The following is a 142,478-nucleotide window of genomic DNA, read 5'->3' on the forward strand; positions in this document are numbered from 1 at the left end:
TGAAAAAATAATATTTTTAAAAAATATTTAAATTCTAATTTTGAAGAAAACATATAAAATTATAAAATATATTTTTCTAAATTAAATTAATTATTTATATTAATGAATATCGTGATTGACATATAATATAGTAGATTGCTGCACGTATTAATTTTTAAAATCAAATTCAAACTCATAATAAAATTTGATTATATATTATTTAAATTTATCTCGTTAGAGTATGGTGGAATCAAAAGCCGAATATACTTACTATTCATACTATGAATCTATGTAAAAACCTCTAATTAAGGACGTATATATATATTTGAAAAATGAGGAGGGAAAGAGACGCCAAGAGTGTCAGATCGAGTTTTCCAGAAGGAAATCGGTTGAAGGACTGGGAGAAAAGTTTGCTAGAGAGAACGGATGACAATTGTCCTTTAATAAAGGAATTTATTCTTTTATAAATTTTGCTACTTACAAGAATTTGCATGACACGTTTCACACGAAGAATTTCTCTAAATTAAAGAACTTGATAAAGTTATTTAAATTATATTAATTAAAAAATCTCATACTTAACTTAACCGCCGATGTCCATCCGCCGAAGCAAGCTGCAGCAAGTCTCTCGAAGTACTCTAATTCCCAGGAATTAATTTTCGGAATTTTTGGTTTTCTGTTAATTTCCATGGAAATTCATAGATTTAAAAGCTCAATTTCTTCTTGAATTGGACCACAATTTACTGTTTTCTTAGATATAGAGATACAATTATATCGGAAATGACAGCCCTTGCTGCTTCAGTTCCTCCATGGATCCCTGAAGATGACCTCTTATTGAAGAACGCCGTTGAGGTATATTTCCCTTTTCATTTCGTTCTATTCCTTCACACTGCCAACTTATAATCATCATAGTCTTCAAATTTTACTTTATCTGCTCTTGTTTTCCTGCTATTTTGAAACCCTAGGTGATTTTCCGAAATGGAATTTTGGAATCAGTTTGTGAAGGAAAATATGCGAATTTTTCCTGTTTTCATTTTGGCGGTGTTTGTTATTTCAGGCAGGCGCTTCTTTGGAAGCACTTGCTAAAGGAGCAGTGAGATTCTCAAGAAAATTTACAGTCAGTGAATTGCGTGATAGGTGGTATTCTCTCCTATATGACCCTGTTATTTCAGCTGAAGCTTCAGCTCGCATGGTGGAATTTGAACTTCCTGTCCCCAATTCCAAAGTTAGTGCGGACATTTCTGCTAAAAGAAAGCTTGAAACAGTTAGACGAATGTACTATGCCAGGAGGAAGAAAACTTGTGTCCGACCTGGTGACTCTCCTAGTATCAGTTTTATTGGTGCACCAGAGGCTAGTTTTGGAGACAATATGCCATTTGACAGTCAGCCACTTGGTGGAAGTTGCATGTTTGGAGAACGTAATCAAAACCATCTTGGATTTGTTGGAAAGGATAATGAACTTCCTGTGGACTTTCCCTCTTTTGAGAAAGATAATGGATGCAAAAGTATTCCATGTAATGTGAGAGATGGATCAGTAGATTTTCCGAGTTGTGAGAGAGGTCAGGAGATGGCATTGGAACATCCGTTGCCAGAAAGTATTCCTTCGTTTCATGCAGAGGGACTTTCCTCTCCTCTAGCATTATGGGAAACGATGAAGGACATTTCTCCACCTGCAATGCCAGTTAGTATAAGCATTGAAGATAAAGATAAACAAGAAGCGCAGTTGCATCGTGATGGTATGGAACTAGATGGTGATAAAATAAGTTTATCAGGAATGGATGTTGTCCATTCGGGGGCAATGTTGCAAGATAAACATGATGTTGATGTACTTAATAATTCAAATGCAATCCCAGAATGTGATTATGCAGATCTTTCACAGTCGCTTTTGAACTTTGCAAATGAGGATGAGCTGCTTTTAGTGGATGTGAATGGGAAAGACACAATAGATAAATTCTGTTATGACGGAGCTTTGGTGAATTTTCCTAATGATATTCATGGTAAAGCACTAAATATTAAAGAATCGAAGACAATAGTTTCAGATAAAAACCAAATTCTTGCCAAGGCATGCCGTGCAGAGTTAGAGCCTGTTGTTGAAAGGTCACTTTCTAGTGATGTTGAGCAGCATGGTTTTTTGTGCTCAGAAATCAGTTTACCATCATCCACATCAGCAGCACATCCATGTTCTTCAGAGCAATGTGATGGAGAGATGGAGTGTACTTTAAACAGTGAAGACCCTGACATCCCATCCAATGATGATGTTTTCTTTCCTAAAGAATATGCTTCTTCCATAATGAGAACGCAATCTAAAGAGGTTAGTTACTCATCTTATTCACATGCTAATTTAAAGAATGACAAACAACAGCAAAGCTTGATGAACAAAGAAGCAAATCCTGCACAATCTCGAATTGCTCCCCAGATGACAAGACTGGACATATTGCCAGCAACCAACCCAGGCAACCAACTCGGTGGCTGTGGAATGAAATGTGAATCTCCTGATGATGTAGCGTCCAGACAGGCTGGCAATGCTGAGGGATACACCAACCAATGCAGGACAACACAGGAAACTCTAATTTCTGGCCCAGTTGGATCAGTAAAGGCAGAGGCATTACATGCATGTAATGCTACGTGTTTGCCATTATATGCAAAACCATGCTCCCCTAAACGAGTAACTTCAGTACCAGAAGCCAAACCCTTAACATTAAATCAGGAAGAATCTGATATTGACGATGAAGAAATTCCATCCTATTCTGACATCGAAGCCATGGTAAATCTGACTAAATGTGTTATTTTGGGGGATTCAGCTTGATCTTCTGTCTTCTTTCAACTTGTTTTTAAGTTCTTTCTCTGATTAACATTATGGTTCTTCCTTTCAGATACTTGATATGGACTTATGCCCTGATGATACAGATTCTTCTATTGATAGGCAAGGTAACTTATGGATGTTTCGCTTTTAGTATATTTTCCATTCTACATGTAAGTTTATCCTTGAAACTATGTGTTGCAAATTCTGCTATTCTAACAGTCACAAATGTAGTTATGACCTATGCTATTAATTGTATATGTTCAGATGATATTTGCCTTCCATATTATGAATATCTCCTGGTGGTTACCAATTAATTGTCCTAGTGAAGGGAGCTAATTAATTAATATGAGAAATATTTTGATTCTTGTAGCCACTAAGTTAAAATAAATCAAGTGTAGTTATCTCCAGATAAGTGGGCTTTAGCTTTTCTCTTCCTAAATTCCAGTCTCAAGTTATCAAAATGAGGATACCAGACGGACAATTATAAGATTGGAGCAATGTGCCCAGTCATCTGTACAAAGAGTGATTGCTTCTCGAGGAGCATTTGCTGTCTTGTATGGGCGTCATTTGAAGCATTATATAAGGGAAACTGAGGTATGTTAAACTAATGTTTCACCTTTCTTTTTCCAATAGCATAAGTGGTAGCAGTTATACTCTTAATTGATTTTTGTTCAAGAATCAAGATTAATCTATTAGTTTGTGCTTATGACTGTGATTAATCTCTCAGCTTTTGTTTATTGTTAGAGTTTGTGCAATATTTTTTACCTTTTTATATGTGACCTCCTCCTACCTTATAGGTCATACTTGGCAGAGCAACAAATGATATGGAAGTTGACATTGACTTGGGAAGAGAAGGACCTGCCAACAAAATATCAAGACGTCAGGTTGCATATGTTTCAGTGTCTTCTGATGCAATTCATATTTGCATTTAAAGCTGGTTGGGTGGATCATATTAATTTCCTTGTTCTTTTATTTAATGTTATAATCTTCTCTTTAATTTATTGATGGAGACTCAAATGGTGTTGCACTTTCTGACATATTATCTTTGTCTATGATTTTGTTAAAGTGATGCAGACACAAGGAATTAGAAATAAAAATAAAGAAATTAAGAAAGAAGAAGCAATCAAAGGCGAATAGTACTTATCAGGAAAATTTTTTCGCCTTTATGATTGAATTTGAATATTTTAGGATTCTTTGAGTTCAATCCAGGGCCCTGACATTATTTCCTCACCTTTGAAATCCTGTAGTTCAGAGCAAACTGTTCTGTGTATGGAAGATGGTTCTGTTCAGATGTTACTGTGTAACTTTTCACAATTCCATTCATGTCAATCAAATACCCCCCTTTAGTTCCTTGATGTACCCTGTGGCCTTTAATTGTATGGAATTGTGACTGGTTGTTGCTAGGCACTTATAAAAATGGAAGCAGATGGTTCCTTCTTGTTGAAGAACCTTGGTAAGAGCCTAGTATTTTTGAATGGCAAAGAAATTGCTATTGGACAGAGTATGAGTCTTCGTTCAAATAGTTTGATCGAGGTATGTGGTTTCCCGTTATCTTCCTGTTTAATAAGCTTTAAGCTGTTTGAGTGGTTTTGCCGTCTTATATTCAATTTATGCTTTTCCTTTGCGATCATTATATTGCTTGCACTGATCTGTTGTTCAGTAACGAGAGAATTAATTTATTGCTAGTATTGGATCTACAGATTGGGGGAATGGCATTTGTGTTTGAATTTGATAGCAAATGTGTGGGTCAGCATCTGGCAAATGCCACCAAAATCCACCAGCAAAACAATATCAAATATGAATGATCAGAAGGGATTTCATGAGTAAACAAAGCAATCAATTGTTTCCTCTATGTCCCATATCAAGCTTCATTAGGCGTACAAAAGCCAGTCTTGTAATAGTGTGCCCTTGCGTTGGACGTACACTGTCCAACTATATATATGTTGAAGAAAATTTCATATCTTGGACAATAATTGTGTTTATGGCAACACATACTATGTATATGAAATATAGTTGGTAATTCATCCTACTTCATAAAATATGGAAGAATAATAAACAATGAAGGATATAGCTGATCATATATAATATTATCTACAAATGGTCTAGTGCAGTAATTTTTTTCCCACGTTTATTATTATTATTATTATTATTTGGATAGAATGTCCATAATTATCCATTTCATTTTCTGTTGCTCCCACCATGATCTCATATCTACAACTTCCTGTACACTGCTAGAAACATCTGGATCAAGGGGACAGAAAAAGGAATGGACCATAATGAATGTGCTTGTTTTGTGATTGTGTGACAATTGGCAACATTACTATAAACCCTGCAGCATCTCTCCTCTTGATTATAAATGACGCAGACTCAATTACAGGCTGGAGACGAACTTCAGATCACGTGTTGCGTTAGATGATGTGTGAGGTGTTAAAAAAAAACTGATCAATTTATTCGGAGTGTGTGCTTTTTACACATCTTTGGTCCAGAGTTTGGTGATATTCGACTTCACCATACTGATATGGACGAGCGGAAAGGAGCCTTATGCAGTATGCACGCCAATAGGTAGGTATAGATTTTTTACATTTACCGTCTGGATATCCAGAAAACTCTTTGACGTCCAGAGTATAGAAACTTGATAGTAAACCACGTCCAGCTGCTTGCTTATATTGGAAGATTTCAAATTTCTTGGGGTTTCAGTCGTTTAATTTCTTGTTGTTAACTGCATGGTCCAAGTGATTTTTTCAATTGCCGGTAAAAATGTTTTACGGAGTGCAATGAATTTAACAAATAATTTATGTTATTTGGATCATTTTATTTGATTAATTTTTATGGGAAAATATATTTTAATTGTTTGATTTTTTTAAGCTAACAAATAATTTATTTTAAAAGAAATTAAATCATATAATAAAGAATTGAAATTTCGTAAGAATTGGTATGGTCTCGTAGAACTTAAGCTGATTTGGTGTAGTTTACCAATAAAGCTCTAAATCACTCCTAAATAAACTAGACGTCTTTTTTTTTTCTTCCAAATTAAAATGAAAAAAATTTGTTGAGAATCTGAAGGTAATGTATTTCACTTCAGTAGATCTGTCCCTTTTCTCAATGTTTTATTGTATTTTTCCGCTACAATGTGAGGGGTATTTTCTGATTATTTTATTTTGTTTTATTAAATTGGATTTTATTGATTTATTAAAGGCAACTAGTAATAAAAAAAATATTTTTTATTTGAAATAAAAAAATTAGTAAAATTTTAATTTATTTAATTTATTTTATTTAATTTTTTGTTTGAAATGAAAAGATTTATTTTTTAAAATTTATAAAATTATTATTTATATAAATAATTAAATTATATATGATTTTGTTAGAATTTATTTTATATTTTTTGTGAAAATCTTAATATTTTAAAAAAGTAAAATTATTGATTAAAAAAACTAAAATATGAGTGCCAAGTGCCAACTGCTAACTATGAAGACCTATAAATTATCGAAAGAATCTCAAAAGAACCTATCATTGGATTATTCTGATGGTAAAACTTGGGGATAGAAGAAATTAAAGAAAGGGAAAAAAAGAAAGTTTCAAAGGGATTCTTATAATTCACTCAAAACTTTTCACTTTGGACTTTAAAGTTTAAACTTTACTTAAAGTTTAAATGTTATTTTTATTTATTTTATTATAATAAAAAGAGTTAACATTTGGGAACTTCTAATATTTTATATTATAATTGGAACATTTTTTTAATCTAACTTAGAGACTGAATTTTCTTTACAGAAGTTTTGAAAATGTATATTTTTACGTCAAATGTGTAAATTTCAGAGTGCTTCTCAATATAACAAGATTCGAGATGACTTGAGAAAAAATTTATATACTTAACTAATTATATTAAGCATTCATATGGTTCTAGAAAGTAAATTATATTTAAAAAATATTATAAAAATAAATTTAAAAATATTTTTAACAGAAAATATTGAAAATATTTTTCATAAAAAATATTTTTATGAAAAATGAATTAATTTCATAAAAATATTTTTTAATAAAATAATTTATTTTTTATTATTTAATTTTAATTTAAAAAATAAAATATATTAATAAATTTATATATATAATAACACATTTAAAATATGAAAAATGACTTAATCTTTTAAGGGCTTAATTTTTTTTTTCATCAATAAATTATTTTTTCTTAATTAAATTTTTTAAATATTTTAAATATCATAAAATATTAAAAATATTTTCCTAAAACTAAAATATTTATACTTACCAATTTTTTTTTGAAATTTATACTATTTTATTATATTCTATATTCTATTTTAATATTAATTAATTATATGTTTATTTATAATTATCATTATATATTAATTTTATTTATACGTTATTTGTAAATATTTAATTTGAATTTGTTATTTATTGTTTAGGGCTATACGACTACCCATTACTAAAATTTAGAGTTATAGAGCTGTTTTGAAAAGAAAAGCTCCTTTTAAATTCTTTTATGGCTCATGTTGAGTTTTGATTCGAGAGATTGATGGCTTTTACTAAGTTTAGGAATACTAAGTATTTTATTAATTAATAAATTTTTTAAAATATTAAAAATATTTTAATATATTTTTTACGATTAAAAAATTAACTAATAAATTCATCTTTATTATTAAATAATAATTTTCTTTATTTTGAATATGGAAGCAATGGTAGAGTTAGACGTAGACGGCAACTGCACACAACTCACAGAAGAGAAGTAAATTAGCTAAACACCCGTCGTTATATCAATCACCATAAGTGTCTTTATCTCGTTCAAGCAATCTCTCCTTTCTCTCAATCCAAGATTCATCCTTTTTTTTTTTTTAACTAAAATTTAAATAGCCAATAATATTACACTGTTGAAGCCTCCAACAAAAGCTCTTGCTTACCAATCTTTAAATATGAGCATTTACAGAACTACTCTGACAGTCTCCCCGTCAAAGTTAAAAGCCACCCACTATCACATTTTGCAAAGCCGAGCCAATACCCAATGTCACACTGCAAAATTTAAAGGGTAATTTACGATTTAGTCCCTGGGTATTGCCATTATTAACAAGTCAGTCCCTGTATTTTCAGAAACCTATTAAAACGTCCTTATATAATTAAAACGTTAACAAATCAGTCCTTCCATCCACTATTACCCTCTTTTCCGTTAAAAATAAGATGAAAAGGAGAGAGAATATTTTAAAATTTCAATTTTACCCTTTTCAATCCCTATTAAGCAGAAATGTATGGATGGGTTTGCCATAACAGTCCGATTACAACCCTAGAAACAACCTCTCATCATCTCTCAGCAGACAATCCTCCCTTTACTCTCTCACCTCCAATTTTACCCTTTTAAGCATACTCCATCATCTCTCGGCAGACTATCTTCAACATTGATCAAGCACTGAAAGGATCCCACCTCCGTTTCGTTCATAATAGCCGACGATCAAGCACCTAAAGGATTCATTCTATCTTTGCGAGAATGTCTGGCATCAGCGGATCGATGGGAAGCTGGGATGGTGGTTACATGAATGTGAATTGCTGCTGTGGAAAAAGAGCGGGGGTTCGCATATCTGAATCTGCTAGTAATCCAAACAAGCTGTATTATTACTGTCGAGATAACAAATGTGGGTCATTTCTTGGGTGGTGCATTCCAACAAATGTGAACTCTCCAACATCAAACAGTATAGGTAAAGGGTTAGAGGTATTCAAGGCCAACTTATCAAGAACGATTGCAGAGATTAAAGAAGAGTTGCTGAAGATTAATGAAGAGACCAAAAAATTACATGTAAAGCTGCAAAAAATTGAAGCTATTTTGAACCAGATGAAGAATTGTATGATAATTATATTGTTACTCTTGATAGTGTTTGCTGTAAAAACACCATAAAAAGTTGTTTAGATGCATTATATAAAGCTGCAGAAGATAGAAGTTATGTTGAACCAGATTGTAGTATATTCTTTATGTATGAATGAATTCTGTACTATTTATCTAAGTTAGATGAGTGGAATTTTAGCATGTTAGTTTCTTGTAAGTGAATGGTTAAAATGAAGGACCAAACAGTTGTACTGATTCAAAACTGGAGGACCTAATAGTTTCGAAATTTAATATATAAGGACTAAAAAATTGTAAACGTTAAAACTTAAAGGACGAAGAAATTTTAAATACTTAAATAAATGGACTTAGAAGTTGTAAAATTAAAAGTAATAGAAGAGTGATGATAATGTTACATTTATCCAACTGTAACTTAATATCAAGTACAAACAAATTTTATAAATGCACAATGAATAAAATTGGAGCTGAGCAAATGAAATTAAAGGCATAACTTCATTAATATGTCCTTTTTGTTCAAATATGTATTACAAAATGAGACTTTACAAAATCAGACTTGATCATTACAATGTCATACATCTATTACTGCCATTTTAATGATCAAGTAAGGCCAATATTTGTAGCACTGTACCAATATCTATGATAAACTCTCAAAAAAGAATCTGTGCACAGATTTACAATATTTACAAATAGACAAAAAGCTCAATCCAATGCCCCAAAATACATGTTTTTCCAAAATGTACAAATTATATCCCATCAACTAACAACATTCTCAAAAAGATCATTGGATATTCCAAAGGCTCCTTTAGATAGTTGGTCCACCACTTGATCCCACTTGATTAGTATTAACCCCTCTTGAAGTCCCCGCACTTGATGCAGTAGTGTGTTTTCTCTTCTTTTGACTTGCAGCCATATTTGCCTACAATTAGAGAAATACATAAAAAGGTTAAAAAGGTTAAAATAGATTCATTATATGCAAGCAAACAAAGGTATAGTTACCCCAACAGCAGCATATTGACAACTTCTCTTATTGTGGCATGTTTGTAAGCACCTAGCACAAGTGACAGTTGTTGTCCTCCTTCCTCTTGCTGGTGGTTCACTCTCATCTCTCTTTCTAGCCTTCCTTGGCCTTCCTGGTTGCCTCCTCAAAGGAGGTGGCAACATTGATGGGTGTTCATTATCAGGTTTAAGCTCAGTTTGAGGAACAGGATGTATGGCACCTGCATAAACTCTTGAATAGCACTGCACAGTATAATATTCATGGCAATTTATGACTATGTTTGTACAACTCAAAAGCCAACATTAAATCATCATCATTTTCTACACTCATCCCACTACCAGTAACAAACGAAACAAATGATGCAGCTATGTTAAACAACTTATAAACATCAAACAACAAGGATATGTACGAATACCTTGCAATAGGGACATTATATAAAGAATCGGTTTTGTTTTCATATGTCAACACCACAGTAAATCTCTCTTCCACAGCCATGTTTTCAGACCTGCACACATGAATCACACATTCTTTAATTAGTCAAAATCTCCTGAAAAAAAAACATACTCTAAAACTATCAGTAACAGTAAGTGGTACCCACATGTTTTACTATAATACAAATATTATGATCACACATCCAAAGAAAAAAAAAATAAAAGAAAGCACAAAAAGTTACCTTTCCCCAGTTGTTTGACAGAAACCAACAAAATCGGGACCACAACTTCTCTTCAACAGAACCCAACTTCTCTTCGATAAAAACCAACAAAATCGGGACCACAACTTCTCTTCGACAGAACCCAACTTATCTTCGATAAAAACCAACAAAATCGAGACCACAACTTCTCTTCGACAGAACCCAACTTCTCTTCGATAAAAACCAACAAAATCGAGAAGAGAGGATTTAGGGAAGAAGATGGAAGTTAGAGATTTGAGAAGAGAAGTTATCGACTTGGGAGAAGACAGAAAGTTAGGGATTTAGGAAGAGAGAGGTTATCGATTTGGGAAGAAAAGAGAAATTAGGGATTTCGGAACAGAGGTTTTCATTTTCGGGAGAAGAGAGAGAGAGGATAGGGATTTGAGAAGAGAAATTATCGATTTGGGGAAAAGTTACACTAAGGTTATTTTGGTCTTTTCATCTTATTTTTAACGGAAAAGAGGGTAATAGTGGATGGAAGGACTGATTTGTTAACGTTTTGATTATATAAGGACGTTTTAATAGGTTTCTGAAAATACAGGAACTGACTTGTTAATAATGGCAATATCCAGGGACTAAATCGTAAATTACCCAAATTTAAAAGCCCATTTCTCTCTTTTTCCTGTCGTCTCCATTTGTCCCGCTTCGGACTATTTCTGATTCTCCTACTCAAAGTTTCCGGTCTTTTCATCCTCTTCTTTCTTCTCTCTTCACTTCACTTCCATCCTCCTTATCTTGTTTCTTTAATCTTCAATCCACCGTCCACATCAAATTCTTTTGAGAAGTTTACCAAATGGGTGATCTCGTTGGTTTTTCTCTGCCTTCTCTGCTTCTGATGCTGCTTACATTGATGAGTTTATGCTTGATAAGTGTAGAATCAAAGACTTATTGGCAAGATGTTGAGGTTTTGAAAGAGCTTAAAAATGGGCTTGACCCAACTTCTGTCACCCCTGGCTCCTGCTTGAGCTCTTGGGACTTCTCTGTTGACCCTTGCGATAACTTGTTCAGTGAGCGGTTCACCTGTGGGTTCAGGTGCGACCTTCTTGTCTCCGGCACTAGTCGAGTCACCGAACTCAGTCTTGATCAGGCTGGTTACTCCGGCTCGCTTGTTAACTTTTCTTGGAACCTCCCTTATTTGCAGATTATGGACCTGTCTAGTAATAATTTCTATGGCCAAATTCCCGAGTCCTTCTCCAATCTCACTCGTTTGAGTCGACTCAGCCTTTCAAGAAACTGGTTTTCTGGCCAGATACCTGTGTCGCTTGGCTCACTCCCTAACCTCGAGGAGCTATACCTCGATAACAACATTCTTCAAGGCACGATTCCTGCAAGTTTCAATGGTTTGATTAGCTTAAGAAGGCTGGAAATTCAGTCGAACAAGCTGAATGGTGAGTTTCCCGAGTTGGGTTCTCTGAAAAACCTCTACTTTTTAGATGCTAGTGACAATGCCATATCCGGTAAAGTCCCAGCTACACTTTCACCATCTCTGGTTCAAATCTCCATGAGAAACAATAGCTTGGAAGGAAGCATCCCGGAAAGTTTCAAAAACTTGGGTTATTTACAAGTACTGGATCTGAGTCGCAATAAACTCAGCGGCTCCGCCCCTTCCCTTCTCTTTAACCACCCATCTCTTCAACAGCTCACTCTCTCATTCAATTACTTCACAGCCATACAATCACCAGCACCTATTGCTACTTCGACGGCCATTCAGAGTGAACTGATAGCCATCGATTTAAGCAACAACCAACTTCAAGGACTTTTACCCACGTTTCTGGCCTTGATGCCAAAGCTATCAGCATTGTCACTAGAGAACAACAAATTGACAGGGATGATACCAACCCAATTCGGCATTAAAACAGCCGAGCAGGGGACCGAATTCTTGCCGTTTGCGAGGCTATTGCTGGGAGGAAACTACTTGTTTGGGCCGATCCCGGTGGCGTTAATGGAGCTGAAAGCAGGGTCAGCGGACGTGAGACTAAACGACAACTGCTTGTTCCGATGTCCGGTGACGTTATTTTTCTGTCAGGGTGGTGATCAGAAATCGCTAATGGCGTGTAAAAGCTTTAGCCCTTTCATTCCCTAAACAAATCCATGTAATTACTGTAGTTTTTGTCAATAATATGTACGTGGATTAATTAATTAAAAACAAGTTTAATAATAATGAGGAGGAAGACGTACGAGAGAGAAAGGTGATGATCAAGATCAAACCCTAGATTTTTTCGGCCATCCTCTGACACAACAATGTTGGTGTCCACGTGAATTTATGGGAGGTGGGGTAGACGCGCAAGAAGTGGTCTCGTAGAGCGTAGCTGCTGTGCTGGGTGCTTGTGGTCCACTATGCACTCGATTTGTTTTTGGGGCCGAGTATGTATACGAATCTATTCACGTGGTCTTTTTTTTCTGCATTATCTTTTTTTTTTTAATAAAATTTATCAATTTTAAAAAATAATCTAATAATGTTTAAAAAAAATTAATTTAATAATATGAATTAACCTTGTATTTGGATAAAATAATTTTAAATGTAAATTTAAACTTAATAAAAAATATATTTTTTTGTCAAAAAATAAAAAAATATCATTAAAGCATAAACAAACAAACAAACAAACAAGTTTACTTTCAATACTTGTTGCTTTGGAGAATGATTTTATTATAATTTTTTAAATTTATCAAGTTTTTATAAATTTTGTTTGCTGCATTTATGACCTTGTAATATATTTTTACGAGAAAAATTTTTTTATCTCCTTCAAGAATCTAGCGCGAAAATTGACCGCACTATGGATGTTCGTGGAGATGTCAAGCAAAAAACACAAAAAAGTAAACAAGTTATCTAGGAGTCAGCTCGGACACGGAGAGAAAAAATAAGCAAAATCAGAATCAAAAAATTCGAATAAAGAAAAAATAAGCGAAATCAGAGAGAAAATTCTATTATCCGAATGAGGACAATCTCGTATCTGAAACAGGCAGAAAACAATGGGCGGTCACAATAAAAAAGGAGCAATACTTACTAGAAATGAAAGGGGAACGACTGAAAAATTCTTTCTAAAGTTAATTTAAATACTTCATAGCAAGAGATTCTGCGGGAAGATGAAGCGATTAAGTGCTTTAAAACACTAATGAACTGCACAGCCATTGTCATTCACGCTAAAAACGAGAACAACCGAGCAATTAAAATTTAAAATTTGCCTCTCGTTTCGTGATTCCAACTTCCCAACCATGGAATAAACGAAATAAACGTACTATATTATATATATTTTTTCATTTTTAAATTTTAAGTATTACGATAATTTTTTACCACCTTAACTTTGAAAACATCAAAATGAAATTATGATAATTTTATAATTCTAGTTGTACTTGCATATGCTGAATTTTTTAGTTTAATTGATTAAAATAAAATATGCTTCAGTCCTTCTGTGATCTGTCCTCAATCTGTTTTTCTTCCGTAAGGAAGGTTGCAATAATGTAATTCCCTATATATAATAAAAATATCTATTTTTCTTTTTTTATTGAATGGATAAATATAAATATATTTAGTCTAACATCATAATTTGAAAACAAAAATACAATTACAAATCGCAAGCATAAATAAATATTAGTTATAATTGCTTAAAAACCTTATTACAACAGAACTTACATGTAACCAATATAGTTTGAAAATTACAAGAGAACAACATCCTAGCACCAGTGGTCTAGTGGTAGAATAGTACCCTGCCACGGTACAGACCCGGGTTCGATTCCCGGCTGGTGCAGCTTTTTACTTTTTCAGCTTTAAAGTTCATACATCTTTTATGATGGGGACATTGATGTATCTAAATAATATGTACAAGTAAATGGGCTTACTAGCCTTTTTAAATGGGAATGGTTCCATAAGACAATTTTTCAGATTTGGGCTCACCAGCCTAGTCCATCTAAAATGAGCTTCTTCTTTTGTTTGGAAGTTGAAAATGATTTGATTTGAGCCTGAGTTCCCTTTAAGCCCATAGACATATTCAATTGAAGTATTTTTATTTCTCATCCCATTTATTATTTGAGTATTATCCATGTAGGATAATTATTTTATCTTTTTTTAAAAAGGAAATAAAAGCGATAACATCATAAATGACTTCACAAGATTTTACTACTTGTGCCAATAATAATATTTGGAAAAGTTATACGTGGCATAATTTCTTCATTTCTAATTTTGTATTTTATTAGCTAAAAAATTAACTTATTTAATAAAAAAAATAACATTTCAAATAAAATTATAATTAAGAATTTCAAATTAAAATATATTATTAAAAATAAAATAATGAATAATTCAAAGGATGATAATATGGGAAAGAGGGGGAAAGTCAACAGCGTGATGAAATCAGAAGATTTCAATGTATTTGTTTATTTTCTTTCATTCGTTTTCTTCATAGAAATAAATGTTTAATCAAGAAATGTTTAGTTTATTTACAGAAAAGAGATGCAGAAGCCAAATTGGTCAAAGCAAAGAAAAACCCCAAAGTCAGAGGACCATATCCAATGAGGACTTTGAATTCAATTTCACTAATCTCAAACTACGTACTGAATAATTAATTAAACAACATTTTGAATTAAAAGATTAATTTTAATATTATAAAAAAGAAATGGTAAACCAGTATTGGACTGACTGGAAAATAAGTAAAAAATATAAAAATTAAGTTGCAGCTTGCTCCAGCACTTATCATCCTCATACAAGCAAAGGTGTGGTTTCTCAGGTGCATAATCAAACCGCAGCCTGCTCAAACATGGACTTCAAGTTTCTTCACTATCACCTTGGAAATTATTATTATTATTATCTAGCGTATGACACCGTCATTAGTTAACTCAAATCCATGCTAAATATTTGTTTATTCTTTGGCATTTTCTTTCCACTTGTAATTCAAACGTTCACACTTTTTTTTTTTTTCAAGTAAATAATGTTCTTTAAAGTAAAGAATGAATCAAAAGTCATTTCGCAATTTCCTTAGTATTGATCTTCTTAACAATTGCGAGACTCTCTCCAATGGTTTGAATACTATAATCTCCTTGAGTAATGATGGAGAAATTTTACTAGAAAAATTTATAAATTTTGACAGGTAAATTCCCATATTCCTATTTGACTACTGAAAATCTAAAGGAACTCAATTAATTCTTTTTTAAAAATTATTTCTCATATTTAGAAATATAATAAGTGAAAGATTTTTTTTTTTAACTTAAAAAAATGATTTTATAATATAAATTTCTTATATATATATGTGATTTATTTCTAGTAATTGGAAACAAATTAACTTACCTCATTGATGACTATTCTTATAAATTATTGTACAAAATTCAGAAAAAAGTCTACAATAAACAATTAATCAACAACCATAGGATCTTTCATCTCCCAAAAAGCATGACAATTTTTTTTAATGGGCTAAAAGTCCCATAAGCAGTCAAGTTTGAGCAAGTCTTTTAATATTAATTTAAACATTTAATTAATTTTATATTTTAACATGTACAACTCCATTGGTACTCAATGGAGCTTACTTTATTTTCAATTAATATAATTGTGGTTTGATGAAGCTAAGGATAATGAAATTAAAACCCAAAAGGCAGATAAGTACTTCACCTCCTGTTGTTTTACATGCATAGCCAAACCATTGGAAAAATAGTCTAATATGAAATGGGACATGCACCACCACTAAGTTCCTTGCCCACATATCCATCAAAGACTTCCATTATTGAAAAGGCAATCCAAATTTAAATATCAAAATGCATCCACACCCTTTCTCCACCTCCACCTCCACCACCACCGCCACCATATTAATCAATCCATGACAATGATTTCTTTGTAAATTTATATATATATTTTTTAAAAAAAAAACCATTTGACATGTACCCATTTAGGAGATATTAATCAAGATTGGTACGTGAGGTCAGGATGACTTTATATTGAAGTAAGAATCTCTAGCTATAATAAAAGTTAACCCTAGAACAAGAAACCCATGTAGATTTTTTTTTCTTTTTTTGTGATAACATCAAGTTGCTTATTGGATCCCATCTATGTCATCAGATATAAGATCAGACAAATCAGAAGTAATTTGTATAATAATTACACTGATGTTAACGGATTACCATACTACATATCTTTCTCATATATTTAAAATAATTTCTTGCTTGGTTTGTGATCATTTTTATTTGATCTTTTGCTTTCAATAATAATTACAATTTGGTCTTTATTACTGCTATTTTATTGCGTGTCCTTTTAATTTATTGTATTTAAGTGGATAAAAAGTCTTATTCAACTGCTGCCAAGTCAGACCAAAAAAAAAAAATTGTAAAAATCCACACAATATCATAAAAATAAGAAACCCATGGTTGTATTGGTTTAGGGTTTTGTAGTGTACAAATTAAATTACGAGTTTTCATGGACAATTAATATAAAAAGTTAAATGTTTAGTTAGAAAATAAAATATTATATATTTTAGTAACATAGATAATTAAATAAAAATATATTATTTTTAGAAATTTATTTATTTGAAAATATAATTTTTTTTCCATAAATAAAAACGTTCTTTGGCTCTGAAATTCAACGCTGACGGGCTAAAGAGGGGATTGCTTGGTGGGACTTAGTATTAGCACGTGGGGGCGGCGGAAGGGACAAAGAAGCAATTTGGAAAAGTGCGTTGCTGTTTTGTGTGCTTTTGAAGCATGCTTTGCTTAAACCAAACCCTAAATTTATTATATTTGCTAAATTTCTTTCATTTTATTTTGCTAAGTAATTAAATTGCAAAAAAATTGTCAATTTATTATATTTTGAATTAGAACAATTAAATAATATAAATATTAAAAATTACAATCACTAAATAATATATATAATTAATTAAAATTATATAAATTAAATAATATAAATATTCAATACCACTAACGATTTTTTAACATATAATGTTGTTTTACTTGAATTTTATAAAATATAATATTATTTTAATCAAATGATGTTAAAAATTTAAATAAATTAATAATTTTTTAAAAAAATTAAAAATTTAATAATAATCCCCGGTCAATAAAAAATAATTAATAATTCATTTTATTTGTTGATATGTCTTATTTTAATTGATTTAGAGTATCAATTAATCATTACATGTGATACTAAATTTACGTTACTGATCCAAAAATATATATATATATATATATATATATTTTTTAAAATATTTTTTTAATATTTTCTCGAATTTGATATGAGCATAATTATTCTTAAAATCTTTTTAGAACCATTTTGAGGCACTCGGGTGATGTAATATTTTTATTTTTTTTATATAAAAATAATTTTATAAAATTAAGATTAACTTTTATTGAAAAAGTTTTCAAATTCAACCTATTACAATCTTATACAAAATGTTGATTAACTAATTTTTTTACTACATCAAATAAAAATTTTGAAAGTTTTAAGTTTATAATTTCACGGATTATAAAACTATGCTCATTATATTCTATATCTCTAAAGTGAATTATTTTTTTATTATTTTGCTGAGTTAGTACTCTAAGATCTTTAAATGTTTCATTACGTGCACATATGTGCATACATATATATAAGTAAAATAAATTATAATACTAAAATATTCTCATTTCAAAAAAAAATATTTAAATATTTAAATGATTATTCACTAAACATTATATTTTTTTAAAAAAATTTATATTTAAAATTTTATTGATGACAGTTTAAAATTGTCATATATTTATAACTATTATTAAAAAATAATTGTAAAATAATTTATTAATTAATTGATTTTAAAATTTAAAATTTAATATTTATATTTAATATTTAAAATAATATTAGAATTGATGTGGTTGAAATGAAATTATGTTATAATTAATAAATTTATAAAAAATAAATGTGAGACTCTAATGTTCAAAATAGTAAATTGAAAACATAGTAAGTGTAATGAATTGTTTATAATTTAAAATTAATTATGTAAAAATATATAGTTTGATCTATTTATTAATTTTTATATTATAAAAAAATAGAGTTAAATTATTAAATTTTTTAAAAATTCAGTTAGTATTAACTAGTGAATATGAGACTATTAACTTTCGTGAAATCTCGTTTTATTATCGGAAATGTGAATTTTATTAAAAATTCTTATAAATAAAATTACATATCATCGGATCAAATTTTTATATATAATTATATTTTAATGTAAATATAAATAATTATTTTTAAAATTTTTAGTATTCAAAATTAAAAGTATTACTTAAAACATGATATTAAAATAAAATAATAAATAATTCACAAAATGGGTTAATCAATACTCACATGAAGGTCGACATCTTTGATCTGGTAAAAAGTTTTATAAAATTGTTTATTTATCAAGTTTGCCATCCAATTAGAAATAAAATTAGGAAAAAAAAAAACACCAACATCCAAAATTGCGCACGATTGAAACTCTTCTTGCATCATTGTCTAATTTTATAAGATTGAGAGAGCTCTTAATTTCTTACACCCTAATAAAACTACGTATTGACTCATTAAAATTAATAATTTTTTAATTTTGAATGTTGAAAAAAAATGTCTTATGCAAGATAGGGTTAAAAGTTTTAACATCAAGAAGACTACGTCCAAAGTAAAATTAAAAAAACAAAAAGTCAGAAAGGCTAATTGTCCAGTGATGGTCGTAATCAATGAGAAGAAATTGAACATTTTCAAAATTATATATATAAAATATGAAACCTACTTCTCCTATCTACTTTCATGGCAACTAAAATAAATAAATGAGAAAATAAGAAAATTGTAACGGCCTGTGTTTTGAAATTGGATTAGCATTAGCGGATTTGATACCTAAGCCCAATAGAACTCATAATAAATCTTCCTAACACTTAAAAATTTTCATTTGAATAAATTTAAATTTAACCTCAATACATTAATTGCTATTTATTTCCAAGAAGTAATCTAAAATTTCAGTGCAAAAATAAAATTAATACAATATTATATTTAATATATCTCGTTTAATACTTATCATGGAATTTCTATCACATAGTTAAAGTAGTAAATTGTATTTAATTAATTTTTTTAAATATTTTATCTGTTTATATTATTTAAATAAATTAAATTATTTTTAAAAGTAATAAATTTTATTTTTAATTATAAAGAAGAGCATATTAATAAACTAATAAATTAAAGTCATATCTGAGATAGTATGGGGAAAGAAACGAATCAGAAAATGCACATTAAATAGTCAATAAAAAACATCCAAAATTCAAATAATATTTGAAATATATAACTGACAATAAATATAGGTAGGGCTGACATGAATAATCGAAATATTCAAATAATAAAAGTGGTAGAAGTTTCTGAAACGAAAAGATCAACTTTTGTAAATTGATTTGAAACAACAAGAAAGATCGAGATGTGAAATGAAAGAAATTCTGTTTAAACTGAACGAAAAGAAACTACCGTTGCTATTAAAAATGAACCTTTCACTAGAAAACTTCATTACCATCACTTTTCCTTCCACTTCATCCTTCTTCAACTGTCAACCTTTTCGGCTTTCCCACTTCCCAATCTCATCACAATTTAATTTTTGTATTTTAATCTTTATTTTTCTTTAATATGAATAGTTTTCATATTTTTACCGACATATTAAACATGTGGATATTGTAATTCATTAAATGATGAGAAATTAAATATTTAAATAAAAAAAATAATTAGAATGAGCTTGCTAGTTACTTTTCAAAGTGACTATTTAATATTTTTTATTTTATTTTATAATTAATTAAAAAATAATTGATATAATAAATATATTTTAACTAATAAAAAAATGTTAACAATCACTTAAATAATGATTATTTTTTAGCATTTCTGTGGTTGGGAAATTGCAATAGTCAATGCAATTCCATCATTTAATGTAAAAGTAGCTTCATTTTGAACACATGTTCCCTTCTCTCACCAAACTCTTCTCATCAAAGTCAAAATGATTTTTTCATCTAAAAATTTCAAAGATTTTTATTAAATTATGTAGTCAATTTAGCAATAAATTTGAGAAATAATTTCAAAGTCAAGATAATGCAGCTAGTATTTCCAATATATATATTAAAAAATAAATTTACCTATTGCGTCAGTTTAATAGGAGGGCAGTATTGATTTGTGGTCAAAATATAAGGTGAGCTTCTATTTATAAAACCACATCTGTGGTAAAAAAGAAAGATTTAATAATTAAATTCATGAGAAGTCAGTTGAAATAAATATGTATAAATATAAGGGCGATTTATTAAAAAAAAAAGAGAGTTAATTGACCCATTAATTATATGAAAAATCTGCTAATGCTTCTCGTCCTCGCTAGGCACTTCTTTGGTTGATATTATTATTTGGGTCATCTTGCTCAAATTTTCTTTGTTATGTGGTCCTTTCTAATATGAAAGAAAAGGAAAAAAAAAAAAAAAAATCTTTTAGTATGTATTGGGATTTGGCACGATTAGGAATTTTTGTGAGGGGGATTTTGTTAAGTGGAATTTCTTGGATTACTAATAATTTTAATTATTATTTTTTTTATATAAATTGTTTCGATTAAAACTCAAACTTAATGTTTTAAGATTTTGAAAACGACTCTAATAATAATAAAATATTTTTATTAATCGGTTGAATCTCTGTATATAAAAGGAGCAATTGGCATGTTGTAGAAATAAAAATAGCAAAATCCATACTGAAGATAAGCAAGACACTGGAATTGCATTACTTGGCTTGCTTCAGTTTGATGTTTTTAGTTTCCTAATGTATTCGTGTTTAAACTTGCTAAGCTGATAGTTAAGTCATACCAACACCCTACAATTAATAATTAGCTCTAATTTTCTCAAATTACGCAATAATTATCCAAACAATTAATGACAACTGGTATATGTATGAACACAGCAGAAGTCGGACACTGAATTAATTAAGGGGTGTAATTTGCTTTCTACCCAAAACGGTACACTTCATAATAGATGAGACAATTGGCTTTGTCCCATTGCAGTCTCTTCTTATCATTTTAACCTACCCTCTTTGTCCACCTTAGGCACCAACCCTCCATTTTTTTTAATTTTAATTTTTTAAAATTAATCTAATAATTATTATTGTTTAATCTATATTCTAAGTAGCAACAAAAAAGGTAGCAATTGTATCATTCTTGGAAAAGTTAGAATGATTGAGCGAGGAAGTGCTGAAAGGGAGGAGGGGACTTGGGTTGAAGATTTTGACCGGAGCCTTTTATTATTGCATACTTAACTTTACTATGCGGGACCATTCGTTGAAAAATTCTAACGTACATCAAGTCTCATAAATACTCGGTTTACATACAGATTAATCACATGTATATACCCTAATGTATGGTAGATTTTTCTCAACTGAATTCTGTTGTATCTGCACCGCTCCTAAATGACTAACTCAGACAAGCATCCATCCCACTGCTGCCATATTTATTAGCTCTTGATCACACCCTCTACCCACTTCCATACTTCCAATTCTAATAGTTTTTCAATATACATGCATTTGACAATTTTTATTTTTTTAACAAAAGTATATATATATATATATAATTAAAAGAGTGAAATTCAAACTTAGATCATTAGCAGCAGAATTAACCAGATAAACAGATTATATAAAACGTCTATTTAATCAGTAGTTAATTAAGTATTTAAAATTTTTTTTAATCTAATATCCTTCATTTTCAATTTTAACATAATAACTTTAAATTTAACGATGTTAATTAATATAGTCAAACAAATTAATAAAATAAGCTTTTAATAAATAAAATATTAATTTTATATTTTAAATAATTAAAACAAAACTAAATAAATAATTTATATAAATAAATAAATAAATAAATACACACCCCAATTTCATTCCATCTCCATTTCTATCATAATTGATCATTAACTAATAATTAAAGGATTAAAATAAATATTTACTTATATAATTTTATATCATAATCAAAATCATTAACCATATTCTATAAAGCAAATGAATCTTAGCTTTTCAAACAATTAAAATTGAGTACTTCCTCGCATGCAAACAAGCTCTGTGGTCAATTTTTCACGTCAATGACTTCTCTTCCTATAAATTGGAGAGTTATCGCCAATTTTTAAAAAAGAAAAAAAAATATTAATTATTTTTATTTGTGTGAATATATATATATATCTTAGCCCAATAAATATCTTCTAGAGATTTAAAAAAATATTAACATTTATAAGGGTGGCCTTCACCATTCATAATTGTTGAAAGCCATTAACAGACAAATTGCTGAAAAATATCACAAACAAAATCTAATAGTGACGTTATAGTGACGCCAAGGCACGATCCGCGACAAAAATCCAACGTGTGTTGAGTTCCAATTAAAAAATGCTTTAAACTTAAAATCCATTACTGTTTTCTTTGTCAATTAAAAAAAAAAAAAACAAAGAAAACACTTATCACGCGAAGAATAAATATTTAGACCCTCATACTAATAAAAATTATCACATTATAATTATAATTTATTTAGCGTTAAATTTATAAAAATTATAAAAATTAAATATAATTTAATTATATTTTAAATAATTTATTAAAAAATTAATATTTAATTATTATAATTTTAAGTATTTAATAAATTATAATTATAATTTGAATATTTAATAGATTAATTTGAAATAATATTATGCGTATATATATATATATTAGGACGTAATTTAGCATATGATTAATGAGAATATTATAATGGTTAATGGTGAAATGAAACCGTCAATGGTTCCAATGTCTAAGAAGAGACAGTGACTGGGAGTGAGAAATAAGGTGAGGCATTGTAATCTCCCGCTTCTCACTTCTGATCAAAGATCACTAAATCCACTCTTGCTTCCGTCCCTCTTCCTCTTGTATAAGCATATGGATCACTCTGTGTTACTATTTGTCTCTATTTTGATCATCATCGTCATGATTATTATTACTATTAATTAAATTAATAATTAATAATTGGTTGAAGTAGGTGGATGCCTCTATTGTCACCAAAATAATCATAATTACATCCTAAATATTCAAACAACACAACGTTTAGCTATATTTGTTGCTAATTAATTGTAGATAATGCATATTGCACTATTGCTATTTTGTATATATATATATGTATATATTTTTTTTTACAACCATTGGTGGCCGATTGAATTTCGGGCTATACGTAGAATGGGAGCTCTTTGGTTTTTCTGGATCCAAGGAGGAAAGAGCCCTATGTTTGATTTTTACTATTTGAGAAGTAAAACAATAAAGCCATATTGAGTAAGGACAGGTTGAATCAGACTTGGACAGCAAAAGAATGCATCAAATACTGACCAGTCAATTTAAGGCTTACTTTTTTGGACACAAACAAAACACACCAATCAAAGGCTTACATTTGAATAGTCTTAAAAGACAAATTTTACAATCCAAAGTCTTATATGCAAAAATTGTCTTATACCCATCAAATTTTCACCGACCTTAAATTTTGTTTAAACTCACTTCAAAATAGCGACTTATTAGTACAATAATTTACATTTTTAAGTTGAAATTTTCAAAATTAAATTAACAAGAAATTGGTAATCACATCACATCATAAAAGATATTTACAATCAATATGGAGATTGGCATAATATTATTATTATAAATACAAAATGTGAGCAGCAACTTGGTTACCGTAATTAAATTTGTAACTGGTCCTACAATGATGGATCTATTCAAGCCCATGACATCTGCCAACCCGTGCATGACCATACTCGGTTCGCAAATATGAGAATGTAATAGCTCAAACAAGATAATACTTATATGCACTTTGCCATTAATACAAGCCGGTTAATTTTTTTTTAATAGAGAATGAAAATTAGATGAGTAAAATTTGAAATCTCTCAAATTTACTAAATTAAATTTATGAATACATATAAATTAATTAATTAAAATAAATGAATAATTATGTATTCATTTATCTATTATGAATTAAAATATTTTTAAAATATAAAAAGTAAATTTCATCATATCAAAATAAATAAAATTTATTTTGATATCTATTACACCTACGATGGACTAAATTCATCTAATAATTTCTCTTTTAAAAATATAAATTTATATTTATCAGTCAATTACATAAAAAGCACTTTTGTTAGTGTACCACTGTTTATAATAATTTTACTTAAGCGGCTAAAGAAATCATTGAGCATATATATGTATTTTTTAAAAATAAATTATGTATTAATATGGTTTAATATGAACAAAAAAAATATTTTAAGTTTAAATATATAAGCAGTATAAAGGACTTAGAAAATTAATTTTTTCAAAAACAAAATGGAGAAGAAAACTTATAAAATAATTTAGCGTAGCCAACTTGAAAAAGAGGGTCCACAGCAGACGCTAGGGATATCTGTATATAAAGACCCCATAATATCTTGCCCAACCTAGCTGCTAACAATATTTCAACAAGCTAGCAGTATTACACAGAGAGACATCACCAGAAACCAGCCATGGAAGCTCTTCTCCAAGCTCTGCAACCTTTACCCCTCACTGTTTTCCTTATTATTCCTTCACTAATCGTACTAGGTCTTATCTCTCGCCTTCGTCGACGAAAGCCATATCCTCCAGGGCCTAGAGGCTTGCCAATTATAGGTAACCTTCTCATGATGGACCACTTAACCCACCGGGGTCTAGCTAAACTAGCTAAAGAATATGGTGGCCTCTTCCATCTTCGCATAGGAAACATTCACAAGATGGTTGTTTCTTCTCCTGAGATGGCTCGCCAAGTTCTTCAAGTCCAAGATAATATTTTCTCTAATAGACCTGCCACCATAGCCATCAGCTATCTTACATACGATCGTGCAGATATGGCCTTCGCCCACTACGGCCCTTTCTGGCGCCAGATGCGCAAGCTCTGCGTCATGAAGCTTTTCAGCCGTAAACGGGCTGAATCATGGGAGTCTGTAAGGGATGAGGTTGATTGTATGGTTAAAACCGTTGTGGCCGAAAAAGGGAAGCCAGTGAATGTTGGAGAGTTGATTTTTACGCTAACCATGAATATTATTTATAGGGCTGCTTTCGGTTCCAAGAATGAAGGAAAAGACGAGTTTATTCGGATTTTGCAGGAATTCTCCAGGCTTTTTGGTGCATTCAACATTGCTGATTTCATTCCTTGGCTTGGATGGATGGACCCAAATGGCCTCAAACTCAATTCTAGACTTGCCAAGGCTCGTAAATCACTGGACAGATTTATCGACTTGATCATCGACGAACACATGCAGAAAAAGAAGGAAGGTAATGTCTCCGATGACAATATCACTGATATGGTGGATGATTTGCTAGCTTTCTACAGCGATGAGCCTAAAGTTAACGAATCAGACGATCTTCAGAACTCCTTCAAACTAACTCGAGAGAACATCAAAGCTATTATCATGGTAAGTAATTAAGTCACTTTCTTGTAAAAAACATTTGCCATTGAGAACAAATTCTCCAATATTCGACCTTTTTCTTTTCTTGTTCCACAGAAAATTTATAGAGTTAATATCCTGAAATTCTTTTTATTTTATTTGTTATTTTTTAAAATTTATGTATATACTCGATCAGTGCACAAACGCCTGTCATCTCTCTTCTTCTTCCCTTTTTTTTTATTGTCCCGTATAATAAGTAGGTAGGTTTAATTAATGGAATTTTCATGACTTGTCAAGTTTTTTTTGTGTATCCGGCAGGACGTAATGTTTGGTGGGACCGAGACGGTGGCATCGGCAATAGAGTGGGCCCTCGCGGAGTTGATGAGAACTCCAGAAGAATTGAAAAAGGTCCAGCAAGAGCTTGCCGACGTGGTGGGTCTAGAGCGGCGCGTGGAGGAGTCTGATTTTGACAAGCTGACTTACCTAAAATGCACACTGAAAGAAACTTTAAGGCTTCATCCACCTATCCCACTCCTCTTGCATGAGACGGCCGAGGATACAGAGGTCGCCGGATATTACATTCCGGCGAAGTCTCGGGTCATCATCAATGCATATGCTATTGGAAGGGACAAGAACTCATGGGAGGACCCTGATACTTTCAGGCCATCCAGGTTCTTGAAAGATGGAGTCCCTGACTTCAAAGGAAATAACTTTGAGTTCATTCCATTCGGATCGGGCCGGAGATCCTGCCCCGGCATGCAACTGGGACTCTACGCTCTTGATTTGGCTGTGGCCCATCTTCTTCACTGTTTTACATGGCAGTTGCCTGATGGGATGAAACCGAGTGAGCTTGACATGAGTGATATGTTCGGGCTCACGGCTCCTCGGGCGACCCGGCTCATTGCGGTTCCAAACCCGCGTTTGTTGTGCCCGCTCTAAAGAGAGCAGAATTCTATATTATATAAATACGAAAAAAAAGGGGGAAAAGTGGGAAGGGTGAATGGATTTTATGCATATGGAAGGTGAAGCCGAGAGAGGTGAATTTGCATGGAATTTTTTGTTTATATATATAAATCCATGGGAAAGAAGAAAAAGGAAAGGAGAGAATAATAAATGAAAAGGTAAGCATGCATGGGAATTTGGATCTCTAAAGACTTTCTCCTTCATTTCATGATGATTCTATGTAGAGATTTGTCTTATTTTTATCCTCCCACCTCTCTCTTTTAATTTTTATATTACTCAAATAAAGTTCCTCTCTTTGTCGTATATGTTATGATACTCAAATAAAGTTTGTAATAGAAATTTAATTCTTCATGAATCAAAGCAAACACTTCTGAATGAGAAGTTTTCGTGGTTTTATCTTTATATCGTATGAATTAATTAATTAGATTATTTACTATTTTATAAACTTAGATATTTAATGGGTGATTTTTAGAAAGTTGGTTTAAATGAGTGTAGACAAGGCAATTAGTTTTTCTTCAGAAGATAGGCAAGTAAGATGGCATGTCTCAACATTCTCAATCTTATTCAAACGCATCCCTCTTTTTCCAAACAAAATTATTAGCTTAACAGAAAAAAGGGTCGAGTTTCACTCTTTCATATCTTTTATTTTTTTATTTTTAAACAAAAAAAAAAGATTCAACTCTCTTATAATGGAATTGAATAAAAAAAAATCCATTAATTTCAGAAAGGTATAATAGGACCACTGTAACGGATGTAGTAGGTTAACAGCTTGGTTTCTACAAACGAAAGAGAGATGCATTTTAACAGTAGCAGCTGTCAGAACAATTAACATTGCTGTCCTGTCATACCTACACAATTTTTGAAAGACAGAGAGAGAGAGAAAGAGATGAGTGAGAAACTGGGATTCTTATGGTGGACAGTGAAGGGGACTTGTGGCCTTTCTTTGATTTTATTAAGTTGGAATAATGGTGGGAAAATAAAACAAGAAGATATATGAAAGAATTTGTGAGCTTGGTTTGATCTTTTGGATTTTATTTTCATTATTTAAAACCCAGTCCTTTGCCTTTATCTTCAATCTTCAACAATATTTGATTTCGACATTTAATTTGTCCATCGCTTGTCTCTACACACTTTCACGCACATGGCAACACATCAATTTCATTTTTGGTAATATTTGTTTTTTTTTTTGTTGAATCTTGTTATATAAATTTCTAAAAGAAAATCAGTTTAATAATCATTAAATTAAAATTTTTAAAAATTAATTAAATATATATTTTAAATACAAAAAATAATTTATTTTGTTTAGTATAATAGACTCGAATTGCTATTTAAATTCCACATCTTGTAATTTTGAAAACAATTTATGTATCAAAGAGTTAAAATATATTGATAATATAAATATTTAATTGGGCTCTTGAATAAAATAAATTTAAATTTTTATCATTTTTATATTAATATTCTATTTTTAAAATTTTTGATAATAAAATTAGTAGTTTTACATTTACATTAATTTTAATTAAAGTATTTTTAATTCATGTACGATGTTGAGTAAAATTATTTTTTTAGAGATTTATTATATAAAAAATAAAAAATTTAAATTAATTTATATTTATATTCAAAACTTTAAATTTTAAATAATAAAACTAAACTTTTTTTATTTTATCATGATTATAATTAAAAAAATTAAATTAAATCTAAAAAATATCAAAAAATTATAATATAATCTCTAAAATTTTATTTAATTAATAAAATAATTCTTAAAATATATTATTTACTTTTCATTATACATTATATTGTTATTTCAATAATATTTTTTTACTTTTATTATTTACTTCACATTATATATATTTATATTATAGTTTAATAAAAATTTAAATTATAAAAAATATAGTATAAAATATATAATATTTTATTTTATTTAATATTATTAATATAAAATATATTTTTTTATCGGATGAACCAATAAATTAATATATATTATAAATTTATTTATTATATAAATGAATAAAATAAAAATATTAAATACCTTAAATAACTTATAAAAAACTAGTTAAAATTTTTATAAAATTTATAAAAATCATAAAGAGATTACTTTTACATGTTAAAATATATTTTATTTTATTTTATTAATATAAAATATAATTTTTCATAAATTAAAAATACATATATAATAATTTATAATGATGACTATAGACCTATAATAAATAAACATAATATATATATATATATATATATATATAATATTTTATATAATAAAAATTTATTTACAATAAATATTTATTTAATATTATATATAATAAATATAAAATAAACGTACTTTTAATATAAAACTTAAATTAAAGTATTATATATTTATTAATATAAAATTTTAAAAATTATATTATAATTTATCATTAATTTTTTTAGATTTAATTTAATGTTTTTAATTATAATCGTGATAAATTAAAAAATTTTTAATTTTATTATTTAAAATTTAAAATTAAAAATATAAATATAAATTAATTTAAATATTTAAAATTTTTTTATCCAATAAATTTTTTGAGAAATAGTTTTACACAACTCGTGAATTATAAATTTTTTTATTAAAATTAATTAAAATAAAAAATTAAAATTGAGAGAAATATGAAAAGAATGATTTTATTATTTAAAATTTTAAAATTAAAATATAAATATAAAAAAATTAGCATTTAAAATTTTTTATTCAATAAACTTATTTAATTGAATATTTAATAAATTTATTTTTGTTATCGAGTGATATAATTCCATAACATATACTATAAATCTATATTTCATATCATTAGCAAATAATATTGAGAAAAATCTTATTTAAATTAGATTTATTAAGTAAAAAAATAAAATTCTACGATTTTAACTGAATAAAGAAAAATTGCATTAGTAAATTTATAAAATTATTAACTAATTTTTTTACAAAAATTCAAAAAAGTTGTTTTGCTTCTCCAAACTACCATTCACGATTTTAACAAATATAATAATGTAACTCGGATTGCACGAATTTTTATATCGCATAATATGGACTTTACTTAATTTAAATAATTCTTTTATACTAAAGTCTTATTTAGTATGTATTTTTTTAAAAAAATAATTAAATTCTATATAATTTAATTGAAAAGAGCAAATTAAATCCTGAATAGAACAATTGAAAAGGGCACATTAAGTCCAAATTAAAGCGTCTTTTTCTTATCAATTAAAAAGTTAAATTAAACAAGTATTTGAGTTAATAGTTTAAATATTAAATATATTTGATATTTTGAAACTAAGAAAATACAGTTTATCTTCTGTATAAATTTAGTATGGAAAGATCATATCTCCTCTATTTTATTTATTTTTTTTTTATTTTTTAGTGATGTGTAACTATCATTCTATTATAATGTCACGTATTTCTGTCATTCTATTACAATATCACATATTTCTATCATTCGTATCCATACGTATGAACGAGACAGAGTATTTCTCTATGTTATGTGACCATTTAATTCCTTCCGACGTGCGTGTTGATACGGCTGCGAGGTGACTGAGCTCGCTTTCCTTTATCTTCTGTCACATCACCGGACTAAAATTTTTCTTGAATAGACTCGCATGCATGGTCAGTCCGATCCACTTCATATTATAAAGAACTGAATCGTACAATATTGAACCGATTTATTTTTGTATAAGTTGACCTCGTCCATGTTGAAAAAAATCCGGTGATCATTAATATTTATAATCCATGTATTAAATATCGGAACAAACATATGTCCCTCAAAATGTACTATATGTTGGAACACTATTAAATTTTCCAATTAACTTGAGAACAAAATAATATACAAATATATATTAAAAACAATTTTATTTTTTATTAAGAATTAATTAAATATTTTGATATCATATAATACTAAAAATTTTATATTTTAATAAAATACTTAAATAGTTTATAAAACATACACTTAACTACTTAAAAGGAGGAATACCTAAAATATAATTTTATAGAAAGAATATTATAGAATATTTAATTTTTGATTAAATAATTTCTATTTATATATATAAAAAAATACACGAAATATCTAATTAATTTCCTAATAAATAAGCACTTGAATGATTGCATTGAGCATTCAATGCAAAGGCAGAAAATTTATTGGTTTCATTAAATAGTTGATATTTCAGTTTGAGCTGCAAGTAAATGGCAAAAAGCTGGTTTGGTTGCCAGCAAGTTGCAATCTTTTTTTCCTCGCATGTTTGATTATCGTCGAAATTTGAGACTTATGTTGTGCCACATTCATTTTGAGATATACAAAATTGTACATTCATTTTATATAAGTTTAAAAAATATTTTCTTTTAAAAAATATATTTTAATAATTAAATAAAATATAATAAGATGATGATAATCGATTCATATATTAATTATATATATGTAACAAAAACTTAAATAATTATTTTAACCGAAAATTAAAAAATAAAGAAATAATAAATAAAATATTAGATAAATTTTAGATGTTCATATGAGGGTGAGGAGAAGTTTGCAATAAGATGTCATCTTTGGTAGCTACCACTGTATTGAATTGCAATGTTAAGAGACATAAATGGCAAAGGCCAGTGTCAATATCATAACAGCTGAGATAGTTAACCAGAAATTATTGCATGAAAGATTGGACAAGCATGTCTATTTCCCAATTAATTTGGATGGATGCCCACTTCTGCAAACATCATTTACTATGTAATAGTTAATCATGTAGTAATTTCAGAATCTTACTTAATTATTAATCAGCCATACATGTCAGCGTAGAGTGGTTGGCAATTGGCATAGTTTACCTCAAAGTTAATGTAAAGCTGGGGGTTCATATCCAAAATCAATATCCTTTTGTGACATATTTGGTCAATTCTTGCAGATATGATGATGTGAAATTGTGAATGTTGTTTGATGTAGTTTTAAGAAGCTCAAAACTTTTTATTTATTATGAATCTTAAAAGAATGATATGTATCGATTAAAAATAAAGTGACATGACTTAAATCGATATAAATTTTAAAATATCATGCAGATTTTTTTTTGAATTATTGGCAAATCGTTATCCAGTCTAATTTAATCTAATAATTAAAAGTATTTAATTTTTTTAAATCTCAATCTTTCATTTCTTACTAAAAAAATAATCTTTATAAATTTTAGCTAGATATTGTTCTAAAATATCCCAAAATCATATCTTGGTATACTAAATTTTTACTAAAATTCAAACTTATACAAAAGATTATATAAATCAATTAAAAGCAGTGAGTCTATTTTGTGAGTTTAATTATGTACATTCTTTGAATGTGGTCTTGAAATTCATGAGGCGCAAAAATAGATTTTGTTTTGTTTAACTCGTACAAGTAATTCCCAAAATAAGGTGCTAAAATGGTTAGGGAAAATTCATATAATATTTTCCTATTTATTGTGTTGTTGAAAGCATGTATGAAAGAAAAAGTTAGAAAACCATCAACTTACTTTAAAATTTAAAAATAAATTATATACATTTTGATATATTTTATTAAATACAAATTATATCAATTATTATAAAATTTATATAATTAAAATTCTTATACTTGACAAAATTTTATGTAATATGATTTTAATAATATAAAACACGGTGAGTGTGAATCTATTAATACAAGAGGGTTTTATTAAATGACTTTCTTTTATCAATACCCATAAGTCATTTTACTTATTTTTCTCTTTCTCTCTAGATTGAGTACTCAATTTTATAGTTATTTCTTACTCATTAGAGAAATGGATGGTGTATTGAAAAAAAGATAAAACATTGCATTTTCTGAATTGAGGAGGTTATTTTTTATGCATCCTAATACAAATGGTTGGTAAAGAGATGAGAGAGAATAGAAAGGTGAATTGTAAAATGTGAATTTTATTTGATATAAAAAAGGTATTATTAATTTTAAAAATATTTTTTTATTTTGAATAATATAATAAAAAAATTAGTTGAAATTGATGGATAGAATAAAAATATAAAAATATTTTAATATATTTTTAAAATTATAGAAATATTTTAATTAGTTAGATTAAAACCCTAGTAGTAATTTGTTTTTAATTTTATTTTATTTTCAAGAAATTTCTTAAAATATTTATTAATATTTAATAAAATTTAATATATTTAAGATAAATATAATTAAAAAATTAATAAAAAATTTTTCAATAAGAAAAATAAAATGACAAAAAATTATAAGACAGAAATATATACATTTAATAATAATAGTAAATGATTTTATTTACACAAATATAAAACTATATAATATATTATTTCTAAAAGAAGTACACATGAAATCGTCAGACTCAAATCCAATTTCATCCTCCAACTTTATTGGGAAAAATATTTTTCGCCCAAAAACTCTGAGATAAATGATTGAACCCATTATAGATGAGATCCGTACTAAAAGATTTTTCCTTTTTTTTTTTTTTTCGATGCAACAGCAAAGTGGGCTACTAGCCAAGTTAAAGACAATACCTACTATGCTCACAAGCCAGTGGTCCATTGCTAACCTGTGTTTTTTTCCCCCAAGGGGCAGTGCTAATTGCTTTAGAAAATAGAGAACTCAAAACTGGCGACACTGACCTTAATCTCATCCTTTGCCGGTAGCGTCTTGCCTCCGCTGAGTGAGAACCTCTTTAAAACTCAGCAGAGATAATAAAATAAAAAAAAAAAAAAAAAAAACTAAGATTGACACACACGACATCAACTATTAAATATAAATTAAAATTATAATAATCTTTTAGTGGTATATAAATTCACACATTCCATTCACAATCAAGATAGTATCCTAAAAGATCAATCTATAGAAACCACCACAGAAGAGTACATTTTCCATTGCATATAAGGTTTTAGAGAATCAGCCTTTTATGCCTAAAGACAATTAAACAACAAAGATCCAAAGTCTGAAATTTTGAATATTCGAACCCGCTTGACCTGTTAAAGAGGATCCGATGGAGATGGAGATAGTACGCTTCCTTCCTCTAAATGCTTAGCTGCCTGAGAAAATGAGAATGGCGGAGGTAGATTTCCTATTACAATAACCAAAGGCCATAATACTCTCCTTGACGCCTAGGGATACCAAACCAAAAACACCATACGGCATGCCGTCATAAGGAAACCCATGCTCCAATAGAAAACCACATGCATCCACAAAATCTGAGCAAATCTGACTGAAAGCCATTGCCTAAGCTAGTGGAGTTGGGCCAAGGGGAAAGCCCAAGGTCTTGATTCTTGAACCAAGAATGATGGAGCCACAAAGAGGCTTGGTTTTGCCGTCACCCCCAACCAAAGCCAATCATCGGGTTATGTTAGAAGAAGAGATGAGTTTGACCAACAAAAGTTCTTAGGTGGACTGCCTGGAACATGCAAGGATAGTAAGAGACCTAGAAAGTATCTCTCTACAAAGTATCTCTCTCTCCCATTCAAACCAACTGAAACTCTTCCAAAGAAAAACAAATTCAACCCAATGATCTTAAATTCAAAGAAAAATAAAATTTCTGTGTCTGAAAAAATTTAACCTGAATGGATCGTAATTTTCCCTTTATTCCTTTATTCTTTTTTCCTTGTCCTCTAATGATTTATAATTGCTCTTTTATTCCTTTTTTTCTTATCCTCTAATTATATATAATTGCCACTTTGCTACAATATTTCTTTGTCCTCTAATAATATATAAATGTCACTCTGCTACAATATTATATATCGTTGTCATATAATCATACGTACGTATATACGGACATACCTACTTGCTCACTATCGTCAAGCTGCCATTTAATTCCTTACTTTGCGTCAAGCTGCCATTTAATTCTTTTCGACGCTTGTACTGATAGGATTGCGACATAGCTAAACCTGCTCTCCTACTTCCTGTCACATCAAATGAGCTAGATTCCTTTTTGGCGAAACCGAACCCTTGATCAACCTGCCCTGCTTTAATCGCGAGTTGGATGGTTTGTGTAAGCTCTAATGGATTTGAACCCGTCTGTCTGACTTGACCTTAGCGTGAGTGTAGAAGTCGAAATGCAGATTTATAAAATAAAGAAAAAAAATCTCTCGCAAATAAGTTCAAGTTCTGCCGAAACACACAACAAAACAACATAATATTTTCAGACCCATCACGGATGGAAAGAGGAAACCCACAAAACCAAGAAGGGATGAGGGCAGCAAAAACTCGGCTAAAAATCGAGAGAAAGAAAAAAAAAAAAAGAAGAGCTCCCTCTGTGGGAAAAGACTACAGATTAGTTCACGGGTGAGCAACCACTTGTATTAATATACTAGTAGTCATGAAAATGTTTTAACAATGATCACAATTATGAAGTCTATTTACTACTTATACATTCTCTAATTCATCCCTTTCTAAATTACTTACTTTTTATAGGCGCAATTGACAATTTTAGAGGACATTTGCGACTAATGAAAAAGTTTGTCATTAACCTTTTTAAAATTCCAGGCACGTAAGGGTGCAGTACTGCTCATCAGGCAAAGAACAATTTGCTTGCATGATCATGTATTTTATACAAAACTTGTCCCAAACTTGTCCCCCCCCCCAAATTAACCATAATATCTTGCTTTTGTGAATGAACAGTAAAACATCTCCCTGTACCACTTGCCCCGCATTCCATTGATAAGAGCCACTGAATATGAAAGTGGTGTTCGGGGAAACTTATATAATTAAATGCAAATAGCAGGTGAAGCTTGATTCTACTTCATCTACCTATTCTCTTCAGGTATCCAGAACTTACACCCTTACTTTGGTCGCTTTCGATATGGGTATAAAATATCATCCACGTTCTCTTTTATGTAATTCCCTACTTTTCGCATATTCCTGGCCACCCCTGATGCAACAAGGTTTGCGTTCCTTGTATACCTGCAGTTTTGCCCCAAAAAATAAAAGATATATTCATCTATGTGTCCATTGGTCAATCATTAAAAGAATATGCTTGCCTGCTCAGGAAGTCATCTCCTGCAGAATGGGTCGGCTTTGGCGTTCGAGGCTGATGAATTTCAAGGCCATCTTCAAGAAAACAATTGCCAAAAATTAAACCACCCATAAAAACATAAGAAATATGCCACTCAGAAAATCAGAAACAGCGATCACATCATAATTTCTTGAAATAATATCTAAAAGAATATTTACACGTACACCCAGAACTACCATGGTTATGAATGAGATAGACTGTTCCACTATAACATGTTCATAAAGCACGAAAGCTTACAGACACTACATTTACCACTATCTATCATTCATCAGGGGGTCAGATTACAAGAGGTCATCATGAAATAAGTTACTGTATAAACCACATGGATTTCCTCACCTTCTCTACCATGGGCATGAGCTGGAGCAGATGCATTATCAGAAGTAGCAGCTCTTCTATACGCTAGAAACTGCACAAACTCATGTAAGTCAGGTTGCAATTTCTACTTAAGAAACTAGGGAAAAAGTAGAAGACAATAACCACATGGGCACTTGCCAGAGTAGACTTAAGAATGCAAGTCACATCCAAAATAACCCTCACCCTCAAATTGCACATCACAAACTCTCAAGTCCAAATCATACCATCATCTACTAGAAGAATATTGTTATTCCACATTGGTTAAGCCTTAGGCACTCCTATATAACCTTATATAGATGCAGTTAATAATTAAAATAAAACAACCCAATCAATGCCACCTTACCCCAATCAAACCAAAGTCAAGAATGACAAGTTCCTAATAAATGATAACAACAGGAATAATAGCAACACCAAAGAAACATAAAGCTATGAATAATAATAGGAGAGCAAGCAAAGTATCCTAGTGGAGTTCATAAACAGGCTAGATAAAACTTCATCTACATTCTTGTATTAACTTAAATAAACAACTTTAAACAAGAGCTCACAAAATGAACAGACACAGATATAGCTGAAATGAGCTTTGATTATGTTCATGAAAAGGCTCACTTGGGTTTATTCAGCTAATCATCTAAAACTTGATGGTAATCAAGTTTAAACTATAAAAAATTGTTAGTATGTAATAAATTTTGCAGGAAGTTATCTTTGAGCTATATCAAGTTATGAGATTTCAATTTTCGAAATAATAGTGTCATACAAATAAAATAAAATTTTATAATATGACATGTAATTTAAAAATACAAGTAAATGATAAAGGAAAAAAAATATGGAACTTTGTATTATCCATTGACCATAGTGACAATGAGATAAGTGTTCCTTCCTCTTCACGGAGAAAGAAGGCCCCTTCTTTATTTGCAAATTGAGCCCATATGACTTTTGAAAGTGAACCCCCAGTCACCCACTCATACAGGGAATTGTTACTTGCACATTTATTTAATTCAAGAATAGTAAAGAAATAACAACCTTAGCAACAGGTTGAGAGAGAGGAAAAAAAAAAACTTAGCAACAGATAAGGATTTTGTTTAGGTTTAGACTCTATTATATTGGAACATTGCACTTGATAACCTTTTAATAAACAAGCTAAGATTAAAATTTGAACTCGGTAAAAGCTCGAGCTTGCCTAAAGTTAGTCCAAACATCTTAATAACTACAATTATTTAGCAATATGTAAGACTTTTGTTTAGGTTTAGACTCTATTGGAACATTGCACTTTGTACCTTTTTTACTAAACAAGCTTCAGCATTTGAAATTTGAGCTTAATTAAAGCTTGAGCTCACCTAAAGTTAAGTTAACCAAGTCTAATATATCTGGTTTAACTCAACTCATTTACATCATAGGTGACAAGCTATTACTGCAGCACTATGTCAATCGAACCAAGCAATGTTAGTTAAAGCTAAATACTGTACATAGTAAAAGAAAAAAAAGCATATGCACACTTGTGGACATACACAGAGAGTTGAAAAGAGAAACCTCAAATCCCACACAGACTGGCAGTTCTGTTTTTGTCACTTGCTTTTGGTTATCAGTAGAATGATCTTTGCTGATATACACCGAGTACCCAGCACAAGCATAATAAAAACCTGCAAGAGTCCGACCCTCTATAGAAGCTTCAACTGCAGATTGTCCGACAATATAATTGGGAACTGATCATCAAAACTTAGACATTAGTATTTACCTACTAGATACTTAATTGAAACGTACAAACAAAGAAGAAAAAAAAGGCTACTACTAAATCCTGACCAAGATTCCCACTGGGAGTAGCACACTCAAAAGCCAGAGGCAAGTAACTCAACAACAATGGCACAATAGAGCATGCAATGCAACATATTGTACACAAGCTATACAAGGAGAATTGATTTCATTTTCAATCATAAATCTGTAGGCCTATCAATTGACACTGAATTATCAATTCTTTTAAAGTTACCTAGCATATTATCATAAGTGGAGAGAGAGAAGGGAGAGAGGGTTGGGAGGAAGGAGTGAGGATGGGATGGGATGAGGGAGAGAGGGGAAAGAAAATAAAAAGTATTGAAGTGTTTTTCTTTTTTTAATTAAACTAACTAATAAATTATTACTTTATTTCAATTTTGACTAATTTTTGTCAACTAGCCATAATTTTGGCTTGCATAAGAGCAGTTCAAAGGGTATCATGTCCTTAAGGCCACTAATGAAGCCAAAAGAAATAGTCTTCCCTCATCAGCATCTAACAAAGCAACTCACTTGTGGGAGTGCAAAGAGAACCTCCACAACTCAGTAAATGCTAGAGACAAGACAGAAGTCCTTATAACCTATTTATTATGACCTTGTAAGATCACCAAAGAAGTCTTGACCACAAGTGGGATCAGACCATCTGGTCAAATTCACCTCCCTAAGCTGGTCCGATCCAATTGATTTTTTTTTCTTTTTTTAATATCACTAATGTTATGCATTAGCCACAAGATGATAAGAACCAAAAAAGCTCTGGACATGTTTCCCACCATGGTTGCAAGATTTCATGCATCTGCAATGACTTCTGGGTCATCAAGGTTGTGGAGATGTTTTCTACATACAAAAAGCAGATTCGCAACTTTGCTCTTGGCCATTTCGCCCAGCCCATTAATGTCTTTACCAAAAATAACTGACCACTCAATTACAAGGCATCAGCAGAAGGAATTCATTACAATTATCTGGCACACGCCCAGGCAAATTCAACCAGGCTACTCCAATGTAGAGTAAGCAGAAAAGACAACGGCAACGTCAAGTAGACTTTCAGGTTAAGAGGAGGCCTGTGGAAAAAGCTAAGTACTAAAAAATGGTTCAGTTCTATAGCATAAAAATGAAGAGAGATCCATTACTAAGCTTTCCATTTTCCTGAACCAAATAGACGCATATAAATCCGAGATGAAAGGCAGCAAGACGCACCGGAAAAAATACAATTAAACAAGGATCGCCATCATAGCAACATAAAAATCGCACCAAACAGAAAATCAAACCCCCGGATAACAATAATAAAGAAATTAGTAAAAATTAAGCGAGCATAATTGCGGATGTCGTACGTCTTCTGATAGTTTCTCAGAAACGAAAAAGAAAATGAGAGAGAGAGAGAGACCTTGATGGAGGGTGCGAGGGATGCCGATGCAGCGAGGATTGATGCCCTTGGATTTGAGAATGGAAGAGTAATAGAGACATCCTTTGCATGATTTACGTTTGGAAGCTCCTCCTCCTCCAGCTTCCGTTTGATTTTGGTTTTTTTCCGCTTTCTCGTCTCTTCCTCCTGCTTCATTATTCTCATCCATGCTAGCTAGCTCGCTCTCTCTCTCTCTCCCCCTCCTTTACTTGTATAGGGCAAGAGCACGCAGCAGCAGCCTTACACCTACCGACTTGGAAAAATGACGTCGTTTTTTCCCTCCTAATATTCAACCGGCTCCTATTCTTTAAAAGATTCAGCAATATTTGCGATTAAAGCTGGTTTGCCTGGAGAATATAATTGATATATGAAAAAATATATTTTGTAAATTTATTAGCAATTTTTGTTTTTTATTTACAATTAAATAATAAAAAAATAAAAATTACTAATAAATTTATACATAATAATAGTATTAATAAAATTTAAAATTAATTTAAAAAAGTTATTTTTTAAAAAAAATTTCATTTTGATAAAAAAAAACTGTCCATCAAAATTTTTAAATATCCTTAACGTCAAAGAATATTTTCACGTGGGGAAAAGGTAAAAGCAACAAAGCTAACAAAATTACACAACTACTGTGTATTTTGAAAAAAATTACTATTTAATTTTTATAATATATGTAAATTTATTAATTAATTTTTTATTTTTTAAAATTATATTAAATATACTTAAAATTTTAAAAAAATTATTAATTTATTAATTCATTAATTTTAAATATTATGTATTGTAAAAAGTTTAAAATATACTCTATCAAAAATTAATTAATTAATTTTTATAAAATTAAAAAAATTAATAAATTTTTTATACTAAATAAATTAAATAGTAATATATTTAATAATTAAAATTAATAAAATAATTAATTTATTTATTTTTAAAAATTTAAATACTAATTAATATATTTTTATATATTAAATAAATTAAAATAATATTTTTTTAAAACACTATAAGTTTTTTTTTTTCTACGGGTAAAGGGATTGGAGTAGGGATGGGGAGTTGAATTCATAACCTCGTTCAACATCCTCCATATGTGCTGCCACTCCAACTAAAAGAGGGCTGCAAGTGCCTATTGTAGTTATCATGCTAAAGCCAAGGTTGAATTCCCTACTCGAAGTCGAGTTGAAACCTCATCGGTGTTGACCTTCACAAACTGGGGTGGTGGAACAATCTAAAATAAGCCCTTTTTTCCCTTTCCTGCAACATTTTTCACATGTGCGAAACAAAACGATGCTTAATATAACTTTATTTTTTCCAAGTTTACTCTCAGCAGAGTTAGCCATTTATATATACAATATATATTGAGCGGTTTAACTAACAAATATATGACCTCCTCTCTCTTTGTGGGAAGGGAGAGCTTTTTCTTCTCAATTTTTTTTTCTTAAAATACTATATTAGAGTAAAATTTAATTTTATAGCATTTTAAAAATGCGATAAAACTTATCCACTTTAAAAAATATGGTAAAATATTAAATTTTTAGTTAATCGTTATTTAATTAAAAAAGTTATAATTATTACTATAATTTTAAAGTTTAATACTAATTATAAAAATGCTTTGGAGACTGTTTAAGCAATCTGCACGTGTTTACCCTGCAATATTTATGATTGCACTTTAATTATATTTATTTATTTATTTATATATTAAATTTATATAAATATAATTATAAAATTTTTTATTATTATTATTAATTTTATTAATTTATTTACAATATAATATTATATTTTTCATATTTAAAATTATATTTTATTAAAATATTATAATTGATTTATAATAATATTAAATATTAATTTTTTAAATATCATTATTTACCCTATAACATTGAATTTTTTATATTTAATGTAAATATTTGTGAATAGTAAAACGTATAAAAATAGAATAAAAAAATAGTAAATACTTATAAATTATAGAATATCATAAAAATAAAATAATATATTTACAAATGATAAAGTGAGAAAATAATATTAAAATGATACAAATGTCCTCCCGTATTATATCAACATTATCTATATGGCCGATGGTCACTGCACTCTCACTTTTAAAAGTAGGATCAATATTTATGGAGTGCATGAAAATATTAAGATTAGGGGCTACCAACCTTTGATATTGTATTGCAGTATATTATAATGGTAAAAAAATATAATTAGATGCAACAGTAGAATAGTACTAGCCTGACATGTATTGTATAAAATAGTCAAATAATGATTGTGTTTATAAACTAGATGAAAGAATATACACATAATGTCTAATAGAAAATGCATTAAGGAAGATCACATGTAGGATAAAAGTATTAAAATACTACCTACTGGAGCCTACATCTGAAATAGATGATCTTAAATACTAACCTGCTGGAAGGACCACTGTATCGGGGTTATATGGTGACATATAACTACAAGGTGTCCACATAGTATATTGTGCTCCACTGTCTTGTGAAACACTAAGTCCTGCAGATAACTTTTAATCTCACCAAATGGTCAATGAGTATAGAATGAAATGGTGTGGGAATTGTGACATTTGATGGGATAGTGATATGTGCATCAACATCGGCTTCTTGACATGAGCTATATCTATGTCTAGGTCTCCTCGGCAGGTCAACAGGCTCGTTAGGGTCATCTGGCATAGGTTGCGCCCGAAAAGCAGGCTGTGATTTCTTTTTCTATGGCATAAAACATCCTCCTGTTTGTATTATATAATTAAACAATAATATTTTAAATGAATATAAACATATGAAAATATACTTAATAATAAAATATTACCACCGTATGAATAGCTGCACCACGATATGATATCCATCGACAATATACTCTTCTGTACCATTTAAGGTATTAATAATAATGAACTTGCATACCTAATGATAATGAACTTGCATATATAATGATATTGCTTGAATCAACCTCTGTCATCTATTTCCTATATGGCAATCCAATGTGTATGAACTGTAATTTAATTACTATCAGATGACAAATAGAGATATATTATGAAAATTAGTTGGGGTATTAGTTATTGCATGCCGAATTGGTGCAACACTTTATCTGGTTGATATCATTTTACTACGTGGAAATATATTAAGGGAACTCTTACTCTCCAAATATCACGGCCTTATATACAAATACAATACAATGATAATTATGCAAAAACTTTATTATAATATGGCTCCATACCATTTGAAAAAAAAAATTTATCATAATAGCATAAGAAATGAAGATTAATCAAAGTATATAAAATATTTTATATTATATCTCTAGATCGCCGTTTTATCAAATTTAGAATGTATTTATAATGATAGCATAAAAAATAAGATTAATCAAAGGATATAAAATATTTTATATTATATCTCTAGATCGTCCATTTTGTTAAATTTATAACATATTTCTATCAAAGTATACATCACGACTTAAGTGATACGTTATGCATTACTTCACCTGATATTGATATAAAACAAAATTTAAGATTTTGATGTGAATGCGTCATATGCAATGTAAAATAATATCATAATCAAAATAAAATACTAATTGACTTTTAAGTGAAGTATTATTGTATGGATATCGAATATTTATAAATGGTATTACTAAAGTGAATCCATTCCATATCCATATTTGGAGAATGCGTAAGATTTCACCCAATTGAGATACTTTTGGATCTGTGGCACGATAAAATTTTCTATATAATTAAATAAGACATGTTGAACCTCAATTATACATGTTGATTATATGTAAATTAATAAAAAAAATAAAAAAAAATATTATATTAAATCTACTAGAAGTTCTATCCATGAGAAGAGAAGTTCAGGTTAACCTCACTAGAATTTTTATCAATGAAAAAAGAACCTCCAATAGTTCTTAACACATAAGTATGGGCATGTCTCTAAACCAATCAACATTATTTGGTAACTCATAAAATTTTCAACTAATCGGCTTACTAAATTAATGGCAAAAATTTACCACGCATTATAAATTATTTCTATAATAATTTTTTTCAATAAAATATATAATAATTTCTTTTTATAAAAATTATAATTCTAATTATAAGTCAAGATAATTGTAAATAATAAGAATATATGATAATAATTAATAATATGTTATATTTTTTAATAAAAAAATTCATATAAATTTAAATATCTAAATTTTATAAATTTATCCCAACTCAAAAAATTTTCAAACAATATATACACATATATATATATATAAATTTGAGCAACTTATTTATAAATTTTTTCTACTTTTATCCTATTAAATATCTCTATAATTTTTTTTTCAATAATACATATATAAATTTAAAGCCTTTATTTGTTAAATTTTTCTATTTTTACCACATTTTTATCCTTATAAAATTTTTTTCTAATAATATATATAATAATTTTTTTAAAAAAATTTACAATTCTAATTATATTTGAACATAATTGTAAATAATAAAATATATGATAACAATTAATAATATATTTTTTTAATAAAAACAAAAAAAATCATATAAACTTAAATATTTAAATTTTAAAAATTTATTCCAACTTAAATTTTTTTTCAAACAACGTGCATAAAAAAATTTGACCTATTTATTTGTAATTTTTTTTTATTTTTATCACATTAAATATCCTATCAATATTTTTTTCAAACACCATATATATAAATTTAAAATATTTATTTGTTAAAATTTTCTATTTTTATCCATATAAAAAAATTTTCTAACAAAATATATAATAACTTTTTTAGAAAAAAATTTACAACTCTAATTATTTCAACATAATTATAAATAATAAAAATATATGATAACGATTAATAATATGTTATATTTTTTTTATAAAGATAAAAAATTCATATAAACTTAAATATTTAAATTTTATAAATTTATTTCAACTCAAAATTTTTTTAAATAACATATATAAAGAAATTTCAGTCATTTATTTATAATTTTTTCTTATTTTTATCACATTAAATATTCTTATAAAATTTTTTTTAACAACCTATATATAAATTTAAGACATTTATTTGTTAAATATTTCTACTTTTACCATATTAAATATCCTTATAAAAATTCTTTTCAATAATCTATATACAAATTTAAGACATTTATTTGTTAAATATTTCTAGTTTTACCACATTTTTATTCCTATATTTTTTTTAATAATTTTTATAATATTTTTTTATAAAAAATTTATAATTTCAATTATATTTAAATATAATGATAAACAATAAAAATATATGATAACAATTAATAATATATTATATTTTTTTAATAAAGAGAACAAAAAATTTTATATAAATTTAAATATTTAAATTTTATCAATTTATTTCTATAAAAAATTTTCCATACAACACATATAAAAATTTAAGAAAATGTTTAAGGTTTTTAAATTAAATATCTTAATTTTTTAAAAAAATTTTATTATTTAAATTTGTAGCTTCTTCAAAGTTTCTAAATTGAACTCATTGACATATAAATTTTTCTATTATTCATCATATTATTATAAATAATATAAATATATTACAGACATTAATAATCTTTTATATTTCTTAAATAAAAATAGCTATAACTTTTTTTAACTATAAATTTAAAATTTAATTCATTCTGCTTCTTTATATATAAACTATAATTTTTCTATAAACATAAATTTATTAACTAATTGCAAATAATAAAATAATATGATATAAATTTATAAATATTTTTTAATGACTCCCATCTGATTAAATATATAAAAATATAAAATAAAAATATTGTTTAATTATTATTATTTTCATTTATATCGATTTAATCAAATATAAAATTTATAAAAATATATATTTATCTTGATGAAAACTTTATTTCACTCTTTAGAAGATTAAACGAGAAACAAAATTTTGAATTGAAAATAAGAAATATGAAAGAGTTGATAAGAAATATGAGAGAGTATTTTTTTCAAAAGAAATATGAAGATTGAAAAAGGAAAAAGAAAAAAAAGAAAAAGTAATGAGGTATATATTTTAGAGAGTCAGAGAAGCGGGGTGTTGTGGTGACCAACGGCTCTATTCTTTAAAGAGCCGTTGTTCAAGGGGTTTATTACCGCGCTTTTAAATCCCCTCTTCTCCAACCAGAGTTTTTAATTTTTTAGGGTGAAAAGGCAAAAAGCCCCCTTTTCTTTGCCGTGCCCTCGGCTTTTCCTTGTCCCTCCCGGCAGAGGAAGGCCTCCTTCCTCTTGACCTGGCAGTGGGTCTCCCTCCCCGCTGTTGGGTTGGAGTGTAAATACTTTTGATTTTGTTGTTTTTGGTAGCTGGATTTAATCTGAGAGGGTCTTTAGTTGAGCTGCTTCTTTATTTTGTTGGCAATGGCTTTTCTTCTCATTGGATGGTTTGTTTTGCGGGAACTCATGATCTCAGATCCTACGGTGCCCTCTATTGAATAGATGGAAGAGTATAGAAAATTCTGTTTTCTGGTGGTGGCTCGTGGGGCCGAGATCGGTCCGGAAGGCGCGAATGAGATCGCTGAAGAGTACTCCACCTCTGCTCTTTGCTGTCGTGCTTTGATCTGGGTTTCTTGGTTGCTTAGTTTCCCTTGCATGCATCTGTTTTCCTGTCGTTCATGAATCCTCGCCTTCGATCGTCAAAGATCCCCATCTTCGAGTTCCAGCTTTAGTTTCGACGACTTGTTTTGGTGATCTCCGTCTAAATGTAACGTCCTTCATGGCTACCGATGAAGAGATTCTTTGTTGCTTTTGGTGGCAGTCGTCTAAGTTGTTGTGGTTACCAACAAAGAGACCCTCTGCTTTCAGACCTCTATGGTTTTGGTGGTACCGTCCATGCCGTTGTGCCTACCATCAGTGAGTTTCGCTGCTTGTCTCGGTGGTAGCCGGGTCCGTACCCGATTAGCCTAGGGTTCTCTTGTGGCTGTGGGCCTTTTCTTTATTTGGGCTTGGTCGTTTGGACTTTTAGTTGGGGTGTTTTCTGTAATGGGCTTTGTCTGTATTTCTCTTAGCCTTTAAGGCCTTAATGACAATCTTTAAAAAAAAAAAAAAACCTAATATTATAAAAGTTCGCAAATAAATAATGAAAGCAAACATAAGAAAAAGATGTACATATTATATCCAAATATTTATATCAACCAAAGAACAGGCATCTGTTCATTTCTAATATGTACAACAAAAGCAGTAAAGTGAAAGAAAATTTCACTCTTTATCCGAAGCACTGCTAAGCTACCTTTTTAGCTCATCAACCGGAGTCACCACTTTCTCCACAATGAGATGCAAACATTTAAAGCATTCTCAATCCAAGGGTTCCACCAAGTGTTGGAATTTCGAAGTCTAGTTAAAATCTAGATTTGCCCGAAAAAAGAACATCTATTCATGGTGAATGATGCTTCCGAAAACAGGATAATATGCATCCAATTCAAGCTGCTCCAATATTTGCTGTGTGGCCCATAGATAGGAAGAGTGGCCTTCAATGATATCAGTAACATCAACCTGCAGAGCATAAATTATTGTATAACATATACATAGCTCCATTTCTGGTAAAAATACAATTGCGACCAAAGAACACTGATGTAGGAGGGACAGAAACAAAGATTCGAAGGAAAGAAAGAATGCCCTTACATTCTCGATCCCAGGAACAGCAATTGGCTGAATTCCAGCTAATCCTTGAGTAAGTAGACTGCTAATTAGAAGAAACTATTAGTTTTTATGGAAAGAAAAAATAATTATTCAAATTCAAAATTGGTCTTAAAAGAAGGAATAAAACATTATTTTCCAAAGGTTAGAAGGAGCTTTGAAGACAATATTATTTCTCTCTCTCTCTTCCCCACAAGGAACAACAGAATCAATTGTGCAAAAACTAAAATTGGACCCAGCCAGCTGGAGCGACAGAAAAAAACTTCCAAAATCCCCATTGTTAGCAAAGACCAAGTATCCTTCAGCAAAAAAGAAGGAAAAAAAAAAGGAGGGGACTGATGATTAAATGATAATAACATGATGAGATAACAATGCAAGGATTATGAAAATCAAACACAATTATCTACATATAGCAATATAACTACATATGCAGTTGTGAATGGCTAATACCAATACAAATAAGTCAGGAATATCAATCATCTGCCAAAAATGAGAATATTTCAGCCATAAACATCATCCCATAATCCTAAATCCTAATAGTCATTTGACGCCAACAAAAGAGATTTTGGCCTGTAGTTCAGGCAACTTGAGTAAGGCTTGAGTATAGTTGGCTGAAGCCTCGCCTTTGCACATTGATTGGCTTGGGACAGGAGATAGGGTCAGGCCAAATTGGACCCAGTAAAGTTGCATCTGGATCTAATTTATAGACAATGTCATCAGATAGCTTAGATGTGTCTCAACTGATTGAATTTTTAGCGGTCCATAAGCAGATACAGCATATCAATCACACAGATAAATGATGCACTAGAGCCTTGAGAATAATTCATACCTTGCACGAAAAGCAAGTCCAAGTATCCAATCATTTGTGGAGTATGCATTCACAAATCTCCCAGCCACCATCTGGAAAACACTGGAAGCTAACTGAGGCTTTTACAGAAAATAGCAGGAAGTAAAGTATTTGACAAATAAAAATATAAAGAAACAGCAACTAATGCTTCCAGTGACACAACACCAATCACCTTTCTCGCAGCTTCCCACTTCTCGTCCTTAATGGCAATGGGTGCTCCAAGAAGAACAACTCTTTCTATAACTTCAGCTGCCAGTGCTCAGCATAATCACATAAAGATTGCACTAGAATTTGAAAACCAACTCTGAACACGACTAATAAATAATGAGCATTACCATGATGTTCAGTTTCAGCCAAAGTCTCAAGACACTTAAAAACCACTCGAGCTCCAAGCGAATAACCCACAAGTGTCACAGGCCTAAAATTTGCAGAAAGCCAAATATAGAAAAAAAAAATCCACTTTTTGGAAAATTTTAGGGCACAAGAATGAAGAATGACAGCACCTTGAACTAAATTATTATCAGTATACCTGTTCCCTTGCAATCCTTTCAACAACACTTCAGCTAGCAATTTCCCAGCTTTGTCTGATCTAGAAAATGTAAGAAAATAAAATCAGTCAAAAAATCACAAGTGCTCTGCTGGACAGCTGCATTTGTTACTATGATTATAACCAAAAATAATTTAGGCAGCCCATCATGTGCAAAGCAGCAAGTTATATGAAATAAGGCACTTCTTCACCTCTTCCCATCTTAAGTGTTCTGCTCACAGTCCATAACGAGAAGCTAACCTGTCAATAGCTATTGTCCATTTGCTATCTATGAAATTAGTAGCTGCAAGCAATGCTGCTGGCCAGGCCAATGCTGCCAAAAGAGTGCTTAACACTGTCATCATTGCACCTTGCCTCATTATCTCCAATGCAATTCCTAAAGCAAGTATTAGTGATGTTAATTATATGCACAAGTGTAACCACTGAACTAGAAGTTAAACATTCTAGCAGCCATCAGGTCTTACTTGAAGTGAGCCAGTCTTGAATCGATGTACTCACTGCAATAAGATTCTTCGATTCCCACTGCAGCGAATACCTAAAACATATGCTAGTCATAAGAGACATGCCTTGTAAAATCCATTTTGATGCCACAAACATTTAGCAAGTCAGTTTCCATTTTCTAACAAAAGAATAGACAATGTCAAAACAATAAGCAACTTCTTCAGGTCTGCATTGTCCAAATAAACAATATTGTTCTGATTTCACCTTTTAACCGGATAATCATGAATAACATATTGTAGAAATCATAGGACATAACAAGCAATGCAACTCAAGGAACATGCACGAGACAAAAAAATCAGATGGGTAGAAAATACCATATTACTTGTTACAATTGACAATAATACACTATTTTATCATTTACATTTGCTTGTTCAAATGGCATGAGATTTAAAAAAAAATAATTAAAAAAGGTATAAATTTTAATTAAAGCAAAAGGAAAAAGGCAACAGTTAATAAAAAAAAATCACATTTATTATGTAATTGTAAAGTTATCAACTTATATTGACAGATAGAATAAAAAATTAATGAAGAGAAATTTCTAACACTAAGCAAGTTCATGTAGATATGTATACCTCTCTAAGTTGTCGTTTTGTCCTTCCCAAGGCCTTATAAAATCTTCCTCATTAAATACAAACCCTGAGATCAAGATTTCAACAGCTAGTCGCTGACAGAAAATATCAATGGAATTTAAATGTACCTTCATCAGATACACTGTCCAAAGTGGCTGAGTTTCAGTCAGAGAAATGTAGAAGCATTATAAACTTACACCATATTTTTGGTTTTCGCCAATAGCTTTGAATTCAAATTCATCAACACTTCCAGTTCTCCTAGCCATTTTTGCCCCTGCAAGTCCAGCTCCAGCAGCTGGCTTGGATAAAAGTATCAAAAGAAAGGCATATTAAATTGTCCACCATGAATGCATATTAGAGCATTGGAACCAAACTGCTAAAGCATCATGCAGTTGTTCTTTGAATACAGATACTAGAAAATAATAACAGGAGATATAGTGATTGGGTAAGAAACTTTGACGACAAAATCTCTAACCATACCGTGTAAATTAACAAATCCAGGTATCATCCTTGATCTTTGCAGTCGAGATAATACACGTGCACAAATTCTCTCCAGAATAAACCACTGGATATATCGGAAGATAAGAAGAAGAATTTTTCTACAGACCTTAATTGCCAATGTTAATAACTAGACATGTCATTTTGTGAGACCACCCAATACATCTCTATTTTGTTTAGCATGCAATTCAATCTATAAATGGTTAAATCTCAATTGGGTCACAAATAGCAATCTCAAATACAACAAAAGGAGAATCATGGTATGGCAGCCAGTGTAAAACTTTATGCCATTTTCATGAAATGATCCTAAGCAATATGCTGTTGAGACATTACCTGATGAAGCAGTAAAGTTAAAGGAAAGCAGGAAAAGGAAAGGATCTATGCAGCCAATACCAGATAGATTGAAATTAAGACTCACTGGAGTTAATTTTATTTAGCAATGCAACAACAAGAGGAATTCTTAATTAGGATTTAGGACAAGGAATAAATGAATAAAAAAATAAAATCATCAATATGTGTATGTTAATCACTTTTGTCAGAAAAAATAACACAGTGCTCTTAAGGAGGATCCATGTTAAAGCACAGTGTTGGATGCATTCAGAAAAAATGTGCCTGAAATTTTTCAAAATATCATATGGATTTTTCTAGGCACACATTTAACTAGTACAAAATAATGGTGAAAGATGCCTGCCTTGTCCTTAAATTTAGAAGTAAAATGAAAGAAGATACAGAGAAATTATTTAGAAGCCTAAAGAATTTAATTGGTATCTACCTCCAAATGATGCAGCAACTGCAACAGAACCAGCAACTGTCCCTGCAGCAGTAGCAGCAGCTGCAAACCCACTTGCCCCAATCACGGGGATAAGTGTTCCCAATGTGGGAGCCAGAGCACTAAATCCAGCAGCAATTGCTGGGGCAGCTAACCCTGTTTAATTCTAGAACTTTTTAGAAAAAGGAGATTCAAAACCACTTTAAAAGGATGGCATTATCTTTTGATGATATTGAAAAAATAATCCGAGGGGAAAAATTATTGGTTTTCACACCTCCAGTAATAGCCATCAATGTTCCTCCAGTTATTGCAGCTGCACCAATGATACCACCACGCCTCCATTTAGCCCACTTGCTTTCAGTTGATTGACTTGCTTCTTCCTTTGCTGCTTCCTCCTTTGCTGTAGCCATTGCAGACCAAGCAACTGTTGTCTCAATTGCTTCCTGCAAAGAAACGTTTTCTTTAGCCTAACAACACAAGCTGTGTTTTAGACTAGAGGGTCTGACACATTATTTCTAAGTTCTCTACCACTCAGAAAAGTAAAAGTACATAGATGAAGGCTTTTTCTTTTCTTTCAATTAGACTGCAACTTCACTACATTAAAAGGTCAGGGACTGTGGCTGAGTTCATGTTCATGACCAAACATAGCAAAAGGGTTATTTTGCACCAACTGCACAGTTTAAGAAAATCATATTTACAGCTAAATCATAACCCAGAGTGCTGAAACCTTTTAATATGATTATATAATTACCTGACAGAAATAAACTCTTATTTGTAAAGCAATTTTCAATATGATGTTACTAAGGAAAGATGAAGAATCATGACTATGGGATGTGGATGACAAGTAATGTTTGATGGTGTCTACAAACCATTTTTATCCACTTGATATCAAGCCAAGTTGCTAGCAACCTCAAAGCCACACGATGTCGAGCATCATAGCCCTTCCTTCTTCTGGTGCAATTTTTGTTATCTCCACGTTTATCTGCCAGACAAGCTGAAAGAAGCTCATATAAAACTGTTATTTTCCGATGATAACTAAGCATTTTTTCCTCTTCAATGGGTTTCTCATCAACCCCACTGGCAGAGCCATGAATCGCATCACTAACACTAACCAAATTACTATCCCTCTCCTCTGCATTTTCTAGTGCCACCTTCACTGCTTCAGCATGTGATTGCACCTCACCGGCAGATAATTTTTCACGACATTCATGTTCATACTCCTGATGCTTCTCCTTCTTGTACTTGAAAGAAGCAGCATCTGGTTCCATGCTTTGAGCAATAGCATCAACAGCTTTGGACAAAGCAAGTTCCTGATCTGAACTTTGAGAAGAAGCATTATCACCGTCTTCAGAGAGTAACCTCAAGTACTAGGATACAAGTAAAACATTTGTGCAGTTAAGAAAATGAAATGACTAGTGGAATAATATCATACAAGCATGGACACTGAACCAAAAAAAAAATCTCTTTTTTATTTTCTTTTTCAACAGAAATAACTTATGTAATCTTACCAATACAGAAATGCACCTACATATCATTGATTGGAAGGGAACCACCCTATTGAAAATTTCTAAAAGCCCTATTTTATTGATTAGAAAAGAAGATTAAAACACTAAAAATTGACATACTGCTCCAACATGATGCTTAGCTAGGGAAGCGCCAGCAGTCCCCTCGAGCCCGGACCACGCTTTAGAGTCAACCTCTAGAAATCTGTCCAGAAAAGAACCATTGACGATCTAGTTATCGTTTCTTTTCAAATTTGGTTCAGTTCCTCCATCAACAGCAAAAAAATATTCAGCGACCAAAACAAAATTCAAGGAACAAGAGAAAGAATTCAAGATAAAAGGAATTAGGACCTGAAAACGGGGCGGAGCAATGCCGAATTCTCGTGGACCCAGAGGTCAGGATCCTCGGATACTGAGGCCCTACTGCTACTACCATTACTGATTCGCTTCCCTTCAGTTGGGTCTTCTTCCAGAGAAAAGCTTAGAGGTCGAGTTTGATGGATTTGGGCTTGGTGAAGAGCCATTGCGAACAAAGATCCGGCAGCGTATCTCTGAGTAGGAGAGAGAAACGACGTCCTCGTGGACGCCATAATTTCAGCGTAGTTTCTCGTTGAGGCGAGTTCATTTGAATGTTGAAGGGTCGTTATTATGAGCTCAAAATCCAGGGGGCGGGGAAATGGGTCCCAAGTCGTACCAGACGATGTCGTTTTCACCTGCAATGCTGCTAATGGCTTATATTACTAACTATACCCCATCACTCGGTGCCACAAAATATAAACTTTTTTTCCTCATCCATCAAATCGAAAAACTTTTCTTTTTAGACGATATTTTATTTATTAACTTCCAAATAAATCACTATTTTATATGTATTATAAGATAAAAACTATATTAATTTTATAAAAATATTTACAAATATAACAATATAAATATAGAATATATTAAAAAATATAAAAAAATAATTATGTTACATTTTGTAAGTTTTTTCTATCCGTCTTAAATTATTATTATATTAAAGCTTTTTAAATATATTTTTATTTAGTATGTAGTAAAAAATCATTAGTTTCAATAATAATTTAATAATAGAATAATATGGATGCATGATATATTATAAAAAAAAAATGACATAAATTTTATTGTGTTAGCTACATTTTTTAATATTCGTGAATAACAATAACTTATGTTTGTAGATTGGAAAAAATATTTTTAACTTATGTGAAAATAATTATAAGTTTATTTTTATATGATGGAAGGAGTACTGTACTCCTCCAAATGTGACATTGAGATATATAAGGAGTACTGTATATAAATGGATTTCTTTTAGTTAAAATGACACTAGTTTCAACACTTTCTCCCTACCTAAGCTTACCTTGTCTCCCTCGAGTCAAGTGGAGCAATTTTTTAAGTGTAATGTCATATGACAAACCAATGGAATGGATACATTGTTTTTACTTAAAAATAATTGCTTAATAGTTATTCTTTTTTAAGGTTCATTTGCGTAGTTATATGATATATTTTGTGTTATACACTAGCATTTCATTTAATATTAGTAGTTTTGTAATAATTATCTATTAATTTTTATATTAGTAGTATAATTTCATAATTATATTCTATATTTTCATATTTATATTATGAGATTTATAGTAAAATTAATTAACCATATTAAATACGACAAAATTTAAAACTTCATATTATCAAATTAAATTTTATTTTTAAAAATTTATTTAATTTTGTTATAAATTCACAGTAATAAAGATATACATAAATGCAAGAAATTATGATCCAAGAGGATAGTTCTTTTCTTAAAAAAAAAAAGAAAAAAAGATATAGGAATTTCATTAGGTAAGGGTTCAATGGTTCAGAATCAACGCTAAAAATACTAGCACGTAAACCTTAAGGTCTAAGGAGCCAGGCAACCCGAATCCAGATGAGGATCTGGAGAGAGCAAGCAGCATGGGTGCCCCTCATCTGGAACTGTCATCAAGAGAATGAAGCACTATAAAGTCTAGATAAAACATCGCCTACCGGAGTAATATTCGGCACAAACTCAAACCACCACAAACTCCAAGAGAGAGAAAACACTCACATGCAATCTTATAATACAAAACCCCAGGAAGCAGTGATAGAGAGGCGAGAAACATTAGGTCACCATCGACGGGAGAAACCAAATCTATACATCTAGAACAGCTAACCGACGAGATCCCGTTCCCAGCACCTTGGCAAGCCTCAACGGCAGCAGGACAGAAAGCAAAGCTTTAAGATCAGAGCAACCCACCAGTTGAGGGTCGTGAATGTCACTGAGATAGCTAGCCGAGTTCGTCCGAGAAGGAGGCCACCTTGGAAGGTCTCTTCGAAGATGGAGTTAAAGGGCTTTGGGACCGAATCAACCCAGCGGAAGGGTGCCCTGAGCGTCACCGAGATGGCCAAACGAAGCTCGTTCGATGAGAAAATCATCTGCATGCAAATCCAGAAAAACACAAAGAAAAAACAAACAACACACTGACAAAGAGCATATCAACAGAAACCTCCAACATTTATACTAGATCTGTTTGTTAGAAAAACAAAAGGAAAGGCAACCAAAAGAATAAAGAAGCTACCCGAAGGTGGATAGAGGAAAATCCACTCTCCAGCCAGTAACAGTGAGGGCTCCTCTTTGCTCGGACGAGAGACAAAGATCTCGGCAAAAGAGGGGAACTAGTCTCTCAGAAGCAAATTAGTCGCATAATTAGAAGTCGCATTAGTCCAAATGAAAATGGCTGAAGTAGCTTCTGCATTGCCCGTAAAAGGAAAAAAAGAATTTTATATATGCTGCAACACGCAGCTCTAAACTGCACTATCCAAAGAACAAATGCTATGCCACTTTAATACTTTTACATGTTAAATTAGAAGGTTGACATGCCCAAACTTCCTAATACAGTTGGTGATTACATAACTCATTGCACAACAATTGTGTGGAAACTGGATTTTAATAATTATGATGGGTGCCAATAACTACATGATGCCCCCTTCTTGCAGTACCCACTTTCGTAAAATTTACATACTCGCTGCCCTTTACCCTGAGGCTTGAATGAACCTCCTCCTCCTCCTCCTCCAAAACCATATGTCGACTGCCTGTTCCATGACGATCTATCCCTAACATAACCTGAATCTCTACCTTGAGAATAGTGATTACGGTGGTCTCTTGTACCACTATACCTGTTGTCCCCACCATTTCTTGGTTGGCTTCCCCAACTGCCTACATTATTCGTAGAAATGGCTGGATTTGAATTAGCTTGTTGCTGAGCTGACCCATGACCAGTTCCCCATGCCATGCCTGCACTTCCTTGAGGTTCTACTCTATTCAAGTTTCCCTTTCCTTTTACAGTTCCCGAGCTAGCATCTGCTGTTGAAGATGCAGAATGCTGTGTGTCAGAACCAGCTTCCAATTGTCTAACTGCTGATGGAGTAGGAGCCCAGATGTTTGAACCTGCTTCACCTTGGTTAACTGCTGAAGATGCCAGTGGTTCTAAATCTGAACGTGTTTCCCATTGGTTAACAGAAACATCACTAGGCTTTGCATCTCCCTCAACTTCAGCACTTGACGACGAATGCCCACTAAAGCTATTTTGAGGATTAAGAACATCAGTCTGCCACAACCCAAGTGGCTCCTCTGTTACAGTAGACTGAGAAGGCATTGGAGATGCCCTGAGAGGCTCATCTGGTGCAACAGAATGCGGTGGCATATTGGATGCAGTCAACTGAGAAGGAATTTGTACATCACTAGTGGAGCTCAATGCGTCACTTCTCCCTTGATCAGGTGCTGGGCTGAATGGCTCAACAGGACTAAAGCAATCATCATCAGAACCAGGTGTCAGTTCCCCACCACAGCTCATTTTTGAAGTAGGAGAAGGTAATCCACCAAGGGATTCCATTGCTTCAACTTCAGCCAACAGATCTGAAACAGATTCATCAACCAAAGAGCAGAACTCGTTGGGTTCAGGAACAATCGGCTGCCAAGCAGATGTATCAATTGTGGGGTGATGTGGGGAAGAATGCATCAGTTGGCCAGACGCTGAAGTCGGAGTAGCAGCATGATCACCGACCCCTTCAGTTGGTTTCAGTGACGATGCATTTACAAGATTTGATTCAACAAAAGGTTTGGCAAGACTACAAGAATAGCCACCCCAGTCACCAGCAACTTCACAAAGCTGTCCACCGCCAACCACTAAACTGGAAGCAGTGCTCCAACTAGGCCCTGAATCCTGGACAGGAACATCTGAACCAACAGACAGTTTGTTATCAGTAGCCTGACCTTTCAACTCTCCATCCCCATGCTTTGCTGTTGGACTAGGTAGATCAGATAAACCTACTTTCTGATTCTGCTCAGATTTCTCAGGAGACTTGGCTGCAGACACAAAAATAGAGTTGGAATCCCGTCCACTTGAGGAACTGCTTATGGGCTGAGGTCCCCAGTTATGTCCAGAGGATTGGCTCGAGTAACCCTCATTGTCAGCTAGTTTACATTTCTCATCTCTCCCTCTGGTACTAGTTTGCACAGAGCTTCTGTATGAATTCTCATCTGCATGGCATGGATTGGAACTCAGTTTTTCATCCCCATGCCCTTCCCTTGCTTGAAGGGATAGAGATTCAAAAAGCTTCCCAGAAGATGAAGGTGAAGTGCCAACCCAAGACTTGCCCTCTTGGGGCAAATCCCAGCTTTGTAAGGAATTTTTCGCCGGTGCATCATTGGTAATCGCAACATCCACAGCCTTAGTCCACGTGGAAGAATGGGAGCCCAACTCATTACACCTTACAAGGTCATTATCACCATTTTGCACTGGCTTCTTGTCATGATCAACTCCTTTGCCATCTATCCAAGTCACATGACTACTCTGACTGAGCCCATCTTCCCACTTTTTAACTGCATCATTAGAAGCAACTGTTGCTTCCTGAGGCAGTAAAGTACTATTGCAATGCTGTGGTGGCTCTTCAGGGAGCTGGCCAACCAATGCCTCGGTCAAAAGAATAGAGTCATCTTGCTTTTCATCTATCCTCCATACTCTGAAATCAGGAGGAAAAAGCCCACTTGCATTCCATTTACGCAGCTGGATCATGGAGAATGGCCCTTGATGTTTTCCAAATGGATCCTCATAGTGCCACAGTTTTTCCGTCTCAATATCACTAGCAGAATGCTCTCTCCCAGAACAAAGAGGCGATGGTATAACAACCCCGGGAAGTGATTCAGATTGCACGAGTGCCCGACCATTCCAATCACTGGATGCTAAGCCAGTAGCATCTAACTGGTTCCTTGATGTATCATGATTATTTCGCCCGAATGCTCCTCCATCATGACTCCATGTGGATTCACCTTCACCAACTCTCTTACAAACCCGAGTGGTACCATCCCTATCCACAAAAAATGTGCATATTCTTTTATTTCGTTCACAAGCAGGAGCTAAATCCTTTTCCGCACTGTCTCCTACAGCAATCTCATCAACTTCTCTCGGTGAAGAATTAAGCTCTACACCTTTTCTTCCATCGCTAGATAATCTTGATCTCACATGGTAACCTGTACACAAGGTTAAAAAGTTATGACCCACAACTTCCTTAAGGAAAAATTCCAGTCATGATTATAACCACAAATTGGTTTATTTTCACAAATCATCAGTAAGTACCTTGTTTCTTTTCATCTGATTCTCCAGCATCTTCAGATTCAACACTTGGATCCATATTTGGGTCTAAGTGTATGTTGGGAATCTCATGTAGCCTGCGCTCGCGTTCTTTGGGCGACTTCAGAAGCTCTAATTTTTCCACACATTCTCTAAGCGTGCAGCATGGTCAAGGAACTACTTGATGAATTTCTACTAGGTTTTCCACACATTTTCAGCCATTAATGCATATTTTATCACAGGCTTTATATGAATACTAAGGAGAGAAGAAAAAGGTAAGTTCAAAAAATGGAGGCAGCTGTTGCATTAGCTGCAATAACAGTCGAAGCCCTCTTCCTACAATAAAACCTCTAGTCAAGTTATTCAGCAAAACATGCTAGTCAAAATGCAGCTACAAAATGCAATACTGGCCAACTAAAAAGTAGCATAGTTCACAAACAAGATAAGCCAACATTAGGAAATTGGGATGTATAGGATGGTGACAAATAATTATTATATAAACAAAAAAGAGAACTCAATCACCCATTAGAAATCCATTCCACCCACTGTTTCCATTCCCCACTTTGGAAGTGTAGGATCCGAAAAGAAAATAGTGAGAGGAGCATAATCATATTACTCAAAAGCATTACATTTACAATATGCTAATTAATCTCAATATTTATGCAGTTTGATATCAGACAATTAAAAAACGAGCACTTTCGCCCTGTGCTCTCCATTGTGCACTTTCAATTGGTAAAAGTTCAGAAAATGTAGCTACTTACCTAATACCTCAACTGCAATTTTTTTATAGCATATGATCCATAAGAGAAAAAAAAATCTTCCTCAAGTGAATATGAGTGTACGAGTGGGCCTAATATGCTAGTAATGCAAGGGAATCGTTCAACAAATACAGAGAGAAAGCTGTATTACAAAATTAATCATAAGAATATCATATAGCAAAGGATATTCTTTCCTAAGTCCCTTCTCACTAGCTCGATCACGAAGATGGTTAAGCCGCGATATCTCTGCTTCCAACCACTGGAGAGCCATGCTTAAGAGAGTAAGTTTAGTAATTATATGAAATCAATATGAAACTATAAAATGGAATTTCAGGTCGTATTAATGCAAGGAAGCTACCAAGCTGGAACTCACATCACTGACTTTGACATGTTGAAGTGCCATTGTCTTTTCCTGAATCTCACCCTATAACCAAGAAAACAATTTAATTTGGGCAAGGGGACACATTTAAGCCGGAACATAGAAGAGAATATTGAGAAACACTAACCACTTTCAACCGTTTGATAAGCCCACATTTTACACACTGGCGTAAACGTCTGCATTCATCCTGTAGACATAACTGGCACATCAATACCAAAGGAAAAATCATACATTTTATTTAACAAGGCTCCAATTTACTACCTGACCTGATTGCCGAATGTAGGTGTAAATAGTAATATTAGTGTAGTTACAGTCTATATCATCACATATTCAAATATAAAGAGGAATACAAATGCTATACCTATCACAATTAACTTGACCAATTCATGATAAGGCTAAATGTTAGAATTCTATCCATGTATCTTCCAAAGGAAGGAAACTATGAAAGTAAAACTACAAAAAAAAAAAAAAAAACAATCATCTCATACAAGCTAATGCTACTATAATCAATGTCCCGGAAGTGCAATCCTTTTCTAATTTCTAGTGTATAGGCATATAATAAATCAAACTTGTGATGCTTTAGAAATAGTATAAAGGCGTAACCAATACCAGCCAAATGCACAACGCTTTTAGATATTGTAGTCTTATTTATGCAGACAATAATCCACATCACTTAACACCTTTTGTAATAAAGCAATAAATCTTTTTCTTTCCTTCATTTGAATAGTTCGAACAGCAAGAGTATCAATCAGTTTTAATGAGGTACAAAAAGGGAAAAAAGTCAATTTTTCCAAGATATAAATGAAGTCAATGGAACTTTCCAAAATGACTAAAATAATTAGTAGAGCACCAAAAAGATTGAAATCCATAACTACGCATATTCAATATCAAATCATACACCAAACAAGCATCCTTCCACATAACAATTAGGGATGAGAGAATAAATAAGGATATTGATGAAAGACAACAAATATTTGAAATAGTTTCTTACTTGCACAAGAACCTCCTCAGAAGCATGTAGACGGGAATGCAAAAGACAAAAATATGCATAGCTGGCATGCATGTCCACTTTATAACATAAGCATGTTTGCAGTTCATATGCTACATATCAAAATATCGCTCAAGTGAATTTTAAAAAAAATATATTTATGTTTGAAACAACCAAAATTATGACCTGGTTAACCCTAAGAAATTGCTTTCCATAGCTAATCCACTAAAACACGAGTTGCACAAATATCATGTGACCACACATGTAACTCCTAGTAGATGGGATTATGCAAAAGAAATTCATAGGGACAAAAGGGAAAGAAACAAAGAACAAAGAGCCAGGAAATTCTATCATCTTAATTTTAAATCTAAAAAATTCAAAAAAGCTACAAATTCATTTATTCATGTTAGACCTAAAAGAACACTGACATTGTAAAATACAAACGAAAAAGTTTCTACAAACTCTTAAGGTTTGAAAGAAAGAATTACAAACTTTTGAAACTACAAAGAGAAGCGCATCTATTTATGGTATGCCTTTACGCACTTCTATTAAAAAAGAGATATTATGTTTACTCACCTCTGAAAACTCCTGACTTGATATTCCATCAATCGATATAACCTCTTTCTTTTCCAAATTTAATATCTCAAGCATGATATTAGTTGTTCTTGTGCCAACTTCATATGATTCAGCCGCCTTGCTAGTACCTAAACACAAATCATCAAAAACTTATAAAACTGTCAAGCTTATGCTTCAAAAATTCAGGGTTCAAAGAGAGCATGGCTTTTTTCTTCAATGAAAGGTGAATATTTAAGCATTTCTTCTATTAAAGGTAACAAGCAGCAGTGGTCATTTGAATAATACCTACAACTTGGACAAGTCTATACATATCTTGCTTTTGATCACCACCTGAAATTCTAATTCGCACAAATGACCCAACAACCTTTTCATGAAACTTTTCAAAGTCATCCATTAGGTTCTCTACCAAATTACGCTTTAAGTACAACAAATTAATATTGTGAACATCTATTGCTGCGTATTCATCTGGATTTGGATTAATCAGAGGTCCCCTCTCATCCATCTTTTTACGTATTTTACGCCTTCTGTCATTACTCACAATCGGTTGACTATCATTGCTTCCAGCAGCCTCTAACTGGCCACCATCAGCATCATCAACTGGAGATTTTTCTTTTATGAGAAAGTGGTATTCAAGAAGCTTCAGCATTTCAAAATGACCCACTAGTGGCTTTCCAAACAGAGTTATGAGCCTTGAATCACAAACAATTTGAGATTTCTGATGAGGATCACGAAGATTGTTTCTTTTTACGTATTCAAGTAAAAGACCTTGGACATCAAACTGAGATAGAATAGATGTGTCCCCATTTTTCATGTGTGCTACAAACTCCAAGAGCTCCTTTGTTGCCCATGTTGTTCCTTCAGGCAAAGTTGCAATTTTTCCAACATCTGATTTTTCCATCAATGGAGAGTTGATCTCATTGAGAACTTTATTTTCATCCTTAGTTTTTCTTCTCTTGGAATGATTTGCCTCAACATTTTCATAGCAGCTGTCCAAACAAGAGCCTTTATCATTATTGCCATGATAAATTTCAACTGAAGATGCCTCCTTAGAAAACCCAGTGCAAGCTCCTTTCCAGGAATTTCTAGTTTTAGGCAGCTCATCTCCCTTCCAAGGATTTTTAGCTTTAGTTAGCTCATCTATAGTTAAAGATAGCTTAGCTTTTAAGTAAACCCAGTACACCTTAAAGAGATACTCCCAGCTAGTTTTGTCGTCAAAATCCACTTGAACCTGCAAAATTTGTATGCAGGAGAAAACACTTAAACATGACATGAGCTGATGGCAATTAGCTAACTGATAAACACGACATGATCAAATGGCAATTAGCTAACTGAAGGTAGATCAGAGTCCCAGCTCCAAAGAACTACCAACTTAAACCACGTGCAAAAGAATTTTAAGAAGAACACAGAAGCATGTAAAATAGTACTAGTGATTAAAAAAACCATGATAAAGACAAGCTAAGAAAAACAATGGCAAGTTGGCAAGCCACACCCCACAAGAAAGTAAGGTGCTAAAAGGATATTAAGAAATTCTCTCATATAATCTGCTGCACATACCCTTCACACACGTAATTAAATAACTTAAAGCTAACTAAGCAAGCTTAAAAAAAAAAAAAAACTTAACATACCATTTCAGTATTTGCAGGCGAAATATTTTCTATCAGCATTATTATTCTCATGCATGTTCCACATAAACCTTTATTCCCTCTTACACACACATAATCAGCATCTTTGGTGCATCCTTTGCATAAGGAGTATGTACAAGTATAGCACATATAATGTGAAGCCTTCTGACAACTGCTGCATATATGCCACCCTGAAAATAGATCTTCATTAGATGGTCTGTAGCTGGGAACTCAATTTGACAAATGTCATAAAACAATGAAGTGAAATTTAGACACATACCACAATTCCATTTAGCTTTTGATCGAAAGAATGCTTCGTCCCTCTTGATACAAGCTGGATGATATGCCTTTGGGCAACCCCTACCACGTATGAACCCAAAACAATTAAGCAAGTGAATATTATCGGAGCGCTTAAAAACTAGCAAACTAATGCAGCAACAAAATCTTAAACATCCATTTGGTACCAAAACTTCTTAAAAATAAAATCTAAATTGTTATACCTCAGCTTAAGGGAAAAAAAAACATTTCAGTAAAAAGCCCATTCTGTGCTCGAGCAAAAAAAAAAAACGCTCTACTACTAGGGGCTGGTTGTAGCTAGATTTCCTCTTCCATTATCAAAATTTCGCGGCAAAAAAAAAAAGGCAACTAACCGGCGATCACAAAGCACAAGGCTACCACCATCAAAACAAATAAAACAAACATCTTCCTCATCTTCATTCTTCTTCAAAGCCGGAGGTTGTGGCCCGGTTTTCCCCTGAATTCTGGGAGGCCGGCCGCGCTTCCGCTTGGCCGTACTCGTAGCAGCAACCGCAACTTTTTCTACAGTTGCAACCTGGACATCCACCATATTAACATCTCGGGTCACTACCGCGACGGCAGGCGAAGGTCCAACGAGCTGCGAATCATCCATTTCTCTAATCGTCTCGCATTGATCGATGGTCATAATGTCTGCGCCACGCAAAGAATTGTCAAAACCCCGCTGCTCTTTATCTTCTTGAATAGAAGGTCTACACTCCTCTACTTCCTGCTTCCGCTGCTGCTGCTGTTGCTGTGGTTCCATGTATTTGAAAAGAATAGAACATAATAAAATTCAATTGAATTTGAGATAATTACTGTAACCTCCGTCTGAGTAGATTGAAATCCATAAGAGAACGGGAGGGGTTAATTGAAGTTCAGAAAACCCTAGGCTTGAATTTGGGATTTTGGAGGAGGTGGCCATCGTTGAAGAAAGAAAAATACTATAGTGGCCACATGGAAATGGACTGGTTAAGGATGTGACAGGGCATTTCTCCCTTTTAGCGTTTGTGTGAGAAAATTTTTTTCCTCTAATTTATTATCAGTGGTCGGCGATCAGCTTTTACCCGCGTCGTGATTAAATTACCATTTTATCTGAATTAATAATAAATCTAAAAAATTTAACCAATTTATCAAATATTACTTTATATATTCATAATCATAATAAATAGCAAATCCAGGAGCAATAAATTTAAAGTGCATGTGAAATTTAATGAATTATTTATTAATATGTTCATTATTTTAATTCATATATTAATAAATAAATAAATAAATAAAATTAATAAGAGTAAAAAGGATGGGATGTTAGGAAAGAGGAGGTCGAAACGAAAGCTTCCAAAAGGAGAGGCCACTTGGAGTTTGAAGGAGAAGGGCAATGAGTGAATAATTAGAAAGATTTTGAGGGCGCGGGATTTTGATTCTTGTCAATCTTATAGAGTGAGCTCCACGTGGCTATTGGTGGGATTTAGGAGTACGTACACAGAAAGAGAAGAGATCGGACACGGGTGTAGCCGCGTGTAGGACCCGCGCTTTTGAAATCTGTTTTCTATCTTTCTTTTTATACTTTCTCTGATTTGTGTTCTTTTACAAGTAGCAGAATATAATAGGTCCATCATTAATTGATGAATTGTTTTTACTGCTGTATTTTATTGAAATTAATTATTTAATTTTTTATTTTATAATAATTTAATTGAAATATTTTTATATTTATAAAATTAATTTTTTAATGTAAAAAAGTTAATTAACCTTTCAACTTTAATCTTTATAATACTTTATTTATATAATTTTAAATATACATATTATTCTTTTTATATTAATTAACATTTTATTTAAAGGAATGAGAAAAACGTTTAATTTCATAAAAATGTATACAAATGTAAGCATAAAAAATTGAAGGATTAATTTTGTTAAAATATATGAATATCATAGTAATTTAACCAAAATTATTTTAAATAAAAAATAAGAAATAAATCATTAAGATTGTAATATCCATAATTACCTCTTTCTTTTGTATTATAAAAAATAATATTTATAATACAACTTTAAGTATAATAAATTAATAAATTCTAGAGAAATACAACTTACTGATTTCACTTAATTAAATTACTTTCTTTATATGATGAAAATAAAATACTATACTTCCTATTAAGTTAATTTAATAGAACAAGGTCTACCACTCTGTCTTATTTTCTTTTAGGTAAATCTTGGCTGCAAAATTCAAAGGTCCAAGTTTTAAGAAAATTTTTTTATTTCAAAAATTAAAAAAAAATAATAATAAAAACATCATTACATTAGACAAGGTGAATTTAAAGTAAAATATTTTTAATTAACAAATGTAACAAGCCCATGGTATTAGGGGTGAGCATTCGGTCGGTTCGGTTCAAAATCGAATCGAACTGAATAAACTGAAAATCGAAATTTTAGTGTTTATGAAAATCGAACCGAACTGATTTTAATCAGAAACCGAATCGAATCGAACCGGTCTGATTTGGTTCGATTCGGTTCGATTTGATCGGTTTCGATTTTTAATAATTTTTTTATTTTTTACACTTTATTTTTAATATTTTAAAATTTAATTAAAATATTTTAATTTTAATATGATTTAATTTCTCTATATTATTGAAAAAATATATTATTATCACTAATCGGTTCGGTTCGGTTTTTTCTGATCAAAATTAAACCGAACCGAAATAACTGAAATTTTTAAAATTAAAAACCGAACCGAACCGAAATGTATAAAAAACCGAATTAAATTTTCAAATCAATTCGATTCGATCGATTTTTTCGATTTGAACCGAATACTGCTCACCCCTACATGGTATCTATTTAGCAAGAAAAAAATCTACATTAAGAAACTTCGATAATTACAAAATATTAAATTACAATTGTACGATGTGAACTAAATAAATATAATGTTTTTCACGTACATGTCCAAATTTTAATTAGTTATCAAAAAGTTGGAAAATACACAAAGTTTTTTTTATCAATTAAAATGTGAAAATAATTATAAAGGTTAAAAGTATTTGAATAAAAATGACGAGACATAGACATTGCTTAAATGGGAAGTAATTATAAGTATAATTTCATTGCATTGCATTAAACATAATATTCACACTAAAATCCTAAATAATAAGGACAATTATTTAATATTAAGTGATGCTATTTAACATTATCAAATTAAACGTGCATATTTTTTTATAATAATAAAATTAAATAATTAAATTATTATTTTTAGTCAAAATAAACTTTTTATTTAATATAAATATTAAATACTACAAACTGAATCACTTAATCAAAATTGGAACTATGTTTAATGTGATTTATAATTTTACTTAAAAAAATTCGAGAATGGTAATTTAAATTAAGATAAAATTGTTTCAAAAAAACCATTCAAAATAAAATTATGTGAGAATGCAAATTCTACATTTTAATATCAATTTTATTAAATATTATTTTAGCACAACTTTATGGTATCATTATTATTTAAAACATTTTTTATTATTATTATTGTTATTCAATTGCACTGTAAAAGAAATGAATTAGCAATATTAAAAAAGTCAGATTTTTATAATTATTTAATTTTCTTTGTAATTAGGGAATTTTTTTTTCATTTATTAATTTTTAAATGATTAAAATGCTAGAAAAAATATGGAAAATATTTTTTTAACAAATAAAACCTTGATTATATGCTATATCACCTTGCCCATTAATTAATCAAGTATTACAACATCAATTTAATTTAGAAAGTCAGTAAATTGTGATAATCCATCTACCGCGTAATTAAATTCGATATTTAGGATTTGTGAAAAATAATTTATATGTATAAAATACTTTTTGCAATAAAAATATTCTTAATAAAATAATTCATTTTTATTAATTATTGAATTGAAATATCAATTGAAACAAAGGCGCATTAATAAGATTTATATATATAAAAAGTTCAAATAATATAATAAGGTTTTTAAGTTAAAGAATGACATTCTCTTTAAAAAAATAATGTCATTTAAAAAAATTATTGTTTTTTAATGAGTAAGATATTTTTTTTCTCATAACTAATTTTCAAAAGTCACCCAAACGAAATAAACTAAACCTTATACTCATGTTTTTCCAAAAATTTTCATATTGAAAAATAGAACCCATAACATAACATAAAATTATTTTTATGTAATTGATGTTTAATCTAATAATCAATAAAGGTAAATAATTTAATTTGAATATTAAAAAAAATAATTTGATAGTAATATATTTAATTTAGTTTATTAATATTAGAGTCGTTTTTAAAATCATAAATCTTAAGTTGAAGCTTTAATTGAAGTTAATTTATATAAAAATTAAATATTGTGAATGTATACAAATATTTTTCAATGTAAAAGGAAAAATCATATAAGATATAAATAGAAAATTTTTTGAAAATATACTAATTGAAAATAAAATCAATACTGCGCTCGGCTTAAATTATAAAAAATTAACTCATAAGTGTATTTGAATTTTATTTAAAATTTTAAATAAATATATATTTAGTTAAAATATTTATAAGTGACTGATGTCTGAGATCTGTAATGGATTAGGTTAAACTATGTTATGGTAAATTTGGTTTCTATTTTCCTTGTGTATCCTTGTATTCCTCTTATATTTTATTTTTTAGTGATGTATAACTGTTGTCTTGCGCTTATACCTTCCTTGTCATATTCATGCTGGCTTTGAACACGATTCCAGGCATTACGGGATTTATTATTCCGCGTGAGTTAACGGATATATGGGACTAGGGCCCTCACGAACAGATTCCAGCTCAGTTCGACTTACCTGAATTGACCTCAGGCTTACATAAGGCATGGAGTCGCACCTTGGGCCCTATTTGAAGTTGGGCCAAGTCTTTCTAACATGGGTTTTACTAAGGTCCGGGTGTTTGGAGCCAAATTGTCATCAAGTACCCATTTACCAGCTCATTAATTATTTTGTGATTTATGAGGGGTAAACTTCAAGATCTCAATTATTACAGCATGGCTCTAGGAGAGTTCTATCAAAACGTTCTTTCTTTGCCTTTTTCCATTTCAAATTTGCGCTCTTGCTTTCGCTCGTTGCTCTGCCTCTTGCGCTGTTTTTGCTATCTTGCTCTTTCTCTTCTCTGTAATCCCCGATTTTTCAGTCCAAGGTATATTTTTGCTCCTCCCATGGCTTCTATTAGGATTTCTAAGGTGGTCGATCTGATGTCTTCTGTCACCCATTCTTCTTTCTCTCACTATTTCTCCCTTGACTTCTTTGATACCACCATTTTTAAAATTAGGGCTTCCTTATCTAATGAACGAATAATTCTTTCGAATCTACCGCTGAAAGGCCTGGTAGATACTCAACACGGGCGTAACTTGGTCTTTTTCGTGAAGCAACACGAGTTCGATCTTACTTTTCCATTTACCCTTTTATTTTATCGAAGTCTTTCATCACTTTAAAGTGACTCATTGAATGTTATCTCCTAACTCCATCTTATTTATATGTTGATTTGAGTCTATCTGCTTGTGCTGGGGTTTTGCCCCTTCTCTCGAGTTATTCTGAACCTTCTTCCATCTTGTCAGATCTAACCATGGGTTCTATTACTTTGGTCTCCGAGCTGGGTTGTCAATATTCACGGGATATAAGGATTTCATAAATATTGGGCAGAACAGTTCGTTGTCATTAAGCTTAAGGAGAGCTCAGGAATCAATTGGGACATCGACCTCTCTTAGGGGGAGATCCCTCAAGGCTGTAATGACTTTTCTAGGTTAACCTTAGTAGACTAAATTTACCTTCTCCGACTGATCTCTGTAAAGAATAAGTATGACATCGAGAAGTGTATATTCATGTCTAACCTACGGAACAACCAGGAAGTTGATATTTTTTTATTTTTTCCTCTTTATATGCTTCTTTTGTTATTTCGAGCTCTAACTAAACTAGTATTTTTTTTTCAGCTTCTAACATGCCAATGGGTACCATCAAACTCCCTAAGAACTTCACTCTGACTAGGGAGAGTATGAAGGAGACTCTAGCCGCTTTCAAGGCTAATAAGTCTGTTGTTGATGTGACTAGGGAGGTTTTTCAAGCTACAGCTCCTGTGTCGTTAGCTCGTCACTCTACTCCTACCTCCACACCCTCTCTGGCTTTGGTGTGGGTGTTGGGGGGTTCTCGTTCCGTAGCCTCTAGAACGCTGGTCCCACCCAAGGCACCGGCCGCTTCTAAGGCTTCACCCGCTTCAAAGGAGGTCCTCAGAGAACCCACTGTGGTTAGCGAGTCAGCTGACAGTAGCTCAAAGGAGGGTACTAAGTCTGCTCCCTTGGACCCCTCTCCTTAAAGTTGTGGATGCCATTATTATTGGGGGCAGGGCAGCTAAACGCGCCAAGACTTTAGAACCCTCAAGGGCAACCCCTTCTCCTCCCGTTGATAAGGAAAAAAAGGTGGTGAAGAATTTGTCTTTTGTCCCAGACAATGAGCTATTGAACGCTGCCGAGGTGATTGTTGAGTCGACACCTGCCTTCATGGCTAATATGCTATGTGATAAGATGTTTGGGGGTGCTTCCGACCCCTGCTTTCTGGCCCTAGTTGTAACATCCAAAAAATAAAAATAAAATAAAATAAAGTAAAAATATAAATAAATAAATAAATAACTAAATAAATACATAAATAATTGAAATAACATAAAATAAATAATAAATAAAAGAATAAGAAAAAAGAAAAAGAGGAGAAAAAGAGAAAAAAAAAAAAGAGAAATAAAAATCTAATTTAAAGACAAGCGGCAATGGTTAGCCACTTAACTAAAAAAAAAAAAAAACCCTTTTTCTCCCATTCTCCTTCTCCTTCCCGTCAACTAAGAGGAAGTACCCATTTCTCTATCTTTTTTTTTCTCACCAAAATTTATTCAAAATTCCACCTCCAATCAATTATCCATCTTATCCCAACACCTTTTCAAAGTAGAATGTGAAGAAAAGAAGAGAAATCAAGAGAAAATTCAAGGTTGAAAGAGAGTGAATAGTAACCAAGGGGTTGGAAATTTAAAGGTATGTTAGGAGTTTTTGTTGTAGGGATATTTCTTATAATTTTATGTGAATATTTATGAGAAATATTGTATTAAGTTGATTTATTGGTTTTTTTTTTATGAAGAAGAAGTGGAAGGGAAAGGAAAAGAAAAGGAAAATTAGGGAATTTTAAGCTTGTGTAAGATCTTGGGAAGGTTTGTGCTCAACTCTATTTCAATAAATTCAAGAAATTGTTATTTATGTTCTATTTGAAATTTTACTACCCTAATAGAAAAATCAAGTTGTTGTCCCTTAAAGCAACCCAAGAGGGGGGTGAATTGGGTTTATAAAAAATTTAAAGGGAAAAGCACAAATTAGAAGGCAATGAGGAAGAAGATAATCAACACAAGAATTTATAAAGGTTCAGCTATCTCAAGCCTACGTCCTCTCCTCAAGGTCCACTTTGAGAATTCAACTCCACTATCAAATCTTCTTTGGGTGAAGATTAAAACCCTTACAATCTTAGAGCAAGCCTTTGCTCTTTACAAATCTCTTTTTCACTCAAGAGCAATTCTTTGCTCAATGCCACACTCACAACAACAGAATCTCTCAACAACAGAATCTCTCAACAACCTTTACTCACTCTGAAAAGCCAACCAATTACAACTCAAAATAAGCTTTCAAGAAATCAATGCTTAGGCTCAAGGTTTTGAGAAAGAGAGAATGAAAAATGTTGTGATCTCAATAAATATTTGCTTAGATGGTTGTTGTAACCTCTTCACATCAAAAACTCATTGTATTTATAGTTCAGTCATAAATATGGCCGTTGGGGATGCATTTGTAATACCCGGCTAGACTCTGGTATCGGAATTCCTACCGTCCGGTGGAATCTCGGATGTCGGAAGCCTCTAGTAGGGTAGAAACATGTTTTCATAAAATATTTTAAAGCATTTCATGGTTTTAAGTATGAAAATTAATTGAGTTTTTGCATGAAAAGTCTTTGGAGGAAAACCCAGGTTCGGCCGCCGAAAGCCAAGTTCGGCCGCCGAACATGCATGCGTCTTGGAGGCACGTTAGGCCCCCGAAAGCATGAGTGAGGGAAATTCAGGTTCGGCCGCCGAAAGTCAAGTTCGGCCGCCGAACATGGCATGCGTGCGGAGGCACTTTCGGCCCCCGAACGTGGTCTGGCCAGCCACTATAAAAGGGGCACTTAGCCGAAATGGGCGAGCTTTCTCCCATTTTCGGCCACAGCTAGCTTCCGACCGCCCTCTTCCAGATCTAGTGTTCTTCCTTCAAATCCCCACCATTTTTCTTGAGTTTTAAGCTTGCATTGAAGGTTTTGAACTTTTGAAACAAGTTTTGGAGCTTTGGGAACTCAGGAGCTCATTTTCGTGGATCTCCAAGTTTAGGTCGTCTCCCTCTCGATCTTCAAGAGGTAAGAGCCGATCTTAAGCTCCTTATATGTTTTAAGTAAGTTTTAAGTTGTTTTATGGGTAGAGATGCATGTTTAGGCTTGTTGATGAGTTTATGGGTTTTGATGTTTTGATGAACAATGTATGTTGTTTGTGTGTGTTTGAAGTGTTGTAGTTGGGGTATTTAATAGTTTGAGACCCCTAGGTGTGATGTATGGTGTTTATGCATGTTTTAGAACAAGTTTATGCATGATTGGTGAGTTTGGAGGCAAAAATGCATAAGGGAGCCAAGTTTCTGCCCTTTGGCAGAAACCAGGTTCGGCAGCCGAAGGGAGTTTCGGCCGCCGAACATGGCTTGGGAGGCAGCTTTAGGCTGCCGAAGCTTGCCCCCGAAAGTTGGAGTTTCGGCTCTGTCCGAGACTTTCGGCCGCCGAAGGTGCCGCCGAACATGCATGAGTTTCGTCTCTGTCTGGGAGTTTCGGCCGCCGAAGGTGCCGCCGAACCTGCCTGACTTTCGGCTCTGGAGGAACTTCCGGCCGCCGAAGGTGCCGCCGAAAGTGCCCTGTCCAGCCTTTTCTTGCATGTTTTCTAGGGGTGTTTTGAGGTGTTTTTAGGAGGTTTTTTGGGGGTATGTTTAGAGTCTTGTTTATGTTTGTTTGGTACCTCATCTAAGTCCACCTGTGTAGGTTCGGACCCGAGGAACCGAGACCCCCGGCAGTGAGATAGCTGCCTTTGAGTTGTTAAAGCTTCAGTCATCAGGTGAGTGGAACAACCCCTTAAGTTTTAAAGTAAAGTAAATGAATAAATGAATGAATCATAAAGCATTGCCCATGCATCACTAATGCCATGCAATATTTCAGGATGTTTGCATTAGAATTCACGAATATGCTGCATTGCATAAATTGATGTTGATGTGGATGGTTGATTGGATGATCCATGGTCCTCGATATGTATGATGAGATATGGCATGTTATGTATGAAAGTCCAGGTTGTACCCATTCTACGTCCCTGGCACAAAGAAAGAGAAAGTCCAGGTTGTACCCATTCTACGTCCCTGGCACAAAGAAAGAGAAAGACCGGTTGACCCATTCTACGTCCCGGCATATTGGAATGTTATGTTATGATAAGTAAGAGAAAGCCCGGTTGTATCCATTCTACGTCCCGGCACTTTGGAAAGGAAGAGGACTAATGGTGACAATACCATCCTTTATGTGATTAGCTGTGATGTGTTGCATTTCATGAAAGCATGAAAAGAAGAAAAAAAAAGTTAAATAATATGTTGAAATAAAATAAAATAAAATAAATAATAAATAATGAATAATAATAATAATAAAGGAAATAATAAAATCAATGTTTTTAGTTCTGCTCATTGGGCTTTATAGCTCACCCCCTCTCCCCTAACCCCAGTCTTGCAGGTGCAGAGTAGATAGAGAAGTCAGCAGAGTAAGAGAAGTTTATGTAATAGCTTAGCTGTGGACATGGTTTGTTTGTAATGTAAAAGTATGATATGTAATGTAATGAAAGTTTAATAGTGTGCTTGACTAGAGTCTGTTGTATTCCCTGTACACATGGTCTTGTATGAGATATAATGTTTTTATGATGCCTATGTAACCCAAGCCTATGTTATGTTATGTTACCCCATTGGAGTATTTGATGAGGACTCCAATGAGAGGTTTATGTTATGTTTGTGCATGCACAGGCTAGGCTTGGCAAGGAAATGTTTGAATGAAAGAAAAGTTTTTAATTTTTTTATGTATGTTGTTGACCATGTATGGGATTAAACAAGTTCACAGGATGGATGTTTGGCTTGCTACAGGTTCTGGCGGCCTTAAGCCGACCTGAATCCTAGCGCCGGTAGCGGTCCGGTTTCCGGATCGTTACAGAGTGGTATCAGAGCCCTAGGTTCATATGGTCGGACCTAGAGTGTCGGGCTCATAGATGTTACAGAAAGTCAAGCACAATAGGAAATCATGTCCACTAGGATAGGATGTAGAGTCCTGTCTAGAATGAAAGTATGTATGCCATGAGATATGCTATGAATATGATGTGTATATGATGTGGGTTTATGTGTTTCCACATGAACCATTTGATGCTAATGGTTTGTTATCTGTGCTGTTTTTCAGTAAACAGAATGCGAGGAACTCGTCGATCGGCTAGATTGACTAGAGTACCACCGGAGGATGAGGGCACGAGCGCCCGTCCTCCAGCATTGCCAAGGGCAATGTCAAGTAGGTCCAACAGGGACAGAGCAGTGGGAGACCCTAGAAGGTCTCTGGATCTGGGTAGAAACAGATCAGTAAGAGGAACGGTTCAAGGAGGCAGGTCAGTGGATGTGGGAGAAGAGATGGATGTGGACCAGAGGAGGGATGGTAGTCTTGGTGTGAGCATGCCAGAAGAGGGCATGGGTGAGTCTCAGGGAGGCACTCAGGCCTCGGGGTTTGTTCCACCACCCCAGTACCCACCTTTTTCACCATACCTCGGGTATTCGATGGGAAGTACATCGGATTACCCCAGTTTTAATCCTTACCCTTCTCACATGCCATACCCACCTTTCCACCCACAGTATCCACAATACCCTATGTACCCACCTCAACCCTCCTATCCAGGCACAGCAAACCCTATCCCAGGGGATGTTGCACCACCACCACCAGCAGAACCCACAGTTCCAGAAACCCTAATACCTCAGCCTAGCTCATCTGGAGGGAGCAAAGTCAAGATGACTGACTACATAAAGTTGGGTGCTCCCCAGTTTGATACAGGTGATGATCCGTTTGTGTACCTGGAGAAGGTCAAAACAATTACAAATGAGATAGGGGCGGATGAAAGTAGAGCCATTCAGATGGCTGGTTTCACTCTGAAATGCAAGAAGGCACGAGAGTGGTTCAAGAACTATGTGAAACCAAGGGTGGACAGTCTGTCATGGGAGGAGTTTGCGAATGAGTTCGCAGGATGGGCTTTCCCTGACAGTTCCAGGGAGCTGAAGATGATTGAGTTTGAACAGCTGAAGCAGACAGATGAGATGGGTGTCGATGAGTACACCGATAGATTCTTAGAGTTGTTGCCGTTTGCTGGGCAACATCTGGACACAGATCCGAAGAAGTCGAGGAGGTATATCATGAGGCTCAATTCCAGGTATTCCTCTTTGATTCAGTCAGCTGATAGAGAAAGTTTCCATGCCATTATAGACATGGCCAGGAGAATGGAGGCTAGTGCCATAATAGCGAGAAAAGTCAAGCAGTCAGTGGCACAACCTTCTGGTTCCAAGACCCCAGGTGGGGGAAGGATTGACCCTTCATCCTTGAGTTCAGGCAGTAAGAGGTGGAATAATACCACCAGGAAGACAAAGAAGAATAAGTTCTGGAGCAAGATCAAATCAGGTCTGGGATTAGGAGGTGGCTCAAGCTCTGGTGCTGATAACGCAGTTTGTGCGAGGTGTGGTAAGCTACACCGGGGGGTATGCCGGTTTGGGACGACAGCCTGCTACAGGTGTGGGCAAGAGGGACACATGTCTTGGGAGTGTCCGAGAGCAGTTCCTACGGCACAGCCCCAGCAGACAGCTTCGGGTAGTGTGGCACAGCCAGCAGCTTCAGCCGCGACACAGGCTAGTGGCAGAGGCCGAGGGAGAGGGTCAGCCTCTTCTTCAACAGGTTACAGAGGGGAAGGTCCGTCAGCTCCAGCACGGATCTTCACGATGACGCAGCAAGAGGCGAATGCATCCAACACCGTGGTGTCAGGTAATATCATCATTGGTTGTTCAGATGTTTATGCCTTAATGGACCCGGGTGCATCCCATTCTTTTGTTTCTCCGAGAGCGGTCGAGAGGTTGGGTTTGATGGTCTCTGGGTTAGAGTGTCCCCTATGGGTCAGTGGACCCAAGTGTGACCCGTCAGTGGCAGAGTCAGTCTGCCAGTACAGTCCAGTTTTCATAGAGGGAAGATGCCTATCCGCCGACCTAGTGGTTCTAGACTTGACAGATTTTGACGTCATTCTAGGGATGGATTGGCTATCTACCCATGGTGCTACCTTGGATTGCAGAGACAAGGTAGTTAAGTTCAGATGTCAGGATGGGTCAGAGGTTGTCTTTAGAGGAGACAGGGGGAGTACACCTAGAGGTTTGATATCAGCCCTACAGGCTCGTAGGCTGCTCAGGAGGGGTTGTCAGGGTTATCTAGCTCATGTGAGAGAGCTAGACAGAGATGTCAGAGAGCCCGCCTCGGTGCCTGTGGTTAGAGAGTTCTTAGATGTTTTCCCAGACGAGCTGCCAGGTTTACCGCCTCCTAGGGAGATAGAGTTCGAGATAGAATTGATGCCAGGAACTAGACCGATCTCTATCCCTCCCTACAGGATGGCTCCAGCCGAGTTGAAAGAATTGAAGGAACAGTTGCAAGAGTTGGTAGAAAAGGGCTTCATCCGACCGAGCACCTCACCTTGGGGTGCACCAGTCTTGTTTGTCAGAAAGAAGGATGGATCCCTTAGGCTTTGTATCAACTACAGACAGTTGAACAAAGTCACTGCCAAGAATAGGTACCCTTTGCCAAGGATCGATGATCTATTTGACCAGTTAGCAGGAGCAGGTTGTTTCTCCAAAATAGATCTGAGATCTGGGTACCATCAGCTGAGGATCAGAGATGAAGACGTACCGAAGACAGCTTTCAGGACCAGATATGGGCATTTTGAGTTCCTTGTAATGCCGTTCGGGTTGACCAACGCCCCTGCAGCATTCATGGATCTCATGAACAGAGTGTTTAGTCAGTACCTGGATCACTTCGTTATTGTCTTCATAGATGATATCCTAGTGTATTCTAGGAATGCAGAGGAGCATGCCCATCATCTGCGGTTGGTCTTGCAGACTTTGAGGGAACATGGCTTGTATGCCAAGTTCTCTAAATGTGAGTTCTGGCTGAGGAGCATTTCGTTCTTGGGGCATGTAGTGTCAGAGAATGGGATAGAGGTAGACCCCAAGAAGACATAAACTGTGGCTGACTGGCCTAGACCCACTTCAGTGACAGAGGTTAGAAGTTTCTTGGGTTTGGCAGGTTACTACAGGAGGTTCGTTCAGGACTTCTCAAAGGTTGCAGCTCCTCTGACCAGACTAACCAGGAAGAATCAGAAATTTCTGTGGACCGACCAGTGCGAAGAAAGTTTTGAAGAGCTTAAGAAGAGGTTGACTTCAGCACCAGTTTTAGCTCTGCCATCTAGTGATGAGGACTTTACAGTCTTTTGTGATGCGTCCCGTGTGGGACTGGGTTGTGTACTGATGCAGAATGAGAGGGTGATTGCTTATGCTTCGAGGCAGCTAAAGAAGCATGAGTTGAATTATCCCACACATGACCTTGAGATGGCAGCAGTAATCTTTGCACTCAAGATGTGGAGGCACTACCTCTATGGGGCAAAATGTGAGATCTTTACAGATCATAAGAGCCTGCAGTACATCCTGAGTCAAAGAGATTTGAATTTGAGACAGAGAAGGTGGGTGGAGCTGCTGAGTGACTATGATTGCAAGATTCAGTACCATCCGGGCAAGGCGAATGTCGTGGCAGACGCCCTAAGCCGGAAGTCACTAGGCAGTTTATCCCACATATCGGCAGAGAGGAGGCCAGTGGTGAAGGAGTTCTACAAGCTTATTGAGGAAGGTCTACAGATGGAGTTGTCTGGTACAGGTGCCTTGGTGGCCCAGATGAGAGTGGCACCCGTGTTTCTGGAGCAGGTGGCTCAGAAACAGCATGAGGACCCAGAGTTAGTAAAGATTGCCAGGACTGTTCAGTCAGGCAATGATAGTGAGTTCAGATTCGACAGCAAGGGGATCCTCCGCTATGGGAGCAGACTATGTGTACCAGATGACATAGGGCTAAAAGGAGACATTATGAGAGAAGCTCATAATGCAAGATACAGCATTCACCCCGGAGCCACCAAGATGTATCAAGATTTGAAGAAAGTTTATTGGTGGCCAGCGATGAAGAAAGAAGTGGCACAGTTTGTGTCAGCCTGCGAAGTGTGTCAGAGGGTGAAGCTGGAACATCAGAAGCTAGCTGGAATGCTTAACCCGCTACCGATTCCAGAATGGAAATGGGAAAATATAGCTATGGACTTCGTAGTAGGGTTACCGGCGGTGTCCAACAGAGTGGACTCCATATGGGTGATTGTGGACAGACTCACCAAATCTGCTCACTTCATCCCTGTCAGGAGTGGCTACTCTGTGGACAAGTTGGCGCAGGTGTATGTGGATGAGATCGTCAGACTGCATGGGGTTCCTGTTTCGATAGTGTCAGATAGAGGGCCCCAGTTCACCTCCAGGTTTTGGCGGAGTCTGCAGAATGCTATGGGTACTAGGTTGGATTTCAGTACTGCCTTCCACCCCCAGACGGACGGACAGTCCGAAAGGACCATCCAGACTATCGAGGATATGCTTAGAATGTGTGTGCTGGACTTTGGCGGTTCTTGGAGGCAGCATCTACCTTTGGTGGAGTTTGCCTACAATAACAGTCATCATGCTAGCATCGGGATGGCTCCATATGAAGCTTTGTACGGAAGGAAATGCAGATCACCTGTTTGCTGGGAGGAAGTTGGAGAAAAGGCCTTAGCAGGGCCTGAGCTAGTAGAGATCACCAGCAGGGTGGTACCCATAATCAGAGAGAGAATCAAGACTGCTGCCAGCAGACAGAAGAGCTATGCAGACGTCCGCAGGAGACAGTTAGAGTTTCAGGAGGGGGATCTGGTATTGCTCAAGGTGTCTCCAATGAAGGGAGTGGTTCGCTTCGGGAAGAAGGGTAAACTAGCCCCACGATACATTGGACCCTTTGAAATCTTGCAAAAGATTGGGAGTGTGTTGTACAAGCTGGATTTACCTGCTTCAATGGCAAGAATCCATCCGGTTTTCCATGTTTCGATGTTGAGGAAGTTTATGTCAGATCCGAGCAAGGTTCTATAATACCCGGCTAGATTCCGGCATCGGAATCTCTACCTTCCAGCGGAATCTCCGTTGGAATCTGGAGTTCTGAAGATGCCAAAGGCTTCTAGAGGGGTAAAATGTGTTTTCTAAAATGTTTTCACATGATTTCATGGTTTTAAATGAAATGAATTGAGTTTTGAAAAGAAAAGACCAAGGAGGCAATTGCCAGGTTCGGCCGCCGAAAGTGAAGTTCGGCCGCCGAACATGGAAAGGCTTCGGGAGCGCCTTTGGCCTCCGAAAGTCTTGTTTGAACGAGCCAAGGTTCGGCCGCCGAAAGTCAAGTTCGGCCGCCGAACATGCATGAGTTTAGGGGGCACGTTAGGCTGCCGAAGGTTGTTGACCAGGCCACCTATAAAGAGCCCTCAGATCGGAAATGGGCGAGTTTTCTCCCCATTCCCGAGCTCAGGTGAGTGTATGCCCTCCCTTGGTTGTTTGTATGTCTTTCCTTCAAATCCCTCAAGTTTTTCATGGGTTCTACCCTTGGTTTGTAGTTTTAAAGCTTAGATCGGAGGTTTGGAGAGCGTGGAGCTTTTGGAGCTTGGATTCTCCACACCTCAAGCTTTGGGTCGCACCAATCCTCAATCTTGAAGAGGTAAGTGTAGATCCTTGTTTTCCTTGAGTTTTAATAAAGTTTTAAGTAAGTTTTGTGGAGGTTTTATGGTTGAGTATGGGTAGATATGCATGTTTAGGTTTATGTGGGTTTTATGCCCAATGTATGTTATGTGATGATGTGTTGAGGAGTTTGAGTTAGTTTCCTTGCTTCCTATGCTTGTGGGAGTGTGTATGCATGCTTGGGAGAGAGTATGTGAGGTTTGGGGTTGTTTTGTGAGGTTTGGGAGGCTGTTATGCACGAAGGCTGAGTTCTGGATGAACTCAGGTTCGGCCGCCGAAGGTGGTTTCGGCCGCCGAACATGCCTATGGATGCATAGGTTTGGCCGCCTAACCTTGCCCCCGAAAGTGAGTTTTGGCTTGAAAGCAGACTTTCGGCCGCCGAAGGCAATGTTCGGCCGCCGAAAGTGCCTGACTTTCGTCTCTGGAGAGAGGGTTCGGCCGCCGAAGGTACCCGAGTTTCGTCTCTGGAGAGAGGGTTCGGCCGCCGAAGGTGCCGCCGAAAGTGCCTGTCCAGCCTTTTCATGGCTGTTTTCTATGCATGTTTCTATGATGTTTAGAGGGGTTTTTGGGTAGTTGCTTATGAGTTGTCAGAATGTGTTTAGTACCTCATGTGAGTCCATCTGTGTAGGATTGGACCTGAGGAGAGGTGTCTAGCTTCAGTGCTAGTTGACCCTGAGTTTGTTGAGCAGTGGCTTCAGGTGAGTAGAACTAAACTTAATCTTTTACTTTAAGAAAATCTAATGCCTAAAGCATACTCATACATCATGTTATGTAATAGGATGATTGCACTAGTTTCACCATGCCCATGCACCATGTTTATATGTGATAGGATGCTTGCACTAGTTTCACGAAGGTGACGCATTGCATAATGTGCTATGTATATGATGTGATGGGTGGACCAAGGCGACCTCAATAGCCCGCAAGTCTGTCATTGAGTCTTTGTCAGTCGGGCGAGTACATGTAGGAAAGCCCCATGAGAGCTCCTTCGGGGCCAAGTTTTGACAGAGGGAATGTTGGGGTCATGTCTAACCTTGAGGGGAAGGACGTTTCGTGAACCCTCTAAAATCACCCGCAAGAGGAAGAGATTGCTAGCGTGAACTCAAGCGGGGAAGAAAGGAAAGTTATGTGATTTAACTGTGATGTGATGCATTTCATGAATGCATGAAAAGAAAAAGAAAGAATTGAATAAAATGTCTTTATAATAAAATACATAAAAAGGGTGGAACAATAAAATAGATTATAATAAACCTAAAAAAAAGGAGGAACTAAATCAAATGTTTTTCTCTGTTTCTACTCACTGGGCTCTTGTAGCTCACCCCATTCCCTTAACCCCAGTTTTGCAGGGCCAGAGTAAGTAAGCCAGAGTTCAGTCAGAGTAAGCTATGGGGAAAGAAGAGGTTCAAGCATGAGTTGCCATATTTGGTTGTAATAGCTTAGTTGTGTTTTGTTTATGTATAAGAGATGCCTGTATGTATATGTTTATGGAGATAGTGATAGTTATGTAAGGAAGTTGCTAAAGAGATGTTATGTTATGTAATGCTATGTATGTTTGTTTGCTTGTATAGCTTAGTTATGGACATGATGATATATGGACATGATAGATGGACTTGATGTATGGTCCTTATGTATATAAGGGATATGAAAGAATAGAAAGAGTAATGTTATAAAGAGATAGAGCCAAGTTAAGAAAAGTATAGATATGCCATGTGTTGTAGCATGAGATGTATAGAATTGTGCTTTGCCTAGAGTGTTGGTAAATCCCTTTTGTTATGCATGATCTTGAGAAAATGTTTTAATGTTATGAGTTTTGAATGGCCCGTGGGGGAAGAAAGGGTTCCAATCCCTTGACCCAAAGCGGATATGTTTTAAAGCAAGCTTGATGACCCATCTAGTAGGGGGTTCTATGTTTCCATGCATAGGTCAAGCTGATGTAAGAAAAATAAGTTTTAAAGGTTTTATGAGATCAAAGTTTAAGTTTTCAGGCAAAGTTTGATCATGTATGGGATTATACCTAGAGTTCAGGATGTTTAGCAGGCTTGCTACGGGTTCCGGCGGCCTTAAGCCGATCTGAATCCTAGCGCCGAGCAGGTCGGGCCGTTACTAGAGGGGTACCGGTTTCCGGGCTGTTACAGATGGTATCAGAGCATAGGTTCCTCGAGAGTACGGTGTTTTGATGCGAAGGTGCTCAGACATCGGAAAGAGGTTGTGCTAGATGTTAGGAGGGCAAGCACATTAAGAGAGATTAAGAGTAAGATCATGTCCACTAGGATAGGATGAGGAGTCCTGTCTTGCATGCTGATGTGTAATGCCATGTGTGATGCATGTGCATTTATGTCGTATTATGGATGTTGATAGTCCCATAGCTACGAGATGGCATGATATGTACTGATATGAGATGAGCTGAGAGACCAAGTATGGCCTTTGGCACAGTTGGTCAAGGCATGTTCTGCTATGTTGTAGGCTATAGGTGACAGGTTCATCCATGATATATGTTGCATGAGGGGTCATGTGTTTGTCACATGGACCATATGATATGATGCATGCTATACGTTATGATGCTATGCTATGTGTTGTGAGTTCATGTGTTTGTCATGGACCACATGATATGATGTGATGCTTATGTGTGCTTGTGTGCCCGTTGTGTTTCAGACAAGCTGAGATGCAAGGTGCTAGGAGCTCTATGGAGTCAGATCCATCTGAGTGGGAAAGTGAGCCTTTTCCCCTTGCGAGGTCAGGTGGAGATGACAGAGCAAGAGACCCTGAAAGGTCTGTTGAAGTCAGCAGAGAAGTTATGGTGCAGAGAAGGGATGTAGGTCTGCAAGTGAATATGGATGAAGAAAGTATGGGAGAGTCTAAGAGTTCAAGTTCAGGAGAAGTTGATCCCTCCATGATGAGTACAGCTACCAAGAGAGGTAGACGGGGGAGAAGAACCCCTAAGCAATGGGGCAGAACTAGAAAGGGTAGGCTATGGAAGAGGTTTAGGCTAGATGCTGAGGATGGTTCGAGTTCTGGCCGAGGAGCTACAGGATGTTTGAGGTGTGGGAGACCACACAAAGGAGTTTGTCGAGTTGGGACAACGGCATGCTTCAGGTGCGGACAGAAAGGGCACATAGCACGTGAATGTCCTACTGCGCCCAGGAGGGTGTGGTCCCAGCAGCGAGCTTCAGGTGCTGTGGCCCAAGCCAGTGTTCCAGGAAGGGGAGCAGACACATCGAACGCAGTGATGCCAGGTACGCTCACTTGTTCATGTTCTGATGTGTGTGTTTGTGCTCTAGTGTGTTTCCCTTTTCTGTTGTTGCTCTAGGAGCCTTTGAGAGGTTGAGTTGATAGCTTCTGGGTGTAGAGTGTTCTCTTTGGGTTAGTAGACCGGATAGGATCCATCTGTGGCTGAGACTCAGGCCAGTGTCCGATGAGGGTAGATGCCTTCCACCCGAGCATGAGGTCCTAGACTTGATTGTCTGGATGTCAGCCGGGGGATGGATTGGTTTTCTACTTGTGGAGCTGGTGATACTTGCGTCTGCAGCGCAAGGTGGTCGGGATCGAAATGCAGGATGGGTCTGAGGTAGACTTCAGAGGGGACCAAGTAGGATGCCTAGAAGTTTGATGTCAGCTGTCAGGCTCGGAGAGTGTGTAAGAGTGGTTGGTAGAGAATTCTCGTTGAGTTCGAGAGGGCAGCAGGCAGGTCTAGGAACCAGCCCTGGTGCCATAGATAGAGCGAGTGTTCAGAGGTTTCAGGCTAGTGTCAGGTTGGCCATCAATCAGGGAGGTAGAGTTTGGTTCAGAGGTGGTGCTTGGTACCCATAACCATTTCTCTCTTTCCTTACGGGATGGTACCTGCAGAGAGTAAGAGTATAGCAGAGAAGAGTAAGAGTAGAAAAGAAGGCAGAAGAGAAAAGTAAGATCAGTGAAAGAGGAAGAAGAAGAGAAGGATCAGAGTAGCGCAGCAGAAGCTTGTGGCGTTCAAGCGCAAGTTTGTGGTTTATTTGTTTGATTGTATGTTTTAGTTTAGGAACATTCGGGGACGAATGTTCTGTAAGGGGGGAAGAATGTAATACCCGGCTAGATTCCGGCATCGGAATCTCTACCTTCCGGCGGAATCTCCGTTGGAATCTGGAGTTCTGAAGATGCCAAAGGCTTCTAGAGGGGTAAAATGTGTTTTCTAAAATGTTTTCACATGATTTCATGGTTTTAAATGAAATGAATTGAGTTTTGAAAAGAAAAGACCAAGGAGGCAATTGCCAGGTTCGGCCGCCGAAAGTGAAGTTCGGCCGCCGAACATGGAAAGGCTTCGGGAGCGCCTTTGGCCTCCGAAAGTCTTGTTTGAACGAGCCAAGGTTCGGCCGCCGAAAGTCAAGTTCGGCCGCCGAACATGCATGAGTTTAGGGGGCACGTTAGGCTGCCGAAGGTTGTTGACCAGGCCACCTATAAAGAGCCCTCAGATCGGAAATGGGCGAGTTTTCTCCCCATTCCCGAGCTCAGGTGAGTGTATGCCCTCCCTTGGTTGTTTGTATGTCTTTCCTTCAAATCCCTCAAGTTTTTCATGGGTTCTACCCTTGGTTTGTAGTTTTAAAGCTTAGATCGGAGGTTTGGAGAGCGTGGAGCTTTTGGAGCTTGGATTCTCCACACCTCAAGCTTTGGGTCGCACCAATCCTCAATCTTGAAGAGGTAAGTGTAGATCCTTGTTTTCCTTGAGTTTTAATAAAGTTTTAAGTAAGTTTTGTGGAGGTTTTATGGTTGAGTATGGGTAGATATGCATGTTTAGGTTTATGTGGGTTTTATGCCCAATGTATGTTATGTGATGATGTGTTGAGGAGTTTGAGTTAGTTTCCTTGCTTCCTATGCTTGTGGGAGTGTGTATGCATGCTTGGGAGAGAGTATGTGAGGTTTGGGGTTGTTTTGTGAGGTTTGGGAGGCTGTTATGCACGAAGGCTGAGTTCTGGATGAACTCAGGTTCGGCCGCCGAAGGTGGTTTCGGCCGCCGAACATGCCTATGGATGCATAGGTTTGGCCGCCTAACCTTGCCCCCGAAAGTGAGTTTTGGCTTGAAAGCAGACTTTCGGCCGCCGAAGGCAATGTTCGGCCGCCGAAAGTGCCTGACTTTCGTCTCTGGAGAGAGGGTTCGGCCGCCGAAGGTACCCGAGTTTCGTCTCTGGAGAGAGGGTTCGGCCGCCGAAGGTGCCGCCGAAAGTGCCTGTCCAGCCTTTTCATGGCTGTTTTCTATGCATGTTTCTATGATGTTTAGAGGGGTTTTTGGGTAGTTGCTTATGAGTTGTCAGAATGTGTTTAGTACCTCATGTGAGTCCATCTGTGTAGGATTGGACCTGAGGAGAGGTGTCTAGCTTCAGTGCTAGTTGACCCTGAGTTTGTTGAGCAGTGGCTTCAGGTGAGTAGAACTAAACTTAATCTTTTACTTTAAGAAAATCTAATGCCTAAAGCATACTCATACATCATGTTATGTAATAGGATGATTGCACTAGTTTCACCATGCCCATGCACCATGTTTATATGTGATAGGATGCTTGCACTAGTTTCACGAAGGTGACGCATTGCATAATGTGCTATGTATATGATGTGATGGGTGGACCAAGGCGACCTCAATAGCCCGCAAGTCTGTCATTGAGTCTTTGTCAGTCGGGCGAGTACATGTAGGAAAGCCCCATGAGAGCTCCTTCGGGGCCAAGTTTTGACAGAGGGAATGTTGGGGTCATGTCTAACCTTGAGGGGAAGGACGTTTCGTGAACCCTCTAAAATCACCCGCAAGAGGAAGAGATTGCTAGCGTGAACTCAAGCGGGGAAGAAAGGAAAGTTATGTGATTTAACTGTGATGTGATGCATTTCATGAATGCATGAAAAGAAAAAGAAAGAATTGAATAAAATGTCTTTATAATAAAATACATAAAAAGGGTGGAACAATAAAATAGATTATAATAAACCTAAAAAAAAGGAGGAACTAAATCAAATGTTTTTCTCTGTTTCTACTCACTGGGCTCTTGTAGCTCACCCCATTCCCTTAACCCCAGTTTTGCAGGGCCAGAGTAAGTAAGCCAGAGTTCAGTCAGAGTAAGCTATGGGGAAAGAAGAGGTTCAAGCATGGGTTGCCATGTTTGGTTGTAATAGCTTAGTTGTGTTTTGTTTATGTATAAGAGATGCCTGTATGTATATGTTTATGGAGATAGTGATAGTTATGTAAGGAAGTTGCTAAAGAGATGTTATGTTATGTAATGCTATGTATGTTTGTTTGCTTGTATAGCTTAGTTATGGACATGATGATATATGGACATGATAGATGGACTTGATGTATGGTCCTTATGTATATAAGGGATATGAAAGAATAGAAAGAGTAATGTTATAAAGAGATAGAGCCAAGTTAAGAAAAGTATAGATATGCCATGTGTTGTAGCATGAGATGTATAGAATTGTGCTTTGCCTAGAGTGTTGGTAAATCCCTTTTGTTATGCATGATCTTGAGAAAATGTTTTAATGTTATGAGTTTTGAATGGCCCGTGGGGGAAGAAAGGGTTCCAATCCCTTGACCCAAAGCGGATATGTTTTAAAGCAAGCTTGATGACCCATCTAGTAGGGGGTTCTATGTTTCCATGCATAGGTCAAGCTGATGTAAGAAAAATAAGTTTTAAAGGTTTTATGAGATCAAAGTTTAAGTTTTCAGGCAAAGTTTGATCATGTATGGGATTATACCTAGAGTTCAGGATGTTTAGCAGGCTTGCTACGGGTTCCGGCGGCCTTAAGCCGATCTGAATCCTAGCGCCGAGCAGGTCGGGCCGTTACTAGAGGGGTACCGGTTTCCGGGCTGTTACAGGTTCTTAGTGAGCCTGATGTGGAGGTCCAAGAGGATCTCACCTATGTTGAACAGCCAGTACGGATCATAGACACCCAGATCAGAAAGTTAAGAAACAAGGAAATTCCGATGGTGAAAGTCCTGTGGAACCACCACAACTTGGAAGAGTGCACTTGGGAGACACGGGAGTCCATGCTCCAGCAATATCCTCATCTCTTTTAAGGTCAGTGTGAAGTATTTTATGTGTTTAATATGTATGTTATATGTTTGCCATGTTATGTGTTGTTTGGTGAACATTCGGGGACGAATGTTCTTAAGGGGGGAAGAATGTAATACCCGGCTAGACTCTGGTATCAGAATTCCTACCGTCCGGTGGAATCTCGGATGTCGGAAGCCTCTAGTAGGGTAGAAACATGTTTTCATAAAATGTTTTAAAGCATTTCATGGTTTTAAGTATGAAAATTAATTGAGTTTTTGCATGAAAAGTCTTTGGAGGAAAACCAAGGTTCGGCCGCCGAAAGCCAAGTTCGGCCGCCGAACATGCATGCGTCTTGGAGGCACGTTAGGCCCCCGAAAGCATGAGTGAGGGAAGTTCAGGTTCGGCCGCCGAAAGTCAAGTTCGGCCGCCGAACATGGCATGCGTGCGGAGGCACTTTCGGCCCCCGAACGTGGTCTGGCCAGCCACTATAAAAGGGGCACTTAGCCGAAATGGGCGAGTTTTCTCCCATTTTCGGCCACAGCTAGCTTCCGACCGCCCTCTTCCAGATCTAGTGTTCTTCCTTCAAATCCCCACCATTTTTCTTGAGTTTTAAGCTTGCATTGAAGGTTTTGAACTTTTGAAACAAGTTTTGGAGCTTTGGGAACTCAGGAGCTCATTTTCGTGGATCTCCAAGTTTAGGTCGTCTCCCTCTCGATCTTCAAGAGGTAAGAGCTGATCTTAAGCTCCTTATATGTTTTAAGTAAGTTTTAAGTTGTTTTATGGGTAGAGATGCATGTTTAGGCTTGTTGATGAGTTTATGGGTTTTGATGTTTTGATGAACAATGTATGTTGTTTGTGTGTGTTTGAAGTGTTGTAGTTGGGGTATTTAATAGTTTGAGACCCCTAGGTGTGATGTATGGTGTTTATGCATGTTTTAGAACAAGTTTATGCATGATTGGTGAGTTTGGAGGCAAAAATGCATAAGGGAGCCAAGTTTCTGCCCTTTGGCAGAAACCAGGTTCGGCAGCCGAAGGGAGGTTCGGCAGCCGAAGGGAGTTTCGGCCGCCGAACATGGCTTGGGAGGCAGCTTTAGGCTGCCGAAGCTTGCCCCCGAAAGTTGGAGTTTCGGCTCTGTCCGAGACTTTCGGCCGCCGAAGGTGCCGCCGAACATGCATGAGTTTCGTCTCTGTTTGGGAGTTTCGGCCGCCGAAGGTGCCGCCGAACCTGCCTGACTTTCGGCTCTGGAGGAACTTCCGGCCGCCGAAGGTGCCGCCGAAAGTGCCCTATCCAGCCTTTTCTTGCATGTTTTCTAGGGGTGTTTTGAGGTGTTTTTAGGAGGTTTTTTGGGGGTATGTTTAGAGTCTTATTTATGTTTGTTTGGTACCTCATCTAAGTCCACCTGTGTAGGTTCGGACCCGAGGAACCGAGATCCCCGGCAGTGAGATAGCTGCCTTTGAGTTGTTAAAGTTTCAGTCATCAGGTGAGTGGAACAACCCCTTAAGTTTTAAAGTAAAGTAAATGAATAAATGAATGAATCATAAAGCATTGCCCATGCATCACTAATGCCATGCAATATTTCAGGATGTTTGCATTAGAATTCACGAATATGCTGCATTGCATAAATTGATGTTGATGTGGATGGTTGATTGGATGATCCATGGTCCTCGATATGTATGATGAGATATGGCATGTTATGTATGAAAGTCCAGGTTGTACCCATTCTACGTCCCTGGCACAAAGAAAGAGAAAGTCCAGGTTGTACCCATTCTACGTCCCTGGCACAAAGAAAGAGAAAGACCGGTTGACCCATTCTACGTCCCGGCATATTGGAATGTTATGTTATGATAAGTAAGAGAAAGCCCGGTTGTACCCATTCTACGTCCCGGCACTTTGGAAAGGAAGATGACTAATGGTGACAATACCATCCTTTATGTGATTAGCTGTGATGTGTTGCATTTCATGAAAGCATGAAAAGAAGAAAAAAAAAAAGTTAAATAATATGTTGAAATAAAATAAAATAAATAATAAATAATGAATAATAATAATAATAAAGGAAATAATAAAATCAATGTTTTTAGTTCTGCTCATTGGGCTTTATAGCTCACCCCCTCTCCCCTAACCCCAGTCTTGCAGGTGCAGAGTAGATAGAGAAGTCAGCAGAGTAAGAGAAGTTTATGTAATAGCTTAGCTGTGGACATGGTTTGTTTGTAATGTAAAAGTATGATATGTAATGTAATGAAAGTTTAATAGTGTGCTTGACTAGAGTCTGTTGTATTCCCTGTACACATGGTCTTGTATGAGATATAATGTTTTTATGATGCCTATGTAACCCAAGCCTATGTTATGTTATGTTACCCCATTGGAGTATTTGATGAGGACTCCAATGAGAGGTTTATGTTATGTTTGTGCATGCACAGGCTAGGCTTGGCAAGGAAATGTTTGAATGAAAGAAAAGTTTTTAATTTTTTTATGTATGTTGTTGACCATGTATGGGATTAAACAAGTTCACAGGATGGATGTTTGGCTTGCTACGGGTTCTGGCGGCCTTAAGCCGACCTGAATCCTAGCGCCGGTAGTGGTCCGGTTTCCGGGTCGTTACAGCATTAAATGCAAATAGAGCCGTTTATGTTCAGAAATAACCGTTATACCGTGCCCAGAAAAACTCAGGTTCGGCGGCCTAAGCTTAGAGTTCGGCGGCCGAACCATTTGAGGTGAAGAAACTATTCCTTTAAAAAAAAACTTTCGGCAGCCTAAAGTCAGAGTTCGGCGGCCGAACTTGGGTGAATTTCGTCTCTATTCCTCTCTTTCGGAAGCCGAACTTTTGGCTTCGGAGGCAGACTTAAAACATACTTTCGGCGGCCGAAGGTTAAAAGTTCGGCGGCCGAAAGTGCGGGACTTTCGTCTCTGTCCCTCACTTTCGGAAGCCGAAGGTTGCACTTTAGGGGACTGGTTGAAAAACCACTTTCGGCGGCCGAAAGTCAATGTTCGGCGGCCGAACATATGGGACTTTCGTTTCTGTCCCTGACTTTCGGAAGCCGAAGGTTGTGTTTAGGGGGCACAAAAATCCTTCTTTAAATCTTTGAAAAATCATAACTTAGGCTATAAAATTCCATTTTTCAATCCGTTTGAATTTTTGTAACGTATATTTTTAGATCTTTCATTTTGATAAAGAATAATTTCAAAATCACTTCTTTTGAAAAATTTCATTTTAGTCCCTAAAAGTCAAGTACTTTAAAAAAATGGCCATATCTAAAAAACTTTTAGAAAAGAAGGAAACCTTGAGCCATCACACTTAATTACTTGAAATTCACAATAAATAAATTGGCAACGTATAATAAGAAAGAAAATACTTTATAATCACTTTCTTGTAGTATGCTTCTATAATTAGCACTTTTCACTTTTGTGACTGAAGCAATTCCATTTATTTTAATAAGGGACCTGCAAGCTCAATACAAAACACCTTTGAAGATAATTAGTAACACACCAATTGTTTATTAATCATCAAAACAAGGATTAGGACATTTAGGTCTAACACAAGTGAATAATAATTTAATTATATTAGTATAATCAAAGTTTGAGAAATAATAGATTTAATAGATAGAAAATTTAAAATTTATATGTAATTTAACCAAAATTTAAGTTATGGATATAATGAAATGACTCTATTTTATTTGATAGGATACCTCATTGTATCCCAAGAATCAGTGTAACTGTAGTGCAGTACTACAAGATCTGTATATGGCATGTCATACCCTTAAACTACCTCACAATACCCACCAAATTCACTAGGACCAGACTTTGAATAATTTATACATGTAAACAGGGGGACAAAAACTATCAATACAGTGTAACTGTCTATTATTTACACTATAATACTTTATCATATTACAACTGTGCTTTTAAACATTGTCATATCATGTAAATTTATTAATTTAATTCAACTACATAAATTACAAATTCATAATTTAATCCTTAATTAATTAACTATTATTCCTTTTATTATTTTTTTTTATCACAATATACCTTATTTCATTTTTCTTTTTTTTTTAATTTCTATTTTTATCTTATATTATTCTTATTATTCTTCAACATCATATTTACACTATGTCTCATTTTTCTTATTCCTTTAATTTCTATTTTTTTTTCATCTAATCTAATATCTCTTTTTTTTTTGTCTACTATATATATATATATATTTTTTTATTGTCACTATATCTAACCAACTTATTTTTCTATCAAAGAAAATAGAGTCATTTCATTATATCCATAACTTAAATTTTGGTTAAATTACATATAAATTTTAAATTTCCTATCTATTAAATCTATTATTTCTCAAACTTTGATTATACTAATATAATTAAATTATTATTCACTTGGTCTTTCTATTAGGGTAGTAAAATTTCAAATAGAACATAAATAACAATTTCTTGAATTTATTGAAATAGAGTTGAGCACAAACCTTCCCAAGACCTTCCACAAGCTTAAAATTCCCTAACTTTCCTTTTTTTTTCCTTTCCCTTCCACTTCTTCTTCATGAAAAAAAAAAAAACCAATAAATCAACTTAATACAATATTTCTCATAAATATTCACATAAAATAATAAAAAATATCCCTACAACAAAAACCCCTAACATACCTTTAAATTTCCAACCCTTAGTTACTGTTCACTCTCTTTCAACCTTGAATTTTCTCTTGATTTCTCTTCTTTTCTTCACATTCTACTTTGAAAAGGTGTTGGGATAAGATGGGTAATTGATTGGAGGTGGAATTTTGAAGAAATTTTGGTGGGGAAAAAAAAAGATAGGGAAATGGGTACTTCCTCTTAGTTGACGGGAAGGAGAAGGAGAATGGGAGAAAAATAGGTTTTTTCTTCTCTGCCAAACTTTTATTCTTTCTTTTTTTCTTTTTCTTTTTGTTTTTAGTTAAGTGGCTAACCATTGTCACTTGTCTTTAAATTAGATTTTTATTTATCTTTTTTTTTTCTTTCTCTTTTTCTCCTATTTTTCTTTTTTCTTATTCTTTTATTTATTATTTATTTTATGTTATTTCAATTATTTATGTATTTATTTAGTTATTTATTTATTTATTTATATTTTTGCTTTTTTTATTTTTTTTATTTTTGGGATGTTACAACTCTACCCCTCTTATAAAAATTTCGTCCTCGAAATTTTACCTGTATTAAAGAGATGAGGATACTGTGCTTTTATGACATCTTCGCTCTCCCAAGTTGCTTCTTCTACTTTGTGATTCCTCCACAGAACTTTAAGAAGAGGAATTCTTTTGTTTCTCAACTCTTTTATTTCTCTTGCTAGAATTTTCACAGGTTCTTCTTCATATGACAAGTTTGGCTGTACATCCACAGATTCTGCTGGGAGGATATGAGAGGGATCTGACCTGTATCTTCTAAGCCTGGAAACATGAAAGACATTGTGTATCTTGTCAAGTTATGGTGGTAAGGTTAGCTTGTAGGCTACCGGTCCTACACGTTCCATAATTTCATAAGGACCGATAAACCTAGGACTCAGTTTGCCCTTTTTGCCAAATCTCAGCACTTTCTTCCAAGGTGAAACTTTAAGGAATACTTTATCGCCCACTGAAAACTCTATATTCTTTCTTTTCTTATCTGCATATGACTTTTGTCTGTCTGATCCTGCCTTTAACCTCTCCTTGATGATCTTAACATTTTCTTCTGTTTGTCTTATCAAGTCAGGACCCACAAGTTTTCCTTCCCTTAGCTCTGTCCAGCATAGAGGAGTCCTGCATTTCCTCCCATACAATGCTTCATAAGGTGCCATTTTAATACTGGACTGGTAGTTGTTGTTGTAAGCGAATTCCATTAATGAAAGATACTTTTTCCAGCTTCCTTCAAATTCAATAGCACAGCTCCTTAACATGTCTTCTAAGATCTGAATTACCCTCTCTGACTGTCCATCTGTTTGGGGATGAAAAGCTGTACTGAAGTTCAATCTGGTACCCAAGGCTTCATGCAATTTCTCCCAAAATCTTGATGTAAACCTCGGATCTCTGTCAGATATGATAGAGATAGGTACGCCATGCAGTCGTACTATCTCGTTTATGTACAATTCTGCTAATTTTTCAAGGAAATAATCTGTTCTGACAGGTGGAAAATGTGTAGACTTCGTCAATCTATCAACAATCACCCATACAGTATCTTTCTTTCTTGGTGTGAGTGGCAGACCAGTGACAAAATCCATAGTAACTCGATCCCATTTTCATTCTGGTATAGAGATTGGTTGTAGCAAACTAGAAGGAACTTGGTGCTCTGCTTTTACTTGCTGACAGGTTAGGCATTTCGAAACAAACTCTGCTATGTCTCTTTTTATTCCTGGCCACCAATAATTTTTCTTCAGATCTTGGTACATTTTGGTACTACCAGGATGCATTGCATAGGGACTACTATGAGCCTCTTCAAGTATACTCTTCCTTAACTCAGCTATGTCTGGCACACATATTCTGTTTTGGTAATATAAGCAACCATCAGCTTTAATTTCAATCCCATTATCCTTCCCTTCCTGTATTTGTCTTACCTTCGCTGCAATATCCTTATCTTCCTTCTGAGCTTCCTGGACTTATTGAAGCAAATTGGGCCTAACTTTCAGTTCTGCAATAACAGCTCCATCTCTAGCCAATGTCAAGTGAGCATTCATAGCTTTGAGTGCAAGCAAATGTTTTATGCTAAGAGCATCTGCCACCACATTTGCTTTGCCAGGGTGGTAGTCAATAATACAATCGTAGTCTTTTAACAGCTCCATCCATCTCCTTTGCCTCAAATTTAACTCTTTTTGAGTTGGCAAGTACTTTAGGCTTTTATGATCCATATAAATGTAACACTTTTCGCCATATAAGTAATGCCTCCAGATCTTTAATGCAAAGACTATGGCTGCTAATTCTAAATCATGAGTGGGATAGTTTATTTCATGTGACTTTAATTGTCTGGAAGCATAGGCAACAACTTTTCCATCTTGCATCAACACGCAAACAAGTCCATTGTGAGAAGCATCACTATAAATCACAAAGTCCTTACTTGACACTGGTTGTGTAAGGACAGGTGCCTCTGTGAGCATAGCCTTTAATCGATCAAAACTGGCCTGACACTTGTCATTCCATTCAAACTTGACATTTTTCTGCAACAACCTTGTCAGTGGAGCAGCTATTTGAGAGAATCCTTTTACAAACCTTCTGTAATAACCAGCTAACCCCAAAAAGCTTCTGACTTCAGTAATGTTCTTGGGTGGCTTCCATGCAAGGATAGTCTCTATCTTTTTGATGTAAATATGGATGATTAGTATAAGTTTTTGTGTTAAGATTAATGAAATGTTATGAAGTGTTTGATCTGAGTTGAATCTGTGTTGATGTTGAAAAAAGTTTGGGGGTTCAGGTTGAAATTGATAGAAGTGTGATATTACTATTCACAGGTGGAATTAAGTCCATATTTTAGGGGAAACTCTGTCGGATTTTCGGTAAAAAATAATAAATAAATAAATACCATGATTTATATGATATAAAATAAAGGAAAAATAAGAAAACTGTTTCAAAATGTAATGTCTCCGGCTCGGTTAATTAAATAACCGGGTAGGGGGTGTTACACTTGTTAGCCATCTGACCTGCGCCACCAAATAATAGGCTACCTTCATCTTGTGTTCCATGGAGGCCCTTGGGGACGGTCTAAGGGAGATGTTCCTCGTAGTAAGTTATTTGTCATTCTTGATAGCATTTTTGAGTTTTTGATTTTTCTAACTTTATTTTTTATTTTCTGTGGTAGGCCTTCGGCATGTTCATGGAGATCGATGCACGAAATCGATCTCTCTAGAGCTCCATAGATCGGCGTATTGAGGAGGCACGCTGGGATGAAACATTATTGCTATATTTGAGGCACGTGTGCATATCATTGAATTTTAAGAGTAGATTGAAGACCTCACTAAGCAATTGGGGGAGATGAGGGAGGAGGTTTCCAGGTCTTTCTAGCCGGCTTCTGCGGCAAAGTCTCAGTGAGATAAAACCCTCTCGTAACTATTTATTTTGGAGGAGACTCGCTGTCAGCACAATGAGGCCTGGGCCTAGTGTGACGAGGCCTTAGCTTGTGCTACTGTCCTCCAACAGGAGCTTAACAAGTACATCGACGACCCAAAGGGCATGACCTCGGCAGCAGAAGAGTATCGACTTCAGCAACAATAACTCCACCAAGAGAGCCATGCTTTGCAGTTCTTGGTCAGATAGAGAAGTTAAAGATATAGTCCCGGCTAAGCTTGGTGAAGGGTTAAGCAATATGGGTGGTTGATTTACTGGGGCAGTTGGGCTAGAGAACAAGAACTGTGGGCCTTTCTGAGTCGAGCTCAAATCATTTTAGGTGATTCCTATTTCGCCGTGATTGGTCATGTGGATCTTGGTGGGTGAATGAGGATGAGAACTCTGGTGATGATAAGATCTTTTTCGTTCCCACAGACAATGCTAATTGATGTATAGATCCAGCAAGAGGTCAAGTTTTATAATATATTTTAGTAAGCTTGTTTTCTATTTTCCTTGCATATCTTTTTATTTCCCTTATCTTTTGTCTTTTAGTGACGTCTAATCGTCGTCCTACACTTATACCTTCTTTGTCATATTCGTGTTGGCCATACATACGGAGGTATCATATATTTCTCTTTCGTTAGACAACCATTTAATTTCATTCGGCGCCATTTAAATACGATTTTGAACATTACGGGGTTTGTTATTCCTCATAAGCTAACAGATATATGAGACTAGGGCCCTCGCGGACAAATTCTAATCCAGTTTGGCTTACTTGAATTGACTCCGAGCTAACATAATGAGTGGAGCCGCACCTTGGACCCTATTTGAACTTGGATATAGTCTTTTTAGTATGGACTTTACAAGCCCAGCTGTCGTCAGTAACTAATAAAAAGATAGACATATTTATTAATAAATTGTTTATAAGAATATTTATTATTAAAATTACTAAAACTATATAAAATAAGATAAAAAAATTTTAAAATTAAATCAAAGTAATACAGTGATTTGTTTAGTTAAAGCAATTTATAAATTTAGTATCTATAAGTACTAAAATGAAAAATTAGTTTCTTCTATTTTTTTTAATTTATAAACTAAACTTATAAATTTAAAAAATCATTATAAGTAATTAAATTAACTCATTTTAAAAATTTATAAATTGATTTGACGAACCCATAACAATCAATATATCTTTTAACACATTTAGTAGCTTCATTATGTAGGGTGGTGTAAAAAAAACAACATAAAAAAATGTAAATTTAAAATTTTACTATGAAATTATTACAAATTAAAATAATTAAACTAAAACTTTAATGATTTATATTTGAAATATCCATTTATTTTGCTTAATTTAAAGCATAATAATTGAAAATGTTGTTTATTTCATGAATAAAATCTTTTGTAATTTAAAATAATAAATAGATTAAATTTTTAGGACAGAAAAAAAAAAAGAAACAATTATTGGTCCATGTATGCAAAAAGAAAAGAAAGAAAGGAAAAAAAGAAGCAAGACGTGGAAGTGAAAAGGGGGAGACAGAAAGTGAAAGCCGAAAAAGATCAAGGACGATAAAGAAGAGCCTATTGTAGATTTCGGGTGTCACTTCCCGTAAAATCCTCCAACGGGCAGCCCAATCATGGTGCTCCATGATAGTGCTGGCGTTTCTCATTTGAGATAGTTTTCTTATTGTTTATTTTCTTTTGTCTAAAAAACACTGTGTTTATGTAATTGTTCTCCTTTAGAAATTCAACACCGTATTACTTTTATGAGAAAAATACAATCTAATTTATGTTGGTAATATATTAAAACTATTTAATTATTGTAACTTTGAAAACAATAAATTATTTTATTTCAAGTATTTTTAAAATAATTTAAATTTAAAATTAAATTAAATCAATAAAAACTATTTGATTTAATAGTTATGTACAACTGATTTGATAGTCATACAAACAGTTAAACCAAACATTTGATAAACTTGAAACTTTTTAGCTACATTTAGTATCACACTATCATTTAATTTTATTTTTTAGATAATATTATTTTTTTATAATTATTAATTTTAATTTTTTAAAATTAAAATTTTTATACTAATAAATTATTTAAAATTACAATATATAATATATAAATTAAAAATACTATAAACAATATATAAACTAATTATAATATTCATTACTATATAATAATTTTTTTAAAAATAAAAGTTGAAAATTGTGAAAGTAGAAATTGAAATTTCTCAAATTTATTCGGATGTAATTTAACACCGGTTAACACGGGAGTGCTATATAATAAAAATTATATATGTGAATAAAAAATAATTATATTTTAATTATATATATTGTATAATAAATTAAATTTTCACACCTACATGTCAATAATAATCATTTAAAAATAATTTACTAAATACTTATATTATATCAACTAGAATTAATTATTACCAATTACAATAAATTATCCGTTATCAATGTAAATTAAACAATTAAATCAAACACGTTTCAATATGCTCTCAATTTAATTTAATCTTCAGACAATTCTGGCCCAAATTTGTACCGGCCATATCTAGATGGGCTGTTGGGCCGTTGGCATTGCGTAATAAATGTATAACGAATTTTCCTTTTTCACAATTGGTAAAGAAAAAACCTAATATCCACGCCATTATTATTATTATTATTATTTAGTGTTAGTAATTAAGATTTATGTTTTTTTTTCCATATAATTATGTAAAAATCTGCTTTTCATTAATGTTATTGTTTAAATAACGATGTAACAAAATAAAGTGATCCAAATTTTTAAAAAATAAATAAATCAAAACCTTCAACTATTTATTTCCTCAAATTAAAGTATCTTGAACTGCAGATCATTCAACTCTATACTTTCATATTCATAATTTCTGTATCAATTTTTTAGCGAAAATTCTCTCTTTTCGACTATTAGTTATTTTTTCTATAATCACAATGGACGTATAGTTTTATTTGATATTTTTACTATCTAAATTTGTGCTTTTAAAAAGAGTCTCTACATATTTAATATGGTGTTTTGCCTTTATTTTTTATGCTATATTTTTATCCAATAAATAAATGTACTTAATTAAAAACTAATTATAATATGTAATTGAAAAATTAAAAAATTATCAAAAGTACGAAAAATTCATTTTATTATATAATAGTTTTAATTATAACTGTAGTTATTTTTATCGGTTCACATTTATAGAGGTTTATTAATTTATACATTACATCTAAACCAATAATAAAAAATAATGATAAGTTTTATACGTATTTATTTAATAATTTATAAATTTATTCACTCTATATTATAGAAATAAATATTTTTATTTTCACATAGATTAAGAAGATGTAACCGATATAATTAAAATAATAATTTTATTTAATTTTTCTTAATATGTCATCCATTTTATTACTCCATTATAAATTAAATAACATATAATACTCATAGTCATTCATACTAGTAAATGTTATTTCTCAAAACATATTAAATAAATATATATTAGAAATAAATAAATACATTATTTGTTTAGAAAAATACATAGTTTAGAATAAATAGAAGTAAATGGATTTTTATTGGTAAAAAGAGTACTGTAAATAACAATGACTAAAAGTCTAAAACAAAATCCATCTCGAGATTAAAAGAAAAAAAAAAGAAAAAAAGAGAAGAAGAAGCTCGCAGCATGAATTGCAAAACTAGCTTAAACCGCCCAACCCATTGGCATTCTGGCTGGGTATTATAGGAATATGAAGCAGAGGAAAAAAGCCCAAAGCTTCGGAGAAGTGGGACCCTTTCAGAGAGTTGACGTTTCGTGCGCCGGTTTGCAACCCAGCCCTCTCAACTTCCTTTTGTCTCCAAGCCTGGTAAATGAAAATAAGAAACCGTTCTGTTCTCCTGAGTCCTAAATTTGAGTCTATATAGCGAAAGTAACGGAGATTATCCCGACCAAAACGAAACAATACGAGCCAGCAAGCAACACCTAATCCAATTCAATATGTTGCAGCACCAGCACCAGCCTCCGGCTCAGAGAACTCGACGGCGGTGCGAGGGCACCGCCATGGGCGCCATAGTTCTCGATCTCCGCCCTGGTCTCGGTATCGGTCCCTTCTCTCTCGGTAATTTCTCTGTTTACTTCCTTTCATCGCTGATCGTTCCGGTTCCTATGTTGTTCTGTTTGGCTTCTGAGAAAAGATATCTAGTGAAATTATCTCACAATTGGATTTCAATTTATTTTGATTTGTTTTCAGGGATGCCAATTTGCGAAGCGTTTGCGCAAATTGAGCAGCAGCCAAACATTTACGACGTTGTTCATGTGAAGTATTATGATGAGGTTGGCCTCTTAGAGCTAAAATTTTTGGTTATTTGAATGTGTTTCCTGTGCTAACCCTCGAAGTGTCATGCTTTTGGTTAGTTGATTTACTTGAGTTTTAAAAAGTATGTATGCTATTTTGCGTCTCTCTTTCAGGAATCTACTTCTTCTTTCTTATGTAATAATACAGTGCTCATTACTATGCCTGTTACTTGCAGGAGCCACTTAAACTCGACATTGTAATTAGCTTTCCGGATCATGGTTTTCATCTTCGGTTTGATCCTTGGTCCCAGGTACCAAGTTAATTTGCTTCTCAGACAAATTTGTTGCTTGTGTTTCTATCCTTTTTATGAGTCGTTTTCATTTTGTTTGCTCTAACTTTATGGTTCTGAAATTTGTCCTTACTGGTGAGTGGTGACTACATCTAATCTAGTTTGTTTACTCTTGTCCTGGATTCTGTTAGAGACTACGCTTGATAGAAATTTTTGACGTTAAACGTCTGCAAATGCGCTATGCCACTTCCCTTATTGGGTACACTGTGTTTCTCTTTGAAACCTTTTTCTTCCCGCTTTATTTATGTGTTATATGATTTTTGGCTGTTTTAACATTTAGGGGACCGTCCACTCTAGCTACTTTTGTAGCTGTATATGCACTGTTTGGGCCAACTTTCCCTGGAATTTATGACAAAGATAGAGGAGTATACACTCTGTTCTACCCGGTATGTACATGGAAACTTTGTAACCAGAAAATTTTATTTATCAGAATTTGCATATTTTTATATTGCCGTATTGATGTTGATATATATAATATATAGGGCCTATCCTTTGCTTTTCCAATTCCTAGCCAATACACAGATTGCTGCCATGATGGGGAAGGTAATGTAGTCTGTTTCATTCACACGCAAACTTCTTTAACAACTTTAATGTTCTAATCATTTTTTTTTTTTAAAAATTCCTGCAGCGGAACTGCCGCTGGAATTTCCAGATGGCACTACACCAGTAACATGTCGTGTGTCAATATATGATAGTTCTACTGATAAAAAGGTTGGTGTTGGATCATTAATGGACAAGGCTTCTGCTCCTCCGCTTCCTTCAGGCAGCCTGTACATGGAAGAGGTGCATGTTAAGGTGCGACACTTCCTTAATCAACCTGGACATTTTTTTAAAAGGTGTCCAACAATTGGTTAATCAATTTCTCTAGTGGATGTCCATCTGCTATTAGTTTCAATATTGATTTACAATATCATGAAAGTGTGGTACTGTAGTCTCTTTTAAGGCTAAAACTTTATATTCTTTATATTGGATCTGTTTTAATGCCATATTGATTTGTGCAGCTTGGTGAAGAGTTATGTTTTTCCACAGGTGGGCAGCATATTCCTTTCGGGGCATCACCACAGGTAAGTTTTTTGTTGTACATGGTTGATCTCCAATATTATAATCTGTGCGCGTGCAAATTTACACTCATTAGATGATGCATCTACCATTATGATTTCAACCACATTTCTGAACCCTGCAAATCATGCCGTGAAATTGTTGTGTGCTTATATATCTTTCTTCTTAGTCATGTGGAGGATCACTAGATGTTATAGATGCACAAACAGTAGATAAACACGGCTGCAAAGGTAATGAGTGAGAAATCTCATTCTTCATGAAGAAGCTTGGCTGGATTTTGAGGAGGACTGTTAGTTGTGTTTTTTTTTTCTTGTAACACTTGTGATGGTGGAATGATAACTTAGCATATCAAATGAGAATAATGGTCTGTTTGGTATTAATGGTAGAGCTACTATTGAGAAAAACATATTCTTAAACATATCGGTTAGAGAGTATTCAAAATTGATCTAGTTTAGTCATACGATGATCAAATAACAAAAAAACTTTTTTAAAATTGATTTGCTTTTTAATATCTGGTTGTTTTTTTTGTTTTCTCTAAAAAGCGCTTTTTTGGCCCTGCAACTCATTGCGAAATGGTGTCTATGCTATTTGTGAAACAGAGGAAATTGAATTTGATGGCTTCATTCTTCTCATTAGGTGTTGAGGCTTTATTGTTGAAGAATTGAGTTGTTGCAAGGAAAGCTTCATTTATGGGGCTGTGTGTGCACCTATATGTGATAGCATGATACAATGGTTATCAATGTATAACTTACCTCATATTTACCCTCTTGTTTTGAATGCAGGATGTTTGGACTGAATTAGGTCGTCCCTGTGGAATTCATCAAAAGCAGGTATTGTAGAGTTCTATGCTTTCTACATGTAATATTGATTCAGTTATACGACTAATAACTGAATAGAGTATAGTATTTCAATCTAGCAATAAGTACTGCAATTGACTCCTAACCTTGACTTTATGATAACACATTCAAGGTGAAATCAAATAGTGAATACAAAAGCTTTTGTTTTTGGTATTGGATCATAGTTGTGATGTAGCCCTATAGATGCATGACCCGTTTCAATTGAAAGAAACCGAAACTGAGTCATCTTTTTACTTATTTTTGGAGAACTCCTGCCTAGTGCCCAACACCTTTCTGTATGAGTGCGTTTATCCTACTACTGTTGGCATAATCACTATCTTAGTGCTAGAATATTATTAGATTCACAAAAATATACACATTGGTATATATTGATTTTGTTAGCTGTACAGGTAGACCAAATGGTCATTCACTCTGCTTCAGACCCTCGTCCACGGACAACCCTTTGTGGAGATTACTTCTATAACTATTTCACTCGTGGTTTGGACATCTTATTTGATGGACAGGTATTAATGTCTTTCTCCATCCCCCTTTCACTTTGTGGTTTTGGACCTGGAGATGTCTTCTGGAAGTGTTTATCTTGATACTGTGTGTACTGATCTTTTTCCACAAAGTATGCTTTTAACTATTGTGATTTTGCAGACTCATAAGATCAAGAAGTTTGTTTTGCACACAAACTACCCTGGTCATGCAGATTTTAACTCATATATAAAGTGCAACTTTGTTATTCAAGGTTTGGACTGTATTTCTTTGTTTGTTTTTGAGAGACTTTGGTTAACACTGTTAATGGAGAAACTGATGAACTATTTTTCATTTCTTGCTTGCATTTGGGGATTTGCTGCAGTAAATAACTCGAAGAATATTACGCCAAGCACAAAGTGGGACCAAGTTAAGGTATAACTTTTAACCATTGCTGTGCTTGTTTCTTTTTTTTTTTTTGGGGAATATTTTAATGTAGATTTTCTTTGGTTACTCAAGTGAAAAGAGCAACATATTCTTTAAGATTTTTAATTGTCATGTACGTATATATATTCATGGTGCTATCTTGTTTTCCTTTTCTTTTTTTCACCCCATAAAATGTTGGCATTAATTTTTTTTCTTTTGTTATTCACTAGTGGAGGATTATTATAACTAAAGAATATTCACTGTAGGAAATTCTTGGGGACTGTGGCCGAGCAGCTATCCAAACGCAGGGTTCTGCAAGTAATCCTTTTGGATCCACATTTGTATATGGTTACCAAAACATTGCTTTCGAGGTAAGCTGTTTGATAGGTTTATGATCAATGTTGAATCTTTGATCAAAGTTGAACTATTATTAAAAAATATGCAACCTATTTATGGAGTTCTTCCTGCATTTCTCTTGCTAATGAATAATTTCTTTGCTCTTAACAGGTGATGAAAAATGGTTATATTGCAACTGTAACTCTCTTCCAGTCATGATTATTTTCCTCTGGTACACATTGCTATACACTTCTCTTTCTATGTGCTTTTTGTTAACAATTTTCTTTGGTTGCCAGAAATTTTGTTGGATAATATCAAAATTGGATTTCAGTTCAATTGAACTGTACTTAAACCCTAATATTTTTCTTTTATTAAATTAGAAGTCCCTTAAGCTTATGTAATTCAATTTTGCTGGAGAAACAAAGAAAAATTGAACATTCTATAGGGTGGAGAATCTGGTTAAAAGAGGCTGTATTAAGCAATTCATATTAATAATTAACAGGATATCTTGAAGGCCCTGCAAAGTAAAATTAATTTCAATACCATGAGAAATTAGATTTATCCTGTTCATTTTCTTTTACAATCTGTAAATTTAATTGAATATGTTGTAACAAATTCATATTGTTGAACATATGAATCGAATTACAAAATCATTTGAATAGCAGTCTTAAAAATTCATTTTGTTAGTTGGATTTGACAAGAAAGAATTTGAATGAGCTTTGCACAAATTTACTTTGATTTGGTAGATTCATGAGTGGTGGTTGGGTAAGTGTTCTTATAAATGGAGGTCAGATTCATAAATGTGGATGAGCATTTGTTTGAAATTGAATTTACTCATGAATACACCATCTAAAATTTGGTTGATTTTTATGCTTCTTTACTGGTTCAGATTACTAAGGTTTCATTTGGATACAAAAGCTGAACTCCTGAGGATTTGAGTTTGGTCTTTAGTGCAGATTGTATAAATAATGATTTAAGAGGGTGAGTTTGACAATTATCACCATAATAGCGTGCATTTCAAATTCACCATCAAACACATCATCTTCATTCATGAAACTGACCTTGGTTCAGTGGATATGTCCAATTAGAGGAAATGTAATAAATGCTATAGCTAACGAAAACATCAATACTTCCAAACCTTACCTATCCAAACATATTTGTAAGTGGAATCAAAGCAACTTCGAATATGTGTTCTATTTGGGGCGGGGAGTTAGTTTACAATGCTTTGTGCAAGATTATTTCATGTTTTAAGAACCATCTAGATTGCCAATCCTGCGTACTATTTTGGACTTTTCTCCTCAAGTGTCACTAAAATCTTGTTCTTTGTGTGTGTTTTGTTCATAAGTTCTGCCATACTATGTCATTATGTTTGTTATAGCCAAATGATATAATGATTGGAACTTCAATAATTTGTACAAACTCAGGTGGTGCTGCCGCGTGCTTGGACTGGGTGGATGTTGTAAAATTAATTTTAGTGGAAATCGGTGCCAGTTGCCACATCAGCATTACGTGGGGAAGCAGTGTTGGAATTGTGAATAACTGTACTTGCTTTCTTTTTAAAAAAATATATATGGTTCATTTGTACATATGATTAGTACCTATCTGATGTAATTCTTAATAACTTATGCAAGCTTGTACTCAACTCTAATGGCATCAAGATGGATTCTATTGGGTGCTGAAATTGCTATTCAAATTGTTGATTTGCGAACTTCCTGAAAACCCTTGACCAAGAAAAAAACCCATAGTTTTTAAGGAATAACTGACAAAACCTTTTCAATGTGGATTCGAAGCATCTTGGTCTCATTTAACATCTCTTATGAAAGAATGTTGATTTCACAGTATTGCTCGCCATTTATGTGCTCTGAATACAGATTGAAGATATCAGGAGCTAGGAAGCCATTCATGGCCATCAATAAAATTAACTGAAATAAACGGTTTGGCCTCTTGCTCAGTGAGCTCCCTGGACCATGACACTCTTCCTCCAAAATCAGCTCCTGGCCCCGAACACTTGTACTGTCCGTAAAATACGGTCCTGCATTCGTTTGCAGCGAACAATAAGTTTTATCCTTCACAATGCAGAAATTAATTAAAATTTGGCCTGATCAATAGTTTTATAGTTTACTAGTCTACATGTTTCGAGAATTTGTCTAATAAGCATTTCAATTCAAGCTGAGCTAGACTGAGTTGATTATTGGAACTGTAGGTGAGAGGGAGGCACATACATTTCCCTGTTTTTGTCTCCCCAGTTATACCATCCTCTAGGAGTGATGATCTTGTCCATGTAAGTGTATGCGAAGACAACCCTTGAGAAAGTGCCCCATGCTCTGCCCAAGTAGAGAGCACCAGACCCTGTGACCTTGCAGTTGACGAAGGAGAAGCCCGTTTCTTGAAGTAAGCTTCCCCTTTTTTGTGCGGTCAAGGCTCCAAATCTATTTGTTACGGCATGCAAATGGCAATTCTCATAGAGGGAGAGCCCATTTCCAAATATGAAATCGACGGAACCTTCAATGTAGCTTTCCTTGAAGTAATGTCTACCAATGTGATCATAAAGGGTGTCTTGTGCTCCAATGAACTTGCAGCCTATGAATGCTGCGGTGTCTGCTGATATTCGTAGCGCAACTGCCTGCTTTCCCAGAGCTCCAGAGGGTGGCGATGGGGCCTTGTTCTGCGTTGAAGCACTTGAAATTGTATCAAAAAGCAGCTAGTCTAAATGTCTAAATAAGCTTGAATGAACGAAAGGATTGTTCTGAAGGTAACGAAATTTTCATAACATAAAGTCAGGAGATATTGGAACTACTATAAATATGTAACGCTGACCTTGAAGGTAATATTCTTTGCAATGAAATAAGGAGAATTAACGGCAAATGTTGCAGAGCCAAAGGTACCCAATTGATGTCCCCCCTGCCCCATTTTGTCTGCTGTATCATCCCACTCAATGATCGTCTTGTCAGCTCCAGCACCCTCCAGGGTAATGTAAGCCATGCTCGCAGGAATTTCAACCTTCTCCCTGAATTTTTCATTCATTCGAATATTAAGATGCAACTCAACTACACATTTCAAATATAAGAAAATGTCAAATAGACGTAAGACCTCTGAGCAATAAAGTGTCACCTGTAAGTTCCGGCGCCAATGGAGATAACCACCCTGCAGTTATTGACAACTGGTATAGAATTGACAGCTTTTCGCACTGTTCTAAAATCTACTGAGCTTAATTTCTTGTTCACTTTTATGGTCAAACAGGGCTTGAACCTGTTTTTGGCCTTCTGGAAGAGAGCATGCTTGAAGGAACCCGATTGCTTTGCTTTTAGCCATTTCAGATAAGCTTCTTCAGATGTGACAAATCTATTAGAATTAGACCCATTTGGAGTTAACAATGAGTTTGCATTATTTGCAAGCAAAAATAACATGAACAACAGCTTCATTTTCACTGATTTTGCAAGAAAGATAGAAAGAGAGAGACTAGGAGAAGAAAAGTTGTTAAAAGAAATGCTTTCTATTAGTTACTGAACTTTTGCCACTATAAGAAGATAAGGCAGATAGGATGCTAGAATGAGAGATTTTGAAGGCTAAGTAGAAATAAAGAAAGACAGAGGAATCAGACAGAGTATGGCTTTATGTGCATTGTCTCTTCTCACCATACGCATGAGACCTAGCAGAGAATTTTTAAATTGTAGTGAAGTGGTACTACATTATGCTTCTCTTTTTGTCTGTTTTTATTTGTCAGATAAGTCAAGAAATGAAAACTAAAATACCCAAATTATTACATGTAATAAATCGCTTTATGTTGCAACTCCACACACTTGGTTCATCACATGATGAGGTTTTGTACGTATTGATTCTCTGCTGACTTGGCTAGTAGGCGCAGGCAGTACCAGCTTGCAAGTGTTCAAAGCCAGAGAAATTACAGACTTGAAAAAGAACAAAAATTCTGGGAAAGATGGCCCAATTGGTTTGTTTTTAGTTTTCAGTTTTCCACATTTGTTCTTTTTGGCTCTTCCTTTCCTTTTCCTTTTTGGAAAAAGAAAAATTCATGCTCGTCCTTAATGGTGATATTCTAATTCTAAGACATTAATATAATAGGCATGATTAAAGCTGTCATAATTTATAACCATATTCCTAAACTAGGTCCAATTATTGTGGAACCAGTAAAAAGTTGGTCTTGAAATGGAAAACTAGTGGTTAAAATTAATGAAAGAGTTGGGATATTTAGTTTGCTAGCTCTTGTCATCTACTAATACACAAGTATGTGTTGCTTTGGAGTAAAAAAGTGAAAGAAAACCTGCAATCATTTATCATCAGATTATAACCCAATAAATTTTTTTAACCAAAATCCATCATCTATTAAATATTATCCGATTTTTTTCTTGCAATTTTTTTATTTTAAATAAAAAAATTATTTTTTTTTCAATTAAAAAAATTTTCATCATGAATAATTTCTTATCATTAGAATAATTTTTTTTTATATAAAATCATTTATGTAGAGATATATGATTTTTTTTTCTCTTCTAAAAAGAGTAGTGAGTTTCCTTTTTACATTTTTTAAAAAGTTGTATTTGGTTGATTAGTGTATTAGAGATTATTTAGGTCATATAAACCTGAAATGAACAGAAAATTCTGGACAGAACAGAGAGTAGACCAGAAAACATAGAATAAATAGAGGTTGTTGATAAAAATTGATCCGCTATTTGGAGGGTGAAGTAGCTTAATTAGGGGAAAGAATAAAGGAAAATGGTATTTTTTTGGGAAGAAGATGGCAAAAGGATTTGATGATGAGGGAGATGCTGCATTGCATTTGCATGATCCATATTTTTATAGAAAAATGATAGCAACTCTCCAATGGTGTGGAAGATAATTTGCCTCTATAGGTTAATAAACAAAAAGCACCTTAGGGTTCTTTAGAATTGTGTTTTTATAAAGCTCAATTTATTCTTTTTTCAAGGACAATATATAATTATCACAATAGATATTTATCATAATTAAATTATATAACCAGTTTTTTTTATAATTTTCTCTAATTTTAAAGGACAAGTGATTTCTCAAGCTGCAATAAATTAGATTAATTTTTTATTAGACGTCATAATGGTCTTGGAAATTCATTCGGTGAGACGCGATTATGATCAGAGGTGCATCTATCACCGTTAACGAAAAACGATTGGTATCATATACCGAATACTATCACTTTGGGGGGCCCCAATCACATTTCAGCCGCTAATCTCATCTTCGACCGAAGAAAAAAAGTTCAAACTCAGAGTCGGACCCATTTTGCAATCCAATTAAGCGGCCCTCTCCGCTCCGATCCGTGGCTGCGCCAGGTCGGAGCTCAACCGAACGTCCCTTCCAAATTGTAATATGAATTGATTGCTGGCATCTATTTGTGTTCCTTTTCCGTAGCGGCGTCGGGATGACAGTGTTTGGACTGACTGGTAGTCCCTCACGATGTCGATTCTGGATGCCTTTAAATGGCCCAGGGTAGTTTGCAGGCGAATCTCAGCTCTATATTGATGAATTATCTTCACAAATGTGATTGAGAGTGTTGTATGCCATAACAACTGTAGGCTTTAAATCGAGCTGGTGGCAAATCTGGGAATAAGGGTTCTGAGGGTGCTCTAACAGCTGTGAGTTGATGTCAAATAATGTGTAATGATTTTAGCCAATTTAATTTCTTTATTCAATGCTCATTTCTCTACATTTTGTGAATTATTGCTTCTTTTTTACTTAGTTTTCTATAAATTGTCTTGAGGGGCGATGTGGGGGGTGGGGAGAGAGAAGTCTCACTGCAGCTTTTTGTCGATCGATATGTTCTTGTGCATGCATTGGGATGAAATTCGGCAAGCTGTGATGCAAAGAAACTTTACCTGGTCATTAATTAAGGCCATTGTCCCTTGGATTCATGCTTCAATGAGTACACTTAAGGCACATGTAGTAGGTTCCAATTTGCCGCAGGTTTAGGAATTGGCTTGCTTGCTATTGTGATTTTAGTTCTATGTGCATATATAATGCTAACATACATGAATACATGGAAGTGAATATTGCAGTTCACTTTGTTCTATTGACCCAGTTTGATGTTCATATGATATCATATCTGGACCTAAACACCGTCTTGAACTTCCACTCTATGATATATTTCTATTTACGTTGTAGTTTTTATTTCCCTAGAGTTCAATATCTAAGCTGTCACGAATTTGGAAGACAGAAAAATTTTAAAATTCCATTATCAATCTTTCCCATTGGATCATTTGCTTTTTATTGGTTCATTTGCTTATCTTGCAGATTGAGATGGCATCCTGTTTCAGCACCATTTGAACTAGCAATAATTTAGCAAAAGAGTGTTGCACCTTACTTTGTTTTTTTGTCCTGGGACTGTTCATGCAAACACCTTTGAACTGTTGAAATATTATTGGGTTGAGAGTTGGATGCAACATTGAAAAGGTAGCCTCAACATTCCAAATAATGTTTTGCTAGTAGTTGGACTGTTTTTGCTAAAGGGTACCGACACTGCCTAGAGGCTGGAGACCATGTTTCATGTTTTTGAACCATGGAACATATGTAATTCCCAACTGCTCAACTGTAGTTCTATGGAACTACTTTTCGCATTAAATAAAATTATGTTACCTACAAAATGGTTAGATTTGCCCATTTGAATTCCATTGCCCAGTATGCTATGCTAGATGCCGACATTGTTTTTGGAATGGTGAGTAGGCATTCAAAGAAAAATATGAAATGCAAGGCTAAGTTCATATCGAACAATGCGAAAGGATACATAAGTATAGTCAAGGCACTTTGGATGATTTCTAGATGATTTCCTTTATTACTTGGGAAGAAATCGGTTACTAGGCTTGAGATGTGATGGTACAAATCAAAATTTGGATCTGCTTGCTTTATAATAATGCTCTTTTCGTGTGGTTCTGTTTAATTAGTTTCATTAGTTGCCCATTTTCAAAACTGTTTTTTAGCTGAAAGATGATTTTTGCTGTGCCCAGTTCTAGATATAGATAGGCTTGATTACTTTTGGGCTTGACACAAATATGAATTTGGTATATTTCCTGTTCGATTTTAATAGAGTGAATGAAACAATTTGGTATGCGTGTTTAAATTCAATTACAATCCAAAGAACCATCCACACCAAATCACATCAGAAGCAAGATGAGTGGGTTATCTTGGAATGACGCGTTGTGAGAGGACGAAGGGCCTCCGCAACCTTGAAGGAGACAGAGAGCTTCGACAGTAATTGGAAAAGACTTGAGCAAAGAATGCATCCAGGTATTTAGCTTCCTGAATTGGCTTCTTTCTTTGCAACTTGGGGGATTTCCAACAATTGCTTCCTTAGGGAAAATCCTTTTTTTCTTTCATGATGGGGTTTAAGGAGCGTATGTCCTGTCATAGGGTACTTCTTGCGTTTGATAGATTTCTATTTTCCTTGCTATGTGAGGAATGTGCACTGTCCTTTGAATTATTTCTGCATGTTTTTCACGGATTTTGTTTCAATCTACAAATTATACAACCTTAGCATAACGCCTCTCCAAGGAAGAATGGCACATTGTGGATGAATGGTCTTAGGCATGAGATCTGTGGATGAGTTGAAAACTTGAAATTAAAAGACAAGGACATTTCGGTATTTTTGTAATTCATTAATGGTAAAATTGATTTTTTAATTGGATGTAAGGATAAGTTGTTGATGAATGCAAACATTAAAAACATTTTAATGAGATTGTAAAAAATAAGGGCAATATCTCTGCACTAAATTATAAATCTCTCCATTAATTATAATGAGTTTCATTTCCCTGACTGTTATGCGATATAAATTCAGTCCGCAGTAGATCAAAACGTAATAATATAAGAAGATTTATAATGCTCCTGTTAATATAATAATATCATTTAGGTGTGTGCCTCTCTCTAGTTTCTAAAGAGACAAAATCTCTCTTATGCTTGGCCCTTTTTTTTTCTTTTGAGAATCTAGGTCTCTGCCTCTGTCATTTCTGTGGTCATCTCTGCCCTTTAGGGCAAGGGACATTTTTTCCTTCCTTAACTTGGTGCGGGTTTCTCTCTCTCCACGACAGGCGTAGCTGTAGATGATTTTTTTTTTATGCTTTTTGTTATTTTATTTTTCGCTTTTGCAGGGTGTGCATAATTGGGGGAGAGATGACATGTGCCCTGTGTCAGTTCTCACAAATAAACAGGCTTTAATATTTCTAGCTTCTTTGGAAGTCCAATTCTTGGGTAGCAGTATTTTTGGGCGTCCTATGTTTCAAAAGATTTGGGGTTACAGTAAGTCTGCAGGTACTCATGCTTATGATTCAGTTGTTCAATCAGTAAAAATTTCAACAGTTATGCTACTTTAAATTGTATGAAGCAATTCATCTCTAAAGTGCAATGCTATGCAAACCATGGGTGGAATGCTTTACGCTTCAAAATGTGATGCCTAGCATCTTTTATAATTTTCCTCTATTTTTCACTGCAACCAGATTTTGAAAACTTGCAGATTTCAAAATGCATTTTTATATCTTCTTTGTTGTTCAAACCTGAGTCATGAAACAATAAAATGTTCTGAATCACAAGTTTTTTTACTGTGACGCAGTGATGGAGTTTTTATTCCCTTATTGCTGTTTGGACCTTGTTGATGGTATCTGTGATTCAACCATTGTTTTTTAATTAACTTCTCTGTTGATGACTGCTACTCTAGGTTTCCATCTAGCTATCTGAAGTAGTGCCAGTATTCTCCTAGTACAAGATTGCATTGCGAAAGCTCCATTTTGTTGTCAGTGGTCAGTGGTTTGTCAATCTTGCATTTTCACTTAAAATTTCATCATCTTCCCAACTTTAGCATCAATGTATAAATTTTCTTGAGCCTGCCAATTAAGAAGAAAATATTTGTGGAAATGACTGTTTTGCTGTTCAGAGAAAGGATGTAAAACTAGATGAAAGTAAAAGATCAGTTTATGCATTTATTTCATGGCTTCTGGCTTTCTCATTCCTACACGTATCATTTTCATTATAGTTGTTATTTTGTTCTCATATCCGTTGAGATTTGTGTATCCTGTTGAAGCAGTGACGTTCTTGCTTGTTATGTAGCCACTTGCTTGCTTGATGGAATCATCTCCTGCACGTTTTTCCGACAGTTTGTGTGGACTAAGATTTACTATAGAAGAGCTTTTGTCTACTTTCTGGTTTACTTGAGCTGCAGGAGTCCCAGTAATTGGTGGTTCAGGATGGCCTAATATTGTTTTTTGTTGTTCTGAACTCCCTGAAGATCTTTATGGGCCAATGTTGGACCCATCGACGAGGGCGCCTTCAGTGTCTTATTGGGTGATTTGCTCTTCACTTGAACCACAATTTATTACGCGTAAAGTCACAGAATTGTGAGATATTTTAGCCTGATTCCCCTCTGTGTTTCATGCACCACAATCGTAGGTTGTGAATGCTAGCCTTTTATTACCATCTTTGGCAGTGTCTAGTTGTTTTCAGCCCATCAATTGCTTAATTTTTGTTGGCAGAAGCAGAACTAATCAATGACCTAATTCCCATTCTGTAATAAAGGCTAAATGAATAATGATGTAGTAATTATTCAATGATGAGTGTATAATTATTTTTAGTGAAATCTTATTATGGAATAATTATTCTGTAGAAGTAGAAATGATTTTTTTTTCCCTGCAATTTTAATTTTTCTTTAAAATTTACAGTACACATAATGTTAAAAATAATTTATTTTCGTGATAGCTGCTGGAAATTAGATTTGTGGTTTTGGTGGTAATGCTGGGTCTTAGCAGCTAAGTTCACAAACATCTGGCGTCATCCATTGTTTGATGAATGCCTCATCTCCGCTAAAATTTTATTCATATTTACTGCGGCTTAATTTAAAAAAATAAATCCAATTAATTTTTATATAATTTTACATAATTTTTATTTTTTTAAGTAAAATTTTAAACTAAAAAAATTGAAAATTTTCATTTCAAATATAAAAATTATTAAAAAAATATTATTTCTTTTCTGTTCTTTTTGTACATGTATGTTGTGCATATGAATGCAACTCCTAAAATGAAACAAATTGACCACAACTTGCCTTATGGGAGATTTTATTCCAAAGCAGAAAGGCCAAATGAAGAGAAATCGGACCTGCCATTCTTTCATCAACCTCCAAAAGATCTTAGGAAGGAGGAATTCCAATTTTTTTTCTTTTCAAATATTGAGAGAGAACCCAACCGCTAACTCTCATATGTGACAAGTAAGCACTTATCATCCTACTTGGCAATCACTGGTTGGCCATTACATTACAGCCTCAAATCGGATATCATTAGCGAGGAGGTACAATTATAAATGTTGTGAAATAGAGCAAACTGTTTGCGTTAAAGACAGCCCACAGAGAGCTTGGGAGAGAAGAGACCATACCCAACAAGCTTAATATTACAGAAATGGCCTCTGCTTCTCTCCTCAAGACCTCACCAGTTCTAGACAAGTCAGAATGGGTCAAGGGTAAGGCCGTCCGCGAACCTTTTGCCTCTACGGTTAGGATCCACCCGGTTGCACCCTCAGGGCTCGCTGTGCGTGCTAGCTCATACGCTGATGAGCTTGTCAAGACTGCGGTACGTCTTGCTCTGTTTATTTACATGGAAAAATTACGTGCTTATGGGGTAACTCCTCGTTATTCTTTTAATTTTAAAAAACATATTAAAAAAATCACTACATTTAAACTATTAATTTCTCAATTAATTTTAATTATTAAATATTTTATTATTTAATTCATATAATTTTAAATAATTCATCAATTAGTTTCTTAAAGAGAATAGTAATTAGTCTTTTTATCTAAAGAATATTTTAAAATTTTTTATAATACTTGAGTTTAGATTCATTAACAGATTTTTTTAATTTCTTTTCAAAATATTTAAAATATTTAAATATATTTTTCAAAAAAAATAACCATTAACGAGTTTAATTTATATTTTTTTATTTAGTAGCAAGGTTTGTTTTGTTAAATTTACTTAGCCTGTGCCAAATTCCAAGTGAATGAAACGAGATTGGAACTGTTGAAATGTCTGTAGAAAACAATTGCATCTCCAGGCCGTGGAATCCTGGCCATGGACGAGTCGAATGCCACTTGTGGAAAGCGTTTGGCCTCAATTGGACTAGAGAACACCGAGGCTAATCGCCAGGCGTATAGGACTCTGCTTGTTACTGTCCCTGGCCTTGGCCAATATGTTTCTGGTGCCATTCTCTTTGAGGAGACTCTCTACCAATCTACCGTCGATGGAAAGAAGATGGTTGATGTGCTTGTTGAGCAAAACATTGTTCCCGGCATCAAGGTTGACAAGGTAAGTTTTCTCTGGCTGAGAAAATTTTGTCTATGATTGTGGTTTGAGAGTTGGGTAGGAAACTGAGAGCTGGATGATGGATGGATGGATACTACAGGGTCTGGTTCCTTTGGCTGGTTCCAATGACGAATCTTGGTGCCAAGGCCTTGATGGTCTTGCCTCCCGCTCTGCTGCTTACTATCAACAGGGAGCTCGTTTTGCCAAATGGTATGCATCCTTATCCTTCTCTCAACTGCTCTTTTGAATTTCTTTTATTTCTATTATAAGATTCAGTGAAGTGAGTGGTTATTATCATGATTTCCACTAACTTAGATTTTCTATTTGGATATAAAAGGCGTACTGTGGTGAGCATTCCCAACGGTCCATCTGCTCTTGCAGTAAAGGAAGCAGCCTGGGGTCTGGCACGCTATGCTGCAATTTCTCAGGTAATGATTTTTCAACTTTGGCTTTAGGATATATTTTTTTTTTCTCTCTCTCTCTCTCTCTCTAAATATGTAAATTTAATATTGGATTTCTGCAGGACAATGGGTTGGTCCCAATTGTGGAGCCTGAGATCTTGCTTGATGGTGAGCATGGGATTGACAGGACCTTTGAAGTAGCTCAGAAGGTTTGGGCTGAGGTGTTCTATTATCTTGCTGTGAACAATGTCATGTTTGAAGGTATCCTTCTCAAGCCCAGCATGGTCACTCCTGGTGCAGAGTGCAAGGATAGGGCCACACCTCAACAGGTTGCTGATTACACTCTCAAGCTCCTCCACCGAAGAATTCCCCCATCTGTCCCAGGAATTATGGCAAGTGACTAAACCATTCTCAAAAACAAGTGGATTTGAACACTTGCTTAAATAGACTAAATTGTTTATTTGGTTGTGGTTGGGCAGTTCTTGTCCGGCGGGCAATCCGAAGTGGAGGCAACCCTGAACTTGAATGCAATGAACCAAGCTCCCAACCCATGGCACGTATCGTTCTCCTATGCAAGAGCCCTTCAAAATACTTGCCTGAAGACATGGGGAGGCACACCTGAGAATGTGAAGGCGGCTCAGGAGGCCCTGCTTATCCGAGCAAAAGCCAACTCTCTTGCGCAGCTTGGAAAATACACCGGCGAGGGAGAGTCTGAGGAAGCCAAAAAAGGAATGTTTGTGAAGGGCTATGTTTACTAGGTTATTACAACCAGTGGTATAAAAGAACTCATGTTTGATGAGGATAGTTCATCATCTTGAACGAAAAACCATTATGTCTGTTCTTGTAGCCCTTGGAGACTGCTTTTGTTTATAGGATTTTCATGTTTTCCAGGATGCGTGTATACATTACCTTTGCAATGCAATTGTTACCTGGGAATTCATCTGGGCACCTACAAAAGAAATGCTTGAAATGTGCAGCTCTAAATGTTTACAGAAGTTTCCGTGGTACAATGGACTTCCAGTGAAGCTTGGAAAGGCAATATAGTTATATGACAAAAGAAAAGGACGCAGGGGCCTCCCAGAGGCTCAGAGCTGATAACCCCTTCACTATTAAAGTTAATGCAACGAAGTACACTTTTTAAACTATACCCAATACGATGTGATTCAGAAGCTCATTCCCATTTTCAAAGGAGAAATTTTTTTTGCCTTTTCTCCCACGTAAGTAGCAGGTTAAAGCCATACAGGAGTTGATCTAACTGCAAACATCCCATTACTTCGACTGATTGCTGCAGTGTACAAGCCATGCTTCCGATAAATCTTTTATACATATGGTCGACTCCTGAAGTTGAGTTCTATACATATAGTCGATGGATGGAACGCCTCAAGGATCAATAGAATGGCGATTTCTGGTTCTTGGGATGCACCAGAAATGATTGCTTGAAGAACAATTTTGAGCATAAAGATTCTATTTACAAGTAAAAGGTCTGCCCAGAAGTGCATTCATTCTGCATCATAACAAGACCTAAACAGGATACTCTGGGAATCTAATCAAATTACTTCGTAGAGGAATGATACACAAGTGCCATAAACAACATTAAGCAGTATGCTACAGAAGTCTGCTTGAATTCCTTCAGATGAGCTACTTAAAGTCTGCAGAGAAGTTAACACACGAGTCAACGGTTAGTTAATTGACCAATTACCATATTCACATGTCTCTGCTCTAAATTGGGTCATATGTAATTCCTACCACTAGCATGGCACTCAGACAGCCACAAGTCTATGTGTTCAATGGTCTGCTGCCTTACTTTGTGAACTGCTTCTGGAGAACTGCACTTCTGAGCATCACCTAAAATGCAATAACAATTTGAGAAGACTGGAGCAAATAATCACCGTGGGAGTTAACAAAAGAATTTCAAGGACATAGACTCTTGCATACTTGAAGAATGCTAGTAAGACAGTGTTACAGATAAAATTTACAGCCGAGATATAGTTCAAATCTTTCTAAGAGCCTTTTGAAAGAGAAATGGCTTCCAGCAGCCAAAAAAGTTAAAAAGTATGAAATTTTTCTTAAGAAGGCAACAAGCCCATTTATGATCCTGCGCTACACTTTCAACATAAATTACACATACCTTTACTTAAAAAGAAAATAAGGGGGAAAGCTATAATACCTTCAAGGTTCAAAGGAGCTTGGGGACATCCTCGCAAATCAGTACCATGACCGCAATTATGACATGTGATTATGTATGAAGGCACTGTAAATTTTAAAAAAAAAATTCTCAATCAACGTTTACGAAAATCAACAGATTTTTCCAAATATTAGCATGTCCTGTGATGCTGCATTGTGGTTCTGCATATCATGATCCTTAGATAATTCATGTATAACGTATCTAAAAGTCATAATAGCAGCGACTCATACTGAGCATTAGATAATAAGGAACTAGCAGAGAGAATTTAAAGAAAAAAAAAAAACATATAAGTGGTTCTCTAGAATAGCTCAGGCAGCAAATAAAGTAAAATTATATTTAATCCAAGTTCAAGTATGTGGCAAAAGTATGATTATTGAAGAATTTGGGAGAAGTTTAGAGTATTTTTGTATTTCACTCTTTTTATACACAAAGAATTATAATTAAACAGAAAATAAATAATTAAATAATAATTACAGAAATAATTAAGGATCCTAATCAAATCAAATCATATCCCTAGAATTAGCTAGAATCAGCGAATAAGTTAACACTCTCCCTCAAGTTGGTGCAAAGATGTAACACAACTTATTGTTGAGCCCTTTAGAAAATATATTCGCAAGTTGCCCAGTAGAAGTCACATGAATTAAGCTCAAAATACCGTTTATCAATTTTTTTTTAATGAATGCTGATCAATCTCAATGTGCTTCTTCCAGTCATATTGGACTGGATTTTGTGCTATACTGATAACAATTTTGTTGTCACAATACAAAATTATATTGTCTCTCTCGAACAACCTCAACTCCTCCAATAACTTCTGTAACCATAAAAGTTTACACACACCTTAGGCCATTGCTGTGTATTCTGCTTCCGCACTTGATCAAGCAACAACACTTTATTTTTTACTCTCCAGGTGACAAGATTCTCTCCCACAACTGTGCATAGCCAGAGGTGGATCTCCTGTCATCAAAAAATTCTGCCCAATCTGCATCTGTAAAAGTTTCAACTCGGAGGTGACCATGTTTGGACTAAAGAAGCCCTTTCCCTGGTGCAGACTTTAAGTATCTCAAGATGCAAAGTACAGTCTGCATATGAGTTTCGCGAGGGTCATGCATGAATTGGCTAACTAAACTAACAGCATAGATTATTTCCGGTCGAGTGTGTGAGAGATTAATAAATCTTCCTACCAATCTCTGGTATCTTCCAATATCCACGGACTTACCAGTTCCTGCTTCAAGCTTGTGATTACTTTTAATGAGAGATTCTGCTGGTTTACACCCCAACATACCAGTTTCTTCCAAAAGATTCAGAATATACTTTCTTTAGTGTATGAAGATTCCTTTTTCTGATCCAGTCACCTCAATACCTAGAAAATATTGCAGTTTTTCTAGATCTTTGATTTCAAATTCTTGAGCCAATAACCTTTTTAATTGAGTTGTTTCTTTTTTGTCATCTCCTGTCACTACTATATCATCAACATACACAATAAGAAGGTGATCTTACTCTTGTGATGTTTGATAAATAAAGTGCAATCAGCATTGCTTTGTTGGTAATCAAAGGATATTATGGCTCTGCTAAATCTGTCAAACCAAGTTCTGGGAGATTGTTTTAGAACATACAAAGCCTTTTTAACCTGCGCATCTTTCCTTGTGTCTTCTCATCAGCAAACTCAGGAGGGATTCCCATGAACGCCCTTCTTCCTCTAAATCTCCATGGAGAAAAACATTATTTATATCAAACTGTTGCAAGTCCCTGTCCAAGTTGGCTGCGCAAGATAATAGGACTCTGATTGAGTTCATTTTTGCAACTAGGGCAAATGTCTCTTAATAATCCACTCCATAGGTTTGGGCGAATCCTTTAGCAACCAATCTGACCTTAAACCGTTCAATTGTACCATCAGTTTTGTGTTTTACTGTGAACACCTACTTACAGCCAACGAGTTTCTTCCCAGGTGGGAGAGTGACAAGCTCTCATATCTTATTTTTAGCCAATACTTTCATCTCTTCAGTCATTGCTTCTTTCCATTTAGGATCTACAAGAGTTTCCTTTCAATTCTGTGAAACTCTTTCAATTCTGTGGAATAGACACAGAGAAATAGATAAAGCAAAGGCTCTATAGATTCATAAGAAACAAAGTTAGAAATAGGATGTTTAGTACAAGATCTGACCCCTTTTATTTATGTAATAGGTTTATCTAAGTCATTTGAGTATTCAAGAGTTGTGGGTAACTCACCAGAAGAAGATTCTTGACCTTTGAGTAGACTACATAATGGCTTCTTCTGTCTTTTCTCTCCTCGAATACCTCTTCAAATCTAACTTGTCCAAACGTCCAATTCTCTCTCCTGATTGGACATCTCCCCCTGTCTATTAGAACTCAAACTCTTTAGCTAAACCATATCATTCAAAATCACAGAATTCGGGATCACCTCTTCTTACTCATTATTCTCCCTCTGAAGAGGTGAGTGGATGATACTGAAGTAGGATTTAGTTTCTTGGAAGGTAATATCCATATTGACAAAGTATTTCCTAATTGGAGGGGTGATAATACCCGTATCCCTTCTGTGTCGGAGAATACCCAACAAACAAACATTTAAAAGGTATTAGGGTCCAACTTCCCTGTCGTTCTAGTATGGACAAAGTAAACACACCCAAATACTTTTGGTGGAATAATGTATGAATTCTTTTCTAGTAGAACCTCCAAAGGACTCATAAAGTCAACGGCCTTGAGGGGCATTCTATCGATAAGATAAGTAGATGCAAGGACTGCATCTCCTCAATATGTTTTGGATAGATTCATGATGAACATAAGAGATCGAGCTACCTCCAATAGATGCCTATTTTTCCTTTCAGCAATGTTATTTTGAGCACTAGTATAAGGACAACTAGTCTGGTGTACTATCCCATTATTCTCCAAATAAGCAAATAAGCAAAAAAACTACTATCTATGTATTCTCTTCCATTGTCAGTTCTTAAAATTTTCACCTTAGTATCAAATCGAGTATAAATCATCTTATAAAAAGATTGAAAATAAGAAAAGACATCACTTTTAGTCTTAATCAAATAGACCCAAATCATTTGAGTGCAACAATCAATAAAGGTGACAAACCATCGATTACCAGATAAGGAGACAGTTTGAGTAGACCCCCAAACATCATAATGAATAGTCACAAAAAGAATTTGGCTTTTATTATGACTCAAAGGATAGGAGATTCTAGTGTGCTTAACATACTCACACGCATCACAAAATAGAGAACCAAACTGAGTTCTAACAAACAAATTAGAAAAAAGTTTTTCTAAGACAAAAAATGATGGATGCCCTAACCGCCTGTGCCACTGTATTATTTCCTGATTGACATCCTTATTTTCTCCAAATCAGGCTTGAGATATCGGAGAACCTGGATCACTTTCCAACATGTATAAGCCTTCATGCAGCCTACCATTGCCAATTCTCTTCCCTGTGCGAAGTTCTTGAATAATACAATGATCAGAAAAGAATTCAATTTTACAGTTAAGAGTATTTGTGATAGCACTGACAGATAAAAGGTTGACAGAAAAACAGGGAATATGAAGGACAAATGATATTTTAATATTGGGTATACAAATAACAGAACCTGTTCCGGACATGGGAGTAAAATAGCGATTAGCAATTCTGACACTATCTTTGGTTACAGAAGGAAAATAATTGAGAAAACCTTTAAAAGAGTCTGTCATGTGTCTATTCGCACCAGAATCAATAATCTATAGAACATTATTAAGAGAGGAAGCATTACCTAACTTTACAAAGTTAGATGTGACACCGGAAGATGAAGAGGTATTAATATGAGACAGGAGACGCTTGAGACTCTGAATTTCATCAGAGGAAAGGAACTCAGTCGCTATTGTCTCCTTAAGGGGCTCCTCCACAGTTTCTGCTAAATTAGCGTGAGTTCTAGAGATATCTCGTTTCTAGTGGAGGGAACCATGTAACTTCTAACAAGTCTCTTTGGTATACCTCAGTTTCCCACAATAGTCACAGTGTAGGTGATCTTTCTCAGAATTAGGAGGTTGCGGTGTGCTCAAACTAGTAGTCAACCCAGCCTTTTCAACTGGTGTAGTATAGAGCATAGCGTGTCGATGACTTTCCTCTTATTGAACATTGGCGTGGGCCTCTTCTAGAGAAGGAAAAGGATTTCTTCTCAACACTTGGACCCGAATTGGATCATATTTATTATTCAACCCTTCTACCATTGAGACCCGTTTACCTTCTGCCATGGTAAAGACAAATGAATCGTGAAAGAATAGGGGTTATCCAAGGTTGTACACACAAAATAGCCCAACCGAATCACCAAAAGACCGGGTAGCGGCACAGGAAGGCCGAAAGGATGGTCAGAATCATCGCCGGAGTAATCAGAGCGGCGAAGCAGTGTCAGGCAATGTATACGCGCAGGCTTTTCCGGTGTCGGAGCTGGCGATCGGTCCAGCAATTCCCCTGGTGCCGGCAGTGATAGGTGGAAAGTCTCCTAGATGGATTAGTACCAAAAAAGTAGATCTAGGTTTTGAAACTCTAAAAAGAAAAAAAATTGAATTTAAACCCTAAAATCAGGAAAAGGTTATGATACCATGAAAAATTTTGGAAAAGTCTAGAGTATTCTTGTACTTCACTCTTAATCTTTACAATTGGTTTACATGACTATTTATATACAAAGAATTATATTTAAACAGGAAGCAAAAAATTAAATAATAATTACAGAGATAATTAAGGATCTTAATCAAATTAAATCATATTCCTAGAATCAGCTAGAATCAACAAATAAGTCAACAATTACACAACTCAATAACTTAAGAAGCAGTGGCCCAGTGTCTGAAAATTTCATATGATGACAAGGTGGACTACAAATCGATCCACATAAAGGCATTTAGACAGAACATTAATGTTTGATACTTCAACATAGCTGACTAGCTGCTGTTGAGTTGAGCAAAATAATGAGAAATAATAGTTTCCTATCAAAACATTGCCTACTCCACACCCATCCCTCACTTTCTTTCCTAGGGATTTTATGAGAAACTTACTTTCAGGAGAAGAAATCTGTTTTGATGCATGACGCCAAGGATCTTGGGAACCATTTGTAAAAACAATTTTGGAGGCTGCAAATATACAAAAGATATACATAAATGAAAGTTTGATGCAGAGAATGTCAACAGCATAACTAATCAATTGTCCTCTAAATGCTATATGATTTTTATCTTCTCAAGTTTTTAATGCTCCACTCTCGAATCCTTTCTTTTCTGCAGTATTTTACTAGTTAATACAGCATATATAGCATTATTTCTTCAGCACATAAGAACGTGATCAAATACCCAGGCATTTAATTAATTTGGCGTCAATACTTAACTAATTTTTTAGAAAAGAGAGAAATTTCTAAAGGGGATTGGAGATTGCATCATAACTCATAAAGAATCTAACATGGTAAATGTAAGACTAACATACTTGGTGAGTGATACGTTTACAAATAATCAAAATAAATAATAAAGCAGCATAAACTGGTCAGCATCTAGACCTGCAATTTTTGTGCCCCCATAGTATGTATTTGTTTCATCAACCTTAGGATAGATGCCCTCTCCAAAAAGGTTCTTACATAGGTCCAGATGGTATCTGCAACATGGGGCGATTTTGTTGACAGAGAAGGAGCATAGTAAAATTGTGTCTGACGCTCAATAAATGTGCTAGACATAGAATCTAAACATGTGTAGGACATATAGAACATATTGGATTAAAAACATGCCTTGTATCAACTTTTGAGGAGCGAATACTGTCATTTGAGGGTGCCACCTGAAAAAATGCAACTTCAGTGCAAACTTGGAACCACCATAACCGATCAGAACTACTTTCAGTAACAGTAATGTCTTTCAGATTTTTCTGATTATATGTTTGAACACTGGCGCCAAAACTTCCAATGTAGTACTCTTTAACATATTTGGCATAAGCTTCCTGCAAATAGAATTGTTGATTCAATTTGACAATAGAAACATGTTCAATAATTAAAGAAAGATGGCATCATTATTCACCAATAAATAGATTGTGATGTTAAAAGAGGAAATGAGAAAGATGATATAATCCTATTTATACTAGAAATTACAAGCAGCGCAGATAGAAACTAGTAATTCACAAACCTATCCTATTCCCTAATTTCCACCTCATCCTTTAGTGCATTTTTGGTATAACGAAAATGAATGTAATATAATCTAAAAAATATTCCACTGTTCTATTTAAGTTTTTAATTGATTATATCCTATCAACATGCAGTTATTATTTAGCCATTGCCATGGCAATCAAATAATTTAATCCAAGAAAATATCTTTAGTAGATTAAATATTCTGAAGATTATAGAATCGATTAATCCATTTTGAGCATTGGAACATACATGATATATTTGATGCCAAGATGGAAATAAGTTGGAAATCATCACTTTTTACAGCAGCTAAACAGGTGTAAAGACCACATTTAAAGAATGATGCAACGAATGCACCAGACTATAGCAAGAATCACTTAATTCACTGCATGATCAATTAATTGCCCAATACTGATGATCTAATCAGTAATTTATTTCTCAAGTGGCACACACCAATAATATATGATATAATGCCATATGCAAACTATCATTGCAACTCGGAGATTAATTTACCCAACCCCAGCACCAAGAGTGGCACAATGCTCAACTTCTACCTAAGAAACAATATGCAAGAAACTAGAACCAAGCCCTTGATGGGTCATTGCTGATGAGCAATAAATAGGAAGCTGATTGGTGAAGGTGCTCCAAAGTAATGCTCTTAGTCACTTTTTAAAGAATAGGTTGATTTATAAAAAAAAAAACCCTGTTACTTGCCAAAATATTCAGTTATACACTTAGGTAGTCTTTTTTCTGAGAGTGTATTCTACGCTCCAACTTTTCAAATCTTTTACACAATTTTTTTTTGGTACATAGCAAGTTTTCAAAAGGAAAGGAAATTGTGAAGGTGTGAACCCCTTTTCCTGCTGTATCATAAGGCAAGCACTCCACCATTGTTCAAATTTCTTACACTTCAATTCTTCTGCTAAAAATGTAAATATCTGTCCCTGATTTCTTAGATGGAATAACCTTCTAGCCCATGAACATTTAAATGAAACAACCTTTTGATCCCTATGTTTTATGTAGGTTACTCTTATAATCCACTTCAGTTCAGACTAAAGTGAATGACATATGTAAACTTATATATAATGTATGAGAACTCAAGTATTAAAACGTTATTTCATTTTTATTAAATTTGGGTCAGCCCTAACTCACCCCAAAAGCTAGCTCTAGGAGGAGGATTGCCTATTGCCCATATAAGGGGCACATTGCCCCTTTCCACAACCGATGTGGGATTCAACACACCCCTCACGCTCAGAATTTTACTGGTGCATGGACATATTTATGGGAGGTCCAACATCGGATGGGGAGGCTCTGATACCATGTTAAATTTGGGTCAGGCCTGACTCACCCCAAAAGCTAGCTCTAGGAGGAGGATTGCCTATTGCCCATACAAGGGGTACATTACCCCTTTCCACAACCGATGTGGGGATTCAACAATTTTAAAATGAGAAATTGAAGCATAATTGAGAAAATGAAATGGGTAGTGGATTTGAACTGTCAAGGACCAAAAAAATCGCTATTTAAAAAAGACAAAATTCAAGTGCACATTTTGTCAAATGGTTGAGAGAGTTTACAGTTTAGCCTAAAAAGAATAATGTCAAGAAAAGAAAGTAAGGTATACCACTAAATCCTCTCCAGCCTTCTTTGCTTCAACAAGAGGGGAGCATAATTTATGTGGATTCCCATATTGGAACTGCAAAATAAGCTAACACAATAAATTACAAGATTTGGTAGTAAGCAACAAACTCAAAAAGGAAATGACACCTACTGCTGTAACAGCTGCATCTGCCAGGAAATATAGGAAATCACCATCAATTTCAAGCTGCAAAAGAGACAGTAAGCCTGTGAGGGAGCAGAAATAAGGCTTCCTCGAGAGTGTAGTTCACCTCATTGTTCGGGTTCTGAAACAATGAATTATTAGGAGGATAAGGTGAAGCAAACCTCAGCTGCATCAAATAATGTTTTTACTGCATTTCTGTTTGACGCCAGCCTTTCTTCAACAAGTCGAGTAGTTTCTTGTAATGCAGCTTTACAGTCAGCACCAGCTGATTCACCAATCTAGCAAAAGTAGCCAGGGACATAAAAGTTTTAGAGAAGCAGATGCAGACAAAAAATTTTCATGATGTAGAACCATCTCTTAAGGAAAGGGGGAAAGCTAAACATATTATAGAGAATCAAACCAAAACGGCAAGCCTGCACAAGGACACCTCAGAAGATGTATTTGATGTTTATGCTATGTGATCGACATTGTGTTCACCTGCCGATCAAATGCAGTGAAGTTGTAAACAGCAAGAACAACTGCAGAACTTGCAAGACTTCCACATGTTAAATGTGGAAACTTAAGCCGGAACCATGCACTGAGAGCTCCAGGGTATGATATGCCAAAAACAAACCAGGGATTTTGAACATTTGTTCTATTGAGCTTCAGATTTAAGGATTTCTACACACACAGAGAAAAAAGGAAACAAAGCCAATTAGCACAAAAATCAAATATTGGACTGCTCAAATGGACATCAAATAGCTTTGCTCCTCAATGACAAACAAATTAATGAAATCATCTCCAACCTAGTATTGAAAACCAATATGAAAACTGTCGCACAAATTTAGGAATATGATAAAGTGATGCTTGATTTATATACAGCAAAGTCACTTCTTGAAGAACTGGAGTTGTCAGTTCTATCTGTCAGGAAACCTTTATATTGATGAATTCAATTCATTTTAATTCTATTCGCTCCAGTCTCATGTTTGGAAACATCTTTAAGTGATAGAATTCGAGTGCTGAGGTGTTAAAAAGTGGCATTTGCAAGATCCAGTTCTTTGATTTAGTAAAGTAGTAGTGATAGAGCGCATAATTGAAAAACCACAAACCCCCTTGAAAGAAAGTATGCTATCATATAGATAGGGGTAATATAGGAAACTGCACAAATTCAGTTCACTGTTCAAACATTCCAAATACTAAAATTCAATTGAATTTTGCTGCTTTATTCTGAGTGTATGAAAGTTCTATCAAAAAATCAAATAAATTCTATACATAGAATAGAATATAATTGAATTCTAGCATATGATTTGCTCCAAATAGGGTGTACTTGCTCAGTTAGACGTGCTTGCAAAATACATATGCATAACAATATGGGACACACAGTGTGCTGCAGATAAATATGTTTTGAATATGTGAGCATGTCTGAGCTGCACTTGTAGTTTGTGAGATAAATAAAAACTATGAACAAAAAAGTCCAGAACAAAATGTAGGTATTGAAATTATGCAAGGAATGAAGCAAGTGTAATGCATGACTAAAATGAATCTGATTTTTCACTTCCTCACCACATTGGATCAATCTAGATTTCTATTCAAATAGGTTCAAATAGGACACAACGGATTGCCTGTACCTATATGATGATCATAAAATGGGAAAAGAAATGTCCAGGAATTTACAATATAACTTGCCTGATAGTGCTGACGGAAACTAAAATGCATCTGATTTTTCACTTCCTCACAACATTTAATCAATCTAGATTTCTATTCAAATAGGTTCAAATAGGACTCACAACGGATAGCCTGTACCTATATGATGATCTTAAAATGGGAAAAGAATTGTCAAGGAATTTACAATATAACTTGCCTGATAGTGCTGACGGAAAACAGCCAAGTCAAATAGAGCCTGTTTAGATGAAAGATACCTCAAATTCTCAGTCTTGGTTGATTTGAATGGTGTGCTTTTACCATAGTAACGATGCTCAAGTGAAACTACGGCTGCTCCAAACTTTTTAGCCAAAACCTGCCCAAGATAACAAGGTTGAAATTAATTTTTCCCTAGCACACCCAATTCACAAGAAGTCAAGAACCAAAAAAAAAAAACTGATTTCCCATAATATTGCATGGTTAGATGCAGCTTTATACCCATAATACCATCGGAAAGACTAGATAACCAATATTGCTCTTTCACTGGATTTCAGTGAAACTTCAAAAATCAACTCTAAACTCGATCAGATACTAACAACCAACATGCATGGGGCTTTAAGGAAAAAATTTTCAGCTTAAACACTTACACTGAGGTAGTCATTGGCTATGCCATTGCATGAAGATTCACCACAAATTCTCAAAAAAATGGGTCCATCTGGAATTCTGAAATTGTCGAGAAATTCATAGTACCGCTGTTTAAACTGACGGTGATCCTACAAGTACAGAATCAACCAAAACCTGAGCAAGATTGATTAGCATACACGAATTTCCAAAAAGCCTAAAAAAAGGGAGAGACATAGATGGTACATATGGAGAATAGTGATCGAGAATCTGATTGAACCAGAGCTCATTGGTGGTCAAGTATTCGTTGCTTTCAGACAAGTGACGAAGCAGCGAACGAGGTGCAGGAAAGCCATAGGAAAAGGTCGAGAGAATCAAGAAGGAGGAGAGCGAAAAAACTGTGAAAACCATTGTCATCCTTTCCGGCGCTTGTTCTATGCTTGTTCCCAATCGAGGAAATGCTGAGATTGGTGGCTTGATGGCTGTTGGGTAACTGGGCTCTGTTCTATTGCTTTTTTTCCTTGCTTCGGAATTTCTTAACTAGGACACTGACTTACGTAATACAAAATAAAATTTTTTTTAGTGATAAATTTTACTTTATCAGCATCAAAACTCAAAAGAGTTCCTGGGTAGTGGGTATGGAGGCCAGTGTCTTCTTCAAGTAGTTAAGAGAGAAATATGTCCAAAAATCAAGAATAGATAGTGCCATTGGTTTCAGATTCAGGCGGAGTTGCATTTCATACGAAGCTGAACTGAACCACTCTGGTTTTCTTCCGTTCTTTCCTTCTGGAAGTGGTACTAATGTAGATAACGTTCAAACGGTACTGTGGTGGTAAGAGTATTACTTCTACAATCTCAATTCCATCTAAAAAAAATTATAATTTATTCGATGCTATTATTATTATTATTATTATTATTATTATTATTATTATTATTATTATTATTATTATGTGAGAAAATTTTTAAAATCTAAATTTATCTTCAAATAAAATTTTTTATTTAACCTTTAAATATTACTATTATTAACAAGTTACTTTCTATATTTTTAAAAATTTATTAAAATATTTTTATCTTTTTTCGTATTTATTAAAGTATCTTTATTTTTTTCATATTTATTAAAATATCTTTATCATTTATTTTTATCAATAATATAGTATCTCTTCCTCATTTTCTTTTTTGAAAAAGAAAAAAAAAATAAAAAGAAGATAATGACGAAGGAGAAGAAGAAGACGATGATGAAGAAGAAAAAGAAGAAGAAAAGAAGAAGAAGAAAAACCAAAGAAGAAGAGAAGGAGGAGGAGAAAGAAGAGAGTAATTTGATCTTTTGTTATATTTTTAATGATAAAAATAGATGGAAAAATTATTTTGTTGACGGAGAGAAAAAATAAGAAAGTTTTAATAGGTTTCTAAAATTACAGGGACTCACTTGTTAATAATCACAATATTCACGAATTAAATTATAAATTTAAAAAAAAATAATGATGGAAATTTTTAATTTTTTTAATTTAAAATTTTTTTATTTTAATGGGTCTTTTGAAAGAAACTTGCCAGGCCACCTGGACAATTTCCTCTTCCATTTGAAGAGGAAAATGCTATTTTTACCCCTCAACTGAACAATGGTTATCATGCTAAGAATTGCCTAACCCCTCGTATCAGCTACAAAAATTTTCTTATATTTTCCTTTTTCTTGCTGTTCTTGTTTTTCATTTCTTTTTAACCTTACCTGTCATGAAGAGTACAACAGGCCACCTGATTTAGTGGTGGAGAGTAGAGAGCACAATAAACACAAAAACAAGTTGCTGGGAGTCTCATTGAATAAACTGTGTAAGTTACAAACATATCTTCACTTTGACAGAAAATGAAAAGCCACATGTTTGGCTTTAGGGCATTTCCAACAGACACAAACCCAACTCATATTTCTTTCTTACAATCTTATTATCAAGCACCCACATTACTGAATACAAACTACTTGATGACCCAATTGCCATATATATATATAAGACCCTGTAAAAGGGAATTTGATTTTTGTTAAAGCAACAAATGGAATTGGATTTTTTTTTGTTTTTGTTTCCTCCAAATCTCGGGCAGATGAGTGATCAGAAAGAAATGTCCATCATGTCCATGCTCAAGTTCTCCATCATCACATTCTCCATAAACCCACAATTGTTGGGTGCTGCTCTTTTGAAGCTTCCCATGTTTCTGGGCCTGAATGAGCAGGAGGAGAGTGGAATAATTGGGATGTTCTCACAGTTGCATATTTCAACCATGTAACCATCTGGGTCATGGAAGAAAACCTGATCTATCCGGTTCCCATCATCTTCCACCACTGCTGTCACATACCTCATACCCAATTCTTGCAGCCTCCTCTTGACAAGCCCAACATCAGTGCACTGTCGAAATTTAAAATTTTCAAAAACAAAGTATTATTTTATGAAAAAAAGTTATGTTTTGAATTGTGATTTTAAAATTTCTAATTAATATGCACAGCTTAGTTTGTAGTGATCGCACCTGAAAGGAGATGTGATTATCCTTGGGATTGATTGGACGAGGTTCGACAATGGGTTCAAATTCATTAATGGCTGGATTCTCAATCAAATGTATCCCAATTCCGTAATTGTACAACCTGCATAAATTCAAATATGTCAGAGAATTCTTCATATTTCAGTTGTTTTTCAATAAAATATTTAATGGTGAGAATGAAATAATATATTCTTTTTCTTATGACAAATGAAAAAAAATAAAAGGAACTAATTAAAATATTTTTATAATTTTTTAATTACATTAAAATATTTTAATATTTTTATTTCATCAATTAAAAATACATCAATTAATTTTATCATTAATCTATTAATTAAAAATAAAAATAATTTTAATATTGTGTTCTGTATTTTGTCTTAACTAACTAAAATATCTTTTAATTTTAAAATTATATTAAAATATTTTTATATTTTATTTTATTAATTAAAAATATATTTCTTAATTTCTATCTATTTTTATCATTATTTTGTGGGTCAAAACTGAAAAAAAATATTCAAATTAGCCTCCTATTAAATAAAATTTATTACTCATCTACTACTCGTCAGTTTTATTAATTAATCGGTAATTATATGCGATGGTAAATTTTATTTAATGGATAAGGCAATTAGGAGTTAAAATAAAGTTCAATTAAGTCTCTGTATTTTTGTTTAAGGGTCAACTAAACTCAATTTATTTTTTTTAATCAATTCCACTCATGTACTTTTATTCAAGAGCCAAATAAATTTAACTTAATATAATATTTTTTTAATAATAAAATATTTTTTTTATTTGAAATTAGTATTTTAATTCACATAAAAATGTTAAAAAATATATAGAGATAGTAAATAATTTTAAAAATTTTAAAAATAAAATTGTATTAATAAAAATAATATTTTAATATTAAAAAATAATATTTTATTATTAAAAAATATTATTATTTTGTAAAGGCTTAATAAAAGAAAATCGTATTTATATGGCCTTTGAATAAAATTGCAAAGATTTAATTAAATTTATATTCAATTTTTGTTTTATTTTTTACTAATAAACTAATGATTAAAATGAATAAAAATAATAAGTATCCTTCATAAAAAAGATAATAAGAATATAAAAGCATTTTAATATAATCCTAAAACTATAAGGATATTTTAATTATTTAGAATAAATTTCACTGTAAAAATAAATAAAAATTAATTGATATTTTTTTAATTTATGGAATAAAAGTATATAAATATTTTAATATAATTTCAAAGTATTTTAATTAATTGGAATAAATTATAAAAATAAGACGGTAATTTTTTTTTTTTTTTTGAAGTCAAGACGGTAATTATTTTAAAAATAAATAAATTTTCAATTCTATTAATTGAAGTATTATACAATATGATTCGTAAAGATTCGCAAGTTTTCAACATCACATTTGTGTCAAATATTTTTTCAAATGAAAACATTTGTTTCCTATGTAACTCATTGGCATTGCTAAAATTTATAAAGCAGTGAGCAAAAAAGAGAGGAAAAAAGGAAATAAAGACTGACCAAGCTCCATTGAAATTGAAAGAAGAGGGTCGTTTGATGAGAACAAAGCCCAAAACATCCTCGTAAAACCTGACAGAAGCCCATACAGATCTGCACAACAAAGAAACATGATTCAAGGAGAGAAGTGGGAGTGCCTCATAGCTGCTCAATCCCTCAATCTCCATCGTTTCCTGCTTCTTCTCTCTAAGACGACTATATGTATGGAGCTGGCTTGGCTCTTTGATAAGCTGCTGGCTATATCTTTTTACTTGCTTTCTTTCTTAGTTTGTATGAACTACATAGCTAGCAATCCCTCCTTTATAAAGCAGGGAATGAAGTGGGAATTATCTTGCCACTTTCAATTCAAATTCACTCTTTCGTTGTGCCATGTGAGGAACTTTCCTAGCAAATTCTCTTTTATCAAATCCAGGACAAAAATAAAAATAGATTGAGCTCATATTTCTCATGCCTTTTACCTAATGCGAAAAGACTAATAAAGATTAGTAAATATCCAAAAAATGATGAAGACTAATAAGGGAAACGAAATTTTTTACTTTTTTTTGAAGGGGCAATTTATATTTTTTAGGACTTCTTTATATTAAAAGAAAAAAAAAATAATAAAACTTTTAAACTTTGAGGGGCCATATGTTAATTGAAACTTTGAAAGCAATAGGCCTTGTACACTTGTGCAGTTCGTTTCAAATCATATATGCAATCCCTTCAAAAAAAAGTAGGAAGCTGAAACTTGAAGTTGACATTCTATCATGGTGTTCCAGTGTTACTTCGACTTGATTTATAATACTCCTTGGCCAACAAAATCAAACACAATTGTCTAAAAAATATAATAATGAAGAACTAATCTCGAAAACAGAAAAAATGCTGAATGAGCAACGAGGGGATTTTAGCCCTTGGCAGTTGGGAGGGTTATTTGAGCTGAAAGTACAAAGGGTCCAAAAAACTTACGAAATTTCTTGGATGTTTCCCGTAACATTGTCATTCAAATGAAAACGTTATATATAGTAATTATGATATTAATTACGTCATACACATGTGAGCTACGAGTATTATTGCGTAGGAAATCCGCGTTACGGCCTTGCCCGTAAAAGTGTTGGTTGCTGCATGCGGCCCCATGCAAGAACCGTATCAGTTTTTTTTTTTTTTAAAATACATTCCAATATAAAAGGTCAAAAAACTCATTTAAGCCCATATTCAAGTTCATTTCTTGTATTATTATTATCATTATTATTGATTATTGGCCGAAGTATAGAAAGGAATAAAATTTTCTATCCTTCTATTTTGTAAAAAATAAAATATATGAAAAATGACATATATTTTTATTATTTAATTATGCTATTCAAATAAATTTAATATTTTTTATTCGTTTATTGAATTTTTCCCTTATATATTTAAGTGCATATGCTAGGAATCTCAAATGAAATTAAAGTTGTGTTTAACTTGTTGTTGACAAAAAAAAAATCTGTTGAATGAAAAACAATTTTTTTAGAAGAATATTTTTATATATTTTAATAATCAAAAGTATAAATAATACTAGTTCCAATCATTTTTTAGAAGTAATTATCAAACATTCAATGTTCAATTAATTAAAAAATATTTATTATATTAATTATTGTTTCTCTTTATTTAATTGACAACTATTTATTATGTTTTTTAAGAGAGTGTTAGATAATTAATTTTTAAAACGTAACGGTAGTTAGATTTTTATTTTTTTATAGTTCATATATTATAATATATAATGGTAATATATAATAAGCATTTTTCATAATTTACAAATTATTGAAAAAAAATAGGGGGATGTTGGTCTCGTCCCACCATTATTGTTTTGCCGATGTCCATACCATGCATACCTACTGGTCACTCGGATCGTTGTGATTCGCAGTTGGTGCTGCCATGGCGATGATGAGAGGGCCCATTTGTTACATTACATATGATATATAAGCCCAACCTTGAAAAGCTGAAGCCACTCCCTTGGCAAAAATTTTAATTTTAATCACCAGACTAAACAGATCAAGAAAAATAAATTTAGAGATTTTAAATTAAATTATAAAAATTTTTAAAATTTTAAATTAAATTATGAAATAATTAAAAATTTTAAAATTTTTTATTAATAATATTTATTTATTTAATATATAAATATAATAAAATAATTCATCTCGTATTATCTTATGATCAATCTATATTTTTTAATTAAAGTTTTAAGTTTAAATATAATTATAATAAATTTATAATTTTAGATAATTTTATTAATTTTATAATTTTTTAAATTTAATTATAAAATAGTGAAATTTTTAAAATTTTTCATCTAAGTAGGCCTAAGTAATGTCCTTAAAACTCATAATTACCTGGTGAAACTTTACTTAAAAAAACTAATTGATATTTTAAAAAACAGTTATTGATTCATCATTATATAAAATCTGCAGACATGAAATAATTGTTCCATATATTTTTTTTTTCTTTAGATACATTTTGTATTTCACGACTTCATCTGAAATTAAAACTCAAATCTCATATTGAAAAACGATTCTAATATCAATTAATTAAATTTTATTTATATTTAGATTCACCTTTTCATGATATATAAAATAACTATAAAAATATAAATAATCATAATGATTTATAAATTATAATCTTCACAAATTTAGTCTAATAATAAATACGTTTTAATAAATAAATAAAATTTTAAATTTTAGTACTTAATTCTCAAAAATAAAAGAAAATTATAATTTTATATATATTTTTTAAATTATTAGCCTCTCCTTGATCTGCTGGGATCTGTGCTCCCGCGTTCCTAACTTAGCAGTGGGTCCTCCTGGTCAATCATTCGCTCACACTGCAATTTTTTCTGTTATTTGTCTCTGCTTTATCTCCTATTATATATATATTTTACAAAAGATAATATATTAATTTAATTTATATAATTATAAAAATAGCTGTAACTTCTACATGAGTTTTATTGGAGAAGGCAGGCATTAGTCATTACAGATGTAGGAGAAATTTCAAATGAGTTGGGTTTTCAATTAAGAGAATTGCATACATACGATGCACATGGGCATCAAAATAAATCATATAATAATGGGCTAATCACAAATTAAACTAGTATTAAAATTTTAAGGAACAGGGAAATTATCATCATCTGACGGCGATGGTTTGGTCGCCTGTTGCTTGCTGCCACTGCTCATGTATGTATCTGAACCATTCTTAGTTAATTTTCTGCTTCCCATGTGCCTGGCATGGATTCATATCTTTTTTATTATTATTATTTTTTCAGCTTTTCACATGGTCTGAGAAATTTTACAAGGCTAAGTTTTGTAAATTAATTGAAAAAGGATCATAACATTTGAAACTCACTTTTTATATTGCTAAAAGCAAAAATAGAGTAGAGATAGCTTTTTTACAATTAATAATCACTGTGTATTGATGAGTAAGCTGAATAATTCTGCAATTTCCCTTTTTGTTCTCCTGCATGCAATTACTACTTACTCCGTGTAATTTCACATATTTTTATGAGAATTCGAATTTTAATTAAAATTTAAAAGAAAAACTATTTATTTAAACTTTTAAATGCCTCTTTTATTCTGAATGACAATGGTCCACTAATTTTATAAGCTTAATCAAGATCAGAAAAACAATACTTCAATTTAATTTTATATATCCTTAATTAATTTCTAAATGTATATGTGTTATTATTGACTTGATCTTGGTTTAAATCCTTAAGTATTTGACAATAACAGAAAATAGAAAACAGCCTCTAAACCATACTATATATACATATAACCTACATTTTTCTAAACAAATTGGAACCTCACCTATTTCTATTGTCCTAACTTTTGGATATGCTGGAATTAATCTTCAGTTTCACTTTCTTTCAGAAATGCCGCATTTCTGAGCTAATTAATGAACTATAGTCCTTTTCTCTTCAAAAGAAAAATATGAAAAATATGTAATTTTAAAATTCATAACCCTAATTCTAAAACCCATTAAGTTTGAAAACGAGTTTAATTCTTTTAAGTTATTCAATTCTTGATTTTGCTTTAAAAAAAATAATTTTAGATATATATTTTTCGTAACTTTTAATATTTAAAACATTAAAAAATTTAATCAATAGGAAATATTTTTTTATAGCTCTTCTATTATATAATCTTTATACCTTTTGAGCTTAGCCTTCCATTTAATATATTAAAAATAAAAAATAGAAAACCATACTGATGTTATCATACTGACTATGACACATAAACATTCACTCAAATTTAACATTAGAAAAATATAAAAAAAAATATACACAAACCACAAAGCTTGACTAACTATTTGGATTAGTTAAAATAAAAAAAATTAACCAATAATGATTTTGACTTTAAGTTTTTAAATAATATATATAACAATTTACTTCAAACTTATTGATTGGTTTTTTAACATTTAAAAATAATATAATATTAACAAAATTTTAATGAAGTCAAAGTAATTAAAGTGATTAAATGAGTATACAGATGACTGACCAAATAATATAAACATATTATTAGTTATCATTGAACTAACCAAGTAACTAATAAATAATGAATACAATTAGGAAATCAATTAAGCTTGAACAAGAAGCAAATTAGGTAAAATCATAATAATGACTTAATTAGGGAAGAGAGAGAGAGAGAGGAGGTGTTAGCCTAGCTTTAGCCTTTGCGCGGTAGTTTTAAATCAAAGGCTAATAACATCCAAACGGCAGCTACGAGCCTAAGAAAGCAACTAACCAACACAACTCTTTTCCTTTCCTTTTATAATCTGTCCACAGAAGCTACCACACAGGCCAGGGAGAGATAATAATCCGTTTTCTCTTCATCTCCATTCGCTCTTTTCTCAATTTTCACGGTTTCTCCGACGAGATTAGAGCTGCTTGAGGTCAGAGAATAATCATCTGTATTTTTTAGATTTTCTTTTTTCGCTTGATTGAATAATTTTGACTATGTTCTTAAATTTGCGGTCAGAGGACCAGAGAATTTCGTGGAAAAATTTCGAAATTCATTTGCTGTTGTTGCCAAGGTATTGCTTGGTTGCATTTCATCGGATTCTGTTTGGAGTTCTACTCCTACATGTTTCAATTCTAACTTTTTGTTTTTTTTTTTTCCCGGTTCAAGATTTGAAAAAATGACTCGTTGAATTCCAATTTGCATCTCAGTTTACTGCTTCTTCTTCTTCGTGTTCTTATTTTTTTCTGGTGGATGCAGGGAAATTTGATTGTAATGCCTTGTTTTCGGTAATATTTGTTAAAATAAGTTACTGTGTTATTTGCTTTTTGGATTGTGCGCAACCTGCGAAGAGATTTCTGTTGGTTACAGGGCTACATTTAGACAACATCGCAAAACAGCCGAAAACTCTAAATCTTGGAGGACAAAAATCCAAGCGCCATCGTCATAGTTAGGTGTGGCTGATTGTAATACAGATAATCTGCACATGGAGTCAGTGAGGATTCTTCCAGAGGCCACAAACATTCCTGGAAAGAGACTCTGAATTCTCACTCGCCAAGGTGAAAAAGGCAAATTTTATTTTATTTTATTTTTTGCTTTTTTGTGTGTGTATATATATTCCATATTCTAGATGGTGTAAAGGTAATGAGAGAAGATCGAGGTGTTTGACAGTCTGTTACTGGGGACCATTTAGAAAAATCCAAAATATGTCAAAATTTAATTGGACAACCACCATTTGTTTGACTCCAAGAATGATAGATTACACAGGGCATATGTAGCTGGTCAGGCCTTTATTTATTTATTTAATTTTAATTAGACTGAAAAATTGGCTTTCTTGCTTGAGACAAAGAACTGACCAAAAGTGTCGGTGAATTTAGCATTAATCCATGATTAGTTCGCTGATGTATATGATTGTGGTAGTTAAAGTTGCGTGGCCCTTATGTTCTCAATGAGTCCAGCAAACTTCTTGTATTAAACAAATCCCAGCCTTAATGCACTAACAGAAGAATAAGAAAAGGAGAGGGAGCTGATGGAGAGGCGAGATGTATTTGTGTGGTCTGTATGACCGTACATTGACTTCTCTACTAATCGTATGATTCCAGTCTTTTTGATGCCAAAGGCGAGAGATGGGGGCCGCTGATGATGAGGAGCTGGTACAGGGGTCGCGTGATGGTGAGGAGAAAATTCTGGTTTCAGTTCGGCTGAGGCCTTTAAATGATAAGGAAACTGCAAGAAATGATGTATCGGATTGGGAATGCATCAATGACAATACTGTCATGTATAGGAATAATCTTTCAGTTTCTGAGAGGTCCATGTACCCAACTGTCTATACATTTGGTAAGAATTTTGCTTATGTCACAGTTTAATAAATTTTGATTTTGTCTTTTGCTTGCAATCTGCAATTATGTGCCTATGATCTCCCAAAATATGTTGATATAGATAATAGTAATGTTGCCACCTCAGCTAATTGATACAAAGATTATTCTGCAGTTCAAATAATGTTCTGAATCCGTTCATGATGTTGGGAACCTGGATATCATGTCGCATTTTTTTTTCTCTCATTTCCTTTTTCTGTCTATTGATCTAGTAATGCTGAATGCATCCCCACTTTCAGGCATTAAGCAATACTTCTGTTCCATTGCCATTTGGTGAAGTTGGTTGTATTTGTGTTCATGACTTCATGTGTTCATTAAGTTATTTTTTGTAATGTATTTGCAGAGAGTTATTTTAGCACTTTGTCTGACATCTGGTGTTTTCACCATCTCATTCTCTTATTTTGGCTTTTCTTTTTCCTGTTCTTTGGTTAATTTGTTGGTTGTAGACAGAGTATTTAGGCCGGATTCCTCCACAAGGCAGGTGTATGAGGAAGGAGCCAAGGAAGTTGCACTTTCGGTTGTCAATGGTATAAACTGTAAGTACAACCTATTTATTATTATTATCATTATTATTATTATTTTACTGTTCTCTTGACGGAAATTTACTCCAAACTTCATCTTTATGTTTTTAACTCATCTTATTTCCCTTATAATTACTTCAGCAAGTATATTTGCATATGGACAAACAAGTAGTGGAAAGACATACACCATGAGTGGAATTACAGAGTACACTGTAGCAGATATTTATGATTATGTAAAAAAGGTAATGCAAAATTGTTACTTTTAATCTAGTGTTTTTCTATGTTTTTTAGGTTTTCCCTTGATTTGATGAAAAGCTTCCATATTTTGTGCTTTGCAGCATAAGGAAAGAGAATTTATTCTGAAGTTTTCTGCCATGGAGATTTACAATGAATCTGTCCGAGACCTCCTTAGTTTGGATACAACTCCTCTTCGACTTCTAGATGACCCTGAGGTAATTCTCATTTTTCAGTATGGTGAAGAATTGCCATATGCATTTTTCCATTGCAATAACGTCTGTCAATGTTAACAGAGAGGAACAGTTGTTGAAAGACTCATAGAGGAAACTCTGAGGGACTGGAATCATTTTAAAGAACTTCTATCAATCTGTGAAGGCAAGTCATCCCTAGACTACTTTTTGCTTTCACTAGAAGATTGATGATTACTTGGGTAATGTTCTGGTGCATTTCTGCAGCTCAAAGACAAATAGGGGAGACTTCTATGAATGAAACAAGCTCCAGATCTCATCAGATTCTGAGACTGGTATAACTAAATGGTTATTTCAATATGAAATTTAAATTTGCAGTGAAATACTTATTTTCCGCATTGTAGTACTGACAATGGGTTTCATGCCAGATGATTGAAAGTTCTGCACGTGAATATTTAGGCAATGGCAAGTCAAGCGCCCTTGCAGCTGGAGTGGTATGATTCCTAAAGTTTGCCATTTGTTAATCTGGTAAAACTGACAGCAGTTTATGTAATATTCATTGTTCTCCATACAGAATTTTGTTGATCTAGCGGGAAGTGAGCGTGCATCTCAGTCTTTGTCAGGTGGCATGAGGTTGAAAGAAGGGTGCCACATAAATCGCAGTTTACTGACCCTGGGGACGGTTATCCGTAAGCTAAGGTGAGCTTTTCTAACCTGTCCTAAACTTCTTTGTGAAATAGTGTTGGAAGCAGCTATCTTCTGTAACTACTATAATTTTGTAAATTTTAAAGTATGGAAGTAAGAATTCAAATTTAACCCATCAGATAAATTTGCTGTATTTCCAATCTTATCAAATTTCAAATATTTAACCCATCAGATAAATTTGCTGTATTTCCAATCTTATCAAATTTCAAATATTTTACATCATTGTTGTTGACAGGAGTGAAAGAAGAAATTACATAATCTATGTTTCCTTCATCACTTCATACAGTGAAGACCTGGAAGCATAACTAATTCCACCAATCCACCATGAAAATATATATTTACGCTTTAGTTATGGGATTTTTAAGGAGAAAAAAAGGAGGACAATATTATAGGCATTTTGAAGAAACTGAATGAAATTTTTTCTATCCATAAACTATTGTATCTGTACAATTACATTGTCATTGAATAGTGTTTTGGATTCCAGAACTGAGTCAAGAATAAAGAAAACGAAAATAAATAACAATGAAGTGCCACTGCTCTGGCAGAACAAGAGTTCATCATACATTATAATAATACAACCAAGACATACTGATAGGTTTTTGGTACATGATCTATTTTCCACAATATAACATAGTTAGGTGTTGATTGATGCATGGAAATATGGACCAAATGAGTCGATCTTATTCTCTAGTTATTGCTTACTTTTCATTCATTACAAAGACTTTCCCTTTTTCCTGTTTCCTTCTCTTGCAGCACTAGTTGACAAAGCTTACAATAAACAAACTCGTTGAAAAATGAAAATACGTAGGTCACTTACTGGAAATATTTAGTGCTTAAAGGTTCGATCACACTTTGCTAACTTGCAAAATATAGATTGCATTGCCTTGTATTTTGTTATTTGTGAATTTATAGACTGTAATTCAACTATTCACATGAAAGTTGAGATGTGGATATTTTGTTATCAAATAGATAACTGTCTTGTGATTGACTATGACAGCAGCTGCCACAGTCATTCTGAAGCTCTTTTGCCTTTTCTTTTCTTTAAAAAAATTCCTCCTTTTTGCATACGGAGTTCTCTTCACTTTTTTGGATTTTCATACTCTCTTTTTTTTCTTTTTTCACTTTGGTGTTTCCACAAATCAAATTAAACTGAATATAATATTGGTGCTAATTTTTATAAATTTACGGCTTGATGCAGCAAAGGAAGAAATGGACATGTTCCTTTCAGAGATTCAAAGCTGACCCGCATACTACAGTCTTCCTTAGGAGGCAATGCTAGGACTGCCATCGTTTGTACTATAAGCCCTGCACGAACCCATGTTGAGCAATCTAGAAACACACTCCTGTTTGCAAGTTGTGCTAAAGAAGTGACAACTAATGCACGTGTCAATCTGGTTGTGTCTGATAAAGCATTGGTGAAGCAACTGCAAAAGGAATTAGCTAGATTGGAGTGTCAGTTAAGATGTACAGGGTCCAATTCCCTTACATCGGATTCCACAGAATTACTGAGAGAAAAAGACCTTCAGATTGAAAAGGTGATGCTATAGGTGTTATAGGTTCCTTGCATCATATTGAGTACATGTTGAACTGTTAATTCCTCCTAAGTTACCATCCACAAACACCTTGCTATCATGAAATTACACTTAAATGCATGAGGTACATGTGTCTCAAAGAACCAAGCCATAATTAATAAGTAATATCAAGTGCTCTCTATGCTTACCAGGAGAACACATTCTTAAAGCTTCAAAACTTTCTATTCCCGTGCATTTGTACTTTCAATATGTCAATCTTCTGGAAATGACATGAACTAGAAACCTCCCTTTGGATATGATTCTCTCTGCAACATGAACATGTTTTTATTGAACATGTCCACACCCATGCATGCATATCCATGTACAATATATGTCTCGACCAAGCCCTGAGTAACAACTCCAGTAACTTTGTCAACCAGTTCCCATCTTATCCCAGGTAATTGGCAGGAGGTCAATTCCAGGATTCAGAACATTGACCAACTAGGAAGCCATGGCTTGACAATATATTGGAAGAATATAATATTGCACAATGCATACTTTGATATTCATTATGTGTGGCTTCAGTTGAATGGCTGCAAAACTCAAGGATTTTCTTCTTTTAATTAGTGAGCCTGTCATTAGTTACAATTCAACTAGAGTAGAGGAAGAGGTAGCTTACATAAGAAGGACCATGCTATTAAATTAATTCCACCGGACATCATCCCTCTCTCACACTCCCATATTACATAGTGGAACTTCCCAATCCTACTTCATTGACCTATATATTGAATTAGTTATTAATTAGTCCACTGTATTTTATTTTATTTAATTTCTGCGTGTAACTAGCAAAAGCATTGGTTCCCCCCTTTGCTTTAATTATTCATTTGATCATTTCAGTATTGGTTCACGCTTTAATTGTATGCTAGACAATTATATTCATAACCATCAGGATTTTAGGGCCCGAATAATTGTCATTCATTTATGCAATACCCATCTTCTTTCTTTTGGTCTTGAATTTTTATTTTTCTCCCCTCATGCAGCTAATGAGTGAGGTTGCAAAGCTGAATCAGCAACTAGAACTTGCTAATTCTCAGGTTGAGAATCTATTAAGAGCGGCTGAAGATGATGGATCTTCCACAATATCAGTATGCGCATCTTCCCCCACTCCCTCAGAACATTTTATCTAGCTGAAGAATTCAATTTTTTCTCCATTTGTCTTCTCTTAAGTTTTATTCCTTGTCCAGGCATATCAAGATCATCATTACCCTAGATTGCGAGTGCGAAATTCATTTAAATCTGAAAATTCAATATCATATTCACCTGCCTCAGAGGATCCTCACTTCCTAGATATTGGTGTCAGGTCTTTTAATGCATCTCAGTGCTCTGCTGGAGACTATAGTACCAATTCTGAAGAGAATTTTATCCAACTTGTAGAATTTGAAGACAGTTGCGTTCGAACAAATTCCTTTCCTAAACTTTCAACCTGTACTTCTAATTTTGTTGGTGATGTTATACATGTGAAGGATAGTGAAGAACTGAGTTGTGAGAATCCAAGCAATCCTTGCAAGGAAGTACAATGCATCACGGTGGAAGAGTCAAGTGAAGACAAATATGCAAATTCACGATTGTCAGAGAATAGCCCGCACAGATATGTAGAATCTAATGCTTCATCTCCTAATACAAATACATACACCTCAGAATTGACAGAGGTTGAGAAAGAAGATAAAGAAAATCAAGAATTAGGGTCACCCCAATTGAAGGAAGAGAAAGAGCTGAATTGCTTACATTTTAATGAGATTAACACTTCATCTCCTAATATGGATAGATGCGCCTTAGAATTGACAGAGGTTGAGAAAGAAAATAAAGAAAATCAAGTATTAGGGTCACCCCAATTGAAGGAAGAGAAAGAGCTGAATTGCTTGCATTTTGATGAATCTAATGCTTCATCTCCTAATGTAAATACATGCACCTCAGGATTGACAGAGGTTGAGAGAGAAGATAAAGAAGATCAAGCGTTAGGGTCCCCCCATTTGAAGGAAGAGAAAGAGCTGAATTGCTTGCATTTTGATGAATCTAATGCTTCACCTCCTAATATAAGTACATGCACCTCAGAATTGACAGAGGATGAGAAAGAAGATAAAGAAAATCAAGAATTGGGGTCACCCCAACGGAAGGAAGAGAAAGAGCTGAATTGTTTGCATTTTGATTTTATAATACCATCTCCCGAAAGACCATCTCCACGGTCGTTGGATGAAGAAGCATGTAGGTCTAGGAGCTTGAAGATGATCAGGAGTAGAAGCTGTAGAGCAAGACTAACGAGTATGCCAACATATTTGTTTGAAAAGGTAGAAAAGAAAGAAAACACACCATTTATAGGGTTTGAAAAAGATTTCACCAGGAGAAATGATGGTTCTCATAGAAAGTTCTCTGCACAAAAGAATTCTTATGATGTTGAATTATCAAGAAATGACTCATCGACTTCTGTGGGCAGTGCCACTGTTGATGATTATCAATTGCATAGTATTGAAACTTCAATTGATTGGAAGAGTACCAGTATCAGTAAGTCAGATGCAGGAACGAAGTACTTGATTGATCAATCTGTGAGTTTTCGTTTCTTTGTCTTGATTTCTTCTTCTAAAAGCTCAATATCTTTTTTCTTCATAATTTTTTAGCACTTTATCATTCAGTTTTGGATCTTATTCTTGGATAATAGTGGCAACAACTGAAGCCCTATATTTTGTGTACGCATCAATGATTAGCTGTCATTATTAGATCTCGTAGGAATGCCTAAATTATTCAGCTGTGTAGCAGCATGTATCATACATGTGCTCTCTCTCTTTTCCTCAATCCTCTCCTTTCTTCTTCTTCTCTGTCCATCCAGTTTCCCCTTCCTTCAATTTGGAGGTGGACCAACATTAGAATGATTGATGAGACTACCTGCTCACTCATCTTATCTTGATTGTCATGAATGCTAGGAGCAAGAAACAAAATCAGAAGCCATTGATTCAATAAAGAGTGTAAAAAGTGTTGGGTTGGATCCAATTCAAGATGACTTAGAGAGTGCTGTGAAGTGGGCTTCAGAATTTAAGAGGCTTCAACAGGAAATTATTGAACTTTGGCATGCTTGCTGTGTCTCACTGGTTCATAGGACATACTTCTTCCTGTTGTTTAAGGGTGATCCAAAAGATTCTTTCTACATGGAGGTTGAGCTTAGGAAGCTGTCCTTCCTCAAGGAGACATTTTCTCGTGGTCATGAAACTCTGGTTGATGGAAGAAGTCTAAGTCTCGCTTCAAGGTATATTAGTTACATATTAAACATTAAATACGTACATAAACACATAGATACTTCGATATTCAACTGCAATGAGATGATGTGGTTTTTCTATTGCAAACAGCAAGAGGGCTTTAAATCAAGAGAGGCAGATGCTATGTAGTCAAATGCAGAAGAGACTCTCTAAAGAAGAAAGAGAGAACATTTTCCTGAAATGGGGCATCTCATTGAGTTCAAGCAATAGGAGGATGCAGGTGGTCCACCGCCTGTGGACTGAGACAACAGACATGGACCATATTACCCAGAGTGCCACTCTTGTTGCGAAACTGGTTGGCATTGAAGGCCAAGAACAAACATTGAAGGAAATGTTTGGACTTCTCAATTTTACACCACAGCACCTAAGCAGGAGGAAATTTTCTATTTGGATGCGCAGTGTGTTGTCTATTTTGTAAGCTTTTTGTGGAGTACTGTAGGGTAAAAATTTCATGGCTAATTGATGATTCGGACAGCACCAACAATACACATAGTTAGGTATTAAATTTAAGGTATTTTTCTTATTTGCATTTTCTCATTCTCATTGTAATTGGTTGTGAGAGAGCTTGTAAATCTGTTAATGATAGAAATAACGTGTTATTGCCAGGCTAA

At 34.0% G+C, this 142,478-nt stretch overlaps 12 protein-coding genes, 1 long non-coding RNA gene and 1 other non-coding gene across 24 annotated transcripts in view; 7 read left to right on the top strand and 7 right to left on the bottom strand.

The window, feature by feature from the left end:
* The first annotated feature begins 344 nt into the window (after positions 1–344).
* Positions 345–4,818, top strand: LOC110609792. Of its 5 annotated transcripts, XM_021749594.2 has the most exons (8): positions 345–828; positions 1,034–2,287; positions 2,393–2,740; positions 2,850–2,904; positions 3,225–3,373; positions 3,577–3,663; positions 4,184–4,312; positions 4,480–4,818. In XM_021749594.2, the coding sequence occupies exons 1-8, from the start codon at positions 757–759 to the stop codon at positions 4,582–4,584; spliced, it is 2,199 nt and encodes a 732-aa protein (XP_021605286.1). In that variant the 5' UTR covers positions 345–756; the 3' UTR covers positions 4,585–4,818. The 5 variants fall into 5 exon arrangements, with proteins under 5 accessions (XP_021605286.1, XP_021605287.1, XP_021605285.1 ...); XM_021749595.2 differs by having other exon boundaries at positions 942–2,740; XM_021749593.2 differs by having other exon boundaries at positions 1,034–2,740.
* A 2,813-nt stretch (positions 4,819–7,631) lies between these two features.
* LOC110608494 (receptor-like protein 35) lies at positions 7,632–12,708 on the top strand. Its single transcript, XM_021747736.2, has 2 exons — positions 7,632–7,808; positions 10,905–12,708. Exon 2 carries the CDS (start codon positions 11,094–11,096, stop codon positions 12,381–12,383), a length of 1,290 nt encoding a protein of 429 aa, XP_021603428.1. The 5' UTR covers positions 7,632–7,808; positions 10,905–11,093; the 3' UTR covers positions 12,384–12,708.
* Positions 9,078–10,911, bottom strand: LOC122722310. Its single transcript, XR_006349275.1, has 4 exons — positions 10,283–10,911; positions 10,025–10,114; positions 9,609–9,851; positions 9,078–9,528 (listed from the first exon to the last, which is right to left on the bottom strand). It is a non-coding gene; the product is annotated as an uncharacterized LOC122722310 (long non-coding RNA).
* A 1,267-nt stretch (positions 12,709–13,975) lies between the features above and the next one.
* TRNAG-GCC lies at positions 13,976–14,046 on the top strand. Its single transcript has one exon. It is a non-coding gene; the product is annotated as a tRNA-Gly (tRNA).
* Positions 14,047–24,672: 10,626 nt separating this feature from the next.
* LOC110609565 (cytochrome P450 84A1) lies at positions 24,673–26,979 on the top strand. Its single transcript, XM_021749226.2, has 2 exons — positions 24,673–25,672; positions 25,964–26,979. The coding sequence occupies exons 1-2, from the start codon at positions 24,749–24,751 to the stop codon at positions 26,582–26,584; spliced, it is 1,545 nt and encodes a 514-aa protein (XP_021604918.1). The 5' UTR covers positions 24,673–24,748; the 3' UTR covers positions 26,585–26,979.
* An 8,038-nt stretch (positions 26,980–35,017) lies between these two features.
* Positions 35,018–39,363, bottom strand: LOC110609782. Of its 2 annotated transcripts, none has more exons than XM_043954272.1 (5): positions 39,093–39,363; positions 37,475–37,617; positions 35,930–35,999; positions 35,559–35,628; positions 35,018–35,481 (listed from the first exon to the last, which is right to left on the bottom strand). In XM_043954272.1, exons 1-5 carry the CDS (start codon positions 39,277–39,279, stop codon positions 35,361–35,363), a joined length of 591 nt encoding a protein of 196 aa, XP_043810207.1. In that variant the 5' UTR covers positions 39,280–39,363; the 3' UTR covers positions 35,018–35,360. The 2 variants fall into 2 exon arrangements, with proteins under 2 accessions (XP_043810207.1, XP_021605272.1); XM_021749580.2 differs by having other exon boundaries at positions 37,475–37,647; positions 39,093–39,355.
* A 6,825-nt stretch (positions 39,364–46,188) lies between these two features.
* On the bottom strand, positions 46,189–52,636 carry LOC110609942 (transmembrane and coiled-coil domain-containing protein 4). Of its 4 annotated transcripts, none has more exons than XM_021749786.2 (15): positions 52,317–52,629; positions 52,089–52,170; positions 51,333–51,830; positions 50,738–50,906; positions 50,467–50,619; positions 49,394–49,491; positions 49,200–49,291; positions 48,591–48,661; positions 48,367–48,502; positions 48,109–48,168; positions 47,915–47,997; positions 47,752–47,828; positions 47,562–47,653; positions 46,718–46,775; positions 46,189–46,588 (listed from the first exon to the last, which is right to left on the bottom strand). In XM_021749786.2, the coding sequence occupies exons 1-15, from the start codon at positions 52,553–52,555 to the stop codon at positions 46,466–46,468; spliced, it is 2,031 nt and encodes a 676-aa protein (XP_021605478.1). In that variant the 5' UTR covers positions 52,556–52,629; the 3' UTR covers positions 46,189–46,465. The 4 variants fall into 4 exon arrangements, 3 of the variants coding, with proteins under 3 accessions (XP_021605478.1, XP_021605477.1, XP_021605479.1); XM_021749785.2 differs by having other exon boundaries at positions 47,562–47,659; XM_021749787.2 differs by having other exon boundaries at positions 47,562–47,632; positions 52,317–52,628.
* A 2,106-nt stretch (positions 52,637–54,742) lies between these two features.
* On the bottom strand, positions 54,743–63,251 carry LOC110609484 (zinc finger CCCH domain-containing protein 44). Of its 2 annotated transcripts, none has more exons than XM_021749076.2 (10): positions 62,584–63,251; positions 62,214–62,293; positions 61,937–62,124; positions 60,597–61,539; positions 60,312–60,439; positions 58,875–58,934; positions 58,742–58,792; positions 58,557–58,627; positions 57,617–57,768; positions 54,743–57,510 (listed from the first exon to the last, which is right to left on the bottom strand). In XM_021749076.2, the coding sequence occupies exons 1-10, from the start codon at positions 62,991–62,993 to the stop codon at positions 54,935–54,937; spliced, it is 4,659 nt and encodes a 1,552-aa protein (XP_021604768.1). In that variant the 5' UTR covers positions 62,994–63,251; the 3' UTR covers positions 54,743–54,934. The 2 variants fall into 2 exon arrangements, with proteins under 2 accessions (XP_021604768.1, XP_043810024.1); XM_043954089.1 differs by having other exon boundaries at positions 58,727–58,792.
* Positions 63,252–97,006: 33,755 nt separating this feature from the next.
* LOC110609703 (PHAF1 protein At3g51130) lies at positions 97,007–102,666 on the top strand. The gene is made up of 15 exons (XM_021749477.2): positions 97,007–97,319; positions 97,452–97,534; positions 97,732–97,806; positions 97,977–98,044; positions 98,126–98,231; positions 98,328–98,388; positions 98,474–98,640; positions 98,847–98,909; positions 99,687–99,734; positions 100,151–100,264; positions 100,401–100,491; positions 100,603–100,652; positions 100,910–101,014; positions 101,151–101,211; positions 102,404–102,666. Exons 1-14 carry the CDS (start codon positions 97,199–97,201, stop codon positions 101,196–101,198), a joined length of 1,200 nt encoding a protein of 399 aa, XP_021605169.1. The 5' UTR covers positions 97,007–97,198; the 3' UTR covers positions 101,199–101,211; positions 102,404–102,666.
* Positions 102,667–102,761: 95 nt separating this feature from the next.
* Positions 102,762–104,752, bottom strand: LOC110609704 (probable pectinesterase 53). Its single transcript, XM_021749478.2, has 4 exons — positions 104,091–104,752; positions 103,797–103,986; positions 103,202–103,644; positions 102,762–103,011 (listed from the first exon to the last, which is right to left on the bottom strand). Exons 1-4 carry the CDS (start codon positions 104,399–104,401, stop codon positions 102,861–102,863), a joined length of 1,095 nt encoding a protein of 364 aa, XP_021605170.1. The 5' UTR covers positions 104,402–104,752; the 3' UTR covers positions 102,762–102,860.
* Positions 104,753–111,304: 6,552 nt separating this feature from the next.
* On the top strand, positions 111,305–113,620 carry LOC110609031 (fructose-bisphosphate aldolase 1, chloroplastic). Its single transcript, XM_021748342.2, has 6 exons — positions 111,305–111,556; positions 112,013–112,282; positions 112,380–112,489; positions 112,617–112,707; positions 112,803–113,072; positions 113,160–113,620. Exons 1-6 carry the CDS (start codon positions 111,386–111,388, stop codon positions 113,436–113,438), a joined length of 1,191 nt encoding a protein of 396 aa, XP_021604034.1. The 5' UTR covers positions 111,305–111,385; the 3' UTR covers positions 113,439–113,620.
* Positions 113,621–113,985: 365 nt separating this feature from the next.
* On the bottom strand, positions 113,986–125,873 carry LOC110609030 (probable serine protease EDA2). Of its 2 annotated transcripts, XM_021748341.2 has the most exons (13): positions 125,275–125,873; positions 125,055–125,180; positions 124,628–124,783; positions 123,265–123,447; positions 122,949–123,065; positions 122,776–122,829; positions 122,629–122,700; positions 120,621–120,826; positions 120,396–120,490; positions 119,908–119,982; positions 114,848–114,931; positions 114,427–114,525; positions 113,986–114,329 (listed from the first exon to the last, which is right to left on the bottom strand). In XM_021748341.2, exons 1-13 carry the CDS (start codon positions 125,443–125,445, stop codon positions 114,319–114,321), a joined length of 1,449 nt encoding a protein of 482 aa, XP_021604033.1. In that variant the 5' UTR covers positions 125,446–125,873; the 3' UTR covers positions 113,986–114,318. The 2 variants fall into 2 exon arrangements, with proteins under 2 accessions (XP_021604033.1, XP_021604032.1); XM_021748340.2 differs by having other exon boundaries at positions 113,986–114,525.
* Positions 125,874–126,808: 935 nt separating this feature from the next.
* LOC110608550 lies at positions 126,809–129,365 on the bottom strand. The gene is made up of 3 exons (XM_021747804.1): positions 129,076–129,365; positions 127,537–127,651; positions 126,809–127,418 (listed from the first exon to the last, which is right to left on the bottom strand). Exons 1-3 carry the CDS (start codon positions 129,237–129,239, stop codon positions 127,125–127,127), a joined length of 573 nt encoding a protein of 190 aa, XP_021603496.1. The 5' UTR covers positions 129,240–129,365; the 3' UTR covers positions 126,809–127,124.
* A 4,414-nt stretch (positions 129,366–133,779) lies between these two features.
* LOC110609450 (kinesin-like protein KIN-7F) overlaps positions 133,780–142,478 on the top strand; it is an 8,789-nt gene continuing 90 nt past the window's right edge. The window contains exons 1-14 of the mRNA XM_021749025.2: positions 133,780–134,584; positions 135,128–135,362; positions 135,847–135,936; positions 136,063–136,163; positions 136,260–136,373; positions 136,452–136,533; positions 136,614–136,681; positions 136,775–136,840; positions 136,921–137,045; positions 138,250–138,586; positions 139,603–139,707; positions 139,807–141,162; positions 141,538–141,857; positions 141,958–142,478. The exon at positions 141,958–142,478 is cut by the window's right edge and continues 90 nt beyond it. Coding sequence (XP_021604717.1) covers positions 135,152–135,362; positions 135,847–135,936; positions 136,063–136,163; positions 136,260–136,373; positions 136,452–136,533; positions 136,614–136,681; positions 136,775–136,840; positions 136,921–137,045; positions 138,250–138,586; positions 139,603–139,707; positions 139,807–141,162; positions 141,538–141,857; positions 141,958–142,285 — 3,303 coding nt within the window. The 5' untranslated portion in view covers positions 133,780–134,584; positions 135,128–135,151 and the 3' untranslated portion in view covers positions 142,286–142,478. The remainder of the gene's footprint in view (positions 134,585–135,127; positions 135,363–135,846; positions 135,937–136,062; positions 136,164–136,259; positions 136,374–136,451; positions 136,534–136,613; positions 136,682–136,774; positions 136,841–136,920; positions 137,046–138,249; positions 138,587–139,602; positions 139,708–139,806; positions 141,163–141,537; positions 141,858–141,957) is intronic.

Source organism: Manihot esculenta, chromosome 2 (genome assembly GCF_001659605.2).
Source record: "Manihot esculenta cultivar AM560-2 chromosome 2, M.esculenta_v8, whole genome shotgun sequence".
Taxonomy (NCBI): Eukaryota; Viridiplantae; Streptophyta; class Magnoliopsida; order Malpighiales; family Euphorbiaceae; genus Manihot; species Manihot esculenta.

Coding starts and splice junctions, on each gene's coding strand:
- LOC110609704 (XM_021749478.2), bottom strand. CDS start 104,401: ATGAAGCTGTTGTTCATGTTATTTTTGCTTGCAAATAATGCAAACTCA. Junction 103,987..104,090: donor ATTGGCGCCGGAACTTACAG/GTGACACTTTAT, acceptor TGAAAAATTCAG/GGAGAAGGTTGAAATTCCTG. Junction 103,012..103,201: donor GGAGACAAAAACAGGGAAAT/GTATGTGCCTCC, acceptor AAACGAATGCAG/GACCGTATTTTACGGACAGT.
- LOC110609565 (XM_021749226.2), top strand. CDS start 24,749: ATGGAAGCTCTTCTCCAAGCTCTGCAACCTTTACCCCTCACTGTTTTC. Junction 25,673..25,963: donor ACATCAAAGCTATTATCATG/GTAAGTAATTAA, acceptor TGTATCCGGCAG/GACGTAATGTTTGGTGGGAC.
- LOC110609942 (XM_021749785.2), bottom strand. CDS start 52,555: ATGGCGTCCACGAGGACGTCGTTTCTCTCTCCTACTCAGAGATACGCT. Junction 50,620..50,737: donor ATTGATGGCTATTACTGGAG/GTGTGAAAACCA, acceptor AGAATTAAACAG/GGTTAGCTGCCCCAGCAATT. Junction 47,660..47,751: donor AGTGGGAAGCTGCGAGAAAG/GTGATTGGTGTT, acceptor TTTCTGTAAAAG/CCTCAGTTAGCTTCCAGTGT.
- LOC110609031 (XM_021748342.2), top strand. CDS start 111,386: ATGGCCTCTGCTTCTCTCCTCAAGACCTCACCAGTTCTAGACAAGTCA. Junction 112,283..112,379: donor CCGGCATCAAGGTTGACAAG/GTAAGTTTTCTC, acceptor TGGATACTACAG/GGTCTGGTTCCTTTGGCTGG. Junction 113,073..113,159: donor CATCTGTCCCAGGAATTATG/GCAAGTGACTAA, acceptor GTGGTTGGGCAG/TTCTTGTCCGGCGGGCAATC.
- LOC110609782 (XM_021749580.2), bottom strand. CDS start 39,279: ATGGATGAGAATAATGAAGCAGGAGGAAGAGACGAGAAAGCGGAAAAA. Junction 36,000..37,474: donor CAGTCTGTGTGGGATTTGAG/GTTTCTCTTTTC, acceptor GAGTTTGTGCAG/TTTCTAGCGTATAGAAGAGC. Junction 35,482..35,558: donor GGAGATGACTTCCTGAGCAG/GCAAGCATATTC, acceptor GCAAAACTGCAG/GTATACAAGGAACGCAAACC.
- LOC110608494 (XM_021747736.2), top strand. CDS start 11,094: ATGGGTGATCTCGTTGGTTTTTCTCTGCCTTCTCTGCTTCTGATGCTG.
- LOC110609484 (XM_043954089.1), bottom strand. CDS start 62,993: ATGGAACCACAGCAACAGCAGCAGCAGCGGAAGCAGGAAGTAGAGGAG. Junction 60,440..60,596: donor TAGACTTGTCCAAGTTGTAG/GTATTATTCAAA, acceptor ATTTGTGTTTAG/GTACTAGCAAGGCGGCTGAA. Junction 58,935..60,311: donor CAAGTCAGGAGTTTTCAGAG/GTGAGTAAACAT, acceptor TTATGTCTACAG/GATGAATGCAGACGTTTACG.
- LOC110608550 (XM_021747804.1), bottom strand. CDS start 129,239: ATGGAGATTGAGGGATTGAGCAGCTATGAGGCACTCCCACTTCTCTCC. Junction 127,652..129,075: donor TTCAATTTCAATGGAGCTTG/GTCAGTCTTTAT, acceptor GAATTTATGCAG/GTTGTACAATTACGGAATTG. Junction 127,419..127,536: donor ATAATCACATCTCCTTTCAG/GTGCGATCACTA, acceptor AAATTTCGACAG/TGCACTGATGTTGGGCTTGT.
- LOC110609703 (XM_021749477.2), top strand. CDS start 97,199: ATGTTGCAGCACCAGCACCAGCCTCCGGCTCAGAGAACTCGACGGCGG. Junction 98,045..98,125: donor TATGCCACTTCCCTTATTGG/GTACACTGTGTT, acceptor TTTAACATTTAG/GGGACCGTCCACTCTAGCTA. Junction 100,653..100,909: donor CAAAGTGGGACCAAGTTAAG/GTATAACTTTTA, acceptor TATTCACTGTAG/GAAATTCTTGGGGACTGTGG.
- LOC110609792 (XM_021749593.2), top strand. CDS start 757: ATGACAGCCCTTGCTGCTTCAGTTCCTCCATGGATCCCTGAAGATGAC. Junction 829..1,033: donor TATTGAAGAACGCCGTTGAG/GTATATTTCCCT, acceptor TTGTTATTTCAG/GCAGGCGCTTCTTTGGAAGC. Junction 4,313..4,479: donor GTTCAAATAGTTTGATCGAG/GTATGTGGTTTC, acceptor TTGGATCTACAG/ATTGGGGGAATGGCATTTGT.
- LOC110609030 (XM_021748340.2), bottom strand. CDS start 125,445: ATGACAATGGTTTTCACAGTTTTTTCGCTCTCCTCCTTCTTGATTCTC. Junction 119,983..120,395: donor TGGGGGCACAAAAATTGCAG/GTCTAGATGCTG, acceptor GTATATTTGCAG/CCTCCAAAATTGTTTTTACA. Junction 114,932..119,907: donor ACAGATTTCTTCTCCTGAAA/GTAAGTTTCTCA, acceptor TAAAATTTACAG/TGCCTTCATACATAATCACA.